Raw genomic sequence first — 144,179 nt, 5'->3', positions numbered from 1 at the left:
CAAGAGAAAACCCACAGAGAGAACGTGCATCTCCGTACAGACAGCAACCATAGTCAGGTTTGAACCCGGGTCTCTCGTGTTGTAAGGCCGCAATTCTACCACTGTGTCACTGTGCCAGTCTAGGTATCTCATGGATTTAAGAACTTGAGACCATCTACTTCATTGTGATCTAAAGCCATTAACCTCAGAACAATTGCCAGTTCTCACATTTTAAAGATGTAATTTTAGTTTCTTGTGAGTACAAAACAATATTTTCTTTTAAGATAATTTGAAAGCTTGAGCTTACATGGAAAGCTGGAGTAATGGCAGCTGGCCATTCTGAAGAAAACAGTGCTGGGCACCGCCCTATGATGATGCTGGCAATGCAACTTGGAATGAAGTTTCAATTCATTTTATTTACTGTTGGCTGAAACTTAACTCCCCAAAAGTGCATTGGTATTCTGTTTTTCCATGCTCTCTGAAGTCCCTTGAAGGAAACTCCAAGTTAAACTACGTACATTTCTTATTCATTAATAAAAGGACACTACCACCCAATTTAATTATTGTGTGAGCAAGCTATAAAGAAAATATAACTGTTCCCAATAAGGACAAAAACAAGAACAGAATAATTTCACATTTTGAAAAAAAATCATTCAACATGAGGTAAAAAAGTTAATTGTCTAGAACTAGTTGTGGCTCATAACAGGTTCAAAATGACAAGGGTTAATTATGTATCTATAAAATTCACGGTGACAAAAATGAGTAAGTCTGCATAGCAAAATTGAAAAATAACTATGCTTTTAGTGTGCTGATCTATGTGAAAATTATTGCTTCATTCCAGCCAATTCATTAAGATTATTTCTTGATGACCTTGCTTCTTTAAGGATAAAGGTTTAAGGATAGGGGGGAAATCTTTTAGGACTGAGATGAGAAAAACATTTTTTACCCAGAGAGTGGTGAATCTCTGGAATTCTCTGCCACAGAATGTAGTTGAGGCCAGTTCATTGGCTATATTTAAGAGGGAGTTACATGTGGCCCTTGTGGCTAAAGGGATCAGGGGGTATGGAGAGAAGGCAGGTACAGGATACTGAGTTGGATGATCAGCCATGATCATATTGAATGGCGGTGCAGGCTCGAAGGGCCGGATGGCCTACTCCTGCACCTATTTTCTATGTTTCTATGTTTCTATGTTTAAAATCTTTGCTATTTACTATCCTCATATCAGCAACATAGGCGGGGTGGAAGATTGCAACCTTCACGTGGTCCGCCCTGTTTCGACTAATGCAATCAACTCGACGTGCACAAACAGAAGATCAAATAGAACAAGTTGTCCTACAACTTTAGGCTGTGCACGCCACACGAAAGAAGAAGAAGCAACATAGGCTAAGTATAAAATCATATCTATTGAATCTTAACAAAGTTGGCAAAGATTTCAACATCGGCTAAAACACCATAAATAATTAAACTGAGCAAAAGAGACCTTGAACCACAGTGAGTTATGAGCAGAGAGAATGTGCCTAATGCTACATATGCTACACATGTATTTATATCCATATACAAATTCAATATATAACAAGAACCATTAAAGTTAGGACTATTTTTTAATAGGAGTAGACATAACTGGAAATGCCAATATGTATTGTTCATCCTTAATGTTCAACTGTGGGGATGATTTCAAAGCTACCATTTTGGTTGGTCAGGAATCACATATAAGGCAAACCAGGTCAGGGTGGCAGGTTTCATTGTGTTGGAAAGAACTTCAAATGTTGGTTTAAATCGAAGCTAGACACAAAATGCTGGAGTAACTCAGCGGGACAGGCAGCATCTCTGGAGAGAAGGAATGGGTGACATTTCGGGTCGAGACCCTTCTTCAGACTGATGTCAGGGGGTGGTACAGAGATAAAATGTAGTCAGAGACAGTAAGACTGGTGGGAGAACTGGGAAGGGGAAGGGATGGAGAGAGAGGGAAAGCAAGGGCTAATTGAAGTTAGCAAAGTCAATGTTCATACCGCTGGGATGTAAGCTACCTAAGCAAAATATGAACTGCTGTTCCTCCAAATTGCGCTGTGCCTCACTCGGACAATGGAGGAGGCCCAGGACAGAAATGTCAGTGTGGGAATGGGAGGGGGAGTTAAAGTGTTGAGCAACTGGGAGATCGGGTAGGTTTAGGCGGACTGAGTGGAGGTGTTCAGCGAAACGATCGCCGAGCCTGCACTTGGTCTCTCCGATATACAGGAGTCTACACCTGGAACAGCGGTTGGTTTCCTTTCCTGAAGAACATTAGTGAGCCAGATGGGTTTGATGATAATCTGGTAGTTTCATGGTTACCACAAATGAGACTAATTTTAATCCCAGTTTGTCGAACTACTTACATATGATTATACTAGACTAAGTGTCACATGGGAGGCTTGGTCCCCCAATGCAACCCATTCCACAACGCAATATTCCATCACTCACCTGTTTCCCCAATGTAACCTGTTCCCCCAAAGCAATATTCCACCACTCACCAATAGCCCCTAACTGCACAGGCGCAGTTCATTTCCCCTCATCCCCAGCACTCCCCCCCCCCCCTCTTCATACGTGGGAGGAGAGGAGGGGAGGCAGGTGTGCGGTGGGAGGGGAGGAGGGGAGTGGGTGTGTGTGTGTGGGCAGGTGGATGGATGTGGGGGGGATAGCATGGGGTGGAGGAGGGTGTGTGGTTTGGGAGGGGAGGTGTGTATATGTTGCGTCTCTTGTTGCGTTCTTTAGGTGGGTGCTGTCGGGGGCCAGTGTGAAAGGGGGGAGCATCCTGCACCCGGGGGAGGGGATGTGTGGGGGATGGAGAGTTGTGGGAGGGGAGGGGGGGGGGGGGTTGGGGGGGTGTATGTGGGGGAGGGGGGCGTGTGTGGAGGAGGGGGTGTGTGTGTGTGTGGGGAAGGGGGTGTGTGTGTGTGCGGGGGGAGGGGGGTATGTGTGGGGGAAGGTGTGTGTGTGGCGGAGGGGGATGTGCATTGGGGGAGGGTGTGTGTGTGTGTGTGTGGGAGGGGGGCTCCCTGTTCCACTCATCGGCCCCTGGTTCCACTCAGCAGCTCCCGGCTCGTTGTGTTAGTGTCCGAGAAGCTGCCCGCACGCTGCTCACACCCCGCGCGCTGCTCACTCCCTGCACTCGCTCAACACACTCTGATCACTGCGCTCCTTCAGCTTTATTTTCTTCACCGCCGGTGATTGACAGCGGGTGCCAGAAGGGGCGGTTTATAAGATTTTTAAACCTTCATAACTTTTGCGCTATTCCACCGATCGGAACAAAACCTGTTGCACTTGCAGCACAGGAGAATGGCGAGTTAGGTGGCGAAAAACTGTAGCGCTATCAGATACCATTTTTGCCCAAATTTAAAAACAACGCCACCGGAAGAGGAGAAGATGAGAGTTTTATAAGTGTATAGACTTCCACATTACTGGAATTCAAATAACATTTGATTAATGGTCCAAAACCCTGGCTACTAGTCTAGTAATGTGATCATTATGCTTCCATAATCACTTAAAATTATACTTAATATTTCTCTAAAACTTAAAATGATCTTTATAAAGCCTAATGCATGATATTTGAGTATCGTAAAATTTGAGAGTGGGAGAAGGTGAAATGTGAGGGTTTAAATTAATGCTAAATTATATTCAGAAAAATTATGACTTTGTTCTTCTATGCTTTGCAACCCAGTAAACAGCCAAGTTTAGTAAAATTTCTCAGTGACAGAAAATATCAAATGTTTATTGTCAGATTTATTTTATGTAAACTGTGGATTAGTATTAGATGGCTTTTGAAATGGTATTTTGACCTTGGATTGGTCTTTATTGTCATTCAGCTTCTCAAAGTATTTTGTTAATTATGTGAATTCTGTTGAAGTTGTTTGATGTTGAAAGAAATTTAGTATAGCAAATCCATCTCTAATAAAGAGGGCTTTTGACAAACCAATTAATTCAGCTAATAGTCCATATAGATCAATGTAAAACCATTAATGGGCAGAACAACAGTATTTTAAGGTAGACCACCTTTCAGACATTACTAATATATTGAGATTAAAATTTATAACACAACAGTGATATCCTTAAAAGATAAACAGTTTTTTAACTACAGAATCTAAGTATCAAAAGAAAGCAGCTGCAACTTCAGAAAGGTTTTACAATTTATATGATGCTTTGCTTTATTTACTGCAGTTGAGTGGTTTAGTACCGAATATTTGAGCAAAGACCAGAGAGCAGGAGATAAAATTGTTTTAACATTTTGCAGATTAAATCAATAATATTGAATAATTGAATAATCATCTAACTAAATAGATGATTCTTTGTGATATTTTCTATCACATGACATTACTCCCAACATTATTTTAACAGTGACAACATTTTGCCCAGTTAGTTAAAACAATTATTATTTTAAAGTAACAGTAAAATGTTAAAGCAACACATGAACATAGAACAGTACAGCACTGGAACTAGCCCTTTGGCCCACAGTGTCTGTGCTGAACATAATGTCAGGTTAAACTAATCTCCTCTGACTGCACATGATCCATATCTTTCTATTCCCTACATATGCATGTGCCAATGTTCAATTTCAAGTTCACATTTATCGTCACATGCACCAATTAAGGTACAGAGAAATTAGAGATACCATGCAGCCATACAATCAAAAATAACACAATACACAATAGAATGGAATCAACATTCTTCACTGTAATGGAAGGCAATAATGTTCAGTCAATCTTCCTCCTTTGTTCACCCGTGGTCAGGGTCATGAACCCTCTTTAGTCGCCATTACGGATGGCCCGATGTACAGGCCCTCTCGTCAGGATGATCGAAACTCTGACGTCGGGACGGATCGCAACGGATTAAACTTATGATTTAAAATATTTACAATGGTTGATTTCCTTTTTGTTTTTAATTATTTGTGAATATACTTTTAATCCTTTGCATTATTTAAAGGTATTTAAAATGTGTCTGATTACCAGAGACATTTATGATGGCAGAACAAGAGTCCCAGAGGGCTACTTGGCATGCAGGGAACACTCTGCTTTATGGGACATCTGTGGCATTGAGAAGTCAAGCAACTGTGAGCCACATGGCCATGGAAGCTGAGTAAAACTATCGGGAAGAAGAAGGTCGGTTGTCCTCAGGAAGTATAAGTATAATTGGGGACATAATTATTTACTTTATAATAAAGAATAATAAGAGAAAAAAAAGACTTTGAAAATGCAGGGATGTAGTTTATTCCATCTGTGTTTTTATGTCAAACTTTGGGCTCATGGCATTCAAATTCAGCAGTGTGGTGGTTGGAAACAAATCTTCTTTGCTCCACTGGAGGCGCTATACTGTTGCTGATATAACCGATAGCTTAGTGGGGAGCAGAGTCATAGAGACATACAGCATGTAATCTGGATCATCAGCCCAACTTGTCTGTACCAACAAACTGCTCCATCTAAGCTAGTCACATTTGCCCACTTTTGACCCTTCTATACATAACTAAAACTCTGATCTTGTGCTCTTCCGGTTTGCGTAGTTATTTATTTGCGCAAAAAAACGGTACACGATAGCGCTACGATTTTTCACCACCTTACTCACCATTCTCCTGTGCCACAAGTGCAACAAGTTTGTTCCGATCTATGGTATATTTTAAAAGTTATGAAGGTTTAAAAATCTTAGAAACCACGCATGTGCTGATTGGCCTCCTCTCCTGTCAGCCAGCACCATGCAGATTGGTCTCCTCTCCTGTTAGTCAAAGCCATGGCCCAGACGGCGATGTCACTTCCTGCACCACGGCCCCTCCTGCCTCACTCGCAAACTCCTCCCCTCCTCACAGTAACTTGTCTACCGTCTCCTCCACCACCGGCGGCGGCTGCGAGGGGGGTTCAGTGGAGGCCCTGGTCCCGTCTCTCTCTCTCCCTCACTAACCCTTCTCCCCTTCCCACTCTCTGCGGCAATGGCAGTCCCGTCTACCCGTTGCCCCAGGTGAATGGCTGTGACCGTCCATCTCCTCTGCCACCACCGCTGCGGTAACTCATGCTCATGGCCCTCTCGGTAATCTTCTCCTCTAGTTCGTCAAAACTCGTGGTGTCCGCCATGAGGAACATCGACTCCATCCCCCCCATAGGCCCGGCCTGGCGGGGGCAGCGAGCAGGCAGGCAGGTAGGAGGGTGGGCTTGGCGGGGACGGGCTGAGTGGCAGAAGCGGGTGGGCTGGCAGGGTAAGGACGGGCTGAGTGGCTGCAAACAGTCAGGCTGGACAGGGACAGGCTGAGCAGCGGCTGAGCCGGAGTGGGCAGAGGGAGGGAGAGAGAGTCAGGTTGTAGGATGGCCAAGCAGTTTCTGTGGAGTTTGAGTAACTCACACACACACATACGATGCAAACTGATCCAATCGTCAAGTCAATGGGATCTAAACCACAGCTAACAATGAATGACCTGTGGAGGAAGGAATTGCAGATGCTGCTTTTTATGGAGGGAGGGAGCGACTGAGGGTCGGGGAAAGGAGAGGGAGGGATAGGTGAGGGATGGATTGGGGAGAGGAGGAGGACAGGAGAAAGGTCCTGGGGAGGTGAGGACGGAGAGTGGAGGCATTGACGGAGAGGAGGGGGTAGGGAGGGTGAGGGGGGAAAGTGGGGGAGGTGAGGAGGGAGAGTGAGGGAGAAGGGGTATAGAGGGAGATGGGGGAATGTGGGAGGTAGGGAGTGAGGAATAGAGGGAGAGGAGGGCAGTGGGGAGGTCAGGATGGATAGCAGGAGGTAAGGTGTGTGGGATAGAATAGAAGAATAGAATAGAATGCAATTTATTGTCATTCAAACCTAGGTTTGAACGAAATATCATTTCTACAGTTTTTTACATTACAAAACAATCCAAGACCCACACTTAACACAGTTTACATAAACATCCATCACAGTGAGTCTCCAACATCTCCTCACTGTGATGGAAGGCAAAGTCTTTATCTCTTCCCTTTGTTCCTTCTCCCGTGGTCCAGCAGTCCAACTGCAGTGTCGAGGCGAACTGGGGCTCCGATGTTAAAGCCCCCGGCGGGCGATGGCAAGTCCTGAAGCCGTTTAAGCCACGCCGGGCGATGTTAGGCCCCGGCTCCATGTCCTTAAACCCGCGATTCCAGCGGGAGAAGTCGCCGTTGCGGAGCTCGGAAAAGCGGTCTCCCACCAGGGACCTGCGAGCTCCCGATGTTCCCTGTCCACCGGGTCTGCGGCCGGTGCCTCCGAACTCCAAAAGTCGGGTCGCAGCCGCGCGCCACCACAGCTCTTCCCGCTCCGAAGTTGGCCAGCTCCACGATGTCAGTTCCGCAGGCTCTGCAACTGGAGCCCCCAGGTTAGTCCCGGATGGAGGTCGCCACCGGCTCCACGATGTTAGGCCCAACGACATCCGAGACCTGACAGGGAATAGTCGGGTCCCCGCACAGGGAAGAGATTTAAAATGGTTTCCCCCACAGCCCCCTCACATACACACAGCTAAAAAAAAAAATAAAAACTAACTCAAGACATACATTTAACAAGACAAAAAATAAAAAAGACAGACGACTGTAGTCGAGCCGCTGTCGTTAGGCGCCGCCACTGTACACTCTTTAGAGTGTACAGAGAGATAGGAGAGGGATAGGGAGGGGAGAGGGGTTATGGAGGAAGGGAGGCAGTGACTGAGGGTACGGAAAAGGAGAGGAAAGGAGAGGTGAGGGAGGGATTGGGGAGGGGAGGAGGAGAGGGGAAAGAAAAGGGAGGGTGGAGAGGAGGAGGAGGGAGTGCTGGTGATGAGGGGAAATGAGCCGCGCCTGTGCAGTTGGGGGCTATGCGTGAGTGGTGGAATATTGCGTTGGGGGAGCAGAACCAATGGGTCTGCACTTAGTCTAGTATCCCTCTAAATATTTCCTCTTTACCTGTCCAAATGTCTTTTGAATATTTTTACCTGCCTCAACTGCTTCCTCTGGCAGCTTGTTCTGTAAACAGACCACCATCTGTGTGAAAAAGTTAAACTCAGGTTCCAATTTAATATTTCCCCTCTCACCTTAAGCCTACGCCCACTAATTCTTGATTTCCCTACTCTGGGGAAAGACTATGCATTCATCCTAGCTATTCCCCTCATGATTTCATACACCTCTATAAGATCACCCATCAGTCTCCTGCCCTCCAAGGAACAAAGTCCTAGCCTGCTCAACCTCTCTTTTATAGCTAAAGCCCTTGAGTGTTAGCAGCATTCTCGTAAATCTTCTCTACACTCGTTTCAGCTTTATGGCACCTTTCCTATAGCAGGATATCCAAATCTGAGCATGATATTCCAAATGCAACCTCACCAACATCTTGTACAACTGTAACATAACATCCCATCTTATAAATCCAATTTTTTCTCACTGATAACTAACTTCTATATTCATGTTTCTGCCTGACTGTCTCTACAGTAGGATGTGAGTTCAAGTTCCAATCTAGGGCTTTGAGCAGAAAATAAAACCAGGAGACAGCTGTATCGATGCACTACTGAGACTTTGCGAAATTCTGAGAGGGACACTCTTTCTGACATAATGTTACACTGGGGCCACCCAGTGTTTGGATGGATACAAAAGATTCCTTGGCACGTGTGTAAACTAATCGCTGTGTTTCTTATAACTCAATGGTAAATAATATTAGCAATAAAGCACTCAGGGAAATGACAAGGTTGTGAAAGGCACTGAATAATTGCTTTTCGTTTTGAATTTGTGAAGCTTTTATGAACACCCATTGTGCACACTTGAGAAAGTTATTCAATTGTTTGATGATCAATACAGTGATATAATTTTAAATTTCCAAAGAACATTTCATGAAGTTTCTGGTCAGCTTTATTTGAATGGCCAAAATCCATACATTTATAACAAGTAATTAACTGGATTTAAACTGGCTTAGCAGAAAAAGATGATAATAAATGGAAATGAATACTCTGAAACAAAGTAGGAATTTGTTTGGGTGTCTTGTTATTTGTAATATTCTTCAATAACGTGCGGAGTCCTTTGTGAAAATGAGCTCTATTAAAAACATTGTTATAAATAGATCTGATAAGTATTGGAAGTTTATTAACATCTAAAGTTAAGTGAATAAATTGAAAAATAAACAATTGAACATAAATGGATCTAGCAAATAAGTGAGAGGTAATATTTTAAAACAAAAGTGATGAAGTAGTACATATATCAGAAAAGGTAGAAAATTAAAATTTGTCTATTTATGCATTTTTCACGGAAAGTAACCAGCTAACATAATGTAGTTATTGGTTTGACAAATTGTGTAATAGGAAGTATCGCAAGGGCATTTGATTATAAATTGAGAACATTTTATGTGCAGTCTATTGTCATTGGTTTAATGTGAGGTTGTTATCAGCAAGGTTAATCCTGCAATGGAATAGATTTCAAGGATATTTGATTATAAGGTGAAACAAATTGTTCTAGCCTTGAACAGATCATTGCTGAGACTACATATGTAATGTTATTCGAGATTTAAGCACTCGGTCCTTAAAAGGAAATTGATAAATTGGACGAGGTTCAAAGAAGAGCTGTGAGGCTGATTCTAGAGCTAGAGACTTTTATGTAGTGAAAAAAATATTCATGGAAACAAATGTTTGAAAGATAACACCCTTTTAAAATGTTGAATAAATGAATAATGTAGATGGATATTTAATTAACACAAATGTCAGAAACTAATGCAATTTGCTATTTTATTGAGTTGTAACCTTCCCAAGGGGAATAGGAGATGTTCTCCCAATCTGTGTTTGGCCTCTCAGTAGCAACAAAGAAGGCGAAGGACAGGCAGGTTGGTGTGGATGTGGGAAGGAAAGTTAAAATGATTTGCAATTGCAAGCTTGATATGGACGTTGTGGTCAGAGAGCAGGTGCTCTGCCAACCAGTCGTCAAATCTATGCCTAGTTTCATCAATGTAGAAGAGGTCACATCATGAGCACTGAATGCAGCAGACCAGGTTAGAAGAGGTGTAGACGAAATGTGTAGGAAGAAACTGCAGATGCTGATTTAAACCGAAGAGAGACACAAAATGCTGGAGCAACTCAGCGGAACAGGCAGCATCTCTGCAGAGAAGGAATGGGTGACGTTTCGAGTCGAGACCAATTTGAAGAAGGGTCTTGACCCGAAAAGTCACCCATCGCTTCTCTCCAAAGATGCTGCCTGTCCCGCTGAGTTACTCCAGCATTTTGTGTCTATCTTTGGAAGAGGTGCAGGTAGCCCTCACCTCAAAGGAGTGTTTAGCTCCATGGATGGTGGTGAGGGAGAAAGTATAGGGACAGGTGCTACACTCCTACAGTTGCATCAGAAAATGCCTGGGGCACTTCCCATGCAACTATTTGGTGCATGGTGCAACTATATGGTTGGGAGAGGAGAGGCGAGTATCCCAGGGAGTCCCAAGGAGAGGTAAAAGCTGAAAGGAGGGGGAGAGAAGGAAAGTGTGCAGAAGGATTGTCTGGTCAGTGACATGAAAGATGGTAAATACATGGCTGAGGTTGGTGCAGGAATGAAGTGTGGGTCAGAAGAGGGGGAGTAAAGCGATGGCTCGGGGAGGTATCTGCGTGGGGGAAGTCTGGGCAAGAGAACGTTTCCCCTCTGCCATAGTTGATGGATCTCTCACATGTCTTTCGTCTCTTTCACTTCAATAAAGAGGATGTTCAAGTTAACGGGAATTTGTGGAAGCAATTCTTAAACAGTTAATTGCCCAGGTAGTATGGCGTACAACTATCTCATATTTATAATTTGTCAACAATATCTTTCAAATATTAGCTTCATGGTGATGTTTACTTTTTCACTGTGGTCTGGTGACAATATGATGATCAATGATCGGTAAGATAAGATGTGGAATGATTGGTGAATGATGATTTTCGTTGTGATTATCAGTATCACAGTCAAATGAGTTAGTTGGGTGAAAACAGGGCCATCTATCATGCCTGATTGCTCCCTAAACCTCCCCCCCCCCCCCCCCCCCCCCCCCCCCCCCCCACCTCCGCTTCTATTCTATTTTTTAGACAAAAAGATGCTTTGATGCACACCAATTAAAAGTTAAGCTACATTTTCAATATTTTTTTTTTTCCCTTCAATGCGCCCCCTATTCTGTTTTGATTTTGTGATCAATAAACTTCCAAAAACACACTAAAAGTGGCGAAGCTGGTAAAGCTGCTGCCTCACAATGTCAGGGATGTGGATTTGATCCTGACCCCGGGAACTGTCTGTGTGGAGTATGCACAGTCTCCTTGTGTCCACGTAGCTTTTCTTTGGATTCTCCAGTTTCCACATCCCAAAGATGTGCAGGTTTGCAGGCAAATACGCCTCTGTAAATTGCTCCTTGTTTGTAGGGAGTGGATGTGCAAGTGCGATAACATAACTATTGTGAATGGGTTATCAATAGTTGGCATGGACTCAGTGGGCCAAAGGGATTGTTTCCATGCAGTATCACTAAACTAAACTATAATAACTAAAAACTCGGCAATCTGTCGCAAAGCCTTGACTTCACTGCTAGGAAGAATGGAGAATGTTGGCACCGAACTGGCTCAGAGTTTTAGAAATTGGACCTTTCTTTCGTATTAAGGAAGTGGTGGATACCTGTTTCAACACTATGCACCCATTATGTCATCTGATATTGCAGTTTCCTTCACAGAAACAATAGAGCACTATGGCAGGATGCTCAGACTGCTAACATGCAATGTTTGTTTGTGGTCATGCAGTCTCCAATAGCTACTGTAAAGCTTTGTGTTATTATGGAGAAAGGGACGAAAGTGTATCCACATTACCACAATTAGATTGCTAGGTTAATTGTAGCATTATTCTTGGAGAGTGGCAGCCTGCTAAAGAATTAATCAGTTGATCTCTCAGGGAAATTTTCATTCTCCCGTCTTCATTAATGGCTAATGCCATGGTGCTGTCTCTCTGTCTGCCAACTAGCCAGCACCCAATGCCCATGCTGAGAAAGTGCAGTCTAAAACTTGTGGATGGGAACGTTTAAAGGGCTAGGACCAAATGCGGGCAAATGAGACAATCTTAGATGGGGAATCTAGGTAGTCATGGGTGAGTTGGGATGGAGGGCCCATTTCCCTGCTATAGGACTATGAATGTCTACATTACTTTTGTTTTTTGCCTTCCACAGTTGCTACACCTGATCTGTTAGATATTTTCGCCATTCTCTATTATTTCAGATTCCACAGTTGCCACCCCTGATCTGTTGGATATTTTCACCATTTTCTTTTATTTCAGATTTCCATCAATTGCTTTGTTCTCATCTCACAGCTCCAGCATGTTTTATTTCTCTCACTGCTCTCATTCATCTTCCTCCACTAACAGTCCCTCAGACAAAAAATTAAGCGCAATTACAAGAATTTGTTTTCCTCTCTTTGATGGCATTGAAACCAATTATGTCACCAGAACAACTTTAGTCTCCACCCGATTTCAGACAATTCAGACATTCCTTTTAATGTTCTCGCTGCAATTTATAACAGATTTGTCTTCTCACTTTTCCAGTTCTCGTGTAGGGTTCTCTGTCTGAAGCATTAACTCTTGCACTCTTTCCACAAATACTGCCTGACCAGTTGAGTACAGCAACATCACAAAGAATAAACCTGTGCTTTACAAAAACAACCTTTAATGGTCTTATATGTGGTGTCTCACAAAAGCAAAAGATAGTATGGTTGAAAATATGTCGAGGACATCAATAGAGGATAATATTGAGGAAAACAACCTAACTAATTCTATAACTTGAAAGATTTTGATGTGTTTTTTTGGTGTAAGGAGAAATCTGGCAGGGACGTTGGATAAGAGCATTCCTTTGAAAATCTTGCCAAGGTTAAAGCAAGTGAAATGTTGGACTACTGCAACATCATTTGTCTTTGTTCGTATTGTTGATAGTAACTTGATTTATATGATTCAGCAGCCTGAAGAAACCCAAAGTAAGGTAATGAACAGTACTTAATAGGCTGCAATGCCAACAAGCTAGAAAACACTCAACTTCACTTAAAGCAAGTGACATACTCTGGACACGACCCTCTCAGAGTTAAATGGAGTCATATCAGCATATTGTGGACCCACTCTTGAATATTGATTTATTCTCCAAAAGAGACTTCATCCACTGAGAGAAGTATTTATATGATACTTAAAGATTAGTGAGCACTACATTAGCTTTCTACCGTCAGCTCAAAAATGGAATTATTTGATGAATTATCCTATAGAGAGGGAAGTGGAAATGGCACCCACACATCCTGTGTCTAGCTCCAGAAATTATGCAACCTCTGGTTTGTCCATCATTTGACCCCAGCAGATGCTCCAGAAGCAGCAAAAGGGGATTTTGCAATTCAAGCAAGATATTAAAGCAGACAGAAAACAACAGTTGTTAGCCTCAGTTCCCTCCGAACAGCCTTGCTGCCAACCTTATACTAATGTAAATACAGCAGAGACAGATTCAACAGTAACACAACATTACAAAGCATATTGTATTGATTCCACTCAACCATTTAATTAAATGAAAAAAATTGTATTTTGCATAAATTATAAATCCACTAAATGTTACGTTTATTTTGGAAATGTGGGTTCCAATAGAATGGTTGTTAGTGTCAAAGTGTTTCACACTATGCTGGTAATTAAATTTGTCACATTGCTAGCAAAGAATACCATGAGTTTAGCCGTAACACGTTTCTCTCAGGAATTCTCTCTTCACTACAGTTGGCATTTACATATTACTGCAAAAGGTTTAAGAATGTGTTTGTTCCTTGTTATGTTTTAAATCTGCGGAACATATGATGAGCTTTTGCCTCTGCTCGCTTTTGCCTCTGCTCGCTCGAGTTTAGAAGGTTGAAGGGGGACCTCATTGAAACTTAACGAATAGTGAAAGGTCTGAATAAAGTGATGTGGAGAGGATGTTCCACTAGTGGTGTAGTCTAGGACCAGAGGTCATAGCCTCAGAATTAAAGGAGGTTCCTTTAGGAAGGAGGTGAGGAAGAATTTATTTTGTCAGAGGGGGGTGAATCTGTGGAATTAATTGCCACAGAAGGCTATGGAGGTCGTCAATGGATATTTTTAAGGCAGAGATTGATAGATTCTTGATTAGTACAGGTGTCAGGGGTTAGGGGGAGAAGGCTGAAGAATGGGATTAAGAGGGAATGATAGATCAGCCATGACTGAATGGTAGAGTAGACTTAATAGGCCGAATTACTTAATTCTGCTGCTAACACATGAACTAATTAACATAAACACCATGCAAATGGTCAACCTGCCAAAGTTAATGTGGCCTTTATGTAAATGATTCACTGAGACTGGTGAAAGAGAGACAGAGACCAAGAGACAGACGGCTCTCTTGGTAAAGTGGGAGGAGAATTTCTGTTCCTCTTAACCCTCAAGGTGTGAGCAGATATTTAGACTGTTCAGTACCTTCCCTGATTCACTGATTCTGCTCAGATGTCTCCCCACTTCACATTGATCTTGTCACAATATTGTGCCTGTATTTTGTAGATATTAAACTGGGGGCCTTATTTAAAAATTGAACTGTCAGCAAGAGAAGTTGGACTATGGAGTGGTTGGTCAGTCCTATCCTCTTTCAAAGACTTCCAAAACATGTTGTTATACGTAGCTGAACCTTTCCTAAACGCTCTATATCTTAATGGACTTCTCTTGCCAAGCAAATGACAATCATTGCTAAATCTCCTGAATTTCTTTTTGCTAAGTTGATCAAATATTAATTACACTGGTGTCTTCTTTGTTCATCTGCAAATTCTGTTCTTAACACAAAGGCTTCAGTTGTCTGGAGCTATTGCAATAAGATCAGCAGAACCTAACTTTAGTGCATGCTAAATGTGTAGAAGGAACTGCAGATGCTGGTTCACACCAAAAATAGATACTAAAAGCATCTTAGTGCATGCTAACCCACTTTGCGGACATACAGCAAAACTATCATGATGTTTCTGTAATGCCCCTGTCCCACTTAGGAAACCTGAACGGAAACCTCTGGAGACTTTGCACCCCACCCAAGGTTTCCGTGCGTTTTTGTCAGTCTCCCTACCTGCTTCCACTACCCGCAACCACCTGCAACCTCCGGGAACCACACGGAAACCTTGGGTGGGGCGCAAATTCTCTAGAGGTTTCAGTTCAGGTTTCCTAAGTGGGACAGGGGCATTAAAGTCCCTTTTAATAATCAGTCACCAATGGAATATCTGAAATCTAAAGTCAAAAGAATACTTTTTAAATGTTGTTACGTTTCACTGTCACTATCGGGCGGATCAATGGTGCAACAGTAATGTTACTGCCTTACAGGGCCAAACATCCGGGTTCGATCCTGACTACGGGTGCTGTCTGTATGGAGTTTGTATGTTCTCCTGGGACCATGTGGGTTTTCTCTGGCTTCTCCAGTTTCCTCCCACACTCCAAAGACATACAGGCCTGTAGGTTAATTGGCTTTGGTATGTTGTAAAAACTTGTCCCTAGCATGTGTAGGTTAGTGTACAGGGTGATCGCTGGTCAGTGTGGACTCGGTGGGCCGAAACGCCTGTTTCCACACTGTATCTCTAAAATCTAAAGTAAAGTGTAAAGAGAAGCTCATGACTTTGTATTATTATGTAAAACAGAGCGACACAGTGGCGCAGTGGTAAAGTTGCTGCCTTACAGCGCTTGCAGCGCCAGAGACTCAGGTTCAATCCTGACTACAGGTGCTGTCTGTACAGAGTTTGTATGTTCCCTCGTGACCATGTGGGTTTTCTCTGAGATCTTTGGTTTCCTCCCACACTCCAACGACGTACAGGTTTCTAGCTTAATTGGCTTGGTATAAGTGTAAATTGTCCCTATTGTGTGTAGGATAGTGTTAATGTGCGGGGGTTGCTGGTCGGTGTGGACTTGGTGGGCCGAAAGGCCTGTTTCTGCGCTGTATTTCTAAACTAAACTAAACTAAAGATCACGGCTAGCAAAGAACCTACTTTAATTTAAGTAAAGAGCAGGATAATAAAGTAGGTTGTTTTACTATTTCATTGGAGTACTTCCAAATGAATATTCACTTGGATTTTGTGCAGTTGGGAGTTTACATCAGAATCGCACATGTGCCACATACTCCAAACTTTCTCCTTGAGGAGAGTGCAAATTATTTCATGGAATTGTCAAAGCGTGAAAGGAGGCCATTTGTACCTTGATGCAGAATCTTGATCAGCTGGGTAAATGGATGGAAGAATGGCAAATGTAGTTTATTACATATGTGTGAAATGCTGCATTTTGGGACGTCAAAACAATGGAGGACTTTTGCAGTGAACCTTATAATAGTATATATATTATTAAGCTGGAAAGGGTGCAGAAAAGATTATGAGTATGTTGCCAGGATTGGGGAGATTGTTGAGCAGCCTGATACTTTATTGCTAGGAGCATAGAGATTGAGGGGTGATCTTATAGAGGCATATAAAATCGTAAGAAGGTCTCATAGAGGCATATAAAATCACAGCTGCTTACCCAGGTTTTGATAAATCAGGAACTAGAGACCATAGGTTTAAGATAAGAGGAGAAAAATGTAATGCTTGCAACATATCGCCACAGACACATGCCATTTTTTAAAATTTAGGCAATGACATGGAGGGAATTGGACTAGAAACATAGAAACAAGAAAATAGGTGCAAGAGGAGGCCATTCGGCCCTTCGAGCCAGCACCGCCATGGCTGATCGTCCCCAATCAATAACCTGTGCCTGCCTTCTCCCCATATCCCTTGATTCCACTAGCCCTTGAGCTCTATCTAACTCTCTCTTAAGTCCATCCAGTGATTTGGCCTCCACTGCCCTCTGTGGCAGGGAATTCCACAAATTCACAACTCTCTGGGTGAAAAAGTTTTTTTCTCACCTCAGTCTTAAATGGCCTCCCCTTTATTCTAAGACTGTGGCATTTTTCCTGCATCTAGCTTGTCCAGTCCTTTTATAATATTATATGTTTCTATAAGACCCACCCCTCATCCTTCTAAACTCCAGTGAATACAAGCCTAGTCTTTTCAATCTTTCCTCATATGACAGTCCGGCCATCCCAGGGATCAATCTCGTGAACCTACGCTGCACTGCCTCAATCACAAGGATGTCCTTCCTCAAATTAGGAACCCAGGGGAAACCCGAGGGGCAACGATTTCCCCACAGAGCGTGGTCGTATATGGACTGAGCTGCCAGAGGAAGTTGCTGAGGCAGGTACAATACCAACATTTAAAAGCCATTTGGACAGATACATGGATAGGAAAGGTTTGGCATGATACAGGTATTTTCATGTTTTATAGCTCCATACCAACACCTCACAGGACAACATTTTAGCCCTATTGTCATATGTTTTTAAAAGCGATTTCCTTATATTTATACCAAAATAGATAGAGACCATTTGGTCCATTGGAGCCCATTCAATTTGTCCCATTACCCCTTCATTTCTGCCTGTACCCCTATAACTTATTATCTCTCACACATGCAGTCTGCATTTGAATAGTATTATCATTAACACGCATTAAGGATAATATAGGCAATGGCATGGAGGAAAGTGGACTACCCAGAGGAAACCCAGATATTCACATATATAGAACATACAACGTCTGCACAGACAGTATTTGATCTCAGGATTGAATTTAGACATGAGGGGTCTGAACAACACCATGCCTCAACTGCTGTTGCTCATAATTTAGACAATTACCTATGTAATTCCCTTTTTATAGCCCAGATGTATTCATTCCTTTCAGGCAATGAGAAGCAGACCATAGCAACACACTGTGTAAAGATTCTCCTCAAATTAATTTCTAATTTCCCCACAAAATTTAAACACATACGATTCCTGGGCTTTAAACCTACTGCTGTGAACACCTTCCTGCATTTACCCTTTCTAACCAAGGTCATACACACATCCATCAAATCTTTTGGACTCTTATACATCGGCGAGACCAAACGTAGACTGGGCGATCGTTTCGCTGAACACCTTCGCTCAGTCTGCCTGGACCTATTTGATCTCCCGGTTGCCAGACACTTTAATTCTCCTTCCCATTCCCACTGATCTTTCTGTCATAGGCCTCCTCCATTGTCAGTGAGGCTGATCGCAAATTGGAGGAACAGCATTTCATATTTTGCTTGGGCAGCTTACAACCCAGAGGTATGAATATTGATTTCTCTAACTTCAAGTAACCCCGGCATTCCCTCCCTCTCCATCCCTCCCCACACCCAAGTCGCACCAGGTTCCTATTCTCACCTAACAAACAGCTAACAATGGCCTGTTTATTTTATCATCGTTACCTTTTTGCATATCTTTAAAATTTGTTTGTTCTATATCTCTCTACATCGCTGTCTATATCTCTCGATTCCCTTTCCCTTGACTAGTCTGAAGAAGGGTCTCGACCCAAAACTTCACCCATTCCTTCTGTCCAGAGATGCTGCCTGTCCCGCTGAGCTACTCCAGCATTTTGTGTCTATCTTTGGTTTAAACCAGCATCTGGCAGTTCCTTCCTACACAACATTGTTTTCAACCTTCTTCGCTCTAACGAGAACAATAGCAGTTTGTTCCAGCAGGGACGTATGAAAAAGAGAAGACAAATGCATCTGAAAACAAATTGACAAATATCTCATCAGAGGCTTTTTAATACCTTAGTAATCAACTTTAAGATATAATGCCCGAAACGTCACCCATTCCTTCTCTCCAGAGATGCTGCCTGTCCAGCTGAGTTATTCCAGATTTTTGTGTCTATCCTCGATATAAGATATAATGCAACTTCTAATGTGATCAGCACTTAAATGGCGCCATCCAAAGCATTCCGCAGGTAACTGCAGGCAGTCCAGATAAACACATTTGAGCTGCCACAGGCCAATCATTTTTGTTTAATTTAGTTTGGTATCACAATCATACACAAGTAAAAGACCAAAACAAATATAGGTAGGTCATCTTTGCACAGACAGATTTTTTTCTGGAGTGTTGGAGGCTGATGTGAGATTGAAGGATGTTAAAAAAATTATGAGAGGCACAGATAGGGCAGGCAGTCAGAACTTTTTTCCCAGGATAAAAAATGTCAAATACTAGATGGTGACAGATGATAGTTTAAAGGAAATGTGCAGGACAATTTTTTTTTAACAGAGTGGTAGGTACATGAAACCCGGTCCCAGGTGTAATGGTGAAGCAGATAAGTTAGTGGGGTGGGAGATTGCAACCTTCACGCGGTCCGCCCTGTTTCGGCGAATGCAATCAACCTGGTGTGCACAATCAAATAAGATCAAATAGAACAAGTTGTCCTACAACTTTAGGCTGTGTACTCCATACGCAAGAAGAAGAAGAAGATAAGTTAGTACCATTTAACAAACTTGTAGAAAGGTGCACAAATGTCAAGAGTCAAGTGTTTTATTGTCATGTGTCCCAGATGGAACAATGAAATTCGTACTTGCTGCGGCACAACCAGAATATGTAAACATAGTATGCTTCAAAAAAAAAGATAAACGAGACAAATAGTTACACACACACACACACACACACACACACACACACACACACACACACACACACACACACACACACACACACACACACACACACACACACACACACACACACACACACACACACACACACACACACACACACACACACACACACACACACATGCAACCGGAAGGGATTACTTTAATTTAGCATCATGTTAGGCACAGATATCATAAGCTGAATGGCCAGGTTCTGTGCTAAATTCAAAGTTGAATGTTCTATATGTAGTGAGGATCCTCTGTGTGCAAAACACTCTGTTGATGGAAAATGGTCTCACTTCTGCCATGTGGCCTCAACAACCCTAATGTCTGGCCTTTAGACGCCTTTTTTTTAGAATATTTGTGAGGTATGCTCCTCATTTGCAAGAATTTTCTTCTTCCAGGCTAATTAACTGCAAATGCAGCATAACAAAAATACTTAATCTGACTGCCCCATTTATTTTGAAGTGGATGCTCACATTCACCCCATTGTCAGATCCACACAATATTAAAATATCCTGGGCCTGAATGTGCTGATGGTGTAATTGTCAGAGCTTTTGGATGGGCTAGACATTTATTTCTACCACATGTTCCAGGCCAGGCCACAGATTATTGTTCTCAAAAATCCCTTCAATCTAAATGGAAAATCAATAAAACTGCTGAAATAAAACAAAAATTGATGGAAATACCAGGTATTCAGGCAATGAAACTGTCATCCTTTTAGACAGAGCACAGCTGTTATGGTATAATTAAACTTGGTACCGTGAATAAAATTAGGGCTAAAACAGATACAATTCATTAATTTGCAATTAGAAATACATTTATCTTTAAAATTGACGTGTTTTTTTATACACTCTTGTTGATTGCATTGTTGAAAAATGTGCAATCAATGTCATTTAATCAACACCTGGAAAGATTTATTATCTCAAGCTCCAGTGCCACAAGCCATTGAAGCCTTCCTTATCTTTGTCTAATTTGCTTATTGGAAATAATGAGATTGATTCCCAAAACTTTCTGTTATGCAAATCCTTTGTGCAAGAGGAATTCTAATTAACGATTACACTGTGAATTTAACAACTCCAATCCCCTACCAGTCATCATCTCACCCTCTATCTCAGTGTCAGTCCTGATGCGACATTTCAACTCCACCACTTTGTCTACACAAATACTGCTTGGCCTTCTGAGTTCCCTCTTGATGTTTTTGCTTAAAGGTAAACCATTATTTTGTTATAAACTAGTGTTGTTCTCAGTCAGTGCAGGGACTGCTGCTTTTCTGAAATATAGTAATGCTTAGCAAAAGTTGTGCAGTATAAAATTGCCAAATTTTTAGATGGTATCAACTTGGTTGTAAACACCAAGATTTTTAGAAGATGGTTGTAAGAAGGTAGACAAGCTGAATTTGCCAAGACATGTTAAATGAAATGTAATAGAGATGCATATAAAGTGATATGCTATAGAAAAACGAATATGAAAGTTTAAATAGTACATTTCTAAAGATATATATGATGGAGCTGAAGGTATTATATGTGCATAATTACATAGAAAATAGGAGTACAGTAGAGCACAGGAACAGCCCAACGTCTAAGCTGAACATGAGTGTGTGCTTGTGAAAAATAAATAAACTTGTATTGTACATTTTTAAATTTTGCCTCTATCACCTTAAAGCTATACTTTCTAATTGTTGACATTTCCATCCCTGGGGAAAAAAACATTCTGTCAACCCTACCTATGCCCCTCATTATTTTATATACTCCTACCAGGTCTCCCCTCAGTCTCTGACACCAGAGAAAACAATCCAAGTTTGTTCAACATGTCTTTATAGCTAAACTCATCCATGCATGATTGCTTTGAAAGTGGCAAAGAATGCCAAAAGGTTAGTTACAAAAGCATACAGTGTGATATTCTGATGCCTGTGTTGAGTTTTGTTCAATCACTAATTAACTGGACTACTGCCTCCATTTAAGATCACTGCAATTAAGGAAACATATGAAGACAATGCAGGGTACATTGGCTAGAATCTCCAGGAATGATGGTTAAAAAAACTGGATGTGCTCTTGGAGCAAAGAAGTTTACAAGGAGATTTGACAGATGTACAGTACTTGTTCAGGAAATATTTAGATACATCAGAGTCCTACACCACACTGGCTATGCTCTCATCTCGCTGCCACCACTGGAAAGAAGAGAAGACACAGGAGCCTGAGAACACTGCCTCAATGTTCAAGACCTGCTTCTTCCCATCAAACTCCACACTATTGAACCACCCTGCAAAGCCCTACCACAGCTGTGAACTTGGACTTTGTTCTACTAATGTTACACTGTGTACTTTGGGCTGCGCTATTATGGTCTGGTTTATCTACTGTAACTGATAATTTATTGTATGTTTATTTGAGTTGTGTATAATGTGCCGGTGAAGCTGCAGCAAATAAGAGTTTCATTGTTCCAGTCCTGGTGCAGATGACAATTATACACTTTTAACTCATGGCTTTGACCAGTATTAACAATCAATCAGTGCCTTCAAACAGGAACTGGATAAGCACTTGTGATAAAAGTAGGAGAATGGATGATGCAATTGCTCTACTAGGAGCTGACATGGACTTGATGCGCCAAATGGCCTCCTTCCCTGCTGTTACTACAGTAATATGAAATGAACTGAGGTCTTTCAGCTGTGCATTCCTATGAAATGAAGACATTTTGCTTTGAATCCAAATAAGACCAACTTACGGAGTAGTGGGCCATATATTTCAATTGTTTTAGCAATGAATTAATAACAGGCCTGGCATGATAGCATGCTCTCATGGTGCCTTTGCCATAATATTTTCCATAGTGCATATGTTCCAGTGATAAGCTCTTCCAATTAATTAACAAAAAAAAACACAAACGGAGGTGATTAGCATGGATGGAATCCCATTTACTTAAGTCATTGAAATTTTACTACGTTGCATTTGGACTAGGATTTAGTTCTGACAAAAGTCTTGAATCAATATGTTTTAATCTCTGGCCTTTATTCCAAACCATGTGTCTATCAAACTTCCCTCCCCCAGTGATCACCTATTACATACCAGAGGCTTTGTCTGGCCTCTCCTCTCTCCCAGTGTTTTTCAGTCTAAAGAAGGGTCCCAACCTAAAATGTCACTGAAGCATGTTCTCCAGACCTGCTGCCTGACCTGTTGAGTTACAATTTTGCATTGTTCTGGTAAATCTCCTCTGCACTCTTCTAAAGCCTCCACATCATTTGTTTAATGAGCGATTAGAATTACATGCAATACTCCAAATACGGCCTAACCAAAGTCCTATAAAGCTGTGTCATGACTACCTGATGCTCAATGGCCAAACCTATGAAAACATACACCTTCTTTATCACTCTATTTGTGTTGCCACTTTCATGGAACTTTGTTACCCTCACCAGAAATGTTGTACTTAAAACATTTTAGTTTAATTTAGTTTGTCACATGTACTGATGTACAGTGAATAGCTTTAGTTGCATGCTAACCAGTCAATGGAAAGACTATACATGATTACAATCGAGCCATCCATGGTGTACAGATGCATGTTAAAGGGAATAAGATTTAGTGCAAGATAAAGTCTAATAAAGTCCGATTAAAGATAGTCCGCGGGTCTATATAGATAATAGCTTAGGACCGCTCTCTTGTTAATAGGATGGTTCAGTTGCCTGACAACAGCAGGGAAGAAACTGGCCCTGAATCTGGAGGTGTGCCTTTTCACACTTCTGTACCTCTTGCCTAATAGGAGTGGGGAGAAGAGGGAGCGACCATTCTCTCATTCTTGAAGACTCACTAGTGGTTATGCTGGTGTCCTTGCCTATATTGAGTACAACAATCTTGTTGATGTACCCAATATTTCTCTGTACATCAATGCTGTTAAAGGTCATGACATTAGTCGTAAATCCCCTTGCATTTTACATCCAAAAGTGCAATACCTCACACTTTCTGTAGCCGATCTATATCCCACTGTGTACTTAAGACAGCCTTCCTTGCACTGTGCGACCCCAGCAATCTTGGTGTTATCTGCAAACTTACTAACCAACCTGTCCATGTTTATGTTCAAGTCATTTGTATAATCACAAACAGCAGAGGTCCTAGCATCTATCCCTGCGGAACCCCACTGATCACAGATCTCCAGCCTGAATATTGTCCTTTCACCACAACCCTTTGCCTTCTATAAATGAGCTGGTTCTGAATCTTTTTGACCAAGGTACAGTTAATCAAATGCATCTTAATCTTATGGATCAGCCTATCATGGGGGACGTTGTAAAGAAAATATGTAAAACATTAAATTAGATAAGCTGTTTTATATATTATCAATTAACATCTTGATTAATAGCCTAGAAATACCCTTGCATAATATTAAAATATATATTGAAATGGGCTTTTCTCAGAAATCAATTCTTTGTTGCTTTATTAACAATTTTTACAAAATTGCTTCCAGATCTTCTGAATGTATTGCACAAATAATAATAATAATAAACTTTATTACAGACTCGAGGTCCAGACAAGGGGCAACATTAAATAAAAATACATTGCATATTAAAAAATATCATAAAGTAAATATAAAATCTTAGTATATCACATAAAAGCATCATAAATTATATATTAAAAAAAACACAATACATGAATTAAAATTCCAGATTAAAAGAATGATCAATGTCCTACAACGATACCAGTGTCTCCACAGCTGGGATTCGTATCGTGTAGTGCTAAACCTTATGTTTGACAAGGCAACAATAATTACATTTTTAGAGTCATTTATCCTGCAAATGAATTTATACATATGATTTCTTAGGAGAGCTTCTAAAGTACTGACTCCTGCAGCCACAAACGTGTTACTAGCACTACACCATCTAGGTTTCCTAAGCAGTGTTCTCATGGCATCGTTATATGCCACCTTTAGTCTCTGCAAACTTGTCTTTCCATAGTTCGACCACAAGTGCACAGTGTAGAGAGGTGTGCAGTATGCTCTAAATAGCGACATCTTCACCGCATCTGCACACGCACCAAATTTACGCAATAGAATATTCGCCTGTACATACAGCATGCGTCGTTGCCTATAAATATCCTCATCATCTGTCATTTGTTCTGTAATAAAATGTAAGGAATTGCCCAGACTTGGAACAGTGGGATCCAATGGTATGTAATATCAAATATATATATTGTGTACACATGATAAATTTGGTGGCACAGATCACTCGGGAAGAAGCGGAGCGTGCCTATGAGTCAAAGACCTACTAAAGTTGAAAGTTAAAATGGGCACAACTGCATGTCCCAGCTAGTGAAGTTCAGTGCTTGAAACTAACAGCAGGAAGGTTCGATACAATACAATATTTATCCCAGGAGAGAAATTGGTCTGCCAAGAGTCAAAAACACAACAGATACATGAAATTAAAGTGACGAGTGGAAGGATTTGGGGATGTGCAAAATTTGGGAAACGGGTGGCGATTGTTTCCAGTCTACCCCACAACAGAATGGGGAGGAGTTGGAGAGTTTGATAGCCACAGGGGAAAAAGGATCTCCTGTGGCGTTCTGTACTGCATCTTCGTGAAACCAGTCTGTTGTTGACGGTACTCCTCAAGTTGACCAGTGTGTCATGGAGGGGGTGAACTGTATTGTCCAAGATGCTCTGCAGTTTGAGGAATTTCCCCTTCAGAGGAATTTCCCACGTTGAGGATCTCTTAGGACTCTACATCATCTACTGTGTCCTGACTGCAACCTTAACCTTTCCCCCTTCACCATCACATTTGCATCTTAACTGCTCCTGAACAATCGCATCCTGAATGTGCTATACTTTAGCACCTAAGGCCACCAGCTAAAATTCCCCTTTTCCAGCATCAACTCTTTACGCTTCCTACAGCCTTTCCGTATGAGACTCCTCCATCACAATAGGCTATTTCCTCTGTAATTTAATAAATGCAGTTTTGAGTATTCTGAAGGAGGGAAAACAAATCCTTTCTACACTATTTACATTCCATATAAGTTTACTCACCTAGGATATTAAGTTGCTGAATCCTTAATTTAAAAAGTGCCCCGCATTAAAACTACAAATTTCTTGACAAGTAAGTTAAGTCTAAAAATATTGTTACCCTCTTTAATTGTTGTCTAATTAGCTGAGTGTCTCCAGTATTTTCATTGCAGAACTTAAATTGCGCAGGATCAGGTTTTAACTCCAAGCTTATGACTGATCTTATTTATGTTCTGTTTAGTTGTGCTTTTATTCCATTGTCTATTTTAACATCTAAATCTGTGCCAATTGATATGTGATTTCCAATTACTACTCCATCACATTCTCAAGCAGATCCTTTTCTTTCATTTGCAAGTTAATTTTTAAGATTAATTTGAATACCAACAGGATGGTTGTAAGCTGAGTGAATAGCAGAGAAGACTTTAACATCTGTTTAACACTCTCCTTTGATTGTAATGGTCACTGCAACCTTTATCATCAATGTTCCAGTTAATGACAACAGCGCATCAGGCATATTCATCCATCATTTGTCCCCAGAGGCATCAATGCATGAAGACACGTGGGAATTACAGATACTGGTTAACAAGAAAAGGCAATGTGCTGGAGTAATTCAGCTGGTCAGACAGCATCTCTAGAGAACATGGAAAGATGACGATTCGGGTCTGTACCCTTTTTCAGACATATTGATGCATTGCTGATTTGAATGAGCAATTTCTTCCTCATCTTCCTCAAGGTACGTGCATCAATGAACTGTGGATGCTTGAGGTTTCAATGGATTTGTTTTAAATCTAGAGTGCACAACTGCGATCACCATAACCAAACTATGGCTACAGACTTGTTATCTAATCCATAAAAAGGAAGTAAGTTTCCTACTGATAGTTATCTGGTTTCTTCATCTTAATGCAATATTTCAATGTTTGCCCACAAGCTACGCCAACCAAAATAAAACATGTAAATCTTTATAAATAAAAATTGATTCTCAAGGAAGAACTTGCTTCCTTGGAAAATGAACCAAAACCTCTAGTTTAAGGCCCTCCAGTGTGTTGGGCTGTGTAATCCACAAAGAATATAAAATATAGGTAGGGATATTTATACAGAACTGTTTAACGGTAGGTTAAGTAAATACTTGAATTAGTAAAGCATCTTTGATGGTTTTCAAGGTTCCCTAAATTGCTAATTGTCAATGAGGTGCAGTCACTGTTTGAAACAGAATTACAATAGTGATGTAAAGGCAAATTTCCAATACTTCCAGTATCCAACGTTCCTTTGCCATTACTTCACAGGTAAGTAGGAGTGATCTTATGCAGACCACAGAGAACAGATCTTCCAGTCGTTATTTGAAATATAATTGGATCTTTATTGAAGTAGTTATACAAACAAAGAGATGAACGTACCAGATTGTCCTTATTGTGCATACAAGTTGTAGCTTTCTGTTCTCCCCGGTCTGGTGAGAACTGTATGCTCTCCATCCCTGTGCCTGGTCTGATCACTCCCTGTCATATGTATACGCCCCTCTGTGCATCTAATGACCGCCCCCAAGTGTCCAAAATTATATTGCAAGATATATCTAGACAAAATAATATAATATGCCAACAGTAGCTAGCCTAAACATAAAAGGCTCCTACACACCGGCCCCAAATTGTTCTACGTATATAACAAAACAATTACCAATAAACATTAAAAGGAGCTATAAAAGCTTACATATTACAAAAAAAAGGTATGTACTATGTGTGGGCATTTAATCTTCTTTTGTGATTCTTCAATCTTCTACTCTTCCTTCTTCTTGCTGTACCTAGGTCTCAGCTTCTTGGAGCAGACATAATTTAGTTATCGGTCTTCCCTAGATGATGTTCTTCGTCTGAAGTTGAACTGTGCGCACAAGACCTTGTGCATCTGGTATGGTCTCCAATATTCTGCCCATTAGCCGGGAGCCTCGTGGTGCAGTGGAATCAGCCACCACCACAATGTCACCTGGAGCAAAGCTTTTCCATACCCTTGACCATCGTTGTCGTTTTTTTGGTTTAGAGGCAAGTATTCTTGTGTCCATTGTTTCCAAAAAAGGTCTTCCATATATTGCACCTGTCTCCATCTGCATTTGATATACGTCTTCCTTCACAAAAAGTCCAGGTGGTAGTATTGGCTTGGTTTTCAACAGAGGATGGTTTGGTGTAAGTGCTTCCAGGTCTATTGGATCACCAGAACTCTTGGTAATAGGTCGATCATTTAAAATTGCTTCAACTTCACAAAATAAAGTTTGCAATCCATCATCCAGAACTTGGTGGTTAAGAACAGAGCACAGCACATTTCGAACCTTGCGGATCAATCGTTCCCAAACACCGCCGTGATGGGATCCTGCTGGGGGGTTAAAGTGCCACTTTATCCCTCGCTGAAGCATAGCATTCTGGATCTTGTCCTGTTTTAAGCCATTAAGTGCTTCTCTCAATTCTCTTTCATCTCCGACAAAATTTGTGCCATTGTCTGATCTTAAAGATGAAAATTGACCTTGTCAACAGATGAATCTTCGTAATTCAATTCAATTCAACTTTAATGTCATCGCACAAATACAAGTATGAGTACAACAAAATGCAGTTTTGCATCAGTCCGTAGTAGTTGCACATAAAGAAATTTAAAAAAAAAATAGAAAGAGAGAAGATACAGAATAATCAAAAAATACAGAATAATTAAACAATGGGGATGGAGGGGCCGGAGAAATGCATCGGCGGGACTCCGAGTTCAGCAATGTAATTGTATTATTGTAGAAGCTGTTCCTCATCCTACTAGTATGCGACTGCCCTGTACCGTCTCCCTGATGTCCATGGGCAGGGTCTTTGAAGTTTCTCAGACACCGTTTTCACCATGCCCTTTTAACAAGATTTTGACCCTGCTCTTGATCTCGCTAGCTGCTGTACCAAAGTGAAGCATGCTGCAGGATCTGTGCCTGTGTAGATGCAACTTCAAGACGTACTGCCCTGCTTGCCATGCAGGTGAAGATTACACCATACCTTTTAACAAGATTTTGACCTCTCTTGATCTCGCTAGGACCAAAGTGGTCTACTTCAACATCTGTAAATGGAGGCTTGTCTAGAAGAATCCTCTCCAGGGGCAAGTCTGCCATTTTTTGTTCTCCATCTCTCCCCTGTTGTCATTTACACACAACACAGTCTATTATGACCTTTCTTGCAGTAGAGTTAGCTTTGATAATCCAGTATCTTTTAGTGGCGAGACAGCATATTATTCCTTCCTCCATGTCCAAGCTGTTCATGGATGTGGCGTAACAGTTGTGTTGATATGTGAAGGTTCCTTCTGAAGGCACAAGCCAGTTTCAGACCATCACGTGGAACAGCCGACATGATCTTCACAATGCGTCAACTACAAGACAAATGTTGTAAACAATTTCAAACTTTGTACATTGCATTCATTACCCTCACTAAGGCCTTCAACTCGGTATCAAGGGAACTCTTATGGGACGTCTTATCCACCTGTGGATGTTCTGAAGAGTATATTTGAATCCTGCGACTTCTCCACGATGACATACTTGCCACAGTCATGGCACCTGTGAGCCGTTTCAAGTCAGATCAGGAGTGAACAAGGATGCGTGATTGCCCCAACACTGTTCACTATCTTCATTGCAACAACCATCCACATCATCCTGGACGACTTACCCCCAGGAATCAAAATAATCTACAGAACAGATGGCAGACTTTTCAATCTTGCCTGTCTCGAGTCCAAAACTAAGATATCTATGAGCTCCCTCATCGAGCTCCAATACGCAGACGACAACTGTGTTGCAGCTCTCTCAGAAAATCATCTGCAACAGATCCCGAGTGCCTTCAACAATGCATACACAAAACTTGAACCTAACATCAACTCCAGGCACAGGTCATCACCAACTGAGACAAATCGGAAAGAACCATCAATTCAACTTGGTGAAACAACCCTGGAAAATGTAGATCACTTTCCGTACCTTGGAAGACACCTCTCCTCCAATGTCGACCTTGATGACGAGATCCAACATTGTCTTAAGTGTGCTGGAACAGCTTTAGGACGTCTTCGAACGACAGTTTTTCGAAATCACGACATCCGAACAGACACCAAAATGTTAGTGTACAAGGCAGTGGTGATTCCAATGCTCTTGTATGCACCAGAAACCTGGACAACATACCAGCGCCATCTGAAAACATTTGAAAAGTTCCATCAACGATGTCTTTGAAGCAGTTTAAATATCAGTTGGGAAGACAGAAGAACCAGCGTCAGCGTGCTGAATGAAGCAAAAACATCTAGCATCTAAGCCTTCGTCATCAAGAACCAACTAAGATGGGCCGGACATGTTGCTCGGATGGAAGACGTGCATCTACCAAAGCAAATCTTCTAATCCCAGGTTAAAAAGGGGGACAAAAGAAGAGATTCAAAGACGGCTTGAAAGCCAGCATGAAGAAATGTGAAATCGACATCGACAATTGGGAAACCAATCCCAAGGACAGGAAACTCTGACGAACCATCATCCAAGAAGGAACAGTGACCTTCGAAGCCAAGAGATGCACAGAATTAAAAGAAAAGAGTAGATAATGGAAAGAGAGGCAGCAACAACCAAAGCCCAATCTGCCAGAATTACCCATCCTGAATGCTGAAGAACTTTCAAAGCGAGGATTGGACTCCTGAGAGTCCATAAAAACAACAGAACATAGACCATCAACCTCGACCTTGAGGGATAGCCACGACGACCAGAGTTCTCCATCACTCTGATTCTGCTGTTCCACAGGTACCATTTCAGCATAACCATTGTCAATCATTTCTGTGAGGAAAGATGTATATTCATCACAAAATTTCTTATTCTTGCCAAACCTGCGTTTCAGGTTCTGGATGAGCTGCTCTGCAATGCAACAATTATTTGGCATGCTGACGCTTTCTTGTTTGAAAGGTAAGTCTAGACAATAATGCCCACATATCATCTTTGCTGAGCGATTCATAATATCCAAGAACTATACATCTTCTCTGGATATTTCTTCTGTTTCCGTGCTGGTTCTTTCATTGAAGTCGTGATTGTATTCCTTGATCAGTAGGTTTACCTATTCATCTCCTTTTCTTCTCCTTTCCTTTCACCACAGCTACCTATATGTCTGAAGGGTCCAGACCTGAAATGTCACCTATCCATTCCCTCCACAAATGCTGCCTGATCCGTTGAGTTACTCCATCACTTTGTTATTTTAATATTCTCCCCTTTCTCATTCCTACCTCTGTTCTTGTCCTCTTCTCTCCCTTGCCTCCTTTCTGATGGTTGAATCTGCGGAATAGTGATTCTTTTACTTTGTTTGTATGATTTTTATTTTTATGTTCTACTTCAATATTGAATATCAACTGATTGTTTACTCATATACCACAGTCGTTGTCTGAGCCAGACTCGCCCCAAAACTAGTCAACTCTGTGCCGTCAAAATGCAGCAGAGTGCTTTTGAGCAGAATGTTTTTGTTACTGATATCATTCAATCCGCCAGAGACTATAACTTTAATCAATGAGACATGTTCTGCCATTTCTGAATAAACTCTAAAAACAAACATTAATTCCTATTGCATGTTGCTTCACACAAAACATAATAGCTCTGTCAGGAATACCATCTTGTCTTCAATGGTGCCCGGGGCTTCCATAGGTTGCCTATGCTCTTTTAATTTAACAGACTCATCCTATTCAAATGTCTACCGGACCAAACAATAGCATCTCCTTGTTGTCTAAGGCCTTTGGTGGGAATGCTTTTTCAATATGTCCTGACATGACTGTGTTACACCAGAGGAAGAGTTTGGTACACAGTTGCTGCATAACACAATGGAATGAATATGTGATGAGTTTTGTTAGATTTTAAAATGCAGTTTCTGAAATCCCAATAAGAATAGAAACTTTTGAAAATATTCAACATTCCAACATTGTGTAGTGAGAAATTAAGTTTATTTCATGTCAGTGATCATTCTTTAGAACTTCCATCAGATGTTCTGATGCAAACTCATTGACCTGATACATTAACTCTATGCCTTTTTCAATACATCCAGCAAATGTTGTATTGGCAAATCAACTTTCTCCATCTTTCACACAACCTTTGCTAATATCTGGCAATACGTGGGAAAACCATCCAATGCCCACATATTGTGTAACTTTCCTATTTCCTAATAAAGCTAGAACTTGCTTTCTCACTCATCGTCAGAGGAGCCTCGCCTCACGGGTCAGAGCCCGGGTTGGCAGAGTGGCCAAAGGAGACCATGGCTGGGGCTCGGGTTGGCACCACGTAGGCATCAGGAGAAGATTCAGCATGTTGTGAAGCGGTCAGTGCGGCGGCTAATGATGGCGCTGACCGAGACAGACACGAAGTGGGACGTCAGCAGCGGTGAGGCCTTGGCGGTGGTGAAGCAGCAGCAGCGAAGCCTTGTGACGATGGGGCCTCGGTGGTGGTGAAGTCTCAAGGGTGGACCCGCAGTCGGTGGTCAATAAGAGCGTGGAGGACCGCCGTGAGGAGGGAGGGGGAAGGACAATGGGGGAGAACTATGGACAATGGGGACCTGACTTGGGCGAACTGTTGTTGGTGGGAGGGAGGTGGGAGAACAAAAGGAGGAGCAGGCGTACTTTGTAAACGCCGTAGGCAGCCGCTACTTGTATACTTTGGGTATGCAAGCAATGAATTTCACTGTGCCTTGTCACATGTGACAATGTATTCCATTCCATTGTCTAAGGCTAAGCTAGAAGAGCTATCATTCATGGATGCCCAGCTTCCTCTTTTGAAGCTCACCGATCAGCTGCACATAAAAACATATAAGGGATTATGCATTTTCATATTTTAAACAACCCAGAACTCTGTGAGTGTCGTACTACTTCCACATGGCCTTTAGATACCTCATAATACAGATTATATGTTTATATGATTCTATGAGAATGCAGGGTGAATTGGACAGGTTGGGGAAGTGGGCAGATGCATGGCAGATGAAGTTTAATGCGGTTAAATGTGAGGTTCTCCACTTTGGTAGAAAAAACAGGAAGGCACATTACTATCTAAATAGTGTCAAGTTGGTAAAAAGGGAAGTACAACTGTATCTGGCGGTCCTTGCACATCAGTCTATGAAAGTAAGCATGCAGGTACAGCAGGCTGTGAAGAAAGCAAATGGCATGTTGGCCTTTATAACAAGAGGAATTAAATATAGGAACAAAGAGGTCCTTCTGCAGTTGTACAGAGCCCCAGTGAGACCACACCTGGAGTATTGTGTGCAGTTTTGGTCCCCTAATTTGAGGAAGGACATTCTTGCTATTGAGGGAGTGCAGCGTAGGTTTACAAGGTTAATTCCCGGGATGGCGGGACTGTCATATGCTGAGAGAATGGAGCAGATGGGCTTGTACACTCTGGAGTTTAGAAGAATGAGACAGGATCTCATTGAAACATATAAGATTGTAAAGGGCTTGGACACGCTAGGGGCAGGAAACATCTTCCTGATGTTGGGGGAGTCTAGGACCAGGGGCCACAGTTTAAGAATAAGGAGTAAGCCATTTAGAACTGAGACGAGGAAACACTTTTTCTCACAGAGAGTGGTATGTCCGTTGAATTCTCTGCCTCAGATGGCGGTGGAGGCAGGTTCTCTGGATGCTTTCAAGAGAGCTAGATAGGGCTCTTAAAAATAGCGGAGTCAGGAGATATGGGGAGAAGGCAGGAACGGGGTACTGATTGGGGATGATCAGCCATGATCACATTGAATGGCGGTGCTGGCTCGAAGGGCCAAATGGCCTACTCCTGCACCTATGGTCTATTGTCTATTAGTTTAGTTTAGAAATACAGTGTGGAAACAGGCCATATGGCGCACTGAGTCCGCACCAACCAACTATCACACGTACACTAGTTCTATCCTAATGCCAATTTACTAGGGACAGCACAGAAGTCAATTAACCTTCAAATCTGCATATCTTTGGAATGTGGGATGAAACTGGAGCACCCAGAGAAAACCCATGCAGTCACGGGGAGAATGTACAAATTTTGTACAGACAGCACTCATGGTGAGGATTGAACCTGGGTATCTGGCATTGTAAGGCAGCAACTCTATTGCTGTGCCACCTAATTATGAATCTCTTAATTCAGATTTGTAAGGTTGAGGCCATTTGGTCAGGAAATCAAATCGCCTGGGAGGTTCACAGCCAGCAACACCCCCACCCCCACCCTCACAATGCTGTCTTGCAAAACTTTAATGGTCATCACTGCCCCTGCTTTGCCATCTGTGATAACTATCAAGATTTTTAATGTTTCCATTTGTTAAATCTGCTTAAAAACAATTAAAAACAATAAGGTTATTTTAAACATCAGTTGCAGCATGTAAGGCATGTTCAAACAATTGAAATGACAACAAAATTAAAAGAACTCTTGACTGCAGATGCTGGAACCTTGAGCAAAAAAAACTAAGTACTGGAAGAACACAGTGGGACAGGCAACATCTGTAGAGGGAATGGACAGATGACATTTCAGGTCGTGCCCTTGTCAGACTGATGGAGAAAGTTGGAAAAGAGAATATGTGGGTGGGACAAAGCAATAAACACAAGGAACTGCAGATGCTGGCTCAAAGAGAAAAGACAAAGTGCTTGAGTAACTCAGTGGATCAGACAGCATCTGTGGAGAATTGTGATGGGTGATGCTTGGGCGTCAGACGTATTTATCAGACGAATAATAATGGGGCATGAAGAAGCTGCAACAGAGCTGGGGGAGTACAAAATGGTTCCCTCATCTGCTTCTGTTTTCCATAGTTGTGTTCTCACTCCCCCTCCCCCCAGCCAGAACAAGGATAGAGTCTTCCTCTTCTTCTTGCAAATGGCTTGCACAGCCTCAAGTTGTAGGACAACTTGTTCTATTTGATCTTATTTGATTGTGCACGCCAGGTTGATTGCATTCATTGAAACAGGGCAGACCACATGAAGGTTGCAATCTCCCACCCTCAAAGGATAGAGTTATCCTGGTTCTTACCACTCCCAAGCCAAATAGCATATGGGGGAGTGGGAGTAGGGGGGGGGGGGGGGGGGGGGGGGGGGGGGGGGGGGGGGGGGGGTAGGAGCAAACATAAGGAGGATGGGAAAGGAGCAGGTGTACAGAGGGGAAAAGATCTCTGTTCCTTTCCTCTCCTCCATATGCTCATCTTCCTCTTCCTTTTTCTTTCTCCCTTATTTTGGTTATTACTACCAAAACTAGGCAAATGTCTATGCAGTCTAAAGCATCCTTTTTAAATGTAAAAGTTCATTTTTAAAACCTATTTTGCTAGACCTCTCTGCAAATGATTGCTCGAAAATATCAGGAAACCTGTCAAATAAACAGATCTCATTTCACATTTATAGGAGTGTAGGGAACCTCTCCATTGATTTAAGCAGATTTCCATGATCAGTCAATAGCCATCTCTGTAAATTCCTGTTGTCTGAATCTGTTATTTGGAGGACTGCAGATTTTTAACATGGCTTCATTTTTTCTCCATACAAGTTGTAGAATAGTCATTGAAGAATTGTCTGTCTTTTTACAGAAAAGTAACGAAGAATATAATAATACCGTGACTGACAGCAATGCATGGTTGATTTGGCACAGACATACACAGAAACATTTCAAAGCCCTGCTAAATATTAACCTCTCATGCCTTGCATTTTACTTCATTGAGTAACATAAACGCATTAATCAAAAACAGTGAAACAAATCTGGTTTCAATTTCATAATGTGCACGCAAGTAAATTTTTGAACAAAGTTACTGACAACTCACGGAGTCACAACAGCTTGGATTTTCCATGTGGCAAGAAATCTGGTAGATGGACTTTTCACCCGCATGACATCACCTACAGTGGCCTCCATAATGTTTGGGACAGATTATTTATTTATTTGCCTCTGTACTCCACAATTTGAGATTTGTAATATAAAAAAAGTCACATGTGGTTAAAGTGCACATTGTCAGATTTTATTAAAGGCAATTTTTATACATTTTGGTTACACCATATAGAAATTACAGCAGTGTTTATACATAGTTCCCCCCCCCCCCTCCCCACATAATGTTTAGTATTTTGTTGCATATCCTTTCCATGCATTCTGCTTAGTGAAACCAAAAATGTATAAAAATGGCTTTTATTAAAATCTGACAATGTGCACTTTAACCACATGTGTGAGAGGAGAGGGGGGGGGGGGGGGGAGAGGGAGGGGGGGGGGAGGGGAGGGAGGAGGGGGGGGGGGGGGAGAGAGGAGGAGGGGGGGGGGGAGGAGAGAAAGGGGAGGGGGGAGGGGGGGGGGAGGGGATAGGGAGGGGGGGAGAGGGGGAGGGAGAGGAGGAGGGGGGGGGGGGAGAACCTAGAAAAACATTTTAGAACCAAAAAAGACACATTCTGCAAGCATTTTAGAACCAAAAGAGACACTTTTTGCAAACATTTTAGAACCAATAAACACTTTTTGCAAACATTTTTGAACCAATAGACACATTCTGCAAGCGTTCTAGAACCACTAAGGACACTTACATTTGAGTAGACATGTGTTCAGTGTTATCCACAGCTCGGAGAAATTTGACCCTCTGCCTTCCTCCAGCTTGCAGACACTGATTGAGGCACACCACTTCCTGGTTTTATAGTCCCTCCCCCCTGCCGCCAGCAGGGGCAGCAGAGAGAGTGGGGAATTTTGTAAAATCATTAATATCTCTGTAATTTTTCATCGACGGGAAAAATCCTCGGCACACATACGGCGGAGGGGGGCTCTGAGCAAGGTGGCCAAAAATGACGGCCGTAGGTGGCGGCGTTCTCTCGGAAATCGCAGCACAGATCGCCAAAACCGGTCAAGAACAGACTTTTAGTAATATAGATGACTATTGGTGCGGGAAACAACCTCTTTTTAAAACTGTTTTTGGAAGCAAAGAGGGCAAAACATATTGTGAAGATGTGGGATTTATCTCCCTTATCATAAAATTGCTCACCTCACCTCACCTCGTGTTAATTTTACAGCTGATGCTCTCATCCATGAAGACTGGTCACGAATGACAAATGTGACTGAAGGATTGAGTTTATGGTGCTCTTAAAAAGAGGAAACGCTTCCAGGTATGTGGCTTAGGTGGGTCAAGGCAGAACCACCACAATGCTGGCAATCACACACCAATACAGAAATCCTTGATTCATTAGGGTAGAAGCCAAACCATAATGGATGCAACTAATGACATCCTACAAATGGGCAAATCTCCAAAGACCTACTTTGTTTCCTGATATTCTTTGAGTAAAGACATGTTCTGCTGAGCATGGCACCTGGGTATGTTTAATGCATGCACGTTCTGGAAACTGAGCTGACCTGTGTGACTGTGGGATTTTCCATGTGGGAGGAAAGCCTTTATAAAGGTAAAAAGCTCATATTTTCAATGAAGCATATTACATTGGGCATGTTTGCCCTAGCTTTGGCTAATAGCTGCAAATTTTCACACAATTCTTTGATGCCTCTGAGAATTGGAACTTTCTTAAATATGGGTTTTCAGAGAACGGCTTGTATATTGTGCTCACCTTATTATCTCTATGTGAGCGTACCAGTGGCTCCTATTTTGTGTGTCTTTCCATTTACTCTGTCAGTTTATTTATTCATGTGTGTATATATTTATATCATGGTGGACACATTTATCTGTTTTGTAGTAAATGCCTACTATTTTCTGTGTGCTTAAGCAAAGCAAGAATTTCATTGTCTTATACAGGGACACATGACAATAAACTCACTTGAACTTGAACTTGAAGCCTTAGCTCTATTAGCTTTGTTCCCTTCCCAAAATGAAATTCCTAGAAAGACCCAGCAAGGAATGATTGTAATGTATTGTGAAAGACCACATGTATACTGTGATAAGACCACAGTGACAACTACAAATATATTTAAATAGATAAAACAATGAAATGTTAATTTCTGCAAGAAAAAAAAAGAAAAATACTCTGAACAGCTACTATTTGAAATTCGCAAAAAAGAATTTACTATTATTTGCAACTTGGTTAATGAAACATCCACAGAAACGCATTAAAAAAGAGAAGGCCATTCACAGTATAAAGGAAATATCCTTTTTATTTTTCATCCACAAAAACTACAAATAGCTTTTTTTCTTTTTCTAAGCAAGATCAATTATGCAACATTTGTCTCTTTAATAATCGATTTTTATTCATTCAGTTAGTGGACTGACCAACACTGGGATGTCCATGTTTAACTGCCAGCATTTCCCTGAGCAAGTGTCTAAGATTCAGAGCTGCTGCTTGACTTCAGACCTTTCACTTTTCCTAACAGGTGTCCAATGGGGACTTGGTAATTGTGGTCTCCTTTTAGACTGTTCTCATAATCCAGTTATTATTATTATTATTATTTTATTTATTTTTTAATCCAGTTAATGATCTATAAACTGTTTTATCCCCTTGAATCTGTGTTGTAGAAAAGCAAAAATAAATTGTAGTTGCTGGAAATAGTTACCTCCGTCTTTCTGGCTGATGCTGCTTGACCTGCTAAATTCTCCCAGCTTTCTTGTTTTCATTTATCCTGGGGAATCTGTCCTCTGCATTTGTGCCAGATTAGACTTAATGCAAAAGCATTCCATTATCAAAGGAGTGGATTGGTTACCCAGGACTTTGGAAGGTAATTTAGAATCAGAAAGTCATGCATCACAAAACTTATCCTTCAGCTCAACTCATTCATGCTAACCAAGGTGCCTACCTGAGCTAGTCCCAGTTATCTGCATTTGGCCAGAGCCCTCCAAACTTCCCCATCCACAAACCTATCTAAATGCCCTTTAAACATTATAATTATACCCATCTCCACCATTTTCTCTGACAGCTTGTTTCATTTACCTACCACCCTTTGTGTGGAAAAGCATTCCCATTAGGTCCTTCATAAACCTTTCCCTTCTCACTTTAAAGCTATGGCCTTTAGTTATACACTTTTCTGCCCTGGGAAAATTAACTGTGACCATCCACCTTATCTACAAATATCAAGTTACCATAAACCTTCCCACCTCTTCTTCTTCATTGAAATTGTGGTGAAGAACTCTCAGTTTCAGGTCTAACCTGTTAATGCAGATTCTACAGGGCAACTACTGGGAATTGCCATAACTTTGTGCTCCTCTGTTACACAGAGCTTAGTCGTGAAAATACTGGTTAACACGTGTTAATGGAGTTTAGTCGTGAAAACACAGGCCAACACATATTAGCAACTTCAGGCTTCTGTGTTCAGACACATTGGCAAATCTCCTGGCATGAAACTACCAACATTTTCACATGAAATCAGACTGACCAGTAGCCAGTAACCACCAATAGAAGAAGACTAGGGAACGTAAGCCTTCTTTAAAATTGAAAACACTAAGTAATTAACCTGTCAGAATTTAGTCATAGGGCTGTAAAACACAGCAAAACGTCCTTCTGCCTACCATGTCCATGCTGACCATTGTACTTATCAAATTGTCCTAGTCCGATTTATTCACATTTGCTCTTCAGCTTTCTATGCATTGATAATTTAAGTGCCCGTGTACAAATGTTCAAAACCTATTCTACTGAAGCATTCAAGTTGCTTACATTTTTGATTTAATAGTATGAATAAAAAATGATGAAAAATATCTGTAATTTACCAACATTAATTTTCAGCGTTGATAATAGATCTGATCAGAAAGGGCATGGAATCTCACCTGGAATCCAACCAGGCAAAAATATTACATACATTATTACATATATTACAAAAATATATTGGGAAGCTCAAATAGAAGAAAACAGTTTCTAAATCCTAGACCTGAAGTGAGTTGATGATAACATTTAAGTTTGCTTTTGATGGTTAATTTCTAAGGGGATCCAGAATTATACTGAAATCAGAGGTCACATAGTTGCTCTTCTCATATACTGCAGCAGGAAAGTCTTGGTGCTGGGACCGCAGCTATTTACAATATACATCAATGATTTGGATGAGGGGATTCAAAGTAACATTAGCAAATTTGCAGATGACACAAAGCTGGGTGGCAGTGTGAACTGTGAGGAGGATGCTATGAGAATGCAAGGTGACTTAGACAGGTTGGGGGAGTGGGCACATGCATGGCAGATGAAGTTTAATGCGGATAAATGTGAGGTTATACACTTTGGTAGCAAAAACAGGAAGGCAGATTACTATCTAAATGGCGTCGTTGGGAAAAGGGGAAGTACAACGGGATCTGGGGGGTCGTTGTACATCAGTCTATGAAAGTAAGCATGCAGGTACAGCAGGCAGTGAAGAAAGCGAATGGCATGTTGGCCTGTATAACAAGATTAATCAAATATAGGCGCAAAGAGGTCCTTCTGCAGTTGTACAGAGCCCTAATGAGACCATACCTGGAGTACTGTGTGCAGTTTTGGTCCCCTAATTTGAGGAAGAACATTCTTGCTATTGAGGGAGTGCAGCGTAGGTTTACAAGGTTAATTTCCGGGATGGCGGGACTGTCGTATACTGAGAGAATGGAGCAGCTGGGCTTGTACACTCTGGAGTTTAGAAGGATGAGAGGCAATATCATTGAAACATATAAGATGGTAAAGGGTTTGAACACGCTAGAGGCAGAAAACATGTTCGCGATGTTGGGGGAGTCCAGAACCAGGGGCACAGTTTAAGAATAAGGAGTAAGCCATTTAGAATGGAGACGAGGAAACACTTTTTCTCACAGCGAGTGGTGAGTCTGTGGAATTCTCTGCCTCAGAGGGTGGTGGAGGCAAGTTCTCTGGATGCTTTCAAGAGAGAGCTAGATAGGCCTCTTAAAAATAGCGGCAGTCAGGGGATATGGGGAGAAGGCAGGAACGGGGTATTGTTTGGGGATGATCAGCCATGACCACGTTGACCATCTGGCTTGAAGGGCCAAATGGTCAACTCCTGCACCTATTGTCTATTGTCTATTGAAATTGCCAGCCAGATTGAGCTATAGTGAATAACCATCTATCAGGTGCTAATCAGGCAGTGGCAGACACTTCCCAGGAGGCCGCGGAAAAGCGAGGCAGCGAAGCCTGTCTGGACCAATGGAGCCTCGGTGGCCTTGAGTCTTGGTTGCAGTGGTGGGGCCTCAGCAGAGGTGGAGCCTCGACAGTGGTGGTGGAGCCTCGGAGGTGGCAGTGTCCTGCTCTGTGCTCCATTGTCAGGGCTGAATGTATAAAACAAGTATGGCATATTTTTTCTCCAAAGTGCAGTTAATCACTGAATAAGTATCAGTCTGAAACCTTAACTCTGTTTCTCACTTCACAGATGATGCCCGACCTGTTGAATGTATTTGGCATTTTATGTTTTTATTTCCACTTTCCAGCATTTGCAGTTTATTATTTTGAATGTGTTTAAGTCTGTCAGCAGAGGGCATAGTTGTTCAAGAACATAGATTTTGCTTAGTAGCATGTTTAACAGCTGATTTTATATCAAAGCTTCCAATTGATTATTCCAGTGACTATTCACTATAATAATGTGAACAACTCAGGCTTTACATGTTATTAGGCTATTTTGGGTACATCCAATCACTGTTCAGGAAACCAAGCTTTCCTTGAAATGCAGTTATTTCACTGGACTTAGGGGTACAGCTACTGAACTTGATGACAGATTCAGAATGCAGAATCTATAAATATACCTTGCAGGAGTGCTTAACATGGAGAATGGCAGTAGGTCCTTATATTCCTGAGATTACTGAGCTTTAAAATTCTTGGATCTGAAACCAAAGTTATTTCACTGGGGATCGTAGACCTATGGATTACAATGTAAGTGTCTTTTTACAAACAATTTCACTCTCGTTTAACACTTATAATTATTTTTAAATCCATCAAACCTGGTGGTAGGGACATAGCAAACCAGGAACATTCTGCAATATGATTTTGCTCATGCAAGTGCAAGTTCCTGTCAATGTATGGTACTAAAATATTGCCTTGAGTAGCTTTTGCAGATATATATATGTTAAATATGTTGTTCAAAATTATTGACATTTGATTTTATGTTTCAGAGGTAAATGAGCAGGCAGTCTTGGCTGTTGTTATCAGGCTTCTGCTGTGCAATTCCTTTTGCGTTCATATATATAATTCTGCACAGCAAATACAAGTTAGAAGTAATTAGTTCCCACTCACATATACAGCAGCAGGAATAGGACAAGAATAAAGTTGTGATTGAAGGCAAATATATTTGGAAGAAGGTAAAGAAAACTGGATGAGTTTGAATTTGAAGAAAAAAAAAACAGAATGAAGTTAGAAAATGTGGCTTTTTGAATTGGACAAAGCCGACAATTAAAAGTAATGGTTTGAACAAGATCAGTGAAGGCATGTTCTCCTTAATTATTTAATCAAAACTCATGCAGATTTTATCTCTCCTCTATTTTGCGATACCCCACTTCTGCATCTTCTACTACTTCATCCCTTACTCAACATCAGTATCATGTTGACCACATCACTTCATTCAGCCAAACCCCCCAAACTCTAATTACCCCACCCACCCTTTCATATGCCAAATTATACCACCTCTTCTTTCATTCCAGCCCCTTCTAGCCCTTCATGCTTCTTCTCTCTCAAGGCTCCTTTCCACATCATCCCTATCCCTCAGCCCTCCAAATCAAAGGCGTAGCTATGGGCATGCGAATGGGCCCCAGCAATTCCTGGCTCTATGTACGATACATTGAACAACCCTGTTCCAGGCGTACACTCTATCTCTGTTACATTGATGACTGCATATCAGTGCTACCTCCTGTACCCCTGCAGAACTCATGGACTTAATTAACTTCACCACCAATTTACATTCTGCACTCAAATTCATTTGGACTATCTCCGACATCTCCCTCCACTTTCTTGATCTCACCGTCTTCATCACAGGAGATAGACTATCAAATGACATCTACTATAATCCATACTACATCACCTTTACTTCATCAGTGAAGAAAAGTCTCAACCCGAAACGTCGCCTATTCCTTCTCTTCATAGATGCTGTCTCGCCCGCTGAGTTTCTCCAGCATTTTTTGTCCTACTTCAATTGTTCCAGCATCTGCAGTTCTTTCTTAAACATCTACCATAAACCTACTGACTCCCACAACTATCAAGACTACATTTCTTCCCACCTTGCTTCCTAAAAAGATTTTAACCCCTACTCCCATTTTCTCCGTCTATGTGGCATCTGCGCCCAAGATGAGGTGGTCCATACCAGGACATCCGAGGTATCGTCATTTTTAAGGAACGAGGGTTCCCCTCTCCCATCATAGATAAGGCTCTCACACATGTCTCCTTCGATTTTCCAGCATCTGCAGTTTATTTCTTAAACACTTTAATTCATCATCCCATTCCCACAGTGACCTTTCTGTCCTAGGCATCTCCATTGTTAAAGTGAGGCCAATCACAAATTGGAGGAACAGCATCTCATATTTTGCTTGGGCAGCTTACAACCCAGTGGTATGAATATTGATTTCTCTAAGTTCAAGTAACCCCAACAATCCCTCTCCCCACCCAAGTCATACCAGCTTCAAAGTTGTCTTGTTCAGTCTCATTGTCGGAGATACGGAGATACATAGACAATAGGTGCAGGAGCAGGCCATTCGGGCCTTCGAGCCAGCACTGCCATTCAATATGAACATGGCTGATCATCTAAAATCAGTACCCCATTCCTGCTTTTTCCCCATACCCCTTGATTCCTTTAGTTCTAAGAGCTAAACCTTACTCTCTCTTGAAAATATCCAGTGAATTTGCCTCCACTGTCTTCTGTGGCAGAGAATTCCACAGATTCACAACTCTCTGCGTAAATAGGTTTTTCCTCATCTCAGTCGTAAATGGCCTCCCCCATATTCTTAAACTGTGATCCCTGGTTCTGGACTCCCCCAATGTCGGGAACATTTTTCCTGCATCTAGCCTGTCCAATCCTTCAAGAATTTTAAATCTTTCTATAAGATCCCCTCTCATCCTAAATTCCAGTGAATACAAGACCAGTCGACCCATTCTTTCATCATATGTCAGTCCCGCCATCCCGAGAATTAACCTAGTGAACCTACGCTGCACTCACTAAATAGCTATAATGTCCTCCTCAAGTTAGGAGACCAAAATTGCACACAATACTCCAGGTGCGGTCTCACAACTGCAGTAGGACCTCGGAGGTTACACAAAAAAGCTGGAGAAACTCAGTGGGTGCAGCAGCATCTATGGAGCGAAGGAAATAGGCAACGTTTCGGGCCGAAACCCTTCTTCAGTAGGACCTCCTTGCTCCTAAACTCAAATCCTCTGGCGATGAAGGCCAACAGGCCATTAGCTTTCATCACTGCCTGCTGTACCTGCAAGCTTACTTTCAGCAACTAATGTACAAGCACACCCAGGTCTCGTTGCACCTCCCCTTTTGCTAACCTGACACCATTCAGATAATAATCTGCCTTCCTGTTCTTGCCACCAAAGTGAATAACGTCACATGTATGCACATTATACTGCACCTGCCATGCATCTGCCCACTCACCCAACCTATCCAAGTCAACCTGCAGCCTCATATCATCCTCATCACAGCTCACATCACCACCCAGCTTTGTGTCATCTGCAAACTTGGAGATGTCACATTTAATTCCCTCATCTCAGTCGTTAATATATATTATAATTAATATATTAAGAACAGTACCGAGCCTTGCGGCACCCCACTCACTGCCTGCCATTCTGAAAAGGACCCATTAATTCCTACTCTTTGCTTCCTGTCTGGCAACCAGTTCTCTATCCATGTCAATACCCTACCCCCAATACCATGTGTTCTAATTTTGCAGACTAATCTCTAGTGTGGGACCTTGTCAAAAGCTTTTTTTAAAGTCCAGATACACCACATCCACTGGCTCTCCCATATCCACTCTACTTGTTACATCCTCAAAAAATTCCAGATTTGTCAAGCATAATTTCCCCTTCATAAATCCATGCTGACTTTGATCAATCCTGTCACTGTTTTCAAAATGCGCTGCTATAACATCTTTAACAATTGACCCAAGCATCTTCCCCACTACCAATGTAAGGTTAACTGGTCTATAATTCCCCGTTACCTCTCTCCCTCCTTTCTTTAAAAAGTGGGGTTGCATTGGCTATCCTCCAGTCCACAGGAACTGACCCAGAGTCGAGAGAACATTGGAAAATGATCACCAATGCATCCACGATTTCTAGGGCCACCTTCTTGAGTACTCTGGGATGCAGACCATCAGACCCTGGGGATTTATCTGCCTTCAGTACCAACAGTTTACCTAACACCATTTCTTGACTAATATGGATTCCCTTCAGTTCCACCCTCCCACTAGATCCTTGGTCCCCTAGTATTTTTGGGAGATTGTTTGTGTCTTCCTAAGTGAAGACAGAACCAAAGTAATTATTTAACTGTTCTGCGATTTCCTTGTTTCCCGTTATAAATCCATCTGTCACTGATTGTAAGGGACCTACATTTGTCTTCACTTGGGTGATCATATTGAGGTGTATAAAATCATGAGAGGAATAGATCGGGTAGATGCACAGAGTTTCTTGCCCAGAGTAGGTGAATCAAGGACCAGGGAACACAGGTTTAAGGTGAAGGGGAAAAGATTTAATAGAAATCAGAGGGGTAACCTTTTCACACAAAGGGTGATGGGTGTATGGGACAAGCTGCCAGAGGAAGTAGTTGAGGAAAGGACTACTCCGATATTTAAGAAACAGTTAGACAGGTACATGGATAGGACAGGTTTGGAGGGATATGGACTAAATGTTGGCACGTGGTACTGAGTGTAGCTGGGACATTGTTGGTTGGTGTGGGCAAATTGGGCCGAAGGGCCTGTTTTCTCACTGTATCACTCTATCTCTCGACATCACCAACTATTACTAGGTATGTTACAAAACCTACCTGAATCGTCATTGGGAATCTGCCCAAAGCCATGTCCGCGATTTTGGCGCTGTTTGGAGGGGGCGGGTTTAAAACGCGATTTTTATTAGGCTGTTCCAATCGCAGATGTTCAGCCTAGTAAATCATTAACGAAAAATCGCTGCAAGACCCGGTCGCAAAAGGTATTATTAGTTTTATAGGCCTCGAATAATAGATATAATAGTTTTAAAATTACTGTCTCACTCCGCAACCTCTCGCAGCCCCAGGGTTTTATAAAGCAAACAATTAAAGGTATGTACCTTATTTTTACATTAAATGGGGCATGTATATAACCCTGTATATCAAGTTATCTATAGCGAGTAGTTCATTTTGGGCTTTTTATATCCCGCAGTATTTTTCTCGGCATTTGAGGGCACTAATCCAGCGCGATGTGAACGTTCTAAACCAGCGCGTTCTCAGGAACCCACTAGAAAGCCGATTTAAATGGGCATTTATTTACAGCAATTGAACACTAAATTCCTTCCATTTGGCCTATAAATTAATGTAAATTAGATATAAAAATCATGTTATATTGTGAATTATTTGTGAATAATCTTTGGACACTTAGGCTATTTAAAAATGTTAATCTTTCCTTAAGAAATGGGCTTTTGACTATCCAAGATCACAGCTTTTTGTAATGTCCATTGAAAATCAATAGGGAACAAGATGCTAATTTCCGAGTATGAAAATGGCCATAACTTTTTTAATACTTGAGATATGAAAGTGAATTTGGTGTCAAATTAAACTTATTGTTATGCTTTATCTGATGGGATAAATTGCAGACTTGATTTTTAAAATCTCAAAATTTTGTAACATTGCTACTATTACATACATCGTTTCCCTTTCCTCTGAGTCTCAGTCTGCAGAATGGTCTCGTCCCAGAAATGTCACCCGCTCCTTTTCTCCAGAGATGCTGCCTGTCCTGCTGAGTTACTCCAGCATTTTGGTGTCTGTCTCCGGTGTAAAACCAGCATCTACAAACCTGGGTAGACATAAAATGCTGGGGAAACTCAGCGGATGAGGCAGCATCTATGGAGAGGGAATTTTTCAGTCTGAAGAAGGGTCTCATAGAAACATAGAAAATAGATGCAGAAGTAGGCCATTCGGCCCTTCGAGCCTGCACCGCCATTCAATATGATCATGGCTGATCATCCAACTCAGTATCCTGTACTTGCCTTCTCTCCATACCCCCTGATCCCCACGTCGTGGGGCCGCGCAGCGCGGTGTGACGTCGTGGGGCCGCGCAGCACGGTGTGACGTCGCGGGGCCGCGCAGCACGGTGTGACGTCGCGGGGCCGCGCAGCACGGTGTGACGTCGCGGGGCCGCGCAGCGCGGTGTGACGTCGCGGGGGCCGCGCAGCGCGGTGTGACGTCGTGGGGGCCGCGCAGCACGGTGTGGCGTCGCGGGGCCGAGCCTGCGGGAGCGCGCGCGCGGCGGCGGTTTGCGGGCGGGACCGGGCCGGGCCGGACCGGAACCAGTCACGGTGCGGATCTTTGGTGCGGACCCGACTGTGTGAGGATGAAGCAGACGATGGCGGTGCCGGCCTTCCTCACCAAGCTGTGGGCCCTGGTGGAGGACCCCGACACTAACGAGTTCATCTGCTGGAACCAGGTGACGGCGCCGCGCCTTCGCATTGCAGCCTTGAGTGCGGACTGTGCCGTTCCCACCCCCTCTCTCCCCGAGCAAGCGGCGTGTCCCGGTCCCCGGCTCTGCTGCTGCTGCTGCTGCTGCTGCATAAAGCAGTGAAGCCGGACAGGGCAACGGGTCTGTGCTGCCGGATGATGGTGCCCTGGGTGGGGGGTGGTGGTGAGAAGGATCCCCCGTCTCTGGCTCATGTCTGTTGTGTTTCCCTTCCCATTGCAGAATGGCCACGGGTTCCTGGTTCTGGACGAGCAGCGGTTCTGCAAGGAAATCCTGCCCAAGTACTTTAAGCACAACAACATGGCCAGTTTCGTCCGGCAGCTGAATATGTGTAAGTGTGAAAACGCTTTACCTAGTGACTTGTGCACCAGGCAGGCAAGCAGGCAGGCCTGGTCTCACTCATCAAATCAGGTCCTGAGTCGATTTCATTTTTAAAACGCAACTTACTTGCAGGAAAAATGTTCCCAATGTTGGGCGAGTCCAGAACCAGGGGCCACAGTCTTAGAATATAGGGGAGGTAATTTAGGGCTGAGGTGAGAAAAAACATTTTCACCCAGAGAGTTGTGGAATTGTGGAATTCCCTGCCACAGAGGGCAGTGGAGGCCAAATCACCTGATGGATTTAAGAGAGAGTTAGATAGAGCTCCAGGAATTGGTGAAATCAAGGTATATGGGGAGAAGGCAGGCACGGGTTATTGATTGGAGACGATCAGCCATGATTACAATGAATGGCGGTGCTGGCTCGAATGGCCTCCTGCACCTATTTTGTATGTGTCTACTCCTCGCACGCATGTAGAACTAGTCGAGTCGAGTTTACTCTCATGGCACTAATACGGTGAGGTGTAGGTGCAATTACATTCTTCCTTGCAGTAGGAGTTTCTTCCCAGAGGCCATTCGGACTAAACTATCTCACCAGGGACTAACTTTACTAAACCTTTTTCCTTCCGCCCATAATATTTAATATGTAAAAGAATATGTGATTCTGTTTGTAGTTTGTTTGTCTTTTTGCACAAAGTCCGCGAGCATTGACACTTCATTCCACTGCACATCTCATATGTGTATGTGACGAATAAACTTGACTTGACTTGATCACAATCATGTGGACTCGGACAACACAAAGTTTACACTTTTGACTTGTAGAATTAAAGTATAATTTAATATTGCAAAAAAAAAAGACATGAATGCAAAATTATACAATTAGAAAGCATATCCATGTTAGGAAGAGGGGTTTCGGCCCGAAACGTTGCCTATCTCCTTCGCTCCATAGATGCTGCTGCACTCGCTGAGTTTCTCCAGCAATTTTGTGTACCTTCCATGTTAGGTCTGTTGTGTTCTGTTGCCATGGTAAGTTTAGGGTTAGTTTAGTTTAGATAAAGCATTCACACCAACCTGTTCACACTAGTTATCCCACTTTCTCATCCACTATACACTACAACCTACAAACCTACACATCTTTGGGATGTGGGAGAAAGCCAGAGCACCCGGAGGAAATTTGCACGATTGTTACATGTACTGAAGTACAGTGAAAAGCTTTTCTTGTGTGCTAACCAGTCAGCAGAAAGACAATACATCACAGGGAGAATGTGCTAACTCCACCTGGACAGCACTGGACATCAGAATTGAACCTGGGTTTCTGGTGTTGTGCAACAGCTCTAACAGCTGTGCCGCTCTGCAGTTTGGTTCAAAGACTTGATAGTTGTAAACAAGTAGCTGTTCATGAACCTAGAGGTGTGTGGGCCTCCTGGCTTCTGTAACTTCCATCTGAAGGTAACAGTAAGAAGAGGGCATGGCATGATGATGATGAGCTAGTTGTACCTGTGATAGTCTGGGCTGAGTCAGAGTTATACAGGATGAAAGCAGACCCGTTGGCTCAGCTTGTCTGTTCTAACCAAATGCCCTATCTCTGCTAGACCCACTTTCCTGAGTTTGGCCCATATCCCTCGAAACCATTCCTATCATGTTCTGTCTTATGAACTCAAAACATTATTTATTTTGCCTCTTGGTTATAGTTTCTAATAGCTTTTCAACCACATATTAAACAATAATTTCCCTTTTTGTACACGTGTCATTTTGCTATTTTCTAGTCTGTGCGTCTTCCTTGTTTCTTGGGGAAAGCTGGAAGATTATGGAGACCCTTTCAGCAGTATCCACACTTGTTTCTCTACCATAGCTAACCATCCTTGTTCTTCATTTTCAATTGTTCACCAAAAGCATTATCTTTGTCACCTTATTTTGTATTTAGTCATCAATGAACCATTTTCTGTTCAAAGTCACCCATTGCTCTGACAGTGTTTGGTTCTACTTAATTCTGGGCAGATTCCATTTCATTCTGTTTGTTAACAATCCTACATTTAAGTTTTATTTCCGATCAATCCTTGCTCCATCATTAATCCAAACCTTACGATCACTGTTCCCTAAATGTTCTCCACTGACATTATCCTACCTCATTCTCCAGAACAGATCCAACTACACCAGTAATCTTTGCCCTTTTTTTATTCCAATAAATATTGGGTTAATTGAAATCCCAATATTAACTTTCTACAATTCTTGCATAATCTAGTAATTTTCCTGCAGAAATGCCTTTCTAGCTCTTGCTATATTTGGTGAATTATTGAATAAGCGCAATTGTGAAAACTTTCTTCAACATTTGTGCTTTACTCCCATAGATCCCCTTCCTGGTGCATTAAGAATATCGTTTTCCACCATTTCAATTTATTATTTAATCGGTATTAGCATTTTTTCCTTTCTTTTACATTCCTTATTGTTTCTGAATATCTTGTATTAGAAAATATGTGCAAATTTCTTACATTTTGCTTTTGAATTATGTTTTGATTAATGTTGGTGCACATAATCCTACATACCTATTGTTTACAGTTCAACAGCATTACATTCTCTTCTCTTGCAATCTGCTAATGCCTAACCTTTCTTCAGCCACATTAACAGGGCTCGAAATTAGCGGTTGCCCGGGTGCCACTGACCGCCCAAAGTGCCACCGGGCAATGTAAACAAAGAGTCATTTTGCCCGACTTGACATGCAGATACTGGTTTATACCGAAGATAGACGCAAAAAACTGGAGTAACTCAGCGGGTCGGGCAGCATCTCTAGAGAAAAGGAATGCGACGTTTTGTGTCGGCGACGGCTGTAATGCGTGGGAAAGATACTAAGTGTGGTGTGTCTGAGGGTCGGAGCGAATTACGGCAGCAGCGGTGACATCGTCCGTGGCTCCATCTCCTCCTCCCGTCCCCCACCCGCCCTGTTAGCGGCAGCTGGCTGCCACTATGCCAACGGCGCTTTCAAAACAAACCCGCACGCCGAAGCCGGGAGGAGGGAGGCGAACTTCTGCCGTCTGAAGCGTCTGCACCGCTTGGCCCCGCAACTTCCTGTTGGTTGGAGGAGGAGGGGAGGCGGTGGCGAGGAGATCCCAACTGCCTCCCCCTTTGGCGGCGACACTTGGCGATGGACAGGCAGGGTTGGAGATCCAGGGATGGGGGGGGGGCACACGTCTCCCCCTGTTTTGAGAGGTCCCCACCCGAGAGCCCACGCCCGGGGGTGGCCAGAGACGTAGGGAGTCAGACGGGAGCAGTGCCCCCAGGCCCACAGCCAGCTCAGAGAAGCAGCGCTAAACCCAGCTCAACACTGTCTGTCCCGCCAGGTTATCCCGGCCTGGATTTACGGGAAATATGTCATCAGTCCATGCATGACCATAGTTGGGCTGCATTTAGTGCTGGATTGAGCTGAAATTACCGTTCACAGGGCCTCCGAAGCCTCGTGGGCATGCGCATGCGCGCGCGACCGCCAAGATATTCTGTCCCCCGGTCCCCTCCATATTTTGATAGCGCTTTCCGTGCCTGCCTGTGAGCGATGATGCCTCAATTGCCCGAGGAGCACTGACCTTCCTTCCCTCCCCCTCCCCCCACCCCCTCTCTCTCTCTTCCCCCCCCTCTCTCTCTCTTTCCCCCCCCCTCTCTCTCTCTTCCCCCCCCCCTCTCTCTCTCTTCCCCCCCCCCCTCTCTCTCCCCCTCCTTTAAACTGTAGTGTTCGATTGTCACTGCTACCGTTGACATATTATTACAGACTTCATTTTAACGGCAAATCAATGTTAATATGGAGTATCAGTACTGTACTTATTTAATGAGCAACATTCACAACTATACGTCGGATTTATCCAGGTTTTTCTTCTACAATAAGTCATATCCATCACAGATTTGGTCAGGAGATATTTCAGTTGAAATTTTAACGTTAATTCTGTAGTTGGAATGATGCAAAAAGCGGTTATCAACAATTTTTTTTAATTTGTTGCTTACAAACTGGGTAACTTCATTGCTGTTCACAACACATACATCTAATCTGAATCTGGTAATGTGGCATCTTGACACCTTTAAATATATTACCAGAAGAACATTTGCTGCATTTATGTCCTTTGGCCATCTCTTGTTAGTTAGTGTATTGTTTAACATGGTCAGATGGGTATGGTCAGTTTTAACAGCTTTTATCATAAAATGCCTTTAGAAAATTCCTTGCAACCTGTATATTTTGTTGTGGATAAATTATGTGGGAAGCGAGAGTGTTTCTGTACCAATAGCAATTACGACCCATGCTATGGCCATGATAATTTTCGGTCCTTCACTGAAAACATGCTTGCATCAATCTGTAGTGTGCATGGTTAAGCATATATTTTATCATGGTCCAGGATTTATTGACACGTTGATCATACGCTGAATAATCCAACCACATTTTGGTTTGGAAGTGGAAAGAAATAATAAAAATTGCATTAATTGCAATGTGTAAAAAGAGTTGAGATACTGTATTATAATTTTGCTACATGTCATTGTGGTATATATCATGTCTTGATTGGTGAATATATTTAGTTTGTGACTTTATTTGAAGCAGAAATAATATGTGAATGCTTCATTGAGCATAATTCAGACTGGTAACCATGCACTTTGTCCGAGCACATTAATGCACACGTCATGCAATCCATCTTAAATGACCACCTAAACTCATTTGGCAACCTAAAAAGCTGCCACGGTTACCCGGCTGGCAACAGGGAAAAAAAGTTAAGCGAGAGCCCTGATTAATAAATCATGAGGTCGTTGATGAAGTGCAGCCTACCCACCTTGAAATGTCGCTTCTTGCCAAAACTGGTACTAATATCCCAAGAATATTCCTTCGATGCCCTCTGTATCCTCCTGGTACTATCTTGCTGCATCCTATTTCTGTTTGGGCTTTGCAAGGCTTACAGTTATAGAAATAATAGGCTGTGGGCTGAGCATCAAAAATGTGTCTCGAAATCAACTTTCATGACCCATGTCTCGGAACTACATGAGATTTTGCACAGACTTAGATGAAGTATAATTGAGAAGGAAGTCATAACTCGTCAGTGCCAAAAGTTGCACATTAAATAATTAAACTAATTAGAAAATGAGATCGAAAAAGTAAGCGCCATCTAGTGTCCAATGGCCATATAACACCATGGGGAGCCTATTTCTGTATTGCAGTATCTAAACCATTTGTTATACCATCTATATATATATGTATGTATGTGTGTGTATATATGTATATATATATATATGACTTGTGAATATGACTGTAATTATGTATAATTATATTATATAAAAATAATATAATTATGAGGTATTTTTTAATGAGACTGCTGCTCTGGTCCTCTTGAACCAGCCTAATTAATGGGTGAGTGCGGTTCCTGTGGATTCCCCCGTTTACTGAACCCCACTGACTCACCAACCCGGCAGAGGCCCGGCCTAACTCACAACCTATCGGCGGCCCGATGGCCCAACAGACCGACCGATCCACCACAGCATCCATCGGCCTACCGACAAGCCCGACTGATTGACCGACTGACTGACCCTAACCCTAGCTGTACATTTGTTATTTATCATTTTTACTTAACAGTTCACATTATAACTTTATAAAGATAAATCAATTGAGAAACAAAACTATCAGCAAGGTGAGCATTACCCATATAACCATATAACAATTACAGCACGTAAACAGGCCATCTCGGCCCTACAAGTCCGTGCCGAACAAATTTTTTTTCCCCCTTAGTCCCACCTGCCTGCACTCATACCATAACCCTCCATTCCCTTCTCATCCATATGCCTATCCAATTTATTTTTAAATGATACCAATGAACCTGCCTCCACCACTTCCACTGGAAGCTCATTCCACACCGCTACCACTCTCTGAGTAAAGAAGTTCCCCCTCATATTACCCCTAAACTTCTGTCCCTTAATTCTGAAGTCGTGTCCTCTTGTTTGAATCTTCCCTATTCTCAAAGGGAAAAGCTTGTCCACATCAACTCTGTCTATCCCTCTGATCATTTTAAAGACCTCTATCAGGTCCCCCCTTAACCTTCTGCGCTCCAGAGAATAAAGACCTAACTTATTTAACCTATCTCTGTAACTTAGTTGTTGAAACCCAGGCAACATTCTAGTAAATCTCCTCTGTACTCTCTCTATTTTGTTGACCTTGAGGAATTACCTTTATTCCTTAGAAATCTCGCTGTTGTTTTGATATAATTAAGAGGCTGCCATGATCCCAGGGTCCTCGCTGCCTGGCAACCTTAATACAGAGCGCGGGATTAGTCAATTTGTGCCCGCCCTCAGTCAAACGTGCATTGATTGGGCAATTGCTACTCAGGAAATTTGAGGTTTTTCTCATATTTCTTAAAAATGTGCAGGTTTTGGTCTTGACGAGTTTCAGGTATGATTTATATAATATTTTTGCACAATATGTTAAAAATTTAGGTAGTTCCGTGAGTTGGATCACAGACCTGAACGAAAAAAGCTCCTAGGCCCACAGCCTATAACTATTTGACTATAGAACCTGTATTTTTACTGTATTCATAATTCCTATTTTTCACCCTTATATGGTTTATTTTCCCATGGTTGCCATGTTTCATCCTGGCTTCCAAGATAATGTCATCACCACCAGTTGCTGATGAATGCTATTTAATAATTTATTTTAAAGATTCCTGCATTTCTTATGTCTTTCTGGTAGATGACCTTCCACTTAGTATCCTGAACTTCATCTGTTGCCATCTCATGGAATTACCATTTAAGAAATTAAATTCAATTACATGCAATGACTCCAATTAACACTCTCTATCTGAGTTTAAATAGCTGGAGGCACTTGCATGGCTTTCAGGGTCATTTGTGCCTTCAACTTATTGCATGATGCAGGAATTGCACAAGGTCTAGGCTGTCCATCTGTGATTTAGTAAACTTTGTATTTCTTCGATGTTACATTACAATTAAAAAAAATACATTTATTTGGCAACAGTACTTCCCTCTACACTAAACTCGTGTGTTTCCCTACAGTCTACTTTCAATTGCAGCATTTAAATGTATATAATTATATTTAACTAGAGTACATTCAAGATGCAATCAACAGTTTAAAGAAAAATGACGTAATGTATTCTGTTTGTAGAAATATCACTGGGTGAAGTTGGATGGACAAAGAAATTTGAATCTTAGTAGTTAAGACTTCGGTCTGAATGACAATAAAAGGCTATCTATCTATCTAATAAGGATCTGAAGTCTATCAAAGTGGATATTAAAGGATATCTACAATCAGCATACTTGCCTCTTTTTTGTTATGGGTACCAGTCCTGCCTGAGTGTAATGTGGAGACATTTTATGATCTATATGTCATTTACCTTTACAAAGAAGATGCACTCTGAAAAAAAGATTTATTATTTATGCCAAATATATATAGCTTAAAATAAATTGAACAATGCAATGCCCTACTTTTAAAGACTTCAAAATTTGTGCAAAACAAACAAAGTTGCTAAGTTAAGGCTAAATATGAAAAAAATCATAAACTTCAACTTATTTAGTATCATTGGATACATTATCTGTGTGGTAGGTTCCTTACTTTTGCAATATTGAAGACTGGAGATAATAGCCACTCCGATACAAAACTGATTTAGGAGGAGTTGTGAATGGATGCTCTTTTGAGAAGTATGCAGAGGTTTCCTGAGATTTGGTATGAGGAGCTTTGTTTCTAATGTTCAATGATTTTGTTGACATGTATTTTGTGTTTCATGTATTTTGTGATTTTATGACTGTTGGCAGATCAATTTGCGTCCTGGGATAAATAAAGTTATATCGTATTGTTTACATTTGCAGTTTAAAACTTAGCATACATAAACTTCTAGATGTTTGGACAGCGAGGAAAGTTGCCTAGACTTTTGGTAGTGTTGGCTCCCCAACCCTAGGTACCCATTGCCTGAGCTTTTCTGGTTCACATGCAGAAGGCCTAACTTGTTGGCCCCAACTATCCCAGAGACCAACAAGGAGGCCTAAAACAATAGTGAATTTTTAATTGTGTCCTCAAATCTGAGGAAATTAGGAATTGATACCTTTGCATTAACATCTGTATCATTTGAATTAAATAAGAAGAATAAGCAGGATAATATATTACCCTGAAATGCCATAGCGGTGAGTAATTATGGACCTGCAATTGACTATGCATGTACAGAAGTTTTGATGCCTTTTTTATTAGCAAATTCTGAACCATTGTGATACTGGAGAAAACCGATTGGAATGAATAGGTGCAGGAGTAGGCCATTTGTCCCTTCGAGCCAGCACCGCCATTCAATGTGATCATGGCTGATCATCCCTAATCAGTACCCCGTTCCTCTCCCCATATCCCCTGACTCCGCTATTTTTAAGAGCCCTATCCAGCTCTCTCTTGAAAGCATCCAGAGAACCTGCCTCCACCGCCCTCTGAGGCAGGTTCTCTGGATGCTGTTCATGTTCATGAAGTCGTCTGCGGACAATGGTCATTGACAAACCCACCCCTGACTTCTGAAGAGTGTTTCTGATCTGTCGGACAGGTGTTGTGGGGATTTTTCTTTATTATGGAGGGAATTCTTCTGTTATCAGCTGTGGGGGTCTTCCTTGGCTTGCCAGTCCCTTTGTGATTAGTAAGCTTGCCAGTGCTCTCTTTCTTCTTAATGATGTTCCAAACAGTTGATTTTGGTAAGCCTAAGGTTTGGCTGATGTCTCTAACAGTTTTATTCTTATTTCTCAGCCTCATAATGGCTTATTTGACTTTCATTGCCACAACTTTGATCCTCATGTTGATGAACAGCAATAAAACTTTCCAAAGGTGATGGAAAGACTAGGTGCTGAGAGCTCCCTTATACCTGCATTAAGGAGGCAATTAAACACACCTGAGCAATTACAAACACCTGTGAAGCCATGTGTCCCAAACATTATGGAGGGCACTACACGATAGTAGCTTTAAGGGACTATTGAATAGGCATGTGGAAATGGAGTGATTTGGACTACGTGCATGTAGATAATAGTTGGTCTTGGCATCCTGTTCAGCGTGGATATTGTGGGCTGAAGGTTCTTATGCTGTGCTGTTTTGTGTTCCATTTTCTTACCCCCCTCACCCCAATCTCCACAACTATGGACCATAAAACATGCTGCTGAAAGACTGATGGCGACGCAAAACATTGACCATTCCTCTCCGCAGGTGCTGCCTGCTGAGTTTCTCTGGAAGATTATTTTTTTCAGAATCGGTTGTCTAGTGTAAACTAGATCTATATCAATTTTAAACAACAGAACTTCACTAAATAAAGCGAAGTGATCATGCAGTCTACACTTTAGGTCATTGATTTGTTTGTGTTGAATTATACATGGTGGTTGGCAACTTAATTGTCGATTCAACAACTTAAATCGATAAAGTAAATAATACTAATATTTTTATAGTTTTGATTTCAGTTCATAACATTTCATTTCAGTTCATAACATAAGGTTGTTTGCTGATAACTCCAGATTCAGCGAATACACAATGGATGTTCCATCTCTGCCTTCATCTTCGACCGCCTTCCTGCGGCCTACACCAACCTGAAACCGCGGTCTCCGGTGGGGGAGGCACCGTTTCAGAGCTTACCTTGACTTTCACTCATCTGGACTCCCGCAGCGGGGGCTGCGGAGGGTTGAGGTCCCAACCACGGGGGACAATGGAGGAGGACTGGCCAAATTTTGTGCCTTCCACCACAGTGATGAATGCTGTGGTGGATGTTTGTGTTAAATTTTTATTGTGTTTTTGTGTGTTCTTTTTCATTGTACCACTGCTGGCAAATTCATTTCACTTGCACTTGTGCAAGCACGAATAAAACTGATTGATTGATCTTAAAAGGACAGTTCACCAAAACCATTTGTTTCTCAACATAATTTCAAGCAGTAAATGATGAGAATTGATGTTGTGAAAGCTATTGGATTCGACACAATGTGGCACAGGAGTCCAGTCTGATAGCTTTTTGACAGAACTGTTAGTTCCCTTTTATTGCTTGTCAATTTCATATTGCACCAAGTTGCTGTAAATTAAAAAATTATTTTGTTGATCATCTTACCTTTTTGTTATGAACCATTTTACCAGTAATTATTCATCTGAATTCTTAATGATTTTGAATATTTGTCAGATTTATTCTTAAATCTTTGAGGTGAACAACCAACTTTTCTATTCTTCTTTAACTGTTCAATGGTGCTTTTATTGTTACATGTGCGAAGTTAAAATGCACAGTGAAGTTATTTTCTTGTAAACAGTCCAGTAGAGCATTGCCATACCTAAGCACATCCTCGATTAGCAAATTGTACAGAATTATTCTACTGCTCTTGCCTGCAAGAGGCGCCATGTTTTAGCACCACTTTTAAAATCCAGCCCACACTCTGTATTGAGTGATGCCCATTCCAAGCAAGCCCCAGGCTGCTGTCGATTTCCAGCTGTTGCCTTCCCTTGGACATGCAGGTCGACCAACGAACTGCCTTCCCTCATCGCCAGTGCACCTTTGTGTCCTGGGGACGCAGCCGACCACAAGGGCGTGGTAGGCCAGTAGGAATTTCCCTTCCTACTGACCTTGCTCTTCAGTTGTGACCGCAGTCTTCACCAGCTCCATCCTCTGGTCTTCGGAGGAGGAGCACGGCTCGACTCGGCGGGCTCCCCTTTCCAGGCCCTGGTCTGCAGGGTTCTCTGAGCAGAAGTCGACTCCACAGCCACCCCCTGCAGGTTGTGGTCAGTTGGGTCGTGCATTCGGCCATGGGGACCTGCTCGGCAGCTTCTCCCTGTAGGCCATGGCATGTTGGATATTACTCGTCTCTTGATGCTGTCATGATTCGGTAGCAATATTATAGAAAAATAGCTTCTGGTGATTTGCATTGGATTTTGGATTGGTATCAATTGTCTCTCTTAGCTCAATCAGTTTGTGTCTAATCTATCATTTTTTCATTTTACTGTGGGTATAAGTCTGGATTTATCTGGAGCAAGTAACTTGCTGAACCGTTAAAGAATCTTTCGCTAATGATGAAATCTGTGAATGCTTTTTAGATGGCTTTCGTAAAGTGCTGAATGTTGATGGTGGCATAGTCAAACAGGAACGTGATGGACCTGTAGAATTTCAACATCCATTTTTCAAGCAAGGGCAAGATGATTTATTGGAAAACATAAAACGAAAGGTGAGTGCCACCATTTCCTGTGTCCTGAGAAAAATGCATTGGGTCTTTTTTTCTTTTTGCCTGTGGTTTCCCAATAATTTGTTGATGCTTTATGTAGTTTTTATTTCTTCCATGCAGTCATGATTCCATTAATTTAATGAAAGAGCAATTTGAAATTGTGAGATTTAAGTAGAGAGCTGAATCTTTAGCTAAAAGAATGTAACCTGGTTTTAAGAATTTCAAATCAAATCTGAAACTACACCATCCCCATTGAGTAATCTATCTGTTTTATGAAGTTCATCCTAAACAAACTTAAATTGAATTTGAATGTTGTTGCTGATTGCTGAAGTAGCCTATTCTTTTAACCATGGAATTATTAAAAAGAAAACAAATCTAAAGATCTTAAATACTGCACGTGTTCAAAACACACCCACAACCTGTTGAAATTGGGAATAAAAACATAACATGTTAAATGGTCAGCTGAGAGACTTTAAATGTTTTCCAGAAGCTGCAGCACTGTTTAAATCAATAGCTGATTGTACAAATTGGTTCCTTAATAGTCTTCCCATATTATGCAGCATTCAACAAAATCCATCTTGGATTGTGCAGTGGAACTAATTTATGTTATTATATACAGAACTAGGTAGGAGAATGTTATCAAATGCCTTTGTCTCAATGGCAGTCTTAATTGCTTAATTGATAATACACAGCCAGTATGTATGACCTCCTTGCACTGTATGGCCTCTGAGACGCAGGCAATATGGTTATTTCTTAACCGTTCTTAGAAGCTACACCAGTGTATTACATGCAGAATAAATGGCAGGGACCTGAGGATGTGCAAAGATGCAAGTCCAAATCTCCCTGATAGTGACACCAAAGGTAGATAGAGAGCAAAAAGGGCATTGGGTATGTTAGAATGAGAGTTGGGACCATGTTGCAAGTGTGAAAGACATTGGTTAGACTGCAGCGAGTATTGTGTACCATTCTAGTCACTGCACTACAGGAAGAATGTAGTAGCAGTAGAGGGAATACAGAAGAGATCCACTGGGATGTTGCCAGGAATGGATGGCTGAAGTTATGAGAAGAGATTACATACGTCGCATTTATTCCCGCAGGAACATAAGATGCTGAATGATGACCTTTTAGAGGTTTATAAAATTGAGGGGCATAGGTAGGATAGTCAATCAAAAAAAACGTTTACTGACTGGGGGAATCTAGCACAAGAAGGCAGGAGTTCAAGGTGAGACATTATATGTATGGACATAATGTGTGGATATGTATGGACATTATATGTTTGTGGAAATTCACATTGATGCTTGGTAATTTTGTCATTTTTACATTACTGTAGGTATCTTCGATGAAACCAGATGAAGCTAAAATTCAACAAGAGGGATTGAATGCAATTGTATCCATTGTTCAAGAAATACAAGGAAAGCAAGAGAACCTTGACTCGAGATTAACTTCCTTGAAATGGTATTGCGATGTACTTTTCATTAATTGTTTCCTTAACCAGGTTACAATATAGGAACATAATTTTCTGTTCTTGTCCTTGTGTTTATTGGATCATATAAATACAGAAAATACTGGAGCAAACAGAAATTTGGATTCCTTTACAAGCATGTATTCAACCCTGGATGTCTTCCTTAACCAGTTAACACCACATAATATTTATACTTGCCTTCATGTCATGAGTCTCGTGTGATGCAAGTAAATAATAGGAAGGTCTATGACAGGAAGGTCAGTATGGGAATGAGAGGTGGAATAAAAATGTTTGGTAACTGGGAGACGCGTAGGCCAAAGCGCACAGAGCGAATGTGATCTTCGATATATAGGGGTCCACACTGAAAGCAATCGTGTTTTGATAGCTTTTAACTTGCATTTTGATTGTGTTCAGGATATCGCTCTTGTCAGAAATCAATCCATTTGCAGTGGATTTGAATAGTTTTTTGCAGTGAGCTATACCAAAACTAACATGGCTGGCGGTCATGTTAGATTTTTTTGAATGCAGCAGATTTTGCTAACAAATGATGCAAAGACAAATGTGAAACAACTCGTAAGATTCCAGATTGAGATGCGGCTGACTATAGTATGATAATTCAGACCGTGTTACATTGGCAAATCTGCTAAAGACAAACTGACTAATCAGGGATATTTGTTGCACAAATTCATTGCAAAGTTTGTTTTTAACTTGAAGGGTGATAAATTCATTGCAAAGTTTGTTTTTAACTTGAAGGGTGAGATCCATATTTGCCAAAAAGAAAAACTGGATGGCTAAAAAGTAAAGGACGCCACATCTAAAAAAAATGAATGTAGAAAGGCACAGATTGGCTGATCTAGAAGAATAAAGTAAGACAAAACTGCTACAAAAGACAATTGAAAGGAATATAAAAAAACAAACAATTTTTACAATTTGTATTCAAAAGAATGTGGTCAGGAGAACTTGGGGAACTTAAAAATAGTGATATTTTTAATAAAGGAATTAGTTAGTAAATAGGTTGACAGCATTTATGGTGTGAAAACAGTTAGCATGCAGAACACGTTTCCTAGGGTCAAATAGCTTCCATTGCAGAGGTCCTTTAAAAAAAAAAAAAGATAATATTGCAGATGACCTAACTAATGTGATCTGGGAACAGCTCTTCTAGGTTGGAAGAATGCACACGATGTCAAAAAAAGTGAGAGTGAAATCTAAAATTTCTTGGAGTTGTGGAGCGTGAAGAAAGCTATCAAAAGAAACGGCAGGATATAGATCAGTTGCAGATATGCGCATAGAAGTGGCTGATGGTGTTTAATCCAGGCAAGTGTGAGGTGTTGTACTTTGGGTGATCATATGTGAGGGGATAATATACAGTTAATAACAGGACCCCTAACAGCACTGGTGAACAGTGCGATCTTGGGGGGGTCCAGGTTCATAGCACACTGAAGTAGCAACACAAGCAGATTAGTGGTAAAGAAGGTGTATAATATGCATGTCTTTATTGGTTGTGGCATTGAGCACAAAAGTCAGGAAGTCATGTTGCAGCTCTAAAGGACTTTTGGTAGGCTACATTTGGAGTATTGTGCATAATCCTCTTTTGAAGGATGTGGTGGCTTTGGAGAGGGTGCTGAAGAGGTTAATCAGAATGCTGCCTGGATTAGAGGGTATTAACTGGATGGGGAGAGTGGATGAGTTTGGTCTGTTGTTTTGTGGAATATTAGAAGCTGAGGGGAGACCCGATAGAAGTATATAAAATGATGAGAGGCATAGATGGGGAGGGGGGGGAGTTTAAAGAACCTTTGGCACAGGGAGACAGCTGGTTGGGCAGATGCCTCACATCGCCAGAGACCCAGGTTTGATCCTGACCTCGAGTGCTGTCTGTATGGAGTTTACATGTTCTCCCCATGACCTTATGGGTTTCCTCCCACACTACAAAGACATGCTGTTTATAGGTTAATTGGCCTGTGTTAAATGCCCCTTGTATGTAGGATGTGGATGAGAAAGTGGGATAACATAGAACATAACATTAAACATACGATCAGTGGTCAGCATGTATTTGCTGCGCCAAAAGGTCTGTTTCCATGCTGTATCTTTCAATCAATCAATCAATAAAAACAGATCTGCATGGCAAGTATTTTACACAGAAAGTGAAAGGTGTGTAGAATGCAATGCGTCCAGAGGTGGTGGTCCAAGTAGCTACAATAATCGCATTTAAGGCGTTTATATCGGCACGTGACTATGGGGGGATGTGGATCATGTTCAGGTAGAAGGAATTAAATTAATTTGGCATGTTTGGCACACACATAATCCAAAGGTCCTGTTTCCATGCAATATCAACAACAACAATCAACAATCAGTTTTATTCGTCACATTGCACATAAAGTGCAAGTGAAATGAATTTGTCCTATTGTTCTACGTAACCAACCTATTATGCACCAGTTTGCCTAATTAATGTATTTTCATGATTTTTCTTTTATAAACCAGAGTGACTGAGTACTTTAAATTGTGTAAAATGAAACAAGAATAGTTTTCCAAATATTTACGGCTGATAAAATGTGAAACTTTTTGAAAGGATGAGGGGATGCCAATCAATTAGAATTTGCCTGCACGGTGGAAGAGAGAGGCAAAATCTCTGATTATCAAACATAACAGGTTGTGGAGGCTTCAATTAATCACATTACTTACCTCATAGCTGATGCTCTCAGTACCAAATTTGCTGATAAAAGATGGGCATTTTAAGTAAACAGACCCCTTTCACTTTTTTTCACATTTTGTTATGTTACAGCCTTATTCTAAAGGATTAAATTCTTTTTTTTTATATCATCAATCTACACACAATACTTCAATCACTCCAACCTGAAGACTGTACTCCCCAAATTCCACCAACATGTATCCTTCCCCACTAGAGTAGACAAGACACTGGACAAAGTCTACACCAATATGGCTGAAGCTTACAAAGCCATCCCCCTCCCCCACCTTGGTCAGTCTGATCACGTCTCATTGTTCCTGCTCCCTAAGTACTCCCCACTCATCAGACGGGTTAAACCAACTGTAAGGACAGTTAAAGTCTGGTCAGAGGAAGCGGACTTCACACTTCAGCAGTGTTTTGGAAACACTGACTGGAAGGCGTTTGCAGCCCAGGCCACCCTTGACTCTTACACGGACATTGATTCCTATACATCCTCTGTTCTGGACTTTATAAACTCCACCATCAATAGTGTCACCTCCCTCAAACAGGTGACCATATACCCGAATCAGAAGCCATGGATGAACAGCGAGGTCAGGCTACTGCTGAAAGCACGGGACACCGCTTTCAGGTCAGGCGATGCTCGAGCCTACAGTTCATCCAGGGCTAACCTGAAGAGGGGCATCAGGAAGGCCAAGCACTGCCATAAGCTCAGGATTGAGGAGCACTTCAACAACAACTCTGACCCCCGACGCATGTGGCAAGGCATCCAGGCCATCACGGACTACAGACCCTCCAACATCACCCCCACATCCAGCGACGCCTCCTTCCTTGAGGAGCTGAATCACTTCTATGGCCGCTTCGACAGGGACAATCTAGAGACAGCCATCAAGGCTGTGCTACCTGCCGATCACCAACCCCTCACACTCACCCCCTACGACGTGTACGTGGCACTGAGTAGGACTAATGCACGTAAGGCTGCTGGCCCTGACGGCATCCCCGGGCGCGTGCTCAGTGCCTGTGCTGCGCAGCTGACAGACGTCTGGACTGACATCTTCAACCTGTCACTTGCCCAAGCAGTTGTCCCCACTTGCCTTAAAGCCACCTCCATCATGCCAGTGCCAAAACACTCCACTGCGGCAAGCCTCAACGACTTCCGCCCAGTTGCACTTACCCCCATCATCACCAAGTGCTTCGAGAGGCTGGTCCTGGCACACCTCAAAAGCTGCCTACCCCCCACACTGGATCCCTATCAGTTTGCCTATCGCAAGAACAGGAGTACGGAGGATGCCATCTCAACGGCACTTCACTCCGCCCTCTCCCACCTTGACAACAGAGACACTTATGTAAGAATGCTGTTCATCGATTACAGCTCAGCATTCAACACCATTATTCCATCAAAACTGATCACCAAACTCGGTAACCTGGGCATCGACCCCTCCCTCTGCAACTGGATACTGGACTTTCTAACCAACAGACCCCAGTCTGTGAGGTTAGACAAGCACACCTCTTCAACCCTCACCCTGAACACCGGCGTCCCTCAGGGCTGTGTGCTGAGCCCCCTCCTCTACTCCCTCTTCACCTATGACTGCACACCTGTACATGGTACTAACACCATCATCAAGTATGCAGATGATACAACGGTGATTGGCCTCATCAGCAACAACGATGAGCTGGCCTACAGGGAGGGAGGTCCAGCAACTTAGCAGCATGGTGCGCTGACAACAACCTGGCCCTTAACTCCAAGAAGACCAAGGAGCTCATTGTAGACTTCAGGAAGTCCAGAGGCGGCACGCACACCCCCATCCACATTTACGGGACGGAGGTGGAACTTGTTTCTAGCTTCAGGTTCCTGGGAGTGAACATATCTGATGACCTCTCTTGAACCCACAATACCTCTACTCTGATCAAGAAGGCTCATCAGCGTCTCTTCTTCCTGAGAAGACTGAAGAAGGTCCATCTGTCTCCTCAGATCCTGGTGAACTTCTACCGCTGCACCATCGAGAGCATCCTTACCAACTGCATCACAGTATGGTATGGCAACTGCTCTGTCTCCGACCGGAAGGCATTGCAGAGGGTGGTGAAAATTGCCCAACGCATCACCGGTTCCACGCTCCCCTCCATTGAGTCTGTCCAAAGCAAGCGCTGTCTGTGGAGGGCGCTCAGCATCGCCAAGGACTGCTCTCACCCCAACCATGGACTGTTTACCCTCCTACCATCCGGGAGGCGCTACAGGTCTCTCCGTTGCCGAACCAGCAGGTCGAGGAACAGCTTCTTTCCGGCCGCTGTCAATCTACTAAACAACGTACCTCGGTGACTGCCAATCACCCCCCCCACGGACACTTATTATTTATTTTTTTAATTCAAAACCGTTTGCTATGTCGCTCTTCAAAGGAGATGCTAAATGCATTTCGTTGTCTCTGTACTGTACACTGACAATGACAATTAAAATTGAATCTGAATCTGAATACCTCATATAAAAAAGTGAAAACGGGTGTTTAGAAATTTTTGCAAAGTAATTAAAAAAAAATAACTGAAATATGACATTTACATAAGTATTCAGACCCTTTACTCAGTACTTTGGTGAGACACCTTTGGCAGCATTTACAGCCTCGTTTTCTTGGGTATGATGCTACAAGCTTGGCATACCTGTATTTGGGTAACTGACATTTTGTAAATGTGATATTTCAGTTATTTATTTTTAATTACTTTGCAAAAATTTCTAAACACCTGTTTTCACTTCTTTATTCTGGGGTATTGTGTGTAGATTGATGATTTAAAAAAAAATAATTTAATCCATTTTAAAATGGCTGTAACAAAATATGGAAAAAGTGGTCTGAAGACTTTATAGGACAGGTTTAGAGAGATATGGACCAAGCGCAGGCAGGGACCAAAGATTCTATAGAGTGGGACTAGTGTAGCTAGGACATTGTTAGCTGGTGTGGACAAGTTGGGCTGAAGGGCCTGTTTCCACACTGTATCACTCTATGACTAATAGAGTACTTGTAAGTGATGAAAGTCTCAGTGAAGGTCCAAAGGGATTTAAGGGTTCATGAAATGAATCCAAGGCCAATAGAATATTCTCATTTAATAGATAATTTCTATAACTGTACAGCAGTCCTTTAGTCTAGTTGTTTTAGCACTTTAGAATGAGGCTCACAACCTTGCATTGTGAGAGTGTTACCATTCAGACCAAGGATGCTGAATGGATTTGCCAGAAAGATACCCGAATTTCCAAGGATTAAATTGCAAGATGAGATTGCATAACCTTCGTTGCGTTCCTGGAATTGAAGGATGTATTTGATAGAGTTTTCAAGGCATTAATGGACGCGAGTCACAGGGTCGGTAACAATTGGTATTTAAGGCCGGGCAATGTCCGTGTCGGGTGAGGAGTAGGGAGCTGTATTACCGAAGAATAAAGAGTTATTTTATAAACGTTATAAATTATTTTCTCCAGTGGTTGAGGCTAGAACAAAGGGACATAAGTCCTGCTCTAATTTTTAGTCTTCATAGACATTGTACGTTTCAAAAGAAGGTAGTAGGTATGTTGCAAAGCCTACCTGAAGCGTCGCTGAAAATCTGTCCCAGCCCGTGTGCGCGATTTTGTCACCGTTTAGAGGGGGGCGGGTTTAAAACGCGATTTTTCACTAGGCTTCCAATCGAGGATGTTCAGCCTAGTTAATTATTAACGGAAAATCGCTGGCATATTCCGTCGCTTTAGCTATTATTAGTTTTAAAGGCTTTATATAATTGTTGTAGTAGTTTAAAAATTAACCTCTAAACCCGCGACCACCGGCAACCGGCAGGGTCTCATACAGCAGACAACAGAAGGTAGGCTGTTTATTTTTACATTAAAAAGGGCTTCTTAAGATCCCTTTATACAAAGTTTAAAGTTGCGAGTAGCTCATTTTGGGCCCATTATATCCCGCAGTATTTTTCTGGGCATTTGAGGGTACAAATCTAGCGCAATGTGAATGTTCTAAACCAGCGCGTTCACAGGAACCCACTAGAAAGCTGATTTAAATTGACTTTAATTTACAGCAATTGAACACTAAATTCCTTCCATTTGGCCTATAAATTAATGTAAATGAGATTTAAAAATCATGTTTTATTGTGAATTATTTGTGAATATTATTTGGACACTTAGGCTATTTAAAAATGTTAATCATTTATTAAGAAATAGATAGATGTTTAGATCTAGTAATTGAAGTTTGAAATTAGCTCCAATTGGGTAACTAACTAATTATATGCTTTAATTTCAGGTCATAAGATTGATTTATATTTGTTTCAGAATTCAAAATTTCATTCAGTTCTCTTAATTTTTAAGAAAGTTATGGGCTTTTGACTGTCCACAATCACAGCTTTTTTGTTATGTCCATAGAAAATCAATAGGGAACAAGATGCTAATTTCCGAGTATGAAAATGGCCATAACTTTTTAAATACTTGAGATATGAAAGTGGATTAGGTGTCAAATTAAACTTATTTTTTATGCTTTATCTGATGGGATAAATTGCAGACTTGATTTTTTAAATCTCAAAATTTTGTAACATTGCTAAAGGTAGGTATCAGGTGTTTTTTTCAGCTTGCAACTATTAATTTCCAAACTGGGATGAGGCTTTTTTTGTTCAGGGAAGTTGCTTAGGGTTATGGATCACATCATATAACAATGAGATTCATTGTTTGAGTAGTCTAGAGGGGCTACTCTTTAAATATTTTAGCCCTGTTCTGGTGTGAATTCAAAGCCCTATGTAAATGAACTGAAATCTATTGATCTTCTCCCTGTTCCAATCATAAATTGCAATGCATCACACCATTGTGATTCATAAACAGTTCATTATCTCCATTTCAGTTTATGACATCATAAAATTGTTTTGCTGCCTACTTTTATTTTTATTTGTTTATTGACAGGGAGAATGAAACACTATGGAGAGAGATTGGGGACCTTAGACAGAAACACACACAGCAACAGCAAGTAATCAGACAGGTAATATGTTTCTCCTTTGACTCAGAATCAACATAAAATGTCATTGTCTAACAAAAAAAGTCCTTTAAAATATTTATCCTGTGTAATTCGGTTATCTCATCTTCGTATAACTTTTTACTTGTTGATTGCAATCGGGTTTTCAAATTTACATAGTGTGGCGGCACTTGATAGCAACCCAAGGTCACGGCGAACCATCGGCTCTAGAGGGCAGCGTCTTGGTGGGGGAGGCGTGAGTCACGGGGTCGGTAACTGAGTTGGTATTTAAGGCCGGGCAACGCCTGTGTCAGGTGAGGAGTAGGGAGCTGTATTACAGGGGAATTAACACGTCTAGTGCGCACAACTTGTGTCTGACTAGTTTTTGGCTGGACTCCTGCGAGTCCCCGTCACAGCAGCATCAAGTCAAAATTTGCAGTAAATTATTCAGAATTCACGTCTGTCGTAGATGTTGACTTAAACTTTCCTGTTTTTTGTTGTATGACTTCCTGAATTCAATGTTTAAGAAAGAACTGCTGATGCTGGAAAAATCGAAGGTAGACAAAAATGCTGGAGAAACTCAGCGGGTGAGGCAGCATCTATGGAGCGAAGGAATAAGTGACGTTTCGGTCGAGACCTTTCTTTAGACTCAAGGGAAACGTCACCTTTCCTTCGCTCCATAGATGCTGCCTCAATCGCTGAGTTTCTCCAGCATTTTTGTCTACCTGAATTCAATGCATTCTTCAAATTTGGCTTAGAAGAGAACACTAATTATGTTGAATGGGAAAGCGGTGTCCCCGACTCTACTCATCCATATCATTCATAGCATTTAGCTGGAGAATCTTCAGGATTTTGGCTCATTTTCCTGCTCTTTCTGCATCCTACCCCTCCCCTACCACGTCATCTCAACTTTGGCACATATCTGGAACTCTTCATATTTAATATTTACATATTAATTGGTGGCGCCAAGATTTCTTTGGAACAACCATTCTTGATTTATCTGCAGCCAGAATGTGCTGTATGTTATGACTCAATTGGGAAGATTTGAAGCCATTGGCTCCTGCACAAATCATTATTACACAGCATTGATGTACAAAGGTATCTTGGGGTCCAAGTTCATAACTCCCTAAAAGTGACAACAAAAGTGGCAACAAATAGAGTGTGTAGTAAAGAAGGTAGCTGGTGTGCTTGCTTTCATAGATTTGGATATTGAGTATAAGAGTCAGGAAGGTTATAGGACCTATAGGCCGCATTTGGAGTATTGCCTGCAGTTCTGGTAGCCCCACTCAGAAAGGATGGGGAGACTTTGGAAAGGGTTTAGAGGAGGTTTACCAAAATGATTAGGGGGTATTAGCTACAGGAAGAGGTTGGACAGATGGATTGTTTTCTCCAGAGTGCCGGAGGTTGTGAGGAGATCTGATAGAAGAATATAAAATTATGAGGGGCATAAATAACAGACAGTCAGACCTTTTTCCCAGAATAGAAAAATCAAATAATAGAGGGCATAGCTTTAAGTAGATGTGTGGGATTTTAACATAAGGTGGTGAGTGCCTGGGTGGTGGTTGAAGCCAGATATGATAGTGGCATTTAAGAGACTTTTGAATAGGCATATGGATATGGAGGGATATGGATTTTGTGCAGGCAGATAAGAGTTGGTCTTGACATCATATTCAACACAGGCATTGTGGGCTGAAGGGTCTGTTATTGTGCTGTACTTTTCTATGTTGTTCTATCTGTTCCCTAACCAATTGTTAAATTCTCATTGGCTGCTTTCTCAGTCTGAACCACATTACATTTTACAAACTCAAAAACCAGAATTAAATATTCTGCCTCAATTGACCAATTCCAATTCATATCTCAATGTATCTGCCCTTCCAATCCCAATGGTCTCATTCTGTATCCCCTACTCCTTCTGCATCACAATTGCAGCTTAGTTTGCAAAAAGAAAGCAAAGCATTTCCTAAACCTCTTTTCTGAGTGATCCATTATCATCTGCATTACCCTTTTTCTTTTCTGATGAATCTCTGTAAAGCAACTTGGGATATTTACCTTAAAGATGATCTGTAAACCTGTAGTTTTTTTGCGCAATTTGAGATTTTTTAAGTTCTTTGCTTCGTGTTTATTATTTAGATCTGCTAAATCCTAAAACCAGTAAAAAAAAATTAAACACTTTTACTTATTACTGTGGTTCTGGTTGTATTCACATTTGTCCTTAATGTTCTGTAGGGGTAAGATGTTGATTTTATGTTCAAACTTTATTTTTAATTTTCAACTATGATTATTTATATTCTCTGTTTTTCAGATTATTAAATTTATCGTTAGTTTGGTGCAGAATAACCAAATTGTTACTTTGAAGCGGAAAAGGTATGTCTTGTCTATTTTGCAATTTTTTTTAACATTAACGTCTAATTTACATTTCTATCATGTCCCAGAAGTTTGGAAGCATTCAATTTTGGGTAGTATGTAAATATTTTTATATAATACACCGTTTGGAAGATTTATTTTTACATTGTAAACAATAGTTGGTGGAATGGTAGCGTTAATTTTTCCCCAGGCTATAAATTGTGTTTCTGAGCATTTAAATGGATGAGATTAATAATGTTCATGAATTTATTTCCCTCAATAAATTACAGAAGTATTTTTACATCATACACTCTGCATTATTTTGTACGTTGTGCAATGTTAATTCCTTTAAAGTGTCAATATGTATGAAAATGTAATATTTAACCTGCTTTGAAATGTCAAAGTTGAACTTCTTTAAATCAATTCTCAAAATAATACACTAAGAAATCTTGTCCATTTATTTCTGGTTTTTAATTTGCCAATTGTTGGATTGTGTTCTGCCTTCTGTCACTGAGGTTATTTACTTGTACAGCTTGCTAATTACCAGTAACAATAAGTTTGTGATTGACAAAAAATATAAGTTTTAGTATGTGTAAGAAGGAACTGCAGATACTGGTTTAAACTGAAGATAGACACAAAAAGCTGGAGTAACTCAGCGGGACAGGCAGCATGTCTGGAGAGAAGGAATAGGTAACTTTTCGCATCTAGACCCTTCTTCAGACTTTCTTCAGACGTCACCCATTCCTTCTCTCCAGAGATGCTGCCCGATAAGTTTTAGTATGTTTAGTAACAATTGCATAACTTTGCTTGTTTTTAAACTAGGCCAATAATGATTAATACCTCGGGACCTTCTAAGCCAAAATATTTTCACCATATAAAAGAACCGGATGATACAACTCATGTAAGTAAGCATCTTTCTCAATTTTCTTTTCACTTTTTCAGATGTGAGGTTGTAACTAATTTTTTTAATGTATCTTTCTTGGTAGGTACCTGTGCATGGACCAAATGGTGTCAAACAATGTGTTAGAACCTTAGATGATATCGTAATTTGTGACATCACAGACAAGCCAACAGAAAAAGATGAAGAAGATGAAGCAACTGTATTTGCTACTAACGAGTATGATTAATTTCTGATTGATTTATATTTTTCTAAGTGTGGAATTTAGTCATAGATTGATAGTGTGGAAACTGGCCAAAATGTCCCAGCTCCACTCGCCCCACCTGCCTGTGTTTGGTCCATATCCTCCCAAACCTGTCCTATCCATGTACTTATCTAACTATTTCTTAAACATTGGGATAGCCCCAGTCTCAAATACCTGCTCTGGCAGCTTGTTCCATACATCCACCACCCATTGTGTGCAAAAGTTACCCCTCAGATTCCTATTAAATCTTTTCCCCTTCACCTTTAACTATGTCATATGGTCCTCGATTCAACTACTCTGGGCAAGAGACTTTGTGCATGTAGCCAATCTATTTCATGATTTTATACACCTCAATCACTCCTCATCCTCCTGTGCTCCAAGGAATTGAGTCCAAGCCTACTCAGACTCTCACTATAGCTCAGACCCTCTAGCCCAGAGACACATTGACCCAGACTACACACAAAAACATCAATTATTCTTAAATTCTACATAAATTCCACAAGATAGTGAAAATAAAAAAAGATAGCAAAAGAATTGGGCATAAGTGTAAAAAATTAAATTGGAAAAAAAATTGTTGGTAGTGCAAAAGGTGGTCTGTGGTGTTCCTTTGTTAAAGTAGGATTTGTATTGTGCAGGCCAATTCAGTATTGGTAATCATGTCCATTCATATGCTGAGATGTCACTTTGTGTGTCACTTCTGAGAATCCTGCCATATGTTTGCACAATTTATTGATGCCATTGTATCTGGTCTAGATTTCTTTGTTACAAGGTATCTTACCCTGCAAAAAATGATCTAGAAAAGTAAGGGAATTTGGTCTATCTGCAGCTACGTATTGGCAAACACAGGAAGCATCCTGGGGGTCGAGGTAATGCTGGTGGAATGCATCACCACAGAATCAACTTTGATAAATATCATCCTGGTTATTTCGGAAAAGTTGGTATGAGACATTTCCATTTAAAGAAGTGCCAGTTATTCTGTCCTACCATAAATCTGGATAAATTGTGGACACTGGTTAGTGAACAACCAGTTGTGTTTTGACCATCCTGTAAGTGAAAAGAGCTTGGTAATGGCATACAGGGGAGAAAATGTCATAGCAATGTGTGGATTGGCTCAACAAAGCCATACAACGAGGGGAATTGTTATGGAGATCCACTAATGAACTTTTTAATTGATTGAATTTAATTACAGAATTAGTTGCCCTTTTCTGGAAAATTTAGATTTTGAAATATTTTGGATACTGTCCTTTAATTTTATCGATGGAGTTTGTATTCTTAAAAAGTCCTATTCATGGATTTAAATTTCTTTTTGTGTATCTATATATGGATTAGAAATTATTTGAAAATTCCACGAATCATTTGATAAATTTACATTTTGTTTACTTTTATTGGTCTATCCAGAGTTGTAGAACAGGTTAATTATTTTAATGAAGTGAATGCTAAAAATCACGATCCACTTCCATCTTCTGAGATAATGGATGTATGCAGTACTGACCATGTTGTGAACACTATGATACATGACAATGAAATAACAAATACTGAATCATCAATAAGTTCTGAAGATCCCATATCCATGATGGACTCCATTTTGAAAGAGAGTGCAGTTATATCACAGAACATAAATCTTCTTGGCAAGTGAGTGTTATGCATTAATTTTTATATCATACTAGTTTTTGTAGTGTCTTGGCAATATTTAAAAAAAAAACCTTCTGGATGTTCACTGTATGTTAACATGTTGCTTGTGGTTACTGGCTGCTGTATTTGCTTAAATATTTGCACAAATTTGTGGATTGTAAAGTGTTTTTGATATACTCTTGGAAATTATACATTAGTCTTTATGTATTCTAATAGCGACCTACACCATTCCATTTAAGATTCTAGATGAAATCAATGCACATTCATGTCATGGTTGGTGTACTAAATATAAACCAAGTTTGAGCTGCAAGGTAGATCAACATTTGTGGAATGTACAATGCGGAATAGCACGCAACTAACTTTAAATTATTTCATGAGTACACTTTCCAAGAAATAATGCATGCATGTTTGAATCCATGTTTTTTTTGTTGTGTTTTTTGATTAAGTCGTGAGATTCATTGATTCTGCCATGGGTAACATCATAGACATGGTCCTTGTTAGAAAACGTCCATGAACTTGAATATTAACTTTAATGAGTATTAAATAATCACTTGCTTTGCAGGGTAGAACTCATGGATTATTTGGACAGCATTGACTGTAGTTTAGAAGATTTTCAGGCCACGTTATCAGGAAAACAGTTCAACGTGGATCCAGATATTTTATCAGCTGTAAGTACCCATCTTGTAATTTGGTTTTTGAATTTGAATCCAACGTAAACTGAAATTTTCACTTGTGCCAGACGGTAATTGACTACATGAGATAAAACTATGATGTGGCGGCGCCTAACGGCAGCGGCTCCACTGCAGTCCGTCTGGCTTTAAAACATTTTTTTGTCTCGTTAAATGTATGTGTTGATTCTAGTTTTTTTTTTTTTTTAGCTGTGTATATGTGGGGGTGGGGGAAACCGTTTAATCTCTTCCCTGTACGGGGACCCGACTTTTTCCTTGTCGCGTCTCCGATGTCGTTTGGCCTAACATCGTGGAGCCGGAGACGGCCTCCGGCCAGAACTAACCTGAGGGCTCCAGTCGCGGAGTCTGCAGACTCGCCATCACAGAGCTGGCCGACTTCAGAGCAGGGAGCGCTGTGCTGGCGCGCGGCTGCAACCCAACTTCGGAGCTTCTGAGGCGCCGGCTGCAGGCCCGGTGGATAGGAACATCGGGAGCTCGCGCAGGTGGGATGCCGCTCTTCGGACTTACCATCGCCCGCCGGGGGCTTTAACATCGAGAGCCCCAGCCTCGACGTTGCAGTTGGACTGCAGGAGAAACATAGAAATTAGGTGCAGCAGGCCATTCGGCCCTTTGAGCCTGCACCGCCATTCAATATAATCATGGCTGATCATCCAACTCAGTATCCCGTACCTGCCTTCTCTCCATACCCCCTGATCCCCTTAGCCACAAGGGCCACATCTAACTCCCTCTTAAATATAGCCAATGAACTGGCCTCGACTACCCTCTGTGGCAGAGAGTTCCAGAGATTCACCCTCTCTGTGTGAAAAAAGTTCTCATCTCGGTTTTAAAGGATTTCCCCCTTATCCTTAAGCTGTGACCCCTTGTCCTGGACTTCCCCAACATTGGGAGCAATCTTCCTGCATCTAGCCTGTCCAACCCCTTAAGAATTTTGTAAGTTTCTATAAGATCCCCTCTCAATCTCCTAAATTCTAGAGAGTATAAACCAAGTCTATCCAGTCTTTCTTCATAAAACAGTCCTGACATCCCAGGAATCAGTCTGGCGAACCTTCTCTGCACTTCCTCTATGGCAATAATGTCCTTCCTCAGATTTGGAGACCAAAACTGTACGCAATACTCCAGGTGTGGTCTCACCAAGACCCTGTACAACTGCAGTAGAACCTCCCTGCTCCTATACTCAAATCCTTTTGCTATGAAAGCTAACATACCATTCGCTTTCTTCACTGCCTGCTGCACCTGCATGCCTACTTTCAATGTTTGGTGTACCATGACACCCAGGTCTCGCTGCATCTCCCCTTTTCCTAGTCGGCCACCATTTAGATAATAGTCTGCTTTCCTGTTTTTGCCACCAAAATGGATAACCTCACATTTATCCACATTATACTGCATCTGCCAAACATTTGCCCACTCACCCAGCCTATCCAAGTCACCTTGCAGTCTCCTAGCATCCTCCTCACAGCTAACACTGCCCCACAGCTTAGTGTCATCCGCAAACTTGGAGATATCGCCTTCAATTCCCTCGTCCAAATCATTAATACATATTGTAAATAGCTGGGGTCCCAGCACTGAGCCTTGCGGTACCCCACTAGTCACTGCCTGCCATTCTGAAAAGGACCCGTTTACTCCTACTCTTTGCTTCCTGTTTGCCAGCCAGTTCTCTATCCACATCAATACTGAACCCCCCAATGCCGTGTGCTTTAAGTTTGTATACTAATCTCTTATGTGGGACCTTGTCGAAAGCCTTCTGGAAGTCCAGATACACCACATCCACTGGTTTTCCCCTATCCACGCTACTAGTTACATCCTCGAAAAATTCTATAAGATTCGTCGGACATGATTTACCTTTTGTAAATCCATGCTGACTTTGTCCAATCATTTCACCACTTTCCAAATGCTGCTATCCCATCTTTAATAACTGACTCTAGCAGTTTCCCCACTACCGATGTTAGACTAACTGGTCGGTAATTCCCCGTTTTCTCTCTCCCTCCCTTAAAAAGTGGGGTTACGTTTGCTACCCGCCAATCCTCAGGAACTACTCCAGAATCTAAAGAGTTTTGACAGATTATTACTAATGCATCCACTATTTCTGGAGTTACTTCCTTAAGTACTCTGGGGTGCAGCCTATCTGGCCCTGGGGATTTATCGGCCTTTAATCCATTCAATTTACCCAACACCACTTCACGGCTAACCTGGATTTCACTCAATTCCTCCAACTCCCTTGACCCGCGGTCCCCTGCTCTTTCCGGCAGATTATTTATATGTCTCCCTTAGTGAAGACGGAACCAAAGTAGTTATTCAATTGGTCCGCCATATCCTTGTTCCCCATGATCAACTCACCTGTTTCTGACTGCAAGGGACCTACATTTGTTTTAACTAATCTCTTTCTTTTCAGTCAGTTTTTATGTTCCCTGCCAGTTTTCTTTCATAATCTATTTTTCCTTTCCTAATTAAACCCTTTGTCCTCCTCTACTGGTCTCTGAATTTCTCCCAGTCCTCCGGTATGTTGCTTTTTCTGGCTAATTTGTACGCATCATCCTTCGCTTTGATACTATCCCTGATTTCCCTTGTTATCCACGGATGTACTACCTTCCCTGATTTATTCTTTTGCCAAACTGGGATGAACAATTTTTGTAGCTCATCCATGCAGTCTTTAAATGTTTTCCATTGCATATCAACCGTCAATCCTTTTAGAATTAATTGCCAGTCAATCTTGGCCAATTCACGTCTCATACCCTCAAAGTTACCTTTCTTTAAGTTCAGAACCATTGTTTCTGAATGAACCATTGTTAATGTCACTCTCCATCCTAATGAAGAACTCAACCATATTATGGTCACTCTTGCCCAAGGGGGCACATACAACAAGACTGCTAACTAACCCTTCCTCATTACTCAATACCCAGTCTAAAATAGCCTGCTCTCACGTTGGTTCCTCTACATGTTGATTTAGATAACTATCCCGCATACATTCCAAGAAATCCTCTTCCTCAGCACCCCTGCCAATTTGATTCACCCAATCTATATGTAAATTGAAGTCACCCATTATAACTGTTTTGCCTTTGTCGCACGCATTTCTAATTTCCTGTTTGATGCCATCCCCAACTTCACTACTACTGTTAGGTGGCCTGTACACAACACCCACCAGCGTTTTCTGCCCCTTAGTGTTTCGCAGCTCTACCCATACCGATTCCACATCCTTCAAACTAATGTCCTTCCTTTCCATTGCGTTAATCTCCTCTCTAATCAGCAACGCTACCCCCACCTCCTTTTCCTTTCTCTCTATCCCTCCTGAATATTGAATATCCCTGCATGTTCAGCTCCCAGCCTTGGTCACCCTGGAGCCATGTCTCCGTGATCCCAACTATATCATAGTCATTAATAGCTATCTGCACATTCAACTCATCCACCTTATTACGAATGCTCCTTGCATTGAGACACAAAGCCTTCAGGCTTGTGTTTACAACACTCTTACCCCTTATACAATTATGTTGAAAAGTGGCCCTTTTTGATTTTTGCCCTGGATTTGCCGGCCTGCCACTTTTACTTTTCACCTTGCTACCTATTGCTTCTACCCTCATTTTACACCCCTCTGTCTCTACGCTCACACATTTAAGAAACCCTTTCCCTTTAACTCCATCCTCCACTATCCCATTCGACACCCCACCCCCCTTATTCAGTTTAAAACCACCCGTGTAGCAGTGGCAAACCTGCCTGCCAGAATGCTGGTCCCACACCTGTTAAGATGCAATCCGTCCCTTTTGTACAGTTCCCCCTTACCCCAAAACAGATCCCAGTGATCTAAGAATCTAAATCCCTGCCCCGTGCACCAGTTCCTCAGCCACACGTTCAGGTCCCATATCTCCCTGTTCCTGCTCTCGCCAGCACGAGGAACTGGAAGCAAACCGGAGATAACAACCCTGGAGGTCCTGCATTTCAGCATTTTTCCGAGCTCTCTGAAGTCACGCTGCAGAATATTCATCCCCTTCTTTCCGACATCGTTTGTGCTGACATGCACTACCACTTCCGGATGTTCACCTTCGCCCTTGAGGAGTTTCTGCACTCTGTCCGTGACATCCTGGATCCTGGCACCGGGAAGGCAGCACACCATCCTCGCATCCCGTTTGTTGCCGCAGAAACCCTTGTCCGTACCTCTCACGATGGAGTCTCCCCACTACAATGGCGTTGCCTGCCTTAGGCCTTTTTGGTTTTGGCTCAACAGCCCTATTCGCAATTCAAGCCAGTCCACCGCTCAGTGTAAACACGTCTTCTGTCCCAACAGCTTCTAAGCAGGTGAACCTGTTCACAAGAGGTACACCACCCGGGGGCGTTGGCATTCCATGCTTCCCTCCCTTTCTCACGGTCTCCCACCTTCTCTCTTCCAGTACCTTAGGTGTAACAATCGTACTGTAGGACTTGTCGAGGAACGACTCCGTTTCTCGGACAAACCGGAGGTCATCCACTTGCTTCTCCAGTTCCCCAACACGGTCCTTCAGGAGCTCTACCTGGATGCACTTCTCACATTTGTAGCAGCCAGAGGCACCAGCGGTGTCCTTGACCTCCCACATACTGCAAGCATCGCACTGAATCAGCTTGCCTGACATCCCCTTCTTTCGTCTCTACCTCTCAAGCGTATTGTGTGTGGTCTCCCCTCCTCGGCAGCCTCCTCGCCGAAGACTCTCGAGCCAAAGACTCACACTTTTCTCACAAGGCCGCTCCTCACTGCCGCTCCCCAAGAGCAGTCTTGATTAAATTGACTGATAGATTGCCTGATTTACCAATTTACAAACCAAATTCCTCAGTTTTCCCGGCACTGACTCACTTCTCTCCTCCCACTTGGGCTAGAGCCAATCAGTCGTATCTCTTGCTAATCTGCTGCTGCTGTTGCTCCCAAATCTACAGTAAAGTCTGCCTGTCCTTGGCCTCTACTTTTCAACTTTTTTCACCCCTCTGACTCGCTTCTCTCCTCCCACTTGGGCTAGAGCCAATATGTCGTATCTCTTGCTAATCTCCTAATGCTGTTGCTCCAAAATCTACAGCAGTTCTGAGTAAAGTCTGCCTGTCCTTGGCCTCTACTTCTCAACTGTTTCCCCCCTCTGACTCACTTCTCTCCTCCCACTTGGGAGTGAACAAGGAAACACCAGCTGCTTGTGTAAAGAAACAATATAGCCACCAATTTATCATTGCATGGGAGCCATTTTTAGCTGTATGTGAATTTTTTAGAATAGGAATCCAAAGGGAAGTAGCTGAAATATGACATTCATCCTCAAATCTTCGTGTCAGCCTTTGAATATGATGTCTGTTAACTTTGGAAACAATTATTTTCTGTTTTGCCTGGAAGCATCTATTGCTGTTATTTACCATTTGTCATCCTCCTTCCTTGATAGACAATGTATCTGATATTCTTGCACACATTAGATTTCCATGGTATCAGACTTGCAGATTTTCGAGACTATTAGATATTACTTATTATCTCATCATAATTCTCATTTGCTTTTTAATATGGTATTTTAATTTGCTTTTCCCACTGAGAGTAGGGAAGATTCAAGAAACAAGGGGACATGACTTGAGAATTAAGGGACAGAAGTTTAGGGGTAACATGAGGGGGAACTTCTTTACTCAGAGTGGTGGCTGTGTGGAATGAGCTTCCAGTGAAGGTGGTGGAGGCAGGTTCGTTTTTATCATTTAAAAATAAATTGGATAGTTATATGGACGGGAAAGGAATGGAGGGTTATGGTGTGAGCGCAGGTATATGGGACTAGGGGAAAATATGTGTTCGGCACGGACTAGAAGGGTCAAGATGGCCTGTTTCCGTGCTGTAATTGTTATGGTATGCAATAGTATAATTAATATCCCAATAGCACAGATGTTTAAAGGGAGTGTGGAAAACAGGTGAGTTTAAAGGGGACCATCGTGAATTTTGAGAATTTGGGGAAATGGGACAATTTAAAAGTAGAGCCATGTCAGATTTTGCTGTAATGTGCATGTATAAATGTCTGGATTGATTTTCAGTCAAGAAAGTGTTGTGTAAGAACTTAGTGGCTATTATTCTAGTACTGTGATTATTTTATAAACTTTATATCCAAACTACTCTCTCTGGGTATAATTTGAAAGATTGCTGATTATGGGGTGTTGGAACTAAGTGTTCATGTATCATGATTCCATTATTTAAAAGTAATATATTTTCATAATTTATTTTAGGTATCAGAAACTAAAGAAAACCTTCATGGAACAGAATCCAAAGTGGATGAAAGTAATTCTTCTAATACTGGTTAGTAGTTGTAGAATTTTCATTTGCCAAAAGCAGTTATAATTAAATGTGGATTTTCTGTTTTTTGTAATCTCCTTTAATCTGGGCATTGGAAACAGCATAGAATGCCTTAACTACATCATGCTTAACCTTTATCAATCAGGTTAACTTGATGTGTCTGGTCATTTGAGAAGCTTAGTTGCTGTCTGACTAGCTTTGCCTTGGTGGGACATTCAGCTGTGAAACTGGCTGGTACTTAGGCACAGCTGCCTGTGGCAAGCAGTCAGATCCCCTATGAAACAATTGTCCTAAAAGTGGTTTTTGGCTGGTTGGATTCTTGATGATGTCCAGATAGTATGGTTAACCTGCTCCTCTCTGAAGATCTTTGTGGTTGAGAACATTCTAGCGTTAGCTAGCATATATGGAAATTCTTCCGTTTCTCGACTGATGCCCTCAGATGGAGCCAATTATTTTAACTCTCATAGCAGCACTGTGCCTCCCTTTGTAGCCTGGAAAGTATTCTGAACAGAATTATACTATACTAGACCAAGTGCAGACCCGTTGGGTCTGTTTCCCCCAATGTGCGGTGGGGGGGAATCCTCTGTTGCTTAGTATCATCTTGAGCAAGTCTTGAAGAGTTCCAATTATTGGTAACAATTGCACACGTTTAGAAAAATTTGTATGGTTTTTAGCTTATTGCCAACTTTCGAAGACTAATGCCGAGGGTTTTATTTTTGAACGGTTGAAAGACCATGAATTGTATTGTTTATTTTCAGGTAAGCAGTTGATGCAATATAATGTGTATCCTGTTCTGGCTTTTTTGGATGGAACTACCTCAGCTATATTGGAAAAGGAACACATTGCTCAAGGGCATAAATATACATTTGATGACAATCACCTGCAGAGAAATGAGCTAGTAGAAGGAGAAACGGAGAAAAAAAAGACAAGTCAACTTTTTAAATTAGAACCTCTCTCAGAAGAAGAAGCAACAGAGGAAACGTTGTTTTACTTGTGTGAACTGGCACCTTCAAGTACATTAGATGATGAAAACTCTTTACTGGACAGTTAGCCAATAAGTTAGGGGTTTGTATTTGTACATCTAGCTAGAAAATAACTTAAAACATTTAATTTATATTGTAAGATTGGTTTGTGTAGTTCAGGTCCTATATTGTCATTCTTGTAAATATGTTGCACTCTTTTTTTGCTGATATTCAAAATACTGTCTCATGTATTCTTAATAACTCCCACCATCAGAAATGCAACTATATTTATGTTTGTGATTTTTTTTTTTAGTGCTGTTGCCGTGTCATTATTGAGCATTGTTTTATTTTTGTTACATTTTTGTTACTGGAAGTATGAATTGGAAAATCGGAGCGTGTAAAATTTTCGCCTGAAACCAGCGGGATTATTAAAAGCACTACCCTACATTCCAAAGTTTAAAATGTACTGTATATTGGAACTGGATATACTGTTTAGCTCAGGTTTGGGCATTGTTCTTGCATGTATATTACAGCTGCTGTAACCAGATTCCTGATCGCCTTAGCACCTTGAATAGAAATACTTACAACCACAAACTTGAGATTCCATACTGTTTTCCACTTAATTTGGAGGGGTTGGGAAATCAGAATAGGAATTAATTGGTTAAATTGCAAAGCATAACATTGTTTTAAAGTTGTCTCAATACCTTAGTGGTGATTATATTGTGTGCTGTTTATTGGACATAGAAAATATTTTAGGTTTTATTTCTAGCTCTCCGGCCAAGTTAAACAGCTCTGTGCTATCAGCTAAGATTTAACATTTGGTTATTATTGGTTAAATTTGAGAATATTTTTTCCAAAAGTGACACATGCATTTTCCAAGGTCAGTACCGGAACCCTTTCCTTATGTGACATGAACATAAGTTATTCAAATTAATTCAATGGAGTCATGTTAATATTAAGGTAACATACTCCACCTTTTGTACTATTTAACCTGATTTTACAGCAGGCATTGTAGTATTTGCCTCCCAGTGACAATGAATTTGGTTTCTGAGATGTACTGTAAATGCAGATTGACAGGTTTGGAGATCACAAAATACCAGAGATTGTTAACATTGAATGTTAAGCTAGTATGTGAAGATTTGGGTCAATATTGCAGCTTACTGGTCCATTATTAAACATCCAGGTGTCCAATAGCGGGCAAGATTACAATTACTGCAGAAGAAAGACAAAGTGCTGGAATAACTCAACAGGTGAGGCTGGATAAGTGACATTGAGTTGGGATCATTCTGCATACTTAAGAAATTACTACTTTGCAATTGGTAATTAGTCCTGGGCTTCTGAATGTTTAGGCTATTTGATAGCAGAATTTCTGTAATTTAAGTTCTCATCTATAAATTTAGGCTTACAGTAGCTGTATGGTTTTATGTTATTTGCGGTAATTTATATTAGTCATGGGTTGAGGATTATTTTAATAACGATACATTCAAAAATTAAAGCAATGCAAAGTTAGATTTTGTGACATGCAGATTAGTCTTAAATTATCCATTTACAGTAAACCATCACAATAACGAACTACTGGGGAAGGGTGAGCGGGGTGCAGAGAGAGGAGATGGTGCCCTGTATTGCTGATTGTCTGCTGTAACCAGGTGTGGCGTAAATATTAATGTTCAACCTTAGGAAAGAAGATAAACCAGCAGGAATTCACAGGCTACAGCAGCTCCACATGTGGTGCTTTGGGGACTGGTCCAGTACTGGTATTACTTTCATGCTGCTTGCTCTCTGCTCCTGCAACCATAAGCATGGCACCAGTTCATTTGATAAAATGGCGGAATTAGGGGTGTTGCAACAAGGATCTAGGGTTGTTACCAGGCGACTGAGGCACAAACTGCGGTGGTGCACACTGCATCTGCATCCAACACCCCAGGACCTCACTTTGTGGGAACTGCTGCAATCCCATGCAACACTCATCAAGAGTGTTTTAGTTTGCTCTCTCCCTGCCACCACTTTTCATTGTGCTGTGCACCACTTGGCAAACGACACCACGAATAGACGCCTCAGTTTACTATAACCAAAATCCATTATGTACATCTGTAAATCCAAGGGTTTACTGTATTTTTAACAGATTAGGTTTAGATTTGCATAGTCTTGATCAATACTGATCTTGGACTGAGAGCATCAATTGAAAACTTATTCTTACCATCAATAAAGTTACTGCTTTGCATCTAAAAGATTGTTTAATTTCAATTTACACAAAGTCTTTGAAGCGCAATTCCATTTGGTATTTCAGGCTGAAATTTAAAATTAACATCAAACTTACAGTGCCCTCCATAATATTTGGGACAAGGACCCATTTATTTATTCGCCTCTGTACTCCACAATTTGAGACTTGTAATAGAAAAAAAATCACGTTAAGATTTTAATAAACGCCATTTTTATACAATTTGGTTTCACCATGTAGAAATTACAGCAGTGTTGATACATAGTCTCTTCTTCCCCCCCCCCCCCCCCCCCCCCCCCCCCCCCCCCCCGTATTTCAGGGCACCATAATGTTTGGGACACATGGCTTCACATGTGTTTTTAATTGCCTCCTTAATGCAGGTATAAGAGAGCTCTCAGCACCTAATCTTTCCTCCAGTCTTTCCATCACATTTGGAAAAAGCTATTGCCGTTTATCAACATGAGGACCAAAGTTTTGCCAATGAAAGTCGAAAGAAGCCATTTTGAGACTGAGAAGCAATAAAACTGTTAGCATCAGCCAAACCTCGGGCTAACCAAAATCAACTATTTGTAACATTATTAAGAAGAGTGCATTGGTGAGTTGACTAATAACAAAGGGATGGGCAGGCAAAGGAAGACCTCCACAGCTGATGACAGAAGAATTTTCTCTATAATAAAAACGAATCCCCAAACATCTGTCCAGCAGAAGACCATGAACAGAAATAGAGGCTACACTGCAAGATGCAAACCACAGGTCAGCTGCAAAAATAGAATGGCCAGGTTACAGTGATGGAAAAAGCAAAGTATGGAGGAGAGAGGAACTGCCCAAGATCCAAAGCATACCACCTCATCTGTGAAATGGGGTGTTATGGACTGGACATGTATGGCTGCTGAAGGTACTGGCTTACATATTTTCATTGATGATGCAACTGCTTGCTGATGGTAGCATAATGAATTCTGAAGTGTCTAGACACATCCTATCTGCTCAAATTCAATCAATGCCTCAAAATTCTTTGGCCGGCAGTTCATTCTACAACAAGACGATGATCCCATACTGCTAAAGAAACAAGAGTTTTTCAAAGCTAAAAAATGGTCAATTCTTGAGTGTCCATGTCAATCACCCGATCTGAACCCAATTGAGTAGGCATGTTACAAAATTTACCTTCAGCGGCGCTGCAGTTCTGTCACTGGCCGTGTGCGAGACTTTGGCGCCTTTGAGAGGGGGGCGGGTTTAAAATGCCGTTTTTCTCCAGCCTCAAATCGATCTTTGTCAGGCTGCTTAGTTGCTGAAGAAAAATCGCTCCGACTGCCGTTATATCAAGTTTATTAAAATTAGCGCTGGATAATTTAATAGGAGTAAAATTAAAATCTACTTCTAAAGCCATCAATGCCGACAACGGGACGGATCTCATGTACGGGACAAAGCAAGGTACGCCATTTATTTTTACATATAAACGTGCTTAGGATGCCTTCAAACAAACTTTCACTTTGCGAAAATTTGATTATGTAAATATACAAACCCACAGTATTTTTCCTGCCGATATGGGGTTCAAATTCACTGCAACCGCAACGTTCCAATCAATCGCGTTCCACAAATTCCCACTAGCAAGATGATTTAAATGGCCATTAAGTTATGGGAATTAAACACTAAATTCCTTCCATTTGGTCTATAATTTCATGACAATGAGATTTAAAAATCATGTTATATTGTGAATTCTTGTGTGAATATTATTTGGACACAAGCTATTTAAAAATGTTAACCTTTTCTTAAGAAATGGATAGATGTTTAGATCTAGTAATTGGATGTTGTAATTAGCTACAATTGGGTAGCTAACTAATTATATGCTTTAATTTCAGGTCATCCAAGTAAGATTGTTTCAGAATGCTTCAATCTACAATAACTGAAATTTTCTTTCAGTTCTCTTAACTTTTAAGAAAGTTATGGGCTTTTGCCTGTCCTTGATCACAGCTTTTGAGTTAATGGAAAAGCAATAGGAACAAGGTGCTAATTTCCAAGTATGAAAATGGCCATAACTTTTTTAATACTGAAGATATGAAAGTGAATTAAGTGTCAAATTAAACTTATTTTTATGCTTTATCTGATGGGATAAATTGCACTTGATTTTTAAAATCTCAAAATTTTGTAACATTGCTAAATTGAGCACACCTTTTATATGTTGAAGAGAAGCTAAATATGGCTGCAATACAGGCCTGGCAGAGCATCACCAGAGAAGCCACCCAGCAACTGGTGATGTCTATGAATCGCAGACTTCAAGCAGACATTGCATGCAATGGATATGCAACAACATCCTCTTCAGATAGTTTACCTTGTCATGGTGAAGAGGTTTGCGTGCCCCCATCATTCCGAAAGCAATGCCGTGGCAATAAGTTCAAGGATGAGGGTCCAGTCTAAACGATCCAACCTACAAGACCTACAAGACCTCAATGGCGGACAGTTATCTTGAACTCAACAGCTGTGAAGGCGAATGAAGGCTGTAACAGGTCTATCAGCCCCATTCGTCTTGGCTCCCTTGGAATTAGTTGATTTGTGATTGATTGATTCTTGGAGAGAAACATCAAATACATGTTAAACAATCACACACACAGGTGTCTTCGTTCCGTGAGCAGCATAAAACTTCTCAAGACTTGGTCGGGGGAGCAGGCCACGTGATGGCTGGAAGCTCCTAGCACGAACCGGCATGGAAGCAGTGAATACTTGATTCAATCGCTCAACTTTCGACAGAAACAGGAAAGTTGTTTGGTAGCGGTATTCATGTCTGAGCAGCCCTATTTAGGATCCACTCTGCTACATCAATTCTAGATGGAGGGAGCACTTTGAAGATCTTCTACATCAAACCGCCTCATTTGTAAAAGAGGCGAACAAAAGAAGAGATTCAAAGAGACCTTGAAAGCCAGCATGAAGAAATCGACATCGACAATTGGGAAACCAATGCCAAGGACAGGAAATTCTGGCGAACCATCATCCAAGAAGGAACAGCGACCTTCGAAGCCAACTGATGCGCAGAATTAGAAGGAAAGAGAAGAAAACGTAAAGAGAGGCAGTAACAACCTAAGCCCGATCTACCATCTGGAATTTCCTGTCCTGAATGCCGAAGAACTTTCAAAGCCAGGATTGGACTCGTAAGCCACCCAAGTCTATAAAAACAACAGAACATAGACCATCATCCTGGACCTCGAGGGATAACCACGGCATGCAACAAAATACTAAACATGACTACTTTCATTTACATTGACATTGCTGTGTCCCAAACATGGTGCCCTGAAATGGGGGAGAACTGCTGTAATTTCTACATGGCAAAACCGAAATGGATAAAAATGGCCTTTATTAAATTCTGACAATGTGCACTTTAACTATATGTGATTTTTTCTATTACAAATCTCAAATTGTGGAGTACAGAGGCAAATAAATAAATGATGGATCTTTGTCCCAAACATTATGGAGGGCACTGTATATCAACACCATGCTCATAGACAGGAGTCACTCATATCTAAATTTAATGTTTACAATAACATCCATAACTATTTTCACAATCACTTCTAGTTTTCAATGGCCAAACTAAATCTGCTAAAGCAAGGCCAGACACAATGTTAGCAAAACTGATTCACCTCTCAAGTTAACATTTGATCATATGCATCCTTAAATTCTTGAAAACAATAAGTGCAAATTCCAAATCAAATTTTGAAAACTAATCTAAAACATACATATGACTAGCTTTACGCTTGTCACCAAACAAAATTTATACAAATCAGTTACATATTTAAAGACACAAAAGCAAGTAAAAGCTACTTTGTCTTATTGAATATGCACAATACTTTAATCGGCGATCACTGACATTTACCATCTCTATTAATGTAACACATTTGATGTTTGCATTCATCCTAATTATTAGCATGTTTATCCATTTAATCTGTTAAACATTATAAAGCTGAGGTGTTAGCCATGCAATAAGTGAAAATTTACCATTGTCATAACACCCATGTGTATAATTACACACTGATCTTCAAATACTGCTTTTTAATTTAGTCACAAGTCAAGCTAGGTATTGCAACAGCAAACCACATGCTTTTTTAAATGTTGGCTCTTCAATCAAATTCACGAGTTGTCAAAACAAGTGGTGCGACCAGTGTCCACCCATAGAGTATGATGCAAATCCAGCAGGAAGAAATCTTCACCCAAACTGATGGCCACCTACTGGTCATTTCATAAGATGAATCAGGGCTGAAAGGAAGAAATAACAATTATCATTCATGCGCTGATTATGCAAAATATGATCAAATTAACAGACATGGGTATTCTTCATATTCAGCTATATACCCTGATTGGTATTTTCTTTTTGTCCTTACTGTGTTTCATAACTGATGCACTATTCCTTGACTATTTTAGTCAGGTCACTTTTCACACAGTAATTTTCTAACTGCTCTTTACAAGATCACTGCCTCCTGCAATAGGATACTGTGCAGAAAATCACTGTATTATGTTCATAGCTCATGCTGGGATTAAAGTGGATTTCCAACTGCAGTACCAAATTTTGTGAGCTAGGAACCAAAATCTATTATACACCTTTAAAGTGAATATTTAGCTCCTTCTTCAAATCACGGAATTTTTGCTTTAACTTTGCTATTAAACTTAAAAATATCCAAGTACAAATTCATCATGTGTCAGTGAAGCCAAAATATACAATTAATTCTGATGCATAAAGACACCTTAAATATTGAAGTTTTATCTTTTGACTAATTGTCAGTACGTAAACAAACTACTCATTTTATTTCCCCCCACAGAAGACGCAGTAGCAGATTGAAATGTAATACTTTGTAAGATTATCAACAGCAAATTAAATGTTTTGATTTTAAATATTTATGTACCTATACCAGTTGGTTAATGTCATCATAATGTAAAGGGAAGCTAAAAACAGCATAAAATGAAAGAAGGAGTAGCTGTAGGTGACGCCATCTTTTTCATTATCTTCTGCACGATGTGCATCATTGTTATCGTCCAGTGAGCTGTCACTTCGAGTAATTCCTTCTTCTATAAGTGTAGATTCGTCACTTGTTAGAGTGAGTTTATTAACCTGGCTGTTTGTTGATGTTCGAATACTGAAAATGTAAAAGACTTGATATGTTACCACTTACTGTAAACAAGCATTTACTTCACAACAAATTGTTCAGTACACTATCACAACTATTATTTTCTGCTTGTCAGAACTAAACTTGCTCAGAATTGGGAAGTGTTAGCTAAGTAAACAAAAATCATTGATGGTTATTGTGTTTACCTCTTATTCAAAGTTAATGACCTTTGATAGAAAAGTAGATATTAATTTTACTATTCTTATAGAAATTAGATCTTTGTTTCTCTATAGTACAGACTGAATGTGTAGTGCATCATTTGTATAGGTAGAATTCTGCTTCAGAAATTTGGTGTTCTCATAATCTGGGGCAATACTCAATCAAATACTGCCTTGATTTTAAGGTCAGTATTTCTTGTCTAAAGAAATGGGAACAATAGCCCAATGGTTGGGGTGATCATTTGCACATAGAAAAGTGTTCCAGTTCAAGATGAATAATTCTTGTCCTAAGATGGTGCTTCAGCATATCTTCAGGACAGAATTTTCAGCCTTAACCAGCTACACCTGTTTCACCAATAACCCACAAGTTGGAAGTGAGGAATTTCACTGATATATATGGGCAATGAGAATTTGGCAGGAAATGGCCTGAGATCCTATCATTCAAAGTATTTTTTTATCATTTTATGGCCAAAATAACTATGGTGGCACATCCTCCACATCACTGGATGAACGTAATTTCAACGCTCAACACCATCCAGGAAAACTCAACCCTTTCAATTGGAACCCCATTCAGCATCATAACTAATCATTTCTTCCACATCAGTGCCATGTGCCGTCTATAAAGTGGCATATATCAGAACAACTTTGAGTGTACCTACCAACCCACCCCCTGCCAGGTGTAGGTCTCCCTTCAGTACTCATAAGGTCCAAAGCCAGCACTCCCTATCCAACAACATTATGGAAGACCTTCACCATATTTCAGAGGAGCTGCTCAGCATTAGCTGCTAGATTAAAACAAGGGAAAATAAACATTGGCCTTGGCAATGTTTAAGAAGGAACTGCAGATGCTGGAAAAATCGAAGGTAGATAAAAACTCAGCGGGTGAGGCAACATCTATGGAGCGAAGGAAGAGGTGACGTTTCGGGTCGAGACCCTTCTTCAGACTGATGTGGGGGTGGTGGAGGCGGGAAGAAGAAAGGAAGAGGCGGAGACAGTGGGCTGTGGGAGAGCTGGGAAGGGGAAAGAGGGAGAAAGCAAGGACTACCTGAAATTAGAGGTCAATGTTCATACCGCTGGGGTGTAAACTACCCAAGCCAAATATGAGGTGCTGCTCCTCCAATTTACGGTGGGACTCACTCTGGCCCTGGAGGAGGCCCAGGATAGAAAGGTTGGATTCGGAATGGGAGGGGGAGTTGAACTGCTGAGCCACTGGGAAATCAGGTTCGTTATTGAGAACTGAGTGAAGGTGTTGGGCAAAGCAGTCGTCAAGCCTAAGCTTGGTCTCACCGATGTAGAGCAGCTGACACCTAGAGCAATGATGCTCACAGGCGAAAATTTTTTTTTTTAATTCAGAAATAGAGCTCAATGTTCCTGTTAGGTTATGTATTTAGTGCCAAGAATTTATAAGTATCACCTTCATAAAAATAAAGTTCTGGAATTACTCTTAAAGACAGCCACACATGTACTAGTGTTCTTGCATATTCTGAGGAAGTAGAACGGACTAAAATATACAGTTGGAGCAGAGGATCAAAGTTTGGAAGATGTGATCTCTAAGAATAGAATTCGAGAGAATTAGTATGATAAATTATAAATTGACAGGATGCAGTAGAGTTAATCAAATATGGGTAGAAGATTACATGTATAAAAAAAGTCAAGACTAAAGATTCTGCATGCAAGTTTTAAGGGTTAAGAAGTCTGCCAAGTTGAGAAACAGGGGTCCCGGTTAGCGGGTCTGCTTCGTTGAGACACTTGGGACCTATTTTAAAGAGTTAAAGATTTGAAATACTTGGGGCATCGTTTTAATTTAAAGAATTGAGAAGTCGGCTTTCTCTCTCGCTCTCTTTTTTCTCTATCTATGGGGTATACTCTGGATAACATTGAAGGAGGAACCCCCTTTCAACATATGTGTTATTTGAATTCTAAGTATAATATGAAGTATTATAAGTATAATATGTCAGCCATGATCATATTGAATGGTGGTGCAGGCTCGAAGGGCCGAATGGCCTACTCCTGCACCTATTTTCTATGTTTCTAATAAGAAATTTGGAATATTAAGTTACATGCTGACCACATGGTTAGAAAATGAGAAAAGGTTGAGGGATCCCTTTTCCTGACAAAGCAAAATAAGGGAAATTGGCAGGGAAATTCGGACAGAATTAAGCATTTCCTGATTAAGATAGCAAAGAAGAGGAAGGGAGTAAGGACTGAGGCAGAAGAAGAAGAGAAACAGTATTAAATTCAACATTGAGAGTTAAAACAAATCTGCCTTCCAGATTTGAATAGCTTTTGGCACAGAGCAACAGAACAGCAGGCAACCTTGCATTGTTAAGCCTCGAATGAGAATGTGGGTCTTTGTTTGTGGAATTTGAGACCTTATTGGGTGTGGCCAGACTTTGAAAAAGGGGTGTTTGATTGGTCGCCACTTCAGTGGGTGTGGCCAGACGTTGAGTGACGGGAAATCTGACCAATCACGATTTGGATCATGTCCAATCACAGCGTCCAGGATCCTGACTGACAGGGAATTGGACCATCCTACCCTGCTGCCTATCATTGTGCAGATTTATGGTAGAAGGAAAGAAATGCAGTAACAGGTTTTATTTCCAACTTAATTTTCTCGTTTCAACAAGAAGGCTATCACAATTTAAAGACTTTATAACCACAATTGAGACCTCCGTCCTCCCAGAGCAATGCCTGAGCTAATAAAACATAGTGGCTTGTAAAATCTTACTTGTAAATTTTTTTAAACCATGTTTTTGGTGAGAAAAAAAAAAAAGGGTTTTGTCAGAAAAAGGGACATTAGATTACAAAGAGACTTCTTTGAAGTAAATATAGTATGAACTGCTTTTTTAAATGGCTTTTTTACATTCTTTTGTGTATGTGTATGGGTTCCTTTAAGAGACTGAAATGCATGGGGTCCCTTGGTGCAATTTCACTACAGTACTCTCCCTAATGTTTGGGACAAAGACCCATCATTTATTTATTTGCCTCTGTACTCCACAATTTGAGATTTGTAATAGAGAAAAAAAAAATCACATGTGGTTAAAGTACACATTGTTAGATTTTAATAAGGGGGGGAAGAAGAACTATGTATAAATACAGCTGTAATTTCTACATGGTGAAACGAAAATGTATAAAAATACCCTTTAATAAAATCTGACAATGTGCACTTTAACCACAAGTGATTTATTTCTATTACAAATCTCAAATTATGGAGTACAGAGGCAATTAAATAAATGATGGGTCTTTGGCCAAACATTATGGAGGGCACAGTAGGTGGAAATTGTCTCCGTGAGATGCATTGTATTACAAATAAACTGGGAATTTGAAAATCTTTTGGAACTTCCAACCAAAGAATAGGTGTTTTGCAAATTAGTTTAACTTTCATCCATAACGGAGGAAGCATTGCAGATTAGATTCAATGTTGAAAAAGAACTGTACTGGCATAAAGTTGCAGAATCCATAATCGCATCACTCTCCAATCATCTGCTAAACAAGACTACACATTACAACTTACTTACACTATGTCATTTTTATCAGAGATTAAACAAAAAGACATACAAGCAGATCAGGATCAGGTCATTTTCTGATTAAATCACAAAATATTTAGACATGGTTAAAATAATTAAACACCAGATAGGAATTAGAAGCCCACCAAAGCAAAATGTTACCTTAAGATGTAATGCAAAGGGAAACACATGAGCAACATAGAATCAATAACAAACCACCATCATTATTAACGGCCATTTACCCAATCCTTTATGATGTGCAAGTAAAATGTACAAGCCACACACTATGGTTTTAACTAACAATTTTGTTGTAGTCACTCTCCAAGCATGCATTTAAAAAAGTCTTCATTTGAGACTAAATGCACATCTATTAACAAAAGAGAGATACTGACCTTGAATAAAGAACACACAGCAAAAATAGGATCAGTCCAACAATTCCTTGTGCATCCCACCATTGGATGACCTGACCAGGGACATGAGTTCCGGTGCTGTTGTACCCAATCATGCTCAGCAAACTTGGATTGCATTTTCGATCTGAAAAGAAAAATAAGCATGAAAAGAAAACTCCTCAACGTGATTAACAGTGTGTTTCAAGTTGCTCCACATACTGCAACTCCTTATCAAATCTGGCTATTCAAGCTGATAACATGCTCAAAGTATTTTGAAGTTCGAATCATATAAAATGACAAAACCTGCTTCAAATGCTAGTTTCCCGTTAGATCAAAATTAACCTTTCAAAAAGATTGTACATGAAAGAAGGAATGTAGCAAATATATTAACCACACTGGTTCTTAAAATCTAATTGGCCAATGTGTGTTTTATTTGCTCTCACGCAGCCATTCAATTTTCAGAATTTTAAAAAGTAAAATTAAAATTACTAAAAATGTGTATTGTATAATAAACTGAAACAGATTAACATTCAGCATAGACAAAAGTGCTGGAGAAACTCAGCGAGTGCGGCAGCATCTATGGAGCGAAGGAAATAGGCAACGTTTTGGGCCGAAACACCTACATCAGTCTGAAGAAGGGGTTCGGCCCGAAACGTTGCCTATTTCCTTCGCTCCATAGATGTTGCCGCACCCGCTGAGTTTCTCCAACACTTTTGTCTACCTTCGATTTTCCAGCATCTGCAGTTCCTTCTTTAACATTCAATGTACTCAATTAAACAGTCTATTTAGACCCAAACAAAATCAATTCATTACTATTGGTCCCACAAACATTTAGGAGACCATATAGCCTGTTAAATCTATGTTGGCTCTCAGAACAAATCTCATCAATCCCATTCCATCAAATTATCTTTCCAAGAACCTGTTCTCTCAGACATGCCTACAAACTCCCACTAGTTCTCCTGCCAACCGTTATGGACTATTTAGAGTAACCAATTAACCTATAATCCAATATATCCTTGAGATGTGGTAGAAAACCTGAGCACCTGGAGAATACCCACCGAGAGTCATGGAGAATGTGCAAACTTCACACAGATCACCCAGGATACTGTGGCTGTGAAGCAGCAGTGCCAACAGTGGCACTATGCTACCCTTGGGATTCCCGTCTTCAGCAACTTCAAAACAGTTGACAAAATATAAAACTATAGGGCCATTGACCCTACCACCGGTTGTGGCACAGTGGTGCAGCGGTAGAGTTGATGCCTCATAGGGCCAGAGACCGCGGCTCGATCCTGACCTTGAGTGGTCTTTGTGGAGCTTGCCTGTTCTCCCCGCGACCACGTGTTTCCTCCGGGTGCTCCGGTTTCGTGCCACATCCCAAAGACGTGCAGGTTTGTAGGTTAATTGGCTTCTGTAAATTGTACCTAGTGTGTAAGATAGAACTAGTGTACGGGTGATCATTGCTCGGTGCAGACTCGTTGGGCCGAAGGGCCTGTTTCCACGTTGTATCTCTAAACTAAACTAAACATTTCACGTATAGGCAAATACCAGTAGTAAATTTCATGGAAATACTACTTTTCGAAGACAAAAAAGACCTTCTCCCATTGATCTGTTAAGTAAAATTAAAAAAAAACTTGGTAAAGCATGTTTGGTTTCGACCCGAAACGTTGCCTATTTCCTTCGTTCCATAGATGCTACCTCACCCACTGAGTTTCTTCAGCATTTTTGTTTACTTTCAATAATATTTGTTTTTTTCTAAATGGAGAATTTTGGCATTAGAATATAAACCAAATCTTTTAAGGCAACTCATCAACATAATTTTCAATTGACAATGCAAGACCTGAATATGTGCAGCATTTTTTTACTTCACGAACCTACTCATTTATGACATTTAGGAAAGTGAACAAAGTACCTGGTTCATTGGTCATTGCAGACCATGTTAGATACATGACGTACAAGGTGATAATAGAGGATTGCAGCAAACCAGACCGAGGCTGGGACTCCTGAAAATAGATCCTCAGTATAAATTGCAGATTTGTTTCCCCCATAAAGTAACTTTATATACATACCCAGATACAGACAGTATAAGCTTGCAGTCTTATCCCATGCTAGCTTAATTTATCAGTAGGTTCACCATTTTGTCTTCGGAGCTTTGTCATACATGATCATGCTACTGAAGAATATACACAATGCATTTATTTTTGAGGAGGTTAAAGGGTGTGGACATTCTATGACTTACTATTTGCTCAGATTTTGCACAAAAGATCATCAAAATTGCAAAATGATCCTCAAGTTTGCATTATTAAATTTAAAATATGTTTTTTTTTTAAACAATATTAAAGTATTCACAGCTCAAATGTTTTATGCTGAAAATTAAAAACCCAAAATCAATTGCTCAAGCAAAACTACAATTGGGCAGAAAAAAATAAAATAGACTAAATATGCCAGCATCATTAAAAAAAGTTAAATAAAAATATGGGAAATTGTGCTAAATTTGTATTGTCAATTGCTCAGTATCTGCAAGGCTCGTTTTAGGACACAAAATAAACTCTGTTCTTTTCTGTTGCAAAGGATGAGGTGTCTTCAAAATAATGGGTTTGAAGGAGTAGATTAGGTAAATATTTCCTCAAGTAGAGAAAGCCACAATAAAATTCAATCTTTTTAAATTAGTGTCAAGAAATGAAACATTGAAAAATACAGAAGGAATCAATATCTCCCTTTCCTCCCACCCCACCTCCTTAAAATAATGGATTCTGAATCAATTGACATTTTCAAGACTCAATGTAGGGGATAAGTGTCATTAGTGCATTAGGGTTACAAATACAGTTAAGCTGCACATCATTCATGATCAAATAATTCCAGGAAAAGATCCAAAGGGTTAAATGAGACGTTCTGTTACTATGCTTCTATAATTATTTACTTAAGCTCATGAACATAAAGGGAAGATGATTTTTTTTGTTGATATAAACCCTGAAATCCAAACTTCAGGTCAACTGTTCTCAAGTTTCTGGAATGTACCTGTATCTTTGGAAGGATAGACATAACAGACGATGCCACGCATAACAACATATTTAAACTGATGAAGACTTTGTTCTCAGTGCAGCCCTCAGGATGTGTGTAGTAGCAGTAGAAGAGAACTATGGCAATGAAGGACAAAATGTAGTTCATACCAGTTGCGGATAGCAGTGCTGTAAAAGAGAGTATGCAAATTGCTGGTGCCACAAACACTCATTTCAACAAATTTCAGCAAAATATTACAAATTTCATCCATCCCTAATTTCATATGCCCACCCCTCCAAAGATTCATATTATTGCCACTCTCATGAGTTATTACTCCGTTTGCTTTACCTACCTGCATACCAGCACCTAGAATTGCCCTCTTCCATTTTTTCAACCCACGATTCATTCCAGGAGTGGGCAAAATCAATTAGTAGAACCAACTGGATTAAAATGAAACAGAATGCACCAGCCATTCCGACATAGAACCAGACTGTAATAAAATAAAATAAAGCTCAAAACATGGCAGTTTAATTTGTCTTGCACCTGTTATATACAAAATTTAAATTTGTACATTTGCAACATTGTGGAAAGATTCCATTTACTAAGTGAAAAAAAAGTTACCGTGATAAACCGTTTTTAAAGTTATTTAGTTAAGTAAAAATTGAACTTGTTTTTGCAGTTGCTCTTAAATGTTAGAACAGAAATGAAAACTAATGATTATAGAATTTTTTTTTTTTAATTAATTAATACAAAGCAGTTAATTATATTGCTGGATAGCTTTGGGCCTGGAATCGCTAGAGTTTAGATGAACGAATGGGAGATCTCATTGAAACCTACCAGATAAGGAAAGGCCTAGATGCCGTGGGGTAAAAGGATGCTTCCAGTAATGGGAGAATTCAGAACCAGGGGGCGGAGCCTCAGAATAGACAATAGGTGCAGGAGTAGGCCATTTGGCCCTTCGAGCCAGCACCGCCATTCATTGTGATCATGGTTGATCATCCACAATCAGTACCTCGTTCCTGCCTTCTCCCCATATCCCCTGACTCTGCTATCTTCAAGAGCCCTATCTGTGTGGAAAAAGTGTTTCCTCATCTCTATCCTCTATCAAGTGTTTCCTCATCAGAGCCGCTTCCGGTAGGCGGCGCGGCTCTGGCCAGCAGCGGCCTCTGCAGCCTGTCCGCGTTTTTATTATTTTTGTCTGTGTTTTTATGTAGTTTTTGTTATTTTATGTCGGGGTGTGTGTGTGGGGGGGGGGGGGTGGGGTGGGGGGGGGGGGGGGGGGACTTTTTAAAATCGCTCCCTGCACTGGAGACCCGACCTTTTCTCGTCGGGTCTCAGGTGTCGTTGAGGCCGCAACGAGGAGCGGCCTCCAACAGGATGAAGCCGGGGACTCAGGTGCCGACTCACCGTTGCCGTCGCGGAGCTGGCTGGGTCCGGATCGGGTGGAGCGGTGAAGGAGCACTGCTGCTGCTGATGCTGCTGCTGCTGCTGCTGCTGCTGCTACCGGAGAGTCGGAGGCTCCAACGGCAGGTCTGTGGACGACGGCGCCGGGAGCCCGCGGCTCCCTGGAGAGAGACCGCTTTTCAGGGCTCCTGCAACGGCGACTTCTCCCGCCCGAGTTGCGGGGTCGAAGAGCTCCTGGAGCGGGGCCTAACATCACTGCCCCGCGCGGCTGGAATGGCCGTGGACTCTGCGAGCGCACACCGGGGGCTCCAACACCAAGACCCGGTGTGCGACCTCGCACCACCCGGCGTGGCTTTAATGGCCGCGGGACAATCGCCATCGCCAGCCGGGGGCTTTGACTTTGACTCTGACATCGGGGGGGGGGGGGGAGAGTGCAGTGGAGAGATAAGTTTATTTGGCCTTCCATCACAGCTATGTGATGGATGTTTATGTTAAATGTAATTATGTTGTGTCTGGGGTCTATTTGTGTGTAATGTATGGCTGCAGAAACGGCATTTCGTTTGGACCTCCAGGGGTCCAAATGACAATTAAATTGACTCTTGACGCTTGACTATTCTAAATGGCTTACCCCTTATTCTTAAACTGTGGCCCCTGGTTCTGGACTCCCCCAACATCGGGAACATGTTTCCTGCCTCTAGCGTGTCCAAACCCTTAGTAATCCTATGTTTCAATAAGTTCCCCTGTCATCCATCGCATCGAAGAACATAAAAGGATTGAATGATGATTAATTTTTATAGCCAGAGGGTGGTGAAACTGGAATTATTTTCCACAGGGGGGCTGGGAAGGCCAAAACATTGGGTATTTTCCAGACAGAGATTGATAAATTTGTGATTAGGAAGGGCATCAAATGTTACGAATAAAAGGCAGGAGATTAGGGTTGAGAGGGAAAAATAGATCAGCCATGATTAAATAATGGCGTAGACTCAATGTGGTGATTGGCCTAATTTTGCTCCAACATTTTATCGTCTTACAAATTTGGATTGAACCCTGCTAAGACCACACTGAAGAGTGTAACATAATTCTGGATGTAGAGAAGATTTATAAGAAAAAAACAACAGAAATGAGAGAGCATACGCAATGGATATATAGATCGGGTCTCTGAAGTTGAGGAGTATAGGGGGTGACCTAATAGAGGTATTTCAAACAACAAAATAGTTTATAGAGTATTTCCACATAGGGAAGAGAGGATCATGATGCACTGTCAATGCAAGGTAGGTAATTCAGAAACAGCTCAATTCCACAAAATTGGAGTAAACGTGGAACCTGTTACTGCAATGAGCACAGTATAAAAGCTGCAATGAAGAGGCTGACAATCAGGAGGGAAAAGAGAAAGAGAGATACAGAGACTGCTTTTGAGAAGGATGGATGGAAGAAGGTTTGCATGAAGCATATATGCCAGCCTGGACTGGTTAAGTTCTGTTTAATATCATTATGTATTTCTATACAGTGTCGCAGATCAGTGAAATACAGTAATAGTTATTTCTTAAGGATCCATGGCTCTACCCCAACACTACCACTGTGTTGGTGCCCTCAGCAGCATCCATTTCCTGCAGATCTACTGTCACCTGCCCCCCCCCCCCCCCCCCCCCTCCAATCCCACCACAGATAGAATAAAGAGAGTCCCCTTGGTCCTCACCTCCTAAGTCTTCAGATGGAGCATATCTTTCCATGACACTGCCACCAGCTACGTGATCCAACCTCCTGTCACACCTTCCCCTCCCATCCCCTTTCTGCTTTCCGGGATTATTCCCCCTGGTTTGTCCATCCCTCCCCACTTATCCTCTTCCTCTTAAGCTATTATCTCCCACTACAATGGTAGGTCAGACACCTGTCTCTAAAACTCCACCTTCACCACCATCGAGGGACACAAACAGCCCTTCCAAATAAGGCATATGCACCTCCTCTATTCTTGCTTATTGTTTTAAATGCTCTTGATGTGGCCTCCTCTACATCAGTGCCATCAAGCACAGACTAGGCAAGCACTTTACTAAGCACCCATCCATGGTCCTGCATGACCACCTGGAGCCCCAAGTCACTCACCATTTCAATTCCCCTACTCATTCCCACACTGGCCTGTCTGTCCTCTGCCTCCTCCACTGCCAGGAAGACGCTGAATGCAAACTAGAGGACTACCTCACGCTCTGCCTCTGTAGTCAACCCACATGAACATTGAATTCTCTCATTTACAGTAACCAGCCTGAACATCGGTCCCACTATTCACCCAGATCCTACCATTCATACCTTTCCTTTCCATAAACCCCCATCCCTTATTTGCCCATCACCCACACTCCTCCTGACAGGACACCCTCCTCCCCTCCCCCCCCACTGTTCCCATCTGCCCACCCTACTTTCCTTTCGCAACAGATTCCATCATCTGCAGCACCTCCTAGTTCTACCAATCATCCTAGTCTCTGCTACTATTATTACCCCTCTCTCCCTCACCAATCCATTCCTTCTCACCTGGATCCACCCATTATGTACCAGCTCTTGCCTCAACCCCTGTCCATTTCCCTCCACAGATAGTGCCTGACCTGCCGAGTTCCTTTAGCAGTTATTTTTACATTAGTTGATGCCAGGTCTGCAAATTAACTAAAAATGTTTTCACTGCTGGGATTTGACCTTGAACAGAGATTTTCTTCATGCAAATATGCAATAAGTTACCTGCTATCAATATTTTGTGTAAATTGCTAAACCCAAAATTAGCTACATCTAATCTTGCTCCACCAAGGATGTATTATAATTGAATCAAGAATTCGTCCATGTTTACATGAAACATTACCGAATTACAATAAATTGTTAAGAATATTAGTACATTCATTAGACAAACCTGTTGTAAAAGGTCCTTCTGGGATAAAGAAAGCACCCACGGTGATTGCGACCACTGTAGCAAATTTAAAGAACCAAAATCTAAAGAAGAATAAAATAAAGCAAGATTATCATTGAAATTTGCAGTTCCAAACAGGTTTGCAGTTTTAAACATCCTTTTCATTGTCAAAGCAGATATTGGACAATAGCATAAAGATGTGCCTGAACAAATTATTACACAAAGGTGAAAACAAATGGACATCAAAGTTATATAGGTTTGGAGTTAGAGCAAAAGATAAAGGATTGAGAGGCTAGAATAAGGATAACAAAAGTAAAGAAAAATCCTGAAGAACTGAAGGTGTGAGCACATTTGAAGTTAATCCAATAGTCTCCATCCTCAAGGTAACTTAATTAGAAAATATTCTTAATTAGAATTCATTGTTTCAATCCCAATTATCATGTGAGTGATGCTGTACTTCCCTTGATGAAGTAGCTTACAGGTAATACCAATGAAGCCCATAAGTATATAATTCATCAGTAGATCTTGCTGCTGCTGCCTTTTTGTGTCCAAAGGAGAAGGGTAGGGTGATTTATGGTGAATAAAATAAAAATAGAATATGAAATCAAATATAGCAGAGGAACAGGTCTTTCAGCCCACAATGTCTATGCCGAACGTGATGCCAAGCTAATTTCCATTGCCTGGACGTGATTCTAATCATTCTATATGCTGAATATCCAAGTGCCTATCTAAATGCTCATTATATCTGCCTCCACACCATCCTTGGCAACACCCACCGCTCTATGTAAAAATAACATGCCCCGCATATCTTTAAACTTTTCCCCTTTCACCTTAAAGCCATGCACCAGTCTTGTGACATTTCCACCCTAGAAATGAAGGTTCTGACCATCTCACCTTCATCATGCTACTCTTTATGTTATACACTTCTATCAGGTCTCCCTCAACGCCTTAGGATTCAGTGAAAACAATCAAAAGTTGACCAGCTTCTGCTTATAGCTAATACACTTTGTATATCATTGTATATTAATAATTTGGACAAGGGGGTTGAAGGCTTTGTGGCACAGTTTGCAGATGATACAAAAGAGATGGAGGGGCAGGTAGTGTAGAGAAAGCAGGGGCTGCGGAAAGACTTGGGCCAGGTTGGGAGAGTGGGCAGCGAACTGGTAGATGGAATGTAGTGTAGCAAAGTGTGGAGTCATGCATTTTGGCAGTAGGAATATTCTTTGGCAGTAGAGACTATTTTCTAAATCCAGAAATCAGAGATGCAAAGGGACCTGGGAGCGCTGGTGCAGGATTCACAAAAAGTTAATCTGCAAGTCGAATCAGTAGTAAAGAAAGTAAACTCAATGTTAGGATTTATTTCAAGAGGGCTTGTATACAAAAACAGGGCTGTAATGTTGAGGCTCTATAAGGCGCTGGTAAGGCCGCATTTGGAATATTGTGAGCAATTTTGGACACCATATCTGAGGAAGGATGTGCTGGCTCTGGAGAAGGTCCAGAGGATGTTTACAAGAATGATCCCAGGAATTAGTGGATTAACCTGTAATGTTTCAGAAAGAACTGCAGATGCTGGAAAAATCAAAGGTAGAAAGGTCTCGACCCAAAACGTCACCTATTCCTTCACTCCATAGATGCTGCCTCACCCGCTGGGTTTCTCCAGCATTTTTGTCTACCTTTAATCTATGATGAGCGTTTGTCAGCACTGGGCCTGTACACGCTGGAGTTTAGAAGAATGAGGGGGGACCTCATTTTGAAAGTTGGATAGAGTGGATGTGGAGAGGATGTTTCCACTAGTGGGAGTGTCTAGGACTTAAGGTCATAGCCTCAGAATTAAAGGACGTTCTTATGGGAAGGAGATGAGGAGAAAAGTATTTAGTCAGAGGGTGGTGAATCTGTGGAATTCTTTGCCAGAGAGGGCTGTGGAGGCCAAGTCAGTGGATATTTTTAAGGCAGAGATAAATAAATTATTGACTAGTACAGGTGTCAGAGGTTATGGGGAGAAGGGAGGGGAATGGGGTTAGGAGAGAGAGATAGATCAGCCATCATTCAATGGCAGAGTAGACTTGATGAGCCAAATGGCCCAATTCTACTCATATTCCTTGTGACCTTACGACTTTAACCCAGAAACATTCTGGTAAACCTCTTATGCACTCCTCAAAGCTTCCACATTCTTTGTGTAATGGGGTGACCAGAACTGCACACAATACTCAAAATGCAGACAAACCAAAGTTTTATAAAACTGAACATGATTTCCCGACTCTTGTATGATGTCAAGCATATCATACACTTTTTTTAATCATTTACTGGCGCTGCTATTTTCAGGAAGCGATGAACTTGGAGACCAAAATTCCTCTGTACAACTTGTCACTAACTGCATACTTCCCCTTCAACCTATATTCGACCTCCCAAAGTGCAATACCTTACAATTGCTTGGATTAAACGCATCAGCTATTTCTTGGCCTGTCATTTGACAGCCTTCCTCATTGTCTGCACCATCTACTTTTGTGTTGCCTGCAAACTAACCAAACCCATGTATCATATCAAATATGCTAGCACCACAAATAGCTGATTACCTAACCATCACATGAAATCAAATTACTAGTAACTTGCAGCTGCATATCCCACCCCTTCCACTTTTATGAATTAGAATGATATATATTACCCATTGTGTACTGTAGCCCTTGGATCCTGGCTGCTCTTGACTTTAATCATCAGCAAGGAAAATAGAAGGAAGAACATTGCCATGCCAAAGCAAACTCTGTACACAGCCTTGTATCCAACCAGCACATCACAGTTCATCTGTCCATGGACACCAGGAATGGTTGTACCCATTCCACCATCACAAAACCCAGGAATCTGCATAGGGAAAAGAGAAGTAGAAAACTTAATATAACTCATCATTCTGACATAAAAACATGCAAAGCAGAATTAAAAATAAATTTCTTCTGTGAGGAAGTAATTTATTTTCAACACTTTGCAAGAACAGCATTTTCTTCTTTTCAAGAGGGCTGCAGGGAAAATGCTGGGAACTATAGGCCGGTGAGCTTAACATCTGTAGTTGGTAAGTTACTGGAGAGTATTCTGAGGGATAGGATATACAGGCATTTGGATGGGCAAGGGCCGATTAGAGACAGTCAGGATGGTTTTGAACGTGGGAGGTCGTGTCTCACAAATCTGATTGATTTTTTTTTAAGACGTGACTAAAAAGGTTGATGATGGCAGAGCAGTAGATGTTGTGTACATATACTTCAGTAAGGTGTTCAACAAGGTGTCGCATGGTACGCTGCTCTGGAAGGTTAGATCTCATGGGATCCAAGGAGAGATAGCTGAATGGATATCAAATTGGCTCCATGGATGGAAGCAGAAGGTCCTGGTGGAAGGTTGCTTCTCAGAATTGAGGTCTGTGACTAGTGATGTGCCACAGGGTTCGGTGCTGGGCCCGTTACTGTTTGCCATCTACATCAATGATTTGGATTAGAATATACAGGGCAAGATTAGAAAATTTGCTGATGATACAAAAGTTAGTGGTTTTGCAGATAATGAAGAAGGTTGTGAACAATTGCAGCAGGATCTGGATCGATTGGCCAGGTGGGCAGAGGAAAGGTTGATGGAATATAATACAGAGGTGTTGCATTTTGGATGTCGAACAAAGGCAGGACCTACACAGTAAATGGTAGGCCTCTGGGTAGTGTTGTAGAGCAGAGGGATCTAGTTGTACAAGTGTATGGTTCCTTGAAGGCCGAGTGCTAGTAGATAAGGTGGTCAAAAAGGCTTTTGGCACTTTGGCCTTCATCAGTCAGAGTATTGAGTATAGAAGTTGGGAGGTCATGTTGCAGTTGTATAAGACGTTGGTGAGACCGCATTTAGAATATTGTGTTCAGTTCTAGGCACCGTGTTACTTGTCAAGCTTGAAAGGGATCAGAAAAAATTCACAAGGATTTTGCCTGGACTAGAGGGTGTGAGCTATAGGGAGAGGTTAAGTAGGCTGGGTCTCTATTCCATGGAGCATAGGAGGATATGGGGAGATGTTATAGAGGTATACAAAATTATCAGAGGAATAGATTGGGTAGATGTACAGTCTTTTACCCAGAGTAGGCCCAGATGACATAGGTTCAAGGTGAAGGGGAAAAGATTTAATAAGAATCCGAGGGGTAACCTTTGTATGGAACAAGCTTCCAGAGGAGGTAGTTGAGGCTGGGACAATAACATCATTTAAGAAACAGCTGGACAGGTACATTGATAGGACAGTTTGGAGGGTTATGGACCAAGCGCAGGCAAGTGGGACTAGCGTAGCTGGGACATTGTTGACCGGTGTGGGCGAGTTGGGCCAAAGGGCCTGTTTCCACACTGTATCACACTATAACATGCAGAGGTTATAAGAAGATAGTGTTTTTCTCCGACAGTGCTCAAATGACAAACTGTTCAATTTACTTTAAATATGATTCATATTCAATTGGGCTATTTCCCTACAGATTTCTACTCTTCAGCTCTTAGATTCTGTTCATCATGAACTAGAAGTAAAATGATGCCATAGTTTCATAATAAACATGGTGATATAATGCTTGTACATCTGGAACAATAAAGCAGTGCAGAATTCTAATACTATTTTGAGTATTATTTTAATGATACAAATATCAATGAAAGTCAATCAGTTCACCCGCATCTTTATGGAAGGACGCAAATAAAGATTTTCAGGTCAACTCGTCCCTTCCTACCCAAGCCACCCCCTCCCCAGGTATTTTCCCCTGCAACCGCAGGAGATGCAACCTCCTTTACCTCCCCCCTCGACTCCATCCAGGGACCCAAACAGTCTTTCTAGGCGAGGCAGAGGTTCACTTGCACCTCCTCCACCGCTGTTCCACGTGTCAACTTCTCTACATCGGCAAGACCAAGCGCTGACTCGGTGATCATTTCACTGAACACCTCCGCTCAGCCCGTCTTAACCTACCTGACCTCCCTGTGGCTCAGCACTTCAACTCCCCCTCCCATTCCCAATCTGACCTTTCTGTCCTGGGCCTCCTCCATTGTCAGAGTGAGGCCCAGCACAAATTGGAGGAACAGCACCTAATATTTTGCTTGGGTAGTTTACACCCCAGTGGTATGAACATTAACTTCTCCAACTTCAGATAGCACTTGCTTTCTTGTCTCCATCCCCTTCCCAGTCTAGTCTTACCATCTCCGATTACATTCTATTTTTGTCCCACCCCCTCCCGACATTAGTCTGAAGAAGGGTCTCAACCTGAAACGTCGCCCATTCCTTCTCTCCAGAGATGCTGCCTCACCCGCTGAGTTAGTCCAGCATTTTGTGTCTACCTAAAGATTTCTTGTTCCATTCTCGGTACAGAGAAAATGAAACGCTTACAAATACGTAGAACAAACAGGACGGAACCTAGCTGCTTGATTAATATATTTTTTAGGAATATTATGCACGATTGGCCTCCTCCCGTCCTACACTCAAAATTGTCTTTTAATCGTTTTTCCCTTCCACACATATCCAGCATTCTCTGACAAACCAACAAACCATTTGGCTCTATACTCCCCGTGATAACCATCTCCACATTTTTACCACTGTAGCAGTTTCTCCAACATCCAACATGTACTTTGGTGTGCTTTGCACGTACAGCAAATCTAGATTGCCAACATATACTCAACCTTCTTGAGCTGCTCTTCCATTCCTGGCATTAACATAATACAAGCCACTCCCACTCCTAGCAGCAGAAAGAATGCAAAAATCAATCGAGTCACTGTTGAATTCTTCCCACTTGGGCAGCATCCACAAAGAAGGCATGGTGCACTGCCACATAAACACGGTATCTGCAAAGAGAAATAAATGAGATAATGAATGTGACTCCAAGTAGTCATATGGAGAAAACAGATAGTCACCTTTAGAGCTTACTTTCTAACTAGTCTTTCAAAACTCTGGCCCAAAGTCCAAACTGACTACATTTGTGGTTTAATGCTAAGTATAAAAATTTCCAGCCCACTTCATCTGTGTCAACTTTCAGAAAGAACATTGTGCTATTTTATGTTTTTTGGGGGGAATTTTATGATAAAACCACAAGTGCCATGCAGCATAATTACTGGTGCTATATTTAACATTGGAACTTTAGCCCAATCGTTGGTCCTTCCTTTCTTTACATAAAGGATATATCCCTGTTGCTTCATTTCATTAAATATGGGGGGATGGGGGGGGGGCGGAAGGACCGATCTCCATAATTTAAATTTGTTTAGTGTTTAATATTTTAATATTTTCTGCAGCATTTAGAATTTAAAAAGGACCCGAGTGCACAAAGTTCAAGAACACAACATGGCAGTAATTTTGTGTTGCATCAATTTTTTTGGGAGATAGGCAGGATGGAAAAAGTCCCAACTCATCCAATGCAGGCTGGGTTCAGCGAGAACACTGTTAGTCATGTGTTAGCTTTGCTGCATCTGTTCTCTGTAGAAATCTTGAAAATGAGAATAGTCAGTGAAATTAAGTACAATTGTTAACTGGACTGAAAACTGACTTAGCAAGTTTGTGGCACATGAAATTCAATGAACCAGGCAGGCAGTGTCTTTGGACAGCAACCTTCACACATCAGTATGGATTTACTCAGAGCTTCCTGGCAGTCACATTATTCTTAGGTTCTAGGAGGCAAACCTTCTTGCACCATAACCTTCAATAACAAGTTGTTAAGTAATCAGTTGACTTCCAGAGGGCATCAGTAATATTTTATTTATTTTTAATTACTCTTTTAAAAGGATAGATGAAATGTAACATGGATTAATTCAGAATTACACATTCCAATACAACAAACAGAGGTCATACTATTGTGAATGAATAGTATATGGAAACGAAAATAAACAACGGAATTAACAAAGGTTAATCTGCAAGTCGAATCGGTAGTAAAGAAGGCAAATGCAATGCTAGCATTTATTTCAAGAGGGCTAGAATACAAAAAACAGGGATGCATTGCTGAGGCTCTACAAGGCGCTGGTCAAGCCGCATTTGGAGTATTGCGAGCAATTTTGTGCATCATAAATGAGGAAGGATGTGCTGGCCCTAGAGTGGGTCCAGAGGAGGTTTACAAGAATGATCCCAGGAATGAGTGGATCAATTTATGATGAGCATTTGACAGCAAAGGGCCTGTACTTGCTGGAGTTTCGAAGAATTAGGGAGGACCTCATTGAAACGTACCGAATAATGAAAGGCTTGGATAGAGTGGATGTGGAGAGGATGTTTCCACTAGTGAAAGACGCTAGGACTAGAGGTCATAGCCTCAGAATTAAAGGACATTCTTTTAGGAAGGAGATGAGGGGAAATTTATTTAGTCAGAGGGTGGTGAATCTGTGAAATTCTTTGCCATGGAAGACTGTGGAGGGCATCAATGGATATTTTTAAAGCAGAGATAGATTCTTGATTAGTACAAGTGCCAGGGGTTATGGAGAGAAGGCAGGCAAATGGGGTTCAGAGATAGATAGATCAGTCGTGATTGAATGACTGAGTAGACTTGATTGGCCGAATGGCCTAATTCTGTTCCTATTACTTATGACCTTATGACCTTACGAATTACACCGCAGGTCAGCCTGCATTAGTGGACATAAAAGGGCAGTTTGGTAATGTATTTATTTAATTATGATTTGAATTTGAAGTTCAAATTTCTTTAATCAATTATCACAATAGATGAATATGTTAAAGTAATACTGGAATATACCAAGGAATGTATATTTACATATTCTGTTGTGCTGCTGCAAGAGAATTTCATTGTTCTATCTGGGACATATGGCAATAAAACACTTTCTTGAATGCTACAATATGCACAGGTAAAAAAATCAGTGCATTGGTGCTCATTTTTAACGTGTTGGACAGTGAGTGATAAGAAAATTAAAGAGTAAACCACAAACAGCTAACATGCGTATCAGCTGGAAATATCACGCCCGAATTCTGCCACAAGATGGGAACCCTCCCATCCTTGCAGCCTGTGCCTACAAAGAGCAAGATGAAAGGCATAATAGAGAATGCAACGTCTGATGATAATCATGTCAATTAATATACATGACTGTAAACACACAATCATTTAATCTTTAAAAATACACAACTGGTGAATTTACAACTTAAGGGGGAAAATATACATATCATCAAGTATTCATAGCAGCCATCCCAACGTCCACCCACACTCGTAACCAGGAACGAATTATTTCTGCAGGCAAAACGACTAATACAATGCAAATCCTTTTGATATAAAAATTAATTTAAAAAAAAAGAAATCACCACCACCATCCCTCCCCGTTTTTTTAAATGAAGACTTGTCTCACAACCATCTGACACCCTCTTCTGTAATATTAGTATTAATGTCAGCACAGAATGCATCGGTTCAAATAACTGGCACTCGGGCACTTTGCGATCTAGCAGCTGGTCGTGTGTCGAAATTGGTTCTGGAAAGGATGCAGACGTCGTTGCCCAATGCTAGACACCGTTAGTCCTTGGAAGGCCCCGTTCCTCATGACTCATCTCTTCAGCATCACGACCCATTGGCACCAACACTCCAGGTAAATGGCCCAGAGGAGACAAGGACAGCGGGGGCAGCCCAACAATAACACTCGGCATTCAAACACACACCCGACACACACAAAATGCACAAGCAACAACAGAAATCCCGGGCAGCCAGAAGCCAGAATCCATCAGCGGCTCAGTCGTCTGCCTTTGTTCGCGGCTCCAATTCGCCTCCAGCCGCTTTATTCACAGGTTAATCGCAAAACATTATTTGGGCCACAGCACTGGAGCTGCATACATACCCAACTTGCCAAAGAGCAAGCCCCGAGAGCAGCGCCCATCCCTGCTGCTCCGCCGGTTCCTACGATGCAATGGCTCGGGATTGACAGCTTGTTTACTTGCGCTCCGCTTCCGCTCCCGGACTCCTGCCAATCCCCAACCTGCAGCGCCGCACATGCTTCCGGACCTCGCCACTAGTATCACTGCAAATACACTCACATCATTTCACACTTCACAATCAGGAAGATGCAATGTTACATGTTTAAACCCCTTGTCATGGGTGCATGTGGCAGCAGAGTGAATTTCCCTCGTGTTATTGTTCCACAATGCTGCTGCTTTCAGTGACACCTTTTCCTCATATTTCTATATTTCCTGGTCGTATGTCTATTGCTCAGAACCAATACTAGTGACCATTTATTGCTGATTATTTCCAACTCTCTGCATCTTTTACAAATAACAGCATTCCTTTCTTCGCAATATTATGTCGTTTGGTAGCAATGGTGGTAGATCAATACTACCCTGGTAAATCCCGTCCTAAATTTGCTCTTCTCTCACTTCCTTTGCAACTCAAAACTGAGCTTTATAAAATTGTTTCATATCTTCTCCACACTGACATGGTCTATCTCATAATTTCCAACTCTTCTATCCTGATCTCACACCCTTTGATAAGCAAATGGTGCAACAAAGGCCAGAGATGAAAAGACAAAAGGTGTGAGATACTATGGAGGGTCCAAAATTGTGAGCCCAGAAAAAGGAATATATTTCACATGTTATAGGAGTAGAATTAGACCATTCGGACCAAAAAGGAATATAGATGGGGATGGGTAGAAATGTGATGGGTAAATCCAGATGGGGTTCTCCTCTCTCTTTTTCACACCCTCTTGAAACTGAATGTAGAGGGGCAAAAAAAGCTGGAAAAGGGAAGAGGCAGGACAAAGTGTGACAATGCAGAGGTGGGGGGGGAGTGGTGTGGGGGGTTGACAGGCAGATGGTTGGAAGGCCAGAGATAAGAACAGCAGGCATGCAACAAGTTTGGAGAGTTATGGATTGTGAAGCCCGATGGAAAAATGCAACGGGATGGGAGGGGGGAAAAGGAGGAGGGGGGGAGGAGAGGGGGCGCGGAGTTAGAGGGGTGAAGTAGTTGGGAGTCTAGATGAGGCACAGGCTGCCTTTTCTGCAGTTTGCATAGCTGTCTCACTCTAACAATGGAAGAGGACCAGCTCAAATGGACAACGGGCCAAAGGGTCTGTTTCCATGCTGTTTAACTCTACAACTCTAATCAAAATAATAAATGTGATGAAGCCTGACTTGCAGTGGTTATATATGTAAATAGAAACATGTACTAAAAGTATATCATATCAAATCATAGATAGTATAATTAATACCAGGTTGACCATTTAAATTGAGAAGAGATTAGGAAATTGCAACATTGGTTATAGTAATTCTGATGTGAGTATTCCACATTGTGGTCAATTTTCAGGTGTAGTTATTTTGGATAAATCGCATCTATATTTATGGATTGAAACACTTCATGTTTACAAAAAGGGATGCATTGTGAAATCATATTGAAATTAGCTTGCTTTGACCAAAATGCTTTAAATTTTATAATGTCTACAGCATTAATCTTAAGAGCTTAGATAATTTATTAAGAGTTATTTTGAAACCCATTCTTTTCCAAGAGCTCTGTCAATAACAGATCTCCAGTGGATATAAATGATAGTTGTCATGTTCCTAATGGTACCTTTAATGTTGCTGAGTCACTCCGATGAGACTGGCAGAAAAATAATCTCTGTAGTAAATCTCCATCTTTTGTTTTCCGCTGCTGTTGTGAAAAAAACAGTGCTGCTCTAAGGCATTGTCAGAGTAAATAGGAAAGGCCTGTTTCCCTTAGCTGAAAAAAACAGACAGCATCTATTCAAAATTATTCATAGAATGATTAGTGTAGAGATGAGTAAAAATGATATTTTCTGCCAGAAAGGCTGGGAGAGGCAGAAGCCCTCATCAAACTTAGTAAGTGCTTTTACATATCATATGCTTGAAAGGTGGTAATTTGTGGGAGCAAAGATCAAATTCCAGGTGTGATTGTGTGAAGAAGCTCTTTTTTGAATAGCATGGACATGATGGACCAAATGGCCTCCATCTGTTTGTAGATTTTATAAGAGTCTTCTCTGGGTTTTTTTAAGGCAATTTCACCAGACTAGGCAGGCTTTTCATTTTTTAAAACCTCTGCATACTTAACAATGCTAGATGGTGGAAACATGTTAACATTCATGATGAACTACTCTGCAAAATATATAACAATAGGAAATGTATATACATTTTTTTTCTCATTTTGAATCCATCCATCCATGTATGGGTTTGTGAAGGCTGGAGTGCAGCTGCCAAGAACCACAGCAACCAGAAATCCGTCAGGAATCCTGGTGACTGCACAGGACTGGCAGCTTTCTGTAGACCTGGTGAAACAGCTGAAGCTGGTCATAGACTGCCCTAATCAGGTCTGGAAGGCAAGGTGTATGCCCATCGAGGTTAACTGCAGAGGTTTTGCAGGGCAATTGCTCTACAAAGCCTTGAGTGCACTGGGCATCAACGGAATGGAGAGGAGAAGAACCATCAAGAACACCACAGAGGCAGCGTAGAAAGCCTCGAGATGGCTCTGGATCAGGAGAGGAGGTCCATGAGGAGGAGAGAATGCCATGTGAACATGTTGTGGTCTGATCAACCATGGCTGGGTCACCTATAGCCAATAGTTAACAGGTAGTAGTTATACCACACTCTAACTAACTCTACAGAACGTTTTTCCTTCTATTATTTATTATGTAAAAGAATATGTGTGTTATGATTGTGCTTATAATTTGTTTGGTTGTTTTGTTGTTTGTCTTTTGCACAAAAGTCCGCGAGCATTGCCACTTTCATTTCACTGCACATCTCGTATGTGTATGTGACAAATAAACTTGACTTGACTTGACTTGACTTGACTTATACAATGTGTCATCAATGCATCAATCCACATTCCTCAGTAAATGTATTACAATTCAAGGGAGAATTTCTTAAACTCACTATCAGGGCTACCGGACTGCAAGCACGGGCTCAGGTAGCCATGATCATATTGAATGGCGGTGCAGGCTCGAAGGGCCGAATGGCCTACTCCTGCACCTAATTTCTATGTCTATGTTTCTATGTAAAGCCACGTTATTTTATTATTCCACGTTATTTTATTTGCCGCTGTGCCTCCGTCCCGCTCTGCTTCTTAGTCTCCGTGCCGCACTGCCCCTGTGCCGCTATGCTTCCGTGCCGCTGCGCCCTCTCCCTCTGCACCCCTCTCCCTCTACGCCCTCTCCCTCTGTGCTCTCTGTGCCCCCCTCTCCCTCTGTGCCGCTGTGCCGCTGTGCCCCTCTCTCCCTCTCTGCAGCTCTCTCCGTTTATATGCAGAGGGGTAATAGAGAAGTGCTCCGGACCACAAGCTCACTGACTGAATGATACAGACGTCCTGACTGACAATCACACCCTTCCGATCAATTATTTTAGGGTAAGCCTTTCTAGAGAACATGCTACTTTTTGCTTTTCCCATTTTCAAAATATAGAATTTTGAATTTGGTATTTGATTGGTACAAAGCTCGTAATATGTATGTTTTGTAAGCACTGTAACTTTCTACATTTCTACTTTTGGGTTTGGCTCATGGAATTTTTTCCCACACTACTAATTATATTTGTAAAAACATATTTAAATACGTGAAATTTTCAATCTTTCCCAACCCCTTATAAAATGCCTGAAGAAGGGCCCTGACCCTAAACGTCGCATAGCCATTCCCTCCATAGATAGACACAAAATGCTGAAGTAACTCAGTGGGTCAGGCAGCATATTTGGAGAGAAGGAATAGGTGATGATTTGGGGTCGAGACCCTTCTTCACACCCTACATCAATCTGGCCTGACCTGCTGAGTTCTCCAGCACTTTATGTTTTGCTCTTAAAATAAATCCGTGGTCCGCTGAAGAAACAACACGATAGACCACTCTGGAAGTGCAAGTTTTGCTGTACAATTCATACTGTAGAACATATCATAATACACCCTGAGTGATTTAATGTATATTATGATTGATAAATCTACTACTATTAATGGGAAAACTGTTCTAGTTGTCTGCTTGAGAGCAGCAGTTGGTGAATCTTCCCAACCCATATCATTCTATTTTAACTTAGAACTTGGTGCAAATGCAAAACCTATATATGATGGGCTTCTAAGTTGCTTACAAAGAGGTTTTTTTTCAATACAGTACCTAAAAGAAAATATGATATCACTTGTAACTGATGGTGCATCAGTAATATTAGGACAAAATGCAGGGGTTGCAAAACTATTTCTTGATGATTTCCTTAGTGCAACTGTTCGGCACTGTGCAGTCACAGGCTTGAACTCAGTGGAGGTGATGCTATAAGTGAAGTTGCAGGTATGACTCATTTTCAGATATTTTTTGATAAATTGAATTCCTTATATCATAAGTCTCCTAAGAATCAGTTAACTGCATGTGCTGAGGCTCTCACTGTCAACTGTTGAAAATTGGTTGTGTTTTCAGTGTGAGAAGGGTTGCTTCATCTTACTGAACTGTAAAGGCATTGTGGCAGTCTTATAAAGCTATTTGGGAGCATTTTGGAAAAGCAAGCTGTGATGCTTCAAGATCTAGTGCAGAGAGAGCAAAGTACGAGGGGCTGAGAAAAGTATTAGAATCATCAGCTTTTGTAAATAATTTGGGCTTGTTGATGGACAGTTTGCTCGAGTTGTCTGAACTGTCACTTGCACTGCAGAACCGAAATTGTACACGTAGTAAAGCACATGAGGAAATTAAACAAACTATCAAGGTTCTTGAATGTCAAATAGAGAAGCCAGGAAAATGTTATACTCAAGTGGAGAAAGCAACAGGCCAGATGATATTGAATGGAATAAATTTGAGAGCTGGTTAAGTACCTACTATACATAGACAACAGTTTTTTGAGGAGTTTGGTCAATAATATGAAATCCCGGCTGCTTGAATCTACAACAGTGATAAATGTAAAAAGTTAATTAACAAGTCGAAATATTTAGATATTAACAATATTCCAGAAGATTCACTTTTTACCTTTGGGGATAATGGTGTAGAAGAAATGGCAGAACAATTTGGCTTAAATGGCCGGCTTTGTGCAGAGCCTTCAGAGAATTCAAGGAATCTAGAGGGAAGATAGTTTCTGCAGATTTTCAGCAGCTGCTAGCGGCTGTAAATACAATTCCGGTATCAATAGCAGAATGTGAATGAAGCTTCAGTGGCATGTATTTCTGCATGACCACAACGTGCAAGACTTCAACCTGATCATTTCTCAACTCTTCTATTTATTAAGTTGGTGGGACCTCCTCTGAGAAAATTCAACCCCGAAGAATATATGAGGACATGGCTTCTTAGTGGCAGAAGGCGTGCTGAAGAAACGCCATGCAGAAAGAAAGAGGTGACAGGAAAAAATGGAGATTATATACCATTATAGAACATTTTGTAATGTAAACAGAGAGAGAGACAGAGAGAGAGACAGAGAGAGAGACAGAGAGAGAGACAGAGAGAGAGACACAGAGAGAGAGAGAGAGAGAGAGAGAGAGATAAGAAAGCAGCTATGACATATAATACACAATAAACTATATTATAAATACACAATAAACAAGTTATGCATTCTTGTACTCTTACATCGGTATGACCGCACATAAAAAAAATCCCCCCCTTCCTTCCCAACCTCAGCCTCATGGACAGAGTACCCCTAGTTCCTAAAACCCATTTCCATCACTGTTCAGGAGCATCAGGAGATGTATTTTATCAATCACTGTGCTGGCGAAACCAGTGGCGACCAGGAATATGCTGGTTGACAACCAAGAATAGGGTGGTGACGACTGGAGAGACAGTGGACAGTTCAGAAAGAGAGCAACCGGGGCAGGACGGGTTGGCAGCCTAAATCACATCCTTTCAAATGGCCTCAGGCCTGCAAGACAACAGTCTGGCATCAGTTCGACGAGGACGTCGACAAAGTGCTAGAAGCAACAGCGAAGGGAGGCGTGGATCGAAGGCTGTGGACGATGACGACAATCATCATCAGCCTAGCTGTGAAAAGGTTTAGAGCAGTGGAGAGAAAGCCGGCCAGAACACCTATCACCATGAACCAAAGAGCAACAAAGATCCACAAAGATCCAAAGATCCGGCAGTTGTTGAAGTCCCTCAAGAAGCAGTATAAAGAGTCCAGGGAAGAGCAACGTCCCCCATTGGCTGAGCTGCGAACCATCCAGAGGAAGAAGCTGATGACCCTCCGTAGAGCTGAGTGGCACAGACTTGAGGTTGGAATAATTACAGGCGGTACCATCTCTGTGATCCTTTTTGCCTTGGCGATGAACATGATTGTCAAGTCTGCTGAGCAAGAGTGCCGGGGCCCTCGGACCAAGTCAGGAATGCGCCAACCACCAATCAGAGCCTTCATGGACGACCTGACTGTCACCACTGAGTCAGTGCCAGGAGGCAGGTGGATCCTGCAGGGGTTGGAGAAACTGATTGGATGGGCAAGGATGAGATTTAAGCCAGGAAAATCAAGGTCACAGGTGCTGAAGGGCAAAGTCATGCAGCCAACAACCTTCTCAGCTGATCGAACGATGCGCTGCAGTCTCCGGATGCCATGCTTGGTGGCTGAGCCAAACCAGACCATGATGGAGAATGTGAGGACAGACACTATGATGGCAGTTTAGAATTGGACCATCATTGCCTGTGGCAGATTGTGTTTCCTCAACTGCCGCAGGAAGTACATCCTCTGTTGGGCCTTTTTGATTATGTGGGCGATCGTGGCTTCCCATTTAAGGTCCCTGGAGATGATGGTTCCAAGGAACTTAAATGACTCCACAGATGTGGAGTCCAATACTGTGGTGTTGTTGATGGTGAGTGGGGTGAGGGGAGGGGGAGCTCTCCTAAAGTCTACAATCAATTCCACCATCTCGTGAGCATTGAGCTCAAGGTTGTTGCGATCGCACCAGGACGCCAGCTGTGTCACTTCCTGTCTGTAGGCAGGTTCCTCCCCATCCTGGATCAGTCCAATCAGGGTTGTGTCGTCCGCAAACCTGAGAAGCTTGACAGAGGAGTCTGTGGACATCATCGTCTATATCTCTCGTTTCCCTTTTCCCTAACTAGTCTGAAGAAGGGTCTCGACTTGAAATGTCACCCATTCCTTCTCTCCAGAGATGCTGCCTGTTCCTTCTTACTCCAGCATTTTGTGTCTATCTTCAGTTTAAACCAGCATCTGCAATTCCTTCCTACACATTTCTCATCTTTCTGCACGCATCCTTTGGAGCTAATGAAGTGAGAGATGAAGTTCATTCAATTGACATCACTTACTTTGAATTTCAGTGGGTAATTAAGGTGAATTTTCATGATGCGTTTAATGAAAGCAAAGTTTTGTGAAATTGGTGGTAAAGGAGCCCACTCCATAATAAACTTCCAAATTGGAAGAAGGGGACAATTATAAACAAGTAATCCCACATTTTGCAATATATTTTGTACCTACCAATGTATTTCTGGCTTCACTGAGAATTGTGTAGAAAGGAACTGCAGATGCTGGTTTATCCTGAAGATAGACACAAAATGCTGGAGTAACTCAGCAATCATGCAGCATCTCTGGAGAAAAGGAATAGGTGACATTTCAGATCGGAACCCTCCTTCAGACTCCTGAAGACAAGGTTCTGATCTGGGTTACTCCAGCATTTTGTGTCTATCTTCAAAGAGACTTACTCCTTGAGGAAATGAAAATTCTAAGGCTCCATATAGGTTTGCAGAACAGTTTCACAAAAAATAAAATACTATTGTGTCATAAGATATTAAAAATGATCATGTGTGAAACTTGTATAACAGATTGGGTTGGTCATCGCCAAGCAACCAGGAATCATGCATGACTTGTTTGTTCTCAGACAGTTGAGCCCACCATATTTTAGCCACTGAAACGTTGGATGTTTCTTAAACATTGCACAGCTGAGAAAATGTACAACAGGAGAGATTAAACTGTAAAGAACAGTTTGTGTTGGAAGGAACTGCAGATGCTGGTTTAAACCAAAGATAGACACAAAAAGCTGGAGTAATTCGGGTTGCCAGATGAAGTAGTTGAAGCATGTACAATAACAACATTTAAAATACATTTGGATAGGAAATATTCACAGGAATATGGGACAGGCACGGCAAATGGACTAGCTTGGATGGAGCATTGTGGTTAGCATAGACAAGCTGGGTTGAAGGGCCTGTTTCTGTGCATATAGCTCTATCACTCCATGACTCCAAATAAGTTTATATATATTGTTCAAAGAAGCAATTAATCTATCATTTTAATTCTAACCAGGAATTGTGTCATCAATAAAATGTAGCCATGTTACCTTCCTCTCCCCCTGTCCATTTTATTATCTGCTTGACCATAAATCAAGAACCCAAGCAATTGTCAAAAGCCATACAATTGTTAACTAATCATCATTGTGTAAACCCCGAGTGCCTGTTTTATCCAAGTCATTACCTGTTCCTATAGCTCCTTCCAGTGACTTTGGCCAGTCTGGCCCCTGCGGCCCCTGGAGGACTCAACAGATAACTCGCATTGATGATAGTAGTCTGGAATGATGACTCTGCCAATGGCAAAGCACCTTTTATTTTTTATTTTTTAGGATCTCAGTGTTAGGAAGGCCAGCATTCATTACCCATCCCAATTTCCATTCGGAAAAGTTGGTGATTAACTACCTTCTTGAATCATTGGAATCATTTTTATAAAAGGATTTCCACAATGCTATTAGTTAGGGAAATCCAAGGTTTAGACTTCATAATGAAGAAGGATCAGCAATATATTTCCACATCAGAACAGTGTATAACTTGGAAGATAACCTCTAGGTGGTGTGTCCCCATGCACCTGATGCCTTTGCCCTTCTTTGTGGTAGAATGGGTGCCTTTGGTAGGCTTTATCAGTGTAGCCTGGACAAGTAACTGCAGTGCATTCTGTAGACGGTATATACTGCAGTAACTGTCAAGTAGTGGTGGAGGCAATGATGTTAAAGAAAATCTCTCTTCACTGATTAAGGTACAAATTAAAATGGTTATGGATGTTCGAGAGACTTTAATTCTGATTTACATGAAACAATAGTTTATGTGAACGACTTCGCACATTACATGTTCCATTACAGATGCAACTCAAGAGCTGTGTACAGCATGCACACCAAATGAATGAATGAATATTTTATTGTCACATGTGACAAGTCACAGTGAAATTCTTTGCTTGCAAACCTAAGGTAACCAAGCCGCATAAAGGGCGCTTTGTAAAGTTACAAAGTATCTGTGCCAGGTCCCCCTTTGATCTCTCTAATAATTAACCCATGCTTCTACAATGATACCTCAATTCCACAATATCTGTTGAAAATCCAAAACTGCAGATACTGAAAATCTGAAATTAAATCAGAATATACTGGAAACACTCCAAGTCCCGCTGACGGTTTACTGATTTAACTACAGGCTCAATTACCCAAAGCGGCAAGCACTAAAGGGGACTGGCAATATACAGTATTCCATGAATGAGGATTCCTAAGTCACATATCAATCTGAATCGGAAACACATCACTCTGCCATTATAATCACAGTGACAAAATATTAGAACTCCCTACGAAAACAATGCTGTGAGACATTCCCAACCCCAGAGAGTGCAGGTGTTCAAGAAGGAAGCTCACCCAACATTATCAGGTAAGCTTTAGTGATAAACTAGACCAAGTGGGACCTGTTGGGTCCCAGTCACACGGGAGGCCTGGTCCCCCAACGCAACCCATTCCCCAACGCAATGTTCCACCACTCACCCGTTCCCCCAACGCAACGCGTTCCCCCAATGCAATATTCCACCACTCACCCATAGCCCCTAACTGGGCAGGTGCGGCTGATGGGTTCCCGTTGTGATGCCCCTGAACCCCCCACACCTCCCCTCACCCCCCCCCCCCACCACACCTCCTCTTGCCCTTCCCCCCCCCCCCCCCCCCCCCCCACGCACTCACTTTATCCCATTTCAACCCCCCCCTCATCCACTCTTAGCGTCTCTCCGGCAGCACAGCCATTCCTGCCCATTGGGTTCACATTGTGACGTAGAACATGCAGGTTTTACTGCGCAGGCGCAGCTGACGTGCACGGCAAGTTGAAAAGGGGTTTAACAAAGCTTAAAATGTGAATAATTAAAATATAACAACAATTTAAACGTTAAGGAGGGGGAGGAGGTGGGTAGGGGGGGGGGGGGGGGGGAGGGGGAGGGGGTGCGTGGGCGGGGAGGGTGTTGTGGGGGTGGGGGGGAGAGAGCTTGGAGAAAAGACGGGGGTTGTGTGGGGGGTATAACGGGGGAGGGGGCAGGAGCCATCGAGGGGGACCAGAGGGGAATGGGCTGGAGCGGACTCACAGCGGTCATTGGTCACTGGTCCACTGGACCGCTGGTCGCTGGTCATTCCCCTCCGCCTGGATCGGATTCTCCGCTTCTCCGATTCTCGGCGACATTTCCCGCGCCGGGCCGGCCGTTTCCAGTCCCTCCGAAAATTGTGTCTGGTTGGAAACCTCCGCCGGTGATCCACAGCTCCAGTAAAGACATGATGGTGCAGGAAAGGGCAGACCGTCCCACGGAATGACAGGAGAAAAGACCAATACAAGCGGCGCTGGACGGCAGGAGAGGAGATTAATCTGCGCACGCGCGGTTTTTAATATTTTTAAACCTAGCTAACGTTTACATTAGACCACCAATCAGAATGAAACTTGGTGCAATCGCAGAGCAGAAGAAAGGTGAGTAAGCTGGCGAAAAAATGTAGCGCTATCACGTAATTTTTTGCGCAAATAGAATGACCTCGCAATCGGAAGATATCAAGATCAGAGCTTTAGTTATGTATAGATGGTGGTCTTATCAACGAACAACCACAACCCACAAATACATAATAATATAACTTTTGCTTGACATTTTCACAATCTATCTAACAAATGCATTAAAATGGTAATTAAAATGAAAACTTTCATGAAGCTTCCATTAAGTTGTTTCAGATGAGTGAATAAAATTTGAACGGCTAAAAGGGAAGAAAAAAATGAAATTAATTCTGGGCATGGGAGCTGGAAGAGTGGAATGGATGATTATTTGAAATAGTTGAATTCACTGTTGATTTCTGAAAGCTGTAATGTTCCAAGTTGGAAGATGAGGTGCTTTTCCTTGAGCTAACACTGTGTTTAATTTGAATACCATAGGAGACCATAGAGGCAAGTCAAAGGGGGATATGAAATGAAAGTGATATGTAAATGGAAACTCAGTATCACCTTAATGGGCTGAATATGTTCTCTTGCGTGTAGAGGAGAGCTACAATCTGGATCACTTGGCTTAAATGTAGGTACCAAAGCATGTATATATTTTCCTATTTATCTGAAGGGGTTCTATATACAAAGGACATACACAACCTTAGAAAGTATAAGAAATGTATATTGAGATGGTTTTGGTTTTGCCAAATCTCTAATTCAGTTTTCATAGGGCAAGGCATTCAATGGAATTACCAATTCCAAATTCCAAATTTCATAAACATCATGGGGCTCACAACTGACCTGAAACCCCAGTGGATAAGCCACAAATATCATGGTTACAACAGAAAATTGGAGAGTTGGTATCCTATGACAACTAATCTGCCTCCTGATTTTCCAAACCATCTACAAATCACAAATTCTATAATGTGTGACGCAGTAGCTTCAGTTACTCCGAGCAACATAGCTTCATCATATTCAAGAAACCCAATTCGCAACCCATCCATCACCTTAAATAGGTGGCATCTAGCTCTAGGATAGGCTTCCCTGACAACATCTCCTCAACACTCAAACTCCATAACTAAATATACAAAGACAATAGGCCCATGCAAAAACTACCACCTGCACATTCCTCTTCAGATTGCACACCATGCTGACTGGGAAATACATCACCTTTCTTTCATCTCCACTGGGTTTAGATCCTGGACGTCCCATCCTGGTGCCTTCAATGCTGCAGTTTAAAGTAGTGACTTATTACCGCTTTCTCAGAATGGCATGGTGGCGCAGTGGTACAGTTGCTGCCTTACAACGCCAGAGACTGGGTTCGATACTGACCACGGGTGCTCATCTGTACGGAATTTGTACATTCTCATCGTGACCTGCGTGGGTTTTCTCCAAGATCTTCAGTTTTCTCCCCCACTCCAAAGATGTATGGGTTTGTAGATTCATTTTTGTGGTATAAATGTAAAATTGTCCCTAGTGTGTGTGTAGGATGGTGTTAATGTGCGGGGATCACTAGTCAGTGCAGACTCTGTGGGCCAAAGGGCCTGTTTCCGTGCTGTATCTCTAAATTAAACTAAAGGGGTGGAGTAATGAATACAGTTCATACCATTGAGATTCAACATTCAGTAAAAGTGAATTGGTTATGTATAAGGAAATCTCCAAGGTATTTTACAAGTAATTTAAGTGACAAATGTAAGCTGCTGTACTTTGAGACGTCTAATACAGGTGGGACATACACTATGAACGGTAAGTCCCTGTGAGTAATGAGGACAGAGAATCCTTGGTAGATACATCTATGGATCTTTGATGGTGGCAACACAAGTAGGTAAGGTGTTGAAAAAGGCATTTGGGTTGTTAACATAGAATATAATAATATGGTCCTGGTACAAGTTTGTAACACTTTGGTTAGGTTCTCAGTGCTGTTCTCATTGCCACAATATAGGAAGGACATGTAAGCACCCGAGAGGGTACAGAGAAGATTCACCAGGATGTTGCCTGGGAAGGAATGTTCAGTTATGAGGAGGAACTGGACAGACTGGGTTTAAATTACTTACAGTGTCAAGGCAGAGCTGTAGATGTAGTGTACATGGATTTCAGTAAGGCGTTCAACAATGATCCGCATGGTGGGCTGCTCTGAAAGGTTAGATTGCATGGGATCCAAGGAGAGATAGCTGAATGGATAGCAAATTGGCTCCATGAAAGGAAGCATAGGGTGATGGTGAAAAGTTGCTTCTCGGACTTGAGGCCTGTAACTAGTGGTGTGCCTCAAGGTTCGGTGCTGGGCGCATTACTATTTGTCATCTACATTAATGATTTGGATGAGAATATACAGGGCATGATTAGCAAGTTTTCTGATGATACAAAAGTTAGTGGTTTTGCAGATTGTGAAGTTGGTTGTGAACGATTGCAGCATGATCTGGATCGATTGGCCAGGTAGGCAGAGGAATGGTTGATGGAATTTAATACCGAGAAGTGTGAGATGTTGCATTCTGGGACGTCGATCTAGGGCAGGACCTACACTGTAAACAGTAGACCAGAGGGATCTAGGAGTACAGATGCATGGCTCCTTGAAGGTCGAGTCGCAGGTATATCACAAAGGCTTTTGGCACTTTGGCCTTCATCCGTCAGAGTATTGTATAGATGATGGTGAGACTGCATTTAGAATATTGTGTTCAGTTCTGGGCACCATGTTACAGGAAAGATATTGTCAAGCTTGAAATAGTTCAGAAAAGACTTGTGAGGATGTTGCCAGGACTAGAGGGCGTGAGCTATAGGGAGAGGTTGAGTAGGCAGGGTCTATATTCCATGGAGCATAGGAGAATGTGGGGTGATATTATAGAGGTGTACTAAATCATGAGAGGAATAAATCGGATAGATGCACAGTCTCTAACCCAGAGTAGGGGAACCAGAGGACATAGGTTCAATGTGAAGGGGAAAAGATTTAATAGGAATCCGAGGGGTAACTTTTTCACACACCGGGTGGTGGGTGTATGGAACAAGCTGCCAGAGGAGGTAGTTGAGGCTGGGACTATCCCGTTGTTTAAGAAACAGTTAGACAGGTGCATGGATAAGACGGGTTTAGAGGGATAACGACCAAGCCCAGGCAAGTGAGACTAGTGTAGCTGGGACATTGTCGACCGGTGTGGGCAAGTTGGGCTGAAGGGCCTGTTTCCACACTGTATCACTTTCTGATTATGATTCTATTGTGAGAACCTTGTCTCCACAACTGAGATGTCCAAAACCGGAGAGCTTTTGGTTGATCATGAGGTGTAGAAGGGGATCCGAGGAAATATTTTTCCACCAGAGGGAGTTTGCAATCTGGATCACGTTGCCTAAAATGTTGACGGAGGAAATGTTCTCACAACATTTAAAAAAATATCTGAACACAAACTTGAATCTTCAAGGTTCAAGAAATTCCACAAGAGGGTGCACTGTGCATGCAACTCGATTGGCCTGACGATTTTGGAAAATAACCTTTCACCAATAATCATCAGTTATTTTCGTTATCTTCATTATTTGCAGTTATAACATTTGGAATATTTTATGAATATTTTCAGCAAAAGTTGAATTTCATTGAAAAAAATGGAGTCATAAACAGACTGACATTTGAATGTAACTTTTTGTCAATTACTCTCAACAGTTACAAAACAACTGTGTGATATTTTGGAAGCAGAAATTCTGTACCCGTCATTTACTGATGGAACTGCAGATGCTGTATATCTGGAGTATACTGCTTTTTACCCATTGCCCTCAACTCTATTAAGCCTTCACCATTCCTTCTTCGCTTCTGACGTATTAATCCATTGAGTACAATACTAAATTTATCTAATAACACAATGAATTGAAGCGCAATAGAATATTATCTTTTTGGCTGTTCCAGAGACATAACCATATAGACTGGTAACTTCTTGCTCTTTTCTATTATTTATAATTAATTTAGTGTGTATAGTTTCCTCAATTATTAGTTCATTATGTCTTGCTGGTTGAATATTTCTTATATTCCATCCCATATACTCTACAAAAGTTTGTAATTTTTGTTTCTTACTGACACCATCTTTTATTTTAATTTTTCGATTGCTCTTACAATACTCTGCTAATATACAACAACTGATTTTGATCTGCATATAGCAGATCTAATATTAATTCATTTTTTGGCTCATAAATAACACAAAGGGTAATTATAGGCTGCAGTATTTAAGACTATAATATAATCGCTGGAGGATTAATTTAAAAGTAAATATTTTCTTCATAATTATGAATCTTGCAAGTTTATTAATCACGAATTTCAAGATTAGCCATGCAAATGGAGAAAGAAACCTTCAGTATCTTTGAATATACATGGTATATGATAATGTTAATGAATTCAGTGTTATCTATTTTATTTGTACGATACAAATTCTTCAGCTGTCATTTCGGAATTAAAGAACACTGAGGTATAATGCCTGATTTAATATTGCTGCACTTAAGCTCTATTACACTACAGTGGTCTATCATGAAATCTAAGAGATAATTAAAATGATACAGGTCCACCACCGACTTTACGGAAACTGATGGACCGGTACCTCCTTTAAGCCAGACAACATTACGAGAGCGTACTTGAAATCCCCCCTGGAATTCCCCCGAAAATGTGGCGCCTAGGCCAGATGAGGTGGCCGATCTTGACCTCCTCAGGACTTCCATGCTGATCGGGTTAGTCCAATTTGTCCCGTGCGGCTGTGGCTCTGGAACTCCGTCCCAGTTGGAGCCAGCAAATCCATTCCCAAAGCCAACTTCCGACCCGATATCTTGGGGCCCTCGGCAGCGTAGGAGGAACGTTCAGTACCGTTGGACTCCTCGTGGAGACCATGACCCCTGTTGATCCAGCAAAACAGATACTCCAGAAAGGCTCTGAGCCAACGGTGCCTGAAAATTGGTGGTCGATCTGTATTAAAGCAACATATTTTAATTATTTATTTCCTATGTAAATTTGAATGTATGAATTAATTCAATTTTTATCATGTTTTATCTCTTTGTTTCATCATTAAGAAGTAGCTAAAATCAAGAATTTGAGATGATTATTGCTAAAGTCTTTGCTAGATCAGGTAAAGCTGCAAATTGATAATTAAAAATGCAATATAGGAAACAACAGCATAAAGAAACATAGTAACATAGAAAATAGGTGCAGGAGGAGGCCATTCAGCCCTTCGAACCAGCACCGCCATTCATTGTGATCATGGCTGATCGTCCCAATCAATAACCAATAATCATATCCATTGATTCCATCAGCTCCTAGAGCTCTACCTAACTCTTTCTTAAATCCATCCAGTGATTTGGCGTCCGCTGCCCTCTGTGGCAGGGAATTCCACAAATTCACAACTCTCTGGGTGAAAAAGTTTTTTCTCACCTCAGTTTTAAATGGCCTCCCCATTATTCTAAGACTGTGGCCCCTGGTTCAGGACTCGCCCAACATTGGGAACATTTTTCCTGCATCTATCTTGTCCAGTCCTTTTATAATTTTATATGTTTCTATAAGATATCCCCTCATCCTTCTAAACTCCAGTGAATACAAGCCTAGCCTTTTCAATCTTTCCTCATATGACAGTCCCGCCATCCCAGGGATCAATCTCGTGAACCTACGCTGCACTGCCTCAATCACAAGGATGTCCTTCCTCAAATTAGGAGACCAAAACTGTACACAATACTCCAGATGTGGTCTCACCAGAGCCCTATACAACTGCAGAAGAACCTCTTTACTCCTATACTGAAATCTTCTTGTTATGAAGGCCAACATTCCATTAGCTTTCTTCACTGCCTGCTGTATCTGCACGCCACCATTCAGTGACCGGTGTACAAGGACACCCAGGTCTCACTGTACCTCCCCGTTACCTAACCTAACCCCATTGAGATAATAATCTGCCCCCTTGTTTTTGCCATCAAAGTAGATAACCTCACATTTATCTATATTATACTGCATCTGCCACGCGTCTGCCCACTCACTCAACCTGTCCAGGTCACCCTGCAGCCTCCTAACATCCTCTTCACAGTTCACACTGCCACCCAGCTTTGTGTCATCCGCAAACTGGCTAGTGTTGCTCCTAATTCCCTCTTCCAAATCATTAATATATACGGTAAACAGTTGTGGCCCCAACACGGACCCTTGCGGCACTCCACTCGCCACTGCCTGCCATTCTGCGGCACTCCTACTCTTTGCTTCCTGTCTGCCAACCAATTTTCTATCCATGTCAACACCCTACCCCCAATACCATTGTGCTCTCATTTTAGTCACCACACCTAATCATTTTACTGCTATCCAAATGCCCTATTATTACCTCTTTAATGATTGACTTCAGCATCTTTCCCACCACCGAAGTCATGCTAACTGGTCTATAATTCCCCGTTTCTCGCTCCTTTCTTGAAAAGTGCGATAGCATTAGCTATCCTCCAATCCACGGGAACTGATCCTGAATCTATTGAACTGGAAAATGATCACCAGTGCTTCCACTATTTCTAGAGCCACCTCCCTGAGGACCCTGGGATGCAAACCATCAGGCCCAGGGGATTTATCATCCTTCAGTCCCATTAGCCTACCCAATACTATTTCTCGCCTAATGATAATTTCTTTCAGTTCCTCTACCCCCTTTGATCCTCTGTCCTCCAGTACATCTGGGAGATTGTTTGTGTCTTCCTTAGTGAAGACAGATCCAAAGTACCTGTTCAACTCCTCTGCCATTTCCATGTTGCCCATAATAATTTCACCCGTGTCTGCCTTCAAGGGACCCACATCTGGTTTTACTACTCTTTTTCCCTTAACATATCTAAAGAAGCTTTTACTGTCCTCCTTTATATTCCTGGCCAGCTTCCCCTCGTACTTCATCTTTTCAGCCCGTATTGCCCGTTTTGTTCCCTTCTGTTTTCCTATGAAATTTTCCCAATTCTCTGGTTTCCGACTACTCTTTGCTGTGTTATACATCTTTTCTTTTAATTTTATTCTATCCCTAACTTCTCTTGTCAGCCACGGTTGCCTCCTACTCCCCTTAGAATCTTTCTTCCTTTCTGGAAAAAAAGGTTACCTATCATATTACCTGTCAAAGATGTCACTTTCAAGGTGTAGTCATAATTCAATAAATATCACTTTTCACAATCCGGAGTATGGTCCCAGCATATTCTGCAATTCAAGGAAATTGTGCTAGCTCAGAATTTATCATTAATGATTGGAAATCGATGGACTACATTTTGATATTGGTGTGATATCCTAAACACTTATTTCATACGTAGTGTCTTGAATAGTCACAACCTAATAATAAGGAAGTAACCAAACAAAGAAAGCAATTGGTTTATTCCAAGCAACTAAAAAAAGCCAAAAATAAAATAAATGTGATCAAAAGGTAAGGAAAATGGGGTTAGGAGGGAGAGACAGATCAGCCATGAATGGCAGAGTAGACTTGAAGGGCTGAATGGCCTACTTTTGCTCCTATAACTCATGATGTTATGTGAAACCTATTAGAAGCATTTTTCCAGTGGTTGCTTAGCTTCAGTATTTAAAGGTACACAAGGGCAATGCTATCTTAAGTCAGTGTTGCAATTCTGCACAATCCTTAGGGTGGCAAGACAGGTCTCAACAAGCCACAAAATGATTGCCAAATGCGGCTTAGTACAGGTGAACTGCATAAGGCTCTTGAGCTTTCAGCATAAACCCATCAGGATATTAAGGGGAACCACAAGTCTGGACAGATTTTTTGCTCCCAAGTCAGCAGGAATAAACTTAGGCACAAATAAAACCAGCCTGGGACCTACTTTTCAGTCTCTTCACTATATATTGCTGACTGAATCAGACATAAGCCCCAAACATCCAAACCCATCTGCGTTCTAAGGGTCATTACATTTTGAAGGTCACATTATGTCACATCATACATCATATGTATGGTGTGACAATAGTCTGTAGAATTCTCCGGACATCGTCTTGTGGAATTCTCTGCCTCAGAGGGCGGTGGAGGCAGATTCTCTGGATGCTTTCAAGAGAGAGCTAGATAGGGCTCTTAAAAATAGCGGAGTCAGGGGATATGGGGATGAGGCAGGAACGGGGGTACTGATTGAGGATGATCAGCCATGATCACATTGAATGGTGGTGCTGGCTCGTAGGGCCAAATGGCCTACTCCTGCACCTATTGTCTATTGTATATTATCATATCATCACTTCCAGAAGGGTTTAGTGTGGGGAAAACATTGGTACTTATTATCATGAAACAAGAGGCCAGTCAGCTTATCAGGTTTATCCCAACTCCCAGCAGGGCAATCCCATCAATTTCTGCACACATTTCATTATTTCCCCGTACCCTTCTTTTTGCATATCCTTTTGATGATCACCTACACCAAGGGATGATTTATTGTAGTCAACATAACACCCAACACATCTCTGGATTGTAGGTGGAAAGGTGTAGAGCACCACCAGGGGGAAACCCACTTAGTTACGGGAAATATATGTACATTTTACACAAATAGCACCTGAGCTGGTGATCCAAACTGAGCCCCTGGGGTTGTGGGACAGAGTGTCTCCAGAAAGAAAGACTTTCTCCAGAATAAATTCATGCAACAGGCCCATCTTGTTATTATGTCAAATGAACATCCAGGTAGCTTCCTGCCTCAACAAGGAAGCGGAGGCCAATTCACTGGATGTCGTCAAGAGTTATATTTTGCTCTTGGGGCTAACGGAATCAAGGGATATGTGGAAAAAGCGGGAACGGACTACTGATTTTGTATGATCAGCCTTGATCATATTGAATCGCGGTGCTGGCTTGAAGGGCTGAATGGCCTACACCTGCACCTATTTTCTATGTTTCATTTACTGGCCATGCCGAGAAAATTGAATAGAGTTTGGACAGCTTTGTTTTCATCGGCTGCCCTTATCCAATTCTCTATTTGGATAGAAGCCCCATACTGAAGGGATTTGGCATGATGAAGCAGGAGAAACAATTTATACAGATTATTAAATGGGCAATAGCAGCATAAATTTAGAACTGTCCCTAAAGTAACAGAAAATAGAAACAAGGAAACATTTTATTTCCACAGACTGTTGGCACTGAGAGAGATATGCAAAAAACACCTAGCTAAGGAATCTTTGAACTAACATTTACAAGAGAATGAAATCAAGGTTGCAAGAGTTTCTAAGGGATTATTTGGGACACCTTCAGGAATGAAGTGAAGTATTCACTTCTCAGCCTCTTGGCTACGTTCAAGTGTAGCATCTGGTCTTTTAAATTTAATATCTGACACGTCCCTTATGACTTTATGTCCCTTAGGACATGACTTGAGAATTAAGGGACAGATGTTTAGGGGTAACATGAGGGTGAATTTCTTTACTCAGTGAGTGGTAGCTGTGTGGAATGAGCTTCCAGTGAAGGTGGTGGAGGCAGGTTCGATTTTATCATTTAAAAATTAATTGGATAGTTATATGGATGGGAAAGGAATGGAAGGTTATGGTCTGAGTGCAGGTAGATGGGACAAGGGGAGAATAAGTGTTCGGCACGGACTAGAAGGGCCGAGATGGCCTGTTTCCGTGCTGTAATTGTTATATGGTTATATGGTTATCTAGGGACGATATATTAAATAATTTTTTGGAACTGGGAATTTTACACGCAATTTTTTTTTAAGGGTGGCATAGTGGCCAGTGGTAGATCCTGATCTTGTCTACTGTCTGACTGGAGTTTGCACATTCTCCCTGTGACTGCGTGGCCCAGTTTCCTCCCACGTTCCAAAGATGTCCAGGTGTACGGGCAATTGTTAGTTGATGTGACCTCGGTGGGCCAAAGGTCCTGTTTCCACTCTGTATCTCTAAAACTAAAGTGGATAAAAGATATTGTGTTCAAGAAGGAACTGCAGATGCTGGAAAATCGAAGGTAGGTAAAAGTGCTGGAGAAACTCAGCGGGTGCGGCAGCATCTATGGAGCGAAGGAAATAGACAATGTTTTCAGCCGCCCCCCCCACCCGGCATCAGTCTGAAGAAGGGTTTTGGCCCAAAACGTTGCCTATTTCCTTCGCTCTATAAATGCTGCCGCACCCACTGAGTTTCTCCAGCACTTTTGTCTAATTTGGATAAAAGATATTAATGCAAACATGAACCAGTCTCCCAAGAAAAACCTGTCAATAGACAATAGACAATAGGTGCAGGAGTAGGCCATTTGGCCCTTCGAGCCAGCACCACCATTCAATGTGATCATGGCTGATCATCCCAATCAGTACCCCGTTCCTGCCTTCTCCCCATATCCCCTGATTCCTCTATGTTTAAGAGCCCTATCTAGCTCTCTCTTGAAATTATCCAGAGAACTGGCCTCCACATCCGAGGCAGAGAATTCCACACTCACAACTCTCTGTAAGAAAAAGTGTTTCCTCATCTCTGTTCTAAATGGCTTACCCCTTATTCTTAAACTGTGGCCCCTGGTTCTGGACTCCCCCAACATCGGGAACATGTTTCCTGCCTCTAGCATGCCCAAACCCTTAATAATCTTATATGTTTCAATAAGATCCCCTCTCAATCTTCTAAACTCCAGAGGATACAAGCCCATCCGTTCCATTCACTCAGCATATGACAGTCCTGCCATCCCAGGAATTAACCTTGTAAACCTACGCTGCACTCCCTCAATAGCAAGAATGTCCTTCCTCAAATGAGGAGACAAAAACTGCACACAATACTCCAGGTGTGGTCTCACTAGGGCCCTATACAACTGCAGAAGGACCTCTTTGCTCCTATACTCAACTCCTCGTGTTATAAAGGCCAACATGTCATTCACTTTCTTCACTGTCTGCTGTACCTGCGTGCTTACTTTCATTGACTGATGAACAAGGACCCCCAGATCCCCGTTGTACTTCCCCTTTTCACAACTTGACACCATTTAAATAGTAATCTGCCTCCCTGTTTTTGCTACCAAAAGTGGATAACCTCACATTTATCCACATTAAACTGCATCTGCCACTCACCCAACCTGTCCAAGTCACCCTGCATTCTCAAAGCATCCTCCTCACAGTTCACACTGCCACCCAGCTTTGTGTCATCTGCAAACTTGCTAATGTTACTTTGAATCCCTTCATCTAAATAATTGACATATATTGTAAATAGCTGCGGTCCCAGCACCGAGCCTTGCGGCACCCCACTAGTCACTGCCTGCCATTCTGAAAGGGACCCGTTTTGATTTTGATTGATTAGATCCTTTAATAATCCTTTACAGGAAATTACAGTGCCACAACAGCTTCAAGACAGACATAACACCACACATTTCCTCAGATAGCTTCCATACTTAATAAGTTAAAATACAATGAATGAATACTAAAAAAAATGCAAAATTATTTTTGTGCATTATAAAACCTTATAGCAGCTGGTATACAAGACTTCCTATATCTCTCAGTTTTGCACATTGGTGCAATCAGTCTCTGACTGAAGATTAATCCCTACCTTTTGTTTCCTGTCTGCCAACCACTTTTCTATCCATGTCCTAATGTAAAGTACAAACAATAATCAAATTTAAAATTAAATGCATGAATAAACCCTTCTGTCTGACGAGAGCTGACTGCTGGTTCACAGCAGGATCACGTGATCTGGTTTGTAAACTGATATGACCATAAGTTGTTCTTCAGCTAAATGTAAGACATTGGAGCTGCATTAAGGGTTAATTAAAGAAAACAATATAATTAATAGGTTTAGCAGAAAGATGCACAGCTTAGAGGACTAGTACAATTTTTTACGTATGATGTAAATGTTTTATAAATAAAAGCCAGCAAACTTGTACTCGTACAGGAGTATATGCTCCTCCATGGTTAATCCTATCACGGTTCTCTGTGTGAGTGATGTATGTTTACTTGATGCACATGGCCTTCAGCAATGACATAAATCATATATATTATTGCTGCAGACTAGGGGACAGAATGAAATACAAATGCAGAAGCAGGATTAACTGGAAGAGCCTTTCATCAGTATAAATTGAGAAATCTGTGTCTATCCCAGCTGCTATAGGTGAGTTCACCAGTGAAACAAGTGCTGGAACCCTCATTCGTTGGCCTGATGCTTTCAATCTCTTTCCTGCTTTCTTGAAAGAAGATAAGATGTAACCACATCAACCACTTTCTTGGGTGCTTATTTCTAGTTGCAAAATATTCCATCATAGGGTTAACAAGACTTAATAGGCATTTGGACATGGACATGGAAGGAAAGGTTTGGTGGGATATGGGTCAAACACGGGCAAGTGGAATTAGTTTAGATGGGACTTCTTGAATGCAAACAAAAGTCCTACTCTCTATATTTCCAGTATTTCAGTGGAAATAATGTGATTTTGGAATGAAAGGGGAGATCTCCAACTGATCTCAGAGTAACCAGCTCTCATTTTCTGAATCATTTAGCTGTGAAATTATATTTTTAGGCTAGAGCATTGTATATTTTTTCATCAATTAATTATCACCTAACCATTATCAAAGTTACAATAGATCATGCAAAGAACGCATTGGCAACTTCTGTACAAAGTACTTTGATAGGATGTTGCATTTTCTGGATTTCTGAATACATGGAAACATTAAATAGCAATGCATTTAGTTAAAGCAGCAAAGCCCTGGTCACAGACGTACCATCAATATGGAATACCTATGAGCAACTTATATTCACCTTACATTGACATATGCTAAATATTCACAAACTGTTCCACAGTAAAATTACCGTGTGTCCTTTTCCTCTTTTTTTTTGCCTGTCTAATAAGGGGTGCAACTTACATTGTAAATTGGAAAATAGTTTTCCTTCATCAAACTCTTTTTATCCTTTTAATCTCTCCCTCATCTTCATGAATCCTTTCTTAATCATCTTCTGTATTTTGATTGCATTCATCTCTCCTCATTATCTCCACTCTCCTGATTCACACCCTCATTGATGATCACCTCCTGAGTCTGAAAATGACCGAATACTTCTGCCAGTTTTAAGAATAATGGCGAGGCCAGCACGTATAATTAAACAAATGTGCAAGCTACTCTTCAATTTTTCTTTCTCCTTCATAAATTACTTCACGCTAGTAACTTTCTAATACATGAGTATGAAGTTACTGTAATTACCCACTAAACATGCCAGAATAAGATAGTGTGCTGTTCAATTTTTGTGGAATTAACTAGTTCTGAATAGTGAAAATTTAACCTCTTTGATCCAGAAAATGTTGAGTACCATTCCTTCAAAGCGCAGTAACTGTTGTCATTTTAAATCATTTTTTTTATATCTCTCAGCTATCTGTCTTTCGCTCTTAACCCCAGTTTTTTCCCCCTCTCTTTAATTTGTTTTCTTCATGTGATTTTATATCACATATTCATTAATACTCCCTGTTTTTAACTCAATGTCTCAGTGAGGTTTCTTCACTTGGTTCTATTGGGTAGTTTCATGATTTTCTGTTCGTTTAGTTTAGCGATATAGCATGGAAAAGGGCACTTCAGCCCTTGAGTTGGTCATTGATCATCTGTTCACACGAGTTCTATGATATCCCTCTTTCTCATCCACTCCCTCCACAGTAGGAGCAAATTTATGGAAGCAAATTAACTTAGAAACCCATGTCTTGGGGATGTGAGAGGAGATTAGAGCACCCAGAGGAAATTCATGTGCAAACTCTACACAGACAGCACCCAAGATCAGGATCGAACCCGGGTCACTGGCACTGTGAGGCAGCAGCTCCACCAGCTGTGCTGCTGTAGCACCTGTATTGGACCTTGGTCAATATTTTATTGTACTGTGCAGCATCGATATGTTGCGGAATGGCTACTTCTGCTTCCATTTCTTATGTTCTGCGTGCTTAAATATAAAACAAGTCAATCTCAAAATCTTTAATACATTTATTGAGAGCATCATTGTTTTACCACTGACAGCACACTTTGTCCAAAGGATTTGAAACTGGTCACATTGATGATCAATGATGGCACAATCCCACTAAAGCAAATATATAATCCTCTGGGAATACAATACTTGCAAGACTTTTCTACCACGAAAACTTGAGATCTTTGTTGCTGCAGAGAGATTAAGAATTAATTAAATACCACTCCAGAGTTAATTGCACACCTGTGAATGCCTCATTAGTGGTTGCAAAAGCAACAGACTGGACTGACCTTTTCTTTTTCCTTTCCATCGAAGAACAAATTAATTTATGGTTGTGATTAATATGTTCATGGATTTGGGAGGTTTGGAACATTGTTTTGACCTTTAATAAGTCTAGATACTTTTTGTGGAGTCAGGTGCTCCAAAGTAAGTTGATCAATTAGTTTACTGTTGTAAACAACAGGGTGCAATGAAATTCCGAGTTCGCATGAAGCTCACAGAGTAAGCACTATAGTAATAATAAATTTAACAATAACCAAAAGGACAATAAAAACAGCAGAACAGTGCAAGATTGTGGTGCTGATCTGAGTAGTCCAAATATATTAAAGTACAATAACATAATAACCAAATGAGGTGGAGTTAAGAGTGAGAGTGTGTTACAGCACCTCTGGGAAGGAGATGTGAAAGAAGTGATTAAACTTCACATGCTCAGGAGTCTCATAGCAGTGGGGAAGAACCTGTTCTTAAGTCTGAACTGAAGATGGACACAAAAAGCTGGAGTATCTCAGTGGGACAAGCAGCATCTCTGGAGAGAAGGAGTGGGTGTCGTTTTGGGTCAAGACCTTCTGCTGAACCTCTGGGCTTTCGTGCTTCAGTATCTTCCCCAGAAGTCCGAAGAGAGAAAAGGAAATGGCTAGGGTGCCAGGCATCCTTGACAATACTTCCAGCATGTGTAGATGCTGATTTACACAGAAGATCGCATTCCTGAGTCAATGCACCATGAAGATGGACTGAATAGAAGGAAGGGATAAGCCTATGTTCACCGACCTCTGCAGGTTCAGGTGGTCAAGAACAGGGCAGTTGCCTTACCAGATTAAGATGCATCCCATCAGAACACTTTCTCTAGCACAACTGTAGAGGTTTGAGAGAATCTTCATGGCCATGCAGAATTTTCTTAGATGCCTAAGAAACTGCATGGGCTCCACAACAGTGTTCAGGGAATTTAGGAAATTAGCAGTGGTACTATGAAAGCAATGGAAGACTTCAATCTGCATGGTAACGGTTCAAACCAAATCTGCATTAATAACTGGGAGAATGAATTCAGGGACTGTACAGAAGGCAGTTTATCAAGTCAGTTCATTGAGGAAATGGATGAACAGGCTATTCTAGAACTGGTTTTGTATGAAGAGAATTGATATTAGACATTAATGCTCTGGTATTTTGCATCATACAGCTGTGATAACATAGCAACATAGAAACATTGAAAATAGGTGCAGGAGTAGGCCATTCGGCCCTTCGAACCTGCACCGCCATTCGATATGATCATGGCTGATCATCCAACAGTATCCTATCCCTGCCTTCTCTCCATACAAGCCACAAGGGCCACATCTAACTCCCTCTTAAATATAGCCAATGAACTGGCCTCAACTACCTTCTGTGACAGAGAATTCCACAGATTCACCACTCTCTGTGTAAAAAATGATTTTCTCATCTCAGTCCTAAACGACTTCCCTCTTATCCTTAAACTGTGACCCCTAGTTCTGGACTTCCCCAACATTGGGAATAATCTTCCTGCATCTAGTCAGTCCAACCCCTTAAGAATTTTGTAAGTTTCTATAAGATCCCCCCTCAATCTTCTAAATTCTAGCATGTACAAGCCGAGTCTATCCAGTCTTTCTTCATATGAAAGTCCTGCCATCCCAGGAATCAGTCTGGTGAACTTTCTCTGTACTCCCTCTATGGCAAGAATGTCTTTCCTCAGATTAGGAGACCAAAACTAAGAACAATATAATCGTTGGAACAATGCAGCTGTTTCACAGCTCCATCGATGCTGGTTCAATTCTGACCCCAGGTTCAGTTCTGGTCTCTGGAGTTGTTTGTGTGGAGCTTGCATGTTCTTTCTATAACCATGTGGGTTTCCCTGGGATGATCCACTTTTCTCCCACATCCCAAATACATGCTTGTTGCAAGGTTGATTGGCTATTGTAAATTGATTTGTTGCTGACTGTTGGGCAAGTTAGATTAATTGACTTTTGGGGGAATGGAGTTACTCTGAGGTCTCACATAGATGTGATGGGCTGATGGGTTCCTTCTATGCATTAGAGAAATATGAAAATCCTTAATATTTTAAGGTAAAATAAAATGCAGACATTCAGCACTTGGGGTACATAATTTGATAGATTGGTAAGCTAACAAAAGCTGTGGTCATTCAGACATGTTACAACTGTCATTAAGTCAAAATAGAGTAAGTGTGAAAAAAATTCACCCAAGATTGCAATATATAACTTGACTGATTAGAGATTTTATTTCCACACATTTAAACGATACTAGACTAAGTTGGGTTCCAGTCACACGGGAGGCCTGGTCCCCCAACGCAACCCGTTCCCCCAATGCAATATTCCACCACACACCCATAGACCCTAACTGTGCAGGCATGGCTCATTTCTCCTCATCCACGAGCACTCCCTTCCCCTCCTTTTCATGTGTGGGAGGGGAGGAGGGGAGGGGTGGAGGGGTGTGGGGTGTGTGGTGGGAGGGTGTGGGGTGGGAGGGACAGAGAGGTATGGGATGGGAGGGGAGAATGGGTGTGTGTGGACGGGAGGTGTATGAGGGGGGGGAGATGGTGGTGTGGGGGAGGGAGGTGTGTGAGGGGGGTGTGACGGGGAGGAGGTGTGTATGTGGGCGGGAGGGAGCTCAGAGAAAAGACAGGGGAAGAGCCATGGGTGAGTGGCGGGTAACACGGGGAGGGGGGGGAAGAGCCAGCGAGGGGGGACAGGAGGGGTGGTGGCTGGAATTGGCGTTGCGATGGGGACTCACAGCGGGCACTGGTCGCTGGTCGTTCTCCTCCGCCGAGATCAGAGTCTCCGCTTTCCATTTGCGACATCTCCAACTCCATGCTGGGCTGGGTCTCCGACTGGGCTGGGCTGGGCTGGGCAGGGTCTCCAATGCTGCATCTCTGACACTGGGCTGCTCGACGCTGGGCTGCTCGGGGCTGGGCTGCTCGGGGCGGGCGGGGCTGTTCGGGACTGGGCTGCTTCGGGTCCCTCCGAAAATTGTGGCCAGTTGGAAACCTCCGCCGGCCATCCTCAGCCCCAGTAAAGATGCGATGGTGCAGGAAGGGGCGGACCGTCCCAGTGAGTGACAGGGGAAGAGACTAATCCGCGTGGCGCTGAACGGCAGTAGAGATCGATCTGCGCACGCGTGGTTTTTAAGATTTTTTTAAACCTCGCTTGCATTTTATGACATTCAACTGATTGGAATGAAACTTGGTGCAATCACAGCATAGGAGAACGGTGAGTGAACTGGCGAAAAATTGTACCGCTATTGCGAACCGTTTTTGCGCAAATAGAAAGACCGCACAATTAATTTTCCTAGATTTACAGCATTTTATAAATGTATCAATATACTAGACCAAGTGAGACCCTTTGGGCCCCGTTCCCCCAACGCAATATTCCACCATTCACCCATAGCCTCCAACTGCGCCAGCGAGGCTCATTTCCCTTCATCCCCCAACACTCTCTCCCCCTCCTCTTCACCCTCTTCTCTCCCCTCTTTGCCTCCCCTCATCTTCGCCTCCCCTCATCCCTCACCTCTCCCTCCCCTTTCCCCTACCCTCAGTCACTCCCTCCCTAACTCCATAATCCCTCCCTCTCCTCTGCTTCTATCTCCCTGCTCCTCCATTCCTCACCTATCCCTATCCCACTCCGCCACTAAACACAATGTTTAAATTACATTTCTCCTCCTTCCCTCTCTCTCCTTACAATAATGTAAGAAACCTCTCATTGCACTGGGTGGAATTTATATAATGTAATGTTTATGTAATGAGATCCCATTGTGACATTGTAGCTGCTAACTGCTAGTGCAGATGGAATACAATTTTCTCAGTGAGATATTGTAGTGAAAAATGTGAATAACATGTAAAATATATCATCAATTTGAACAAAACTTGATACACTACACGCACACAGATAATGGTTAGTAAGGTGGTCCAAAATTGTAGCAGTATTGTGTACCATTTTGGCATAATTCAGGGTGACATCGCTCACACATAGACAGACTCACAAACAGGATGAGAGTTTTAGTAATATCTAGATAAATAGATAAAGCCATTGTTTATAGAGCAATGAGATCAATCCTTCTGTCCCACATGTCAAATGGCAATTTAATTGTCAGTTTGATAAACTAAATGGAAAAGCTATTGCTTTCAAGCACTAATCCGTGTAGAGATTTAAATCCAGATAGTGTACATCTGTCTCTGAACTTGCAATTATGCAGGTACTAGTTTGAAATATTAACTAGTTTTACTAGTTTGAAAAACAGAAAACAATGCCCATCATGGATACAAAATCAAGGCATTTGTAATGATAAACAAAATATACTGGAAATGCTCAGCAGGTCAGGTAAAGTCAGTTTACATCATAAAGGAATTAGCCTTTCAGAATGATACATTTTCATTCAAACTGTTGTGTGGGTTGGTAGTATAATTAGCCACTGTAACATGCCAGTGGGTGAGTTAAATTGTAGAATCTGATGATGGTTGATGGAGACATGGGAAAATTAAATGGGATTACAAGGATGTTGAAAGGACTAGAGGGTGTGAGCTATAGTCGAGTAGGCTGGGTCTCTATTCCATCTAGCACAGGAAGATGAGGGGAGATCTTATAGAGGTACACAAACTCATGAGAGGAATAGATCGGGTAGATGCACAGAGTCTTTTGCCCAGAGTAGGGGAACCAAGGACCAGAGGACATAGGTTCAAGGTGAAGGGGAAAAGATTTAATAGGAATCCAAGGATTATCCTTTTCACACAAAGGGTGGTGGGTGTATGGAACAAGCTGCCAGAGGAGGTAGTTGAGGCTGGGAGTATCACATTTTCTATTTCTTAAATGAAGAAACAGTTTGACAGGTACCATGGAAAGGACAGGTTTGGAGGGATACGGACCAAGCGCAGGCAAGTGGGACTAGTGTAGCTGGTACTTTGTTGACTGGTGTGGGCGACTTGGGCTGAAGACCTGTTTCCACACTGTATCACACTGTTTCACTCTATGACTCTATTTGTGCAGATCAGTAGTTGATGGTTGATTTGGCAGGCTAAATGGTCTGTTTCCATGCTATATAATTTTGACTAGGAAAATAATATAATTGCATTGTGCTGCTTCTAGTTACACCCCATGTAAATTAATTCATAAAGCTGCACCTTTAGATAAATAGACAACAAAGCAAAATCCATTTGCAAATTCATTTTAGTGTTTATTAGTATTTGTGAGTTAATGCAGTGTTTCAAGTTCAAGTTACATTTATTGTCACATGCACCAGTTGGTACAGTGAGATCTGAGACCATACAGCCATACAAATAAAAAGAACACAACACACGATAGAATTTAACATGAACATCCCCACACAGCGGAATCAACGTTTCACACTGTGATGGAAGGCAATAAAGTTTCACCCGTGGTCGGGGCCTTTGTGCCGTCCACAGTCGCCGCTATGGCGGCCCGATGTTCAGGCCTTCTTGCCAGGATCATCGGAACTCCGATGACGGAATGGAAGAACACTCTCAGCGGCTTTTTGAGTTTTTGAATCAGCCACTTCTTACCGGAGACCGCGGCTCCCAAAGTCCACAGGCCGAGCTGGGTGGTGCTCCAACACTAGCGATCCTCGGCTTAAGATCCCAGGACTCCGCGATGTTAAAGTCAGCGCCGCCCGCAGCTAGAAGCTCCGCAAACCACAGCTCTATGATGTTAAAGCAGTGGGCCCAACGCTCCGGAGCTTCAACAAAGGCGATATCCGGCAAGACATCTCCTGCTCTGCGATAGAATCCAGTGCTGCGCTGCTGTTGAAGCTCTGACCGAACCGGCAGAAAAGGCCACCCTAATCCAGATGGTAGGTCCCGAGGAGGTGGGCAAAGATACGATTCGGAGGAAAGACGCATCCTCGACCAGGAAGTGACTGGGGAATGGTTTCCCCTATTCCCCACCCCCTACATAAAAAGACTAAGAAACCTTTTAAAACATACTTTTTGACACAATAAAAATAACAAAAAGGGGGAAATGACAGCCTCGTGCGGCGCCATCCGATGACACATGCTCCTTTGTGATGCATGTGTTGTGTTCTCAAGTCAAAGGAATTATTAGGTTGATTTTGTGATTACTGTTATGAAGACCTACCATGTCTCTTCAGAATTTGATGGCATATTTGTAAATGCAGAACAAAAGGATGCTGATGGAGAATGGAAGGAGGCTCGGGAAACAAGTTTTTATTTTAGGAAGCGGTTTCCTACAAGCCACATATGTATGGCAATATATTCTAAACCTGCCACTGAACCATGCCTATCGAGGCTCATGTTCACCAGTGATGTAGCGTTATTTAATGTACTTCAGAAAGAGATCCAGGGTAATTACTGCACACCAGTGCATTGAAAGTACACAACAATCTGCATTGTTTTTGCCTTGGGGTACAAGCAGCATTGAGGTGCTTGCAGTGCCCTGATTCCCGATGCTGGTGACAGCAGGAGAAAACAGGTTACTTTCCACATTTACAGGAAATGAAAATAGAAAAAAAAATAGGATTCATTCAATGTGTTACACTATGTTTCCCATTTTCAGGATACAAGTAATTGATTGATGGAATAGGAAGATACAGCATGGAAACAGGCTCTTTGGCCCACTGAGTTCTTACCAGCAAATGATCACTTGTTCACATTAGTTCTGTGTTATCCCAATTGTGCAAGTACAGAGAAGGATGTAAAACGGCTTCAAGGGGATACAAACCAGCAGAGTGAATGGGTGAGTTCAATAGGTAGTGCAAAGGGAAAATTATCAGAGTGCAGAATATAATTCACAGCATTGTATCATTACAGTTCCAGAGAAATGGCTTCATGTCCGGACGAGAAGCTGAGACTCTACCCTGTGGGAGGTCTGTTCAGTAAACTGATAACACCTAGTTTTCGGGAAGACTGTTCAATAGTCTGATAACAATTTAAAGGGACCTATATAGAAACATAGAAACATAGAAATTAGGTGCAGGAGTAGGCCATTCGGCCCTTCGAGCCTGCACCGCCATTCAATATGATCATGGCTGATCATCCAACTCAGTATCCCGTACCTGCCTTCACTCCATACCCCCTGATCCCCTTAGCCACAAGGGCCACATCTAACTCCCTCTTAAATATAGCCAATGAACTGGCCTCAACTACCCTCTGTGGCAGAGAGTTCCAGAGATTCACCACTCTCTGTGTGAAAAAAGTTCTTCTCATCTCGGTTTTAAAGGATTTCCCCTTTATCCTTAAGCTGTGACCCCTTGTCCTGGACTTCCCTAACATCGGGAACAATCTTCCTGCATCTAGCCTGTCCAACCCCTTAAGAATTTTGTAAGTTTCTATAAGATCCCCTCTCAATCTTCTAAATTCTAGAGAGTATAAACCAAGTCTATCCAGTCTTTCTTCATAAGACAGTCCTGACATCCCAGGAATCAGTCTGGTGAACCGTCTCTGCACTCCCTCTATGGCAATAATGTCCTTCCTCAGATTTGGAGACCAAAACTGTATGCAATACTCCAGGTGTGGTCTCACCAAGACCCTGTACATATATGAATACAGAGCAGCAAACTATTAAGAGGGAATAGGCTGTGATAGAATTCTCTGGAATTTACACAAATTAGATGATTTCTCATCGAAAACCTTTAATAGCTTTAATAGCTGAGCTGCAGGGCAGATTTTCCCATGACTGAAGGGTTTAGACCAGGGATCACAGTTTCTGAATAAGGGGTCGTTTTTAGAGATTAGATGAAGAGAAATGTCTTCATTCAGAGGATGGTGAACCTGTGGCACAATGGCGCGGTTAGTACAGCTGCTGGCTCACAGGACCAGAGACCTAGGTTCGATCCTGACCTCAGGTGCTCTCTGTGCAGAGTTTCCACATTCTCCTTGTGATGTTGTGAGTTTCCTCAGGGTGCTCTGGTTTCCTCCCATATCTCAACGACGTGCATGGTTGTGGAATACTCTACCACAGACGGTGTGGAGATCCAGTTATACTGATCATTCGAGACTGAGAATTGAACTGTTTGTCCCAGACTGAACAAGAGCTTGTATTCCAGACTGTATGATTGTATTAACAGTAAACATGTTGTTGAGGTGTTTTAATGGTGCTTGTTCTTGGATTCAGTCTCAGCAGTCGTCCTGTGCTCACACACTAGACTGCAGTCCAGTATGCACAAGACTTTACGTGGTGTAAAATCAAGAGCAAGACTCTCTCATGTCTCTAGGTCAACTTGGAAAGCCTTCAGGAAAGAGAAAACCCTTGGCAAGTTTCTTTGGCTTCCCTTGAAGTGATGTCCCAGCCTTCGTTTACCATGATAGAAGATCCTCTCTGGCAGTCACCAATTTGATGGCATACCTATCTCACCTGTAACCAGAATTAAACGTGGTTGCTTGGAATGGTTATGGTACTCATATGGGCTTCATCTTGCTATGCTATTCTCATCAAATTTTCATATGAAAACAGTGCAGCTTTATGACATCTTTATGTCACTGAACACCATTCGACATTTGCATAAATATAGTTGAGCTGACTAAACGATAGCTGTGAAGATAAGACACAAAAAGCTGGAGTAAATCAGCGGGACAGGCAGCATCTCTGGAGAGAAGGAATGGGGGACGTTTCAGGTCGAGACCCTTCTTCAGATCAGAAACGTCACCCATTCTTTCTCTCCTGAGATGCTGCTTGTCCTGCTGAGTTGCTCCAGCCTTTTGTGTCTATCTTCGGTTTAAACCAGCATCTGCAGTTCCTTCCTAAACAATAGCTGTCATTTTCATCTTTTGACTGATGTCTCTGCGGTCCCATGCTGTTGCCTATCACTGAGTCATGGAAAGTCAGGATTTTTCAGACTGAAGGCCATTCAGCCTGTCATGGCCGTACCTGCCTGTTCCAGTGTAACAAGAACTACTAATCTGACCTTCCAGCACTTTGATCCTAGTCCTCAAACCACCATCATGGCTTTTCATACATGAATCCTATATATTTTTTACCCTCAAATGAAAGATGATTTCATCATCTTCCTTTAATCCTTCTGCATATTATTTAAAATCTTTGCCACCTGGATTTTGGCACTTCTTCCGCCCAACCCATTGCTAAGAGAAAGAGATCCATCCTGTTTACTCTCTCAAGGCATTCATAATCTTTTGCATGTAATTGGCTGAAGGTCACACTTGCTTTGGTAATTCTGGTGTAGATTTCATTATCAATGTGAATTACATGGGGTAGCTTATTATATGTATATTTACCTGAGTCTACATACCTGTAATGCTGCTGCAAGCAAGGTTTTCATTGTACAAGTGCCTCTCTGTACTTGTGCAAACGACAATAAGCTCAACTCGACTTGAGACATTGGCTACTCACTGAGATGGAAATGCTACACAAGACTTTTCTGCTACAGTTGTTCGATCATTTTTTTTCTGTTGACACTGATATTTAACATATAAGTGCAAATCCTCATTGCCTCAACCTAATTATTGTTAATAGGTTAGAATGTAAATACTGTAACATTATATTTGTTCCTATTTCTTCATTTCTATCCATTTCCCCCCTTCTTCCTTTATTTCAGCAACAAATTTAATATTCTGAACATTGCTCATTAATTATTTTCAATCTGCTTAATTAAGGAGATACAAAGTCACTTGTCCTATTCACTGAAACTCTAAATATTAGAGTTTACGAATTAGATTTTGTCTTACAGAAACTAATCGACGGAAATCTAATTGAAATTCTCTGGCTACATGCCTGTCTAAAAATTGATAGACACCATTGTATGTTACTCACCACAAGATCCGATCCATTGAGATGTAAAATGTATTCTGACTGCCAACATTTACATATATAATTCAGTGTAGACCCAGGCCCTATCTCCGAGAGCAATGGGACCACATCACCACTTTGTAAGCAGCTCAGATGTATCACAACTCAAATAAGCTGAGCCAACTCTCAAACACAGCAATATAGAAACATAGAAAATAGGTGCAGGAGTAGGTCATTTGGCCCTTTGAGCCAGCACCACCATTCAATATGATCACGGCTGATCATCCAGAATCAGTACCCCCTTTCTGCTTTCACCCCATATCCCTTGATTCCGTTAGCCGTAAGAACTATATCCAACTCTCTCTTGAATACATCCAGTGAATTGGCCTCCACTGCCTTCTGTGACAGAGAATTCCACAGATTCACAACTCTCTGGGTGAAAAAGCTTTTTTTCATCTCAAGCGACAATGCATAAACAATAATTCGCCTTTTCAATATTTTGCCTTCATTTGTAATGAATTACATATCTAGCAGTATGAATAAACCTATCATGCAATGATAAATTCAGCGCTTACCATACAACCACATGTTCGAGAACTGGTTTAATCCGAAGAGCTGGAGTAACTCAGCAGGTCAGGCAGCATCTCTGTTTCGGGTCGAGAGCCTTCTTCAGACTGAAAGTCAGGGGAAAGGGAAACAAGAGATATAGACGGTGATATAGAACAAATGAATGAAAGATATGCCAAAGAGTAATGATGATAAACAAAATGTCATTGCTAGCAGTGGGCTAGGTGAAAATGAGTTATAGACAATGAGACTCAACAAGATAACTTTGAAACTAGTACAATGACTTGAGTGGGGGAGGGATGTAGAGAGAGGGGATGCAAGGGTTACTTGAAGTAGAGAAATCAATATTCATAGCGCTGTAAGCTATCTGATCATTTATGTATATATATGATGATGAAATGCATCTATATAATTCAGAACAATTGCCACATCTTATTAAGCCATTGATAACTACCAAAAATAAAGTTGTAAACAATGAAGCATTTATCTGCCTCATGAAGGAAACTGCATCTTGATTAAATGGGCATAAAATCAATAGCACTCTAACAATACTTTCAGCAAATTGCGTCAATGGGAAGTGAGATTTACAATTAAGATTGACACTAATTCAACCTGATTTTAAATTGTGATACCAGCCACTCTTAATTGTGACTGGGGGTCGTGTTTATGATGCCACGTCATTTTTAATGGGCTTAAATATTCCTTCACGATTTTGCTGATATTGACTGCTTTGAAAATTCATTCTCAGATGAGGAAATAGTTCTGAAGAATCATCATTATTGCAATAATTTGGACCCTACCAATTGAATAGTTAATGATAGGGAGATTCCATTTCTTTAAATGTGTGCTGAATTTAACAAACATTTTATTGGAGGATTAAATTACAGGCATTATGACATTTGTAGGACCTCTAAACTATTTTAACAAACCATTACTGTATTATCATGAAACATCGGGTTGGGATTTTATTTCAGATCTATCTTTGTTGTGTGAATGAGGCAAGCTTAGCTGATGTCATGATATCACGGAGGCAATGTGATGCTCACATCAAAATCAGCCAAGCAGAAATAGCCAGTCA

General features: G+C 41.5%; 2 protein-coding genes and 1 pseudogene across 2 annotated transcripts; 2 read left to right on the top strand and 1 right to left on the bottom strand.

The window, feature by feature from the left end:
- Positions 1 to 46,653: 46,653 nt before the first annotated feature.
- Positions 46,654 to 81,056, top strand: hsf2 (heat shock transcription factor 2). Its single transcript, XM_055635727.1, has 12 exons — positions 46,654 to 46,822; positions 47,075 to 47,183; positions 58,211 to 58,338; positions 59,666 to 59,790; positions 67,387 to 67,462; positions 69,738 to 69,799; positions 70,601 to 70,679; positions 70,765 to 70,895; positions 72,319 to 72,552; positions 73,115 to 73,220; positions 79,434 to 79,503; positions 80,259 to 81,056. The coding sequence occupies exons 1-12, from the start codon at positions 46,730 to 46,732 to the stop codon at positions 80,549 to 80,551; spliced, it is 1,506 nt and encodes a 501-aa protein (XP_055491702.1). The 5' UTR covers positions 46,654 to 46,729; the 3' UTR covers positions 80,552 to 81,056.
- Positions 81,057 to 86,006: 4,950 nt separating this feature from the next.
- On the bottom strand, positions 86,007 to 108,096 carry serinc1 (serine incorporator 1). Its single transcript, XM_055635728.1, has 10 exons — positions 107,941 to 108,096; positions 104,815 to 104,976; positions 101,825 to 102,018; positions 99,166 to 99,245; positions 95,227 to 95,364; positions 94,893 to 95,062; positions 93,787 to 93,877; positions 91,881 to 92,022; positions 87,564 to 87,794; positions 86,007 to 86,919 (listed from the first exon to the last, which is right to left on the bottom strand). Exons 1-10 carry the CDS (start codon positions 107,977 to 107,979, stop codon positions 86,784 to 86,786), a joined length of 1,383 nt encoding a protein of 460 aa, XP_055491703.1. The 5' UTR covers positions 107,980 to 108,096; the 3' UTR covers positions 86,007 to 86,783.
- Positions 108,097 to 127,905: 19,809 nt separating this feature from the next.
- On the top strand, positions 127,906 to 128,055 carry LOC129697759 (U2 spliceosomal RNA; annotated as a pseudogene).
- Positions 128,056 to 144,179: the final 16,124 nt, after the last annotated feature.

The sequence above is a fragment of the Leucoraja erinacea genome, chromosome 5 (genome assembly GCF_028641065.1).
Source record: "Leucoraja erinacea ecotype New England chromosome 5, Leri_hhj_1, whole genome shotgun sequence".
Classification (NCBI taxonomy): Eukaryota; Metazoa; Chordata; class Chondrichthyes; order Rajiformes; family Rajidae; genus Leucoraja; species Leucoraja erinaceus.
This window is presented reverse-complemented; position numbering and strand designations above follow the sequence as displayed.

What these genes read in the sequence shown, in the direction of transcription:
- serinc1 (XM_055635728.1), bottom strand. Translation starts at nt 107,979, where the DNA reads ATGGGCGCTGCTCTCGGGGCTTGCTCTTTGGCAAGTTGG. An exon ending in AGGGCTACAGTACACAATGG is followed by an intron (nt 99,246 to 101,824) that starts GTAATATATATC and finishes ATTCTTCTTTAG; the next exon opens with ATTTTGGTTCTTTAAATTTG. An exon ending in ACATTAACCAACTGGTATAG is followed by an intron (nt 86,920 to 87,563) that starts GTACATAAATAT and finishes TCTTCCTTTCAG; the next exon opens with CCCTGATTCATCTTATGAAA.
- hsf2 (XM_055635727.1), top strand. Translation starts at nt 46,730, where the DNA reads ATGAAGCAGACGATGGCGGTGCCGGCCTTCCTCACCAAGCTGTGGGCC. An exon ending in AACCGGATGATACAACTCAT is followed by an intron (nt 70,680 to 70,764) that starts GTAAGTAAGCAT and finishes CTTTCTTGGTAG; the next exon opens with GTACCTGTGCATGGACCAAA. An exon ending in ATCCAGATATTTTATCAGCT is followed by an intron (nt 73,221 to 79,433) that starts GTAAGTACCCAT and finishes AATTTATTTTAG; the next exon opens with GTATCAGAAACTAAAGAAAA.